This window comes from Varroa jacobsoni, unplaced genomic scaffold (genome assembly GCF_002532875.2).
Source record: "Varroa jacobsoni isolate VJ856 unplaced genomic scaffold, vjacob_1.0 scaffold_674, whole genome shotgun sequence".
NCBI lineage: Eukaryota > Metazoa > Arthropoda > Arachnida > Mesostigmata > Varroidae > Varroa > Varroa jacobsoni.
Window position 1 is genome coordinate 260472 of NW_019213576.1, and position 144179 is coordinate 404650.

At 41.0% G+C, this 144179-nt stretch overlaps 4 long non-coding RNA genes across 11 annotated transcripts in view; 2 read left to right on the plus strand and 2 right to left on the minus strand.

Moving 5' to 3' along the window:
- Positions 1 to 8696: 8696 nt before the first annotated feature.
- On the minus strand, positions 8697 to 93074 carry LOC147753184 (uncharacterized). Of its 7 annotated transcripts, none has more exons than XR_015311947.1 (4): positions 92106 to 92167; positions 19067 to 19678; positions 17128 to 17660; positions 8697 to 8923 (listed from the first exon to the last, which is right to left on the minus strand). It is a non-coding gene; the product is annotated as an uncharacterized LOC147753184 (long non-coding RNA). The 7 variants fall into 7 exon arrangements; XR_015311948.1 differs by lacking the exon at positions 92106 to 92167 and adding an exon at positions 20753 to 21479; XR_015311946.1 differs by lacking the exon at positions 19067 to 19678 and having other exon boundaries at positions 92106 to 93074.
- On the minus strand, positions 49051 to 54773 carry LOC147753185 (uncharacterized). The gene is made up of 3 exons (XR_015311956.1): positions 54259 to 54773; positions 51199 to 52311; positions 49051 to 49780 (listed from the first exon to the last, which is right to left on the minus strand). It is a non-coding gene; the product is annotated as an uncharacterized LOC147753185 (long non-coding RNA).
- A 113-nt stretch (positions 93075 to 93187) lies between the features above and the next one.
- On the plus strand, positions 93188 to 98240 carry LOC111262554 (uncharacterized). The gene is made up of 3 exons (XR_002681684.1): positions 93188 to 93505; positions 97178 to 97371; positions 97619 to 98240. It is a non-coding gene; the product is annotated as an uncharacterized LOC111262554 (long non-coding RNA).
- A 37919-nt stretch (positions 98241 to 136159) lies between these two features.
- The window catches only part of LOC111262563 (uncharacterized), a 15998-nt gene continuing 7978 nt past the window's right edge, over positions 136160 to 144179 (plus strand). The window contains exons 1-2 of one of the 2 annotated variants that reach the window (XR_002681695.2): positions 136160 to 136248; positions 136966 to 143171. This is a non-coding gene — a long non-coding RNA (uncharacterized LOC111262563). The remainder of the gene's footprint in view (positions 136249 to 136965; positions 143172 to 144179) is intronic. The other variant, XR_002681696.2, reaches the window with a different exon arrangement.

The following is a 144179-nucleotide window of genomic DNA, read 5'->3' on the forward strand; positions in this document are numbered from 1 at the left end:
CATTGATGTACTGTAGATCTGCACGCAAGCTAGCATTAGTTTGAATTCCTATTATATTTATTGCAAAATTGATTATGGTCCTTGTGGGGGTTGATGTATCATTTCTGTGCTTTTTTTTCCTGTTTGTGATTGATATTGTGCATAAGAAAAAAACTGTTAAACTGTAGACAATAAGGATAGCCTTTAGTTTCTTTCTTTTTACTAAAAATCCATTCTACAGTTGAGTTACGATGATAAATCAACAATTGACACAGGGAGCATCGTGCTCTGCGACACAGAACGTTCTGGATGACAAAAAGAGACCTAATTCATGGACAATCATCTGTCATCTGGAGAGGTTTTCTTTACGAATAGCTTTCTCGCCAAACTGTTATAGCCAGTGACTAAGCAAGCTTTCAAGGGTCAGTCTAATTGATTAACTATGGCCAGTCTACGGAACAGTTGGACGCCTATGACGCATGCGCTACTTCTAATCAAAACCTATTAGGACTAGATAGCCTATTAACAGTAACAAACTATCGTCAAGAAAGACAGCCAAAGTAGAGAAACTAGCGAACCTCGTACAACACTGCGCTACGTACAAAACAGATGATCGGCACCGCTATTCGTTAACACCGATTGGCATCGGACGCTTATCATTGTCCTAAATGATGATTAAGTACTTAACAATATTGTCGTTCGTACAGCATCGAGATGATGGTAATAATAATATATTATAGCTCATAATCGAAGCCTTCTGACGAACTGGTTCTTCCTCTACTAGACGGGAAGACTGTTTAGGTGATATATCGTCAGATGAAATTAAGATTTTACAGCCACGGTCAATAGCGGCTGCATTATAGTAAATGACCTCTAACCGTTGGCTGATCAACATATCGTGTACATGCATAGACCTAGTTGTTTTAATGCGGCTGGTCACGTTAGAGAAGTTTGAGAAAGTTACAATTATATCGTTGTTGTATAAACGACGCCAGAGTCCCTTCTTGGCCCGATATCGCATCTGCGTGCTAATGTAGCTAATGCAAAAGCTATGTTAACTTAACGCGCCCAATATAAACAATAACAGAAGGAGTCCTATAACAGCCATCAATGCAGTAGAGAATATATAGTGGTTAGTGGATTTCAGTTAGCGATCTAGTCAATTCCAAAGCAGTATAAATGTATGACGACAATATTCAAATCGTTCCCGACGAGTAACATCCTTTGTACAAAATCGACTTTATTGACTTTTGGCCTGATACATTGTTAGGCTACCTCTCATTAATAATATAAGCCTCACTTGAATGCTCAGGCAGTGACGAAGTGCGGCGGTGACGAAGTGCAGCAGTAACGAACCCCAATCAACTTCAGGGAAAAGATATACGGGCTAAATCGATATAGAAGCCTAAATGCGAATTATAACAACAATCACCAGCAATAAACACATCTATAGAACTAGATCAGATAGAGATTAGTTTCAAGTCACCTTGTTATCTGTCATGGGAGCACATTACTACTCAAGTACATAGGTTGCTGGATAGATTATTAGGTTAGTCCAAATGTTAAACATACTCTTTTGAGTTTACCTAGAACACGCTGTTATTTTGGGCAAGCAGGTATACGGCCGTCCTCGATGGCGCTGTTTTTTACAGAATTGCAATGTTGTTGTTATCTAGCATATGATAACAATTATGTGAGTAACTTCCTAATCTATCACTCATATTATCATATATCTATTACTAATATTACTATAAGTCCAGCCAAATGGCAAAACACTAAATAAATATTGCTCATTCAGTGCTGTTGTACGAGTACAATCTGATCGCTTCGTTCAGAATCCAGACCAAAGGCCATTGCTTCACTAGGGAATGGACTGTATTGTTACTGTGATTTACAGCTGCTTTTATAAATACATATAAGTGTGACTGATATTATCGAGATATATGTATAATAGTTCTATATTTCACATGTCCAGAACCTCTCGATTTGAGCACGTTCAAGTTCATCGAACGACTGATAAGATGTAGGCTTAGTGGACAAAAGTTACAGCCTAAGCCGATAGTTCATATCTGTTATAATATACAGATCTTACATGGACAAGTGTTAGCGCTATCTACGCCGGTGGATCAGCGGTGCTTGGCTTTCGCGTCTCCTAAGCTAAGGTGCAAACCAATTAACATAATTTTTTTTCTTTTATTCTATATAAGCATGTATATATTATACTTAAGGATGACATCGTCGCCTTTGATATAAATCATCTACCAGTGACGATTATCGCGTCGCTCCACGCTTTATGTATTCTTAAACAAACATATTTGCATATGTGACCCAATGCAGTTCGCTGGCTGCCCTCAATGTTGTCCTCCTGCCTTCATCAATCGCTCAATAGGCCTGTCTGTTGATGAGTCCGTCGACGATGTCAACAGGTACGTATTTAGTCCCCAGCCTCTTATAGAAGAAGGTTACTTTTTGTTCGAGTTGTTTAGTCATAGAAATTTTGCTCGAAGACCTATTTTTTGTTGTCTTCACAGGAAGATTAGTTTTTACGCATTGCCCCTATAGTTTTAACTTCTCTCAATATATGTTTGCTTCAATTGGAGAAAGACGATGAAAAAATTTACGTTATCTTTAGCACACAATGGCCGTTTTCTTATATTTTTTTTTATCATACATACGACTACTATAAACAGCAGAACAGGCAACAAGTAGTGCTTGTATAAACTCAGTATCAATATTCTCTGTTGAAAGAAGAATTTACTCTAGAACAGGCAAAAATAACAGCAAATAAGTAAGCATTTACCTAAAGCCCAGGTAGCATTTTGCAGTTCCTGCTATTGAAATTTTCGGCGATTCAAGTGCTGGATACAAAGAAAAACTGTCAGAAGTGAACGTTTCCAAGAAAATTAGGCAAGCAAACTCTACTAAATATATAGACACTCTGTCTGATAATAAATGCGCCCGACGATAAAGGTACGCCTTGCAAGCATAAGATAAACATATTCACACCTACGTAACAAATTTTGGCTGTCTGAGCCGATAAAGGCCCAGAAAAGCCTGTTCGGGCCCGGATGATAACGATACAGACGGCAGAAATACTACATGCTGGCAGGGGTAAGGTAATAGGGGGGCTTAAATCAGCAGTTAGGTACAAACAGGACAGTGGAAAGTCACAGCCTCGTTCTTAGTTTCATTTACTGCGAGGCTGGAAGGACAGAAGTGACCAGCATCCTCTGGTAGACAACTGATTGATTGGAGTAATGAAAGGCCAGATAGGCACTCTTCGCTACAGAAAAACAGCTTGGGGACGAAACGCTGTTTTAGGACAGTTCAACTGGTCTATCCCAGGTTCAGGGCTTCCTTCTCACTTTCATTTCCCATCCCGTTGGTTCCCAAAGGAACATACCGAGATGAGGAAATGTCTCTTTAGGGCTAACGAACCGCCGGCGGACAACAAATCAAGTAGCAAGTTCGATTATATAGAAGTGTAAAGCAGTTAGCAGTGAAAGAAAACTAACCAACTATAAAAAGGGCATCACCCCTTAAGCTTCTGCACTCCGAGAGCTGACCAGGCCTAGCTTTGGTTACCGGTAAACGGCGAATAAGAGAATGCACAAAGATGAACGAATACTGAAGGACCAGGTAAAAGACGGAGAACGAGAAGTTTAAAAAAAGCGCACTGACAATTACTGGCATCGCTCACGATTATCGCCTGCACCGCCGCTATAAAACTAAAAGTATATGCTGTCAAAAGCGTACCCTGTAGTTCCAAATATTCGCGGGCTCGACGTATAGGCAACACATGTCGGGTGAGGGCTCAAAGGGAGGTTAAGACAGCGTGAGTTTGGCTGGGCTGGCAAGGGAGCATTGAAGTCAACAAGGGCTACACAGGGCAGAGCGCAAGCGAGGCGGACAGCAGCACCAAATACAGCTGGAGGTAACTGAATTCGTTTGGTTTGTCTTGTTGATAGATTGCACACATGATTGCCGCTACTGCAACTGCCGTCTCTATTTTCATTTCTAAGCCTCCACCTTCGGCCTTTAAGCCGGACCCAAAACACGCTGTCTCTAAACGACGCGCTCTGGGAGTAATGCCATAGTCAAGCTCAGTAAGCTGGAGCATCATTCTGTACCCTTCAACTAAACACGCTGGCGTCGTCGTCACAGTCCGTATACTGCTTCCCTTCCCTTTCTTCTCTTTATTTCACTTCCTTTAGTATTTTTTTTATTGAAGTCATCCTGCTCCACAGGAAAAGTGGGTGATATTTTTTCACCCGTCAGAATTTCCAACATTGGAATGGCCTGTATTTCGGCGTGCTTCGCATAGGTATTCGGACAGATGCAAAAATTCCCTGCTTTATCAAGCCCGTTTGGTCCTAATTTAGGCTATGACTTGCTCTATTTACCAATGCTTCCGCTGAGAATAGTAGTGCCCCATGCATCGAACACGCCAGCCGTTTCTCGCTAATTTGGCCGAACCCTTTGCCTCGAATGTGCGCAGTGTAGCGTGTCTCATGTAACTTGTTCCTGCAGTCCCAATGGCCCCTCTAAGACCTTTCAGACGGTTGATAGTCATTTTGTGTATAGTTATCTACGTTTCTTTTTGATAGTATCGGTAATAGCAACAGCGGACTCTGAGATAGTCTTTCTCGACTCGACCTTCGTCAGGGTTCGAGCCACGCCGCAAAAAAACGCGTAGAACCCTTCAGGATACTGGCGACTAGCACAACAATCGGCTAACGAACTGACTCCTAGTTTAGCTGAGTTCTTATATTGTACGAACCAGCCAGCCTCTAGGACTGACTTCTATTTCAAGAAAAGAAAATGAGATGATCAGATTGTAAAAATTAACCGGCTCTCAAACAATCGAGAGGCTACGAGGCGTAACAAACATAGCAGTGTGATCAAATGCTATTAAGCAATAATGGTATAAAATTAATCGTTTAAGATATAACACAATCCACTTATATATAATAAAAATAACCGATTAAATTATATTCAGGTTTCACACGTATTTAGTCTTGTATACCTTTTATAATTTAAGTAACCCATTTTCCCTTGCTACTCGCAGCTTCACTATTTTACCTATCCCACCCACTAAAGTCATTTCCTAATAATATTTTGATAAAAATGATAGAACTTAATGCTAGCGTGGGGTCTGAAGGGAAAGTGAATGCAGTTCCTTTGAGATGCATACCGTTAACGCTAGTGACACTAGCCTTTTGCCGCTCGAGCCTTCACATGCCGACAATTAGCAACCAACATCTTGGGAAGAACATGATCTGCTGCAGTGATGAAGTCACAATCTATCTTCTCTCATAATAGGTCAATGTACACAACAACAACTATAACAAATCACGCCTATGGGTTACGATGTATAGATACTATAACTGTGGATCTAGCAATCGGAGCACTGAGCACTCGTCTTTGGCATCGCATATGCCAAAGCTTGTGGTCAAGATGTCCTGCGAATGCTCCAATGCCAGGCAAATAAACTCACGGTGATATTTAAGATGTACATACATTGAGAGCTGATTCCGTTGACCATTGGGGCCTCGCAGGGTCGTGTTCCCATCGGAGATCGCTGAGTGAAATCAGGAAAATTAAAAACGAAGAACTTATTACGAACTTTTGCCATTGTTGAACTGCTAAATGAAAGAACCATCCACTCATCACTAAAGTTCTATTTATACGATACCCGTAGCTTTGTTTGTTATTCATTATTTGGCTCTCTCATCTCCACTAACTGCTAGGCGCTACCTCTTGGGGGTGGACACGCCATGACGCTGTCATAAGGGGGAAGGAAACACAGTTTTCGAAATCATTGTTGACTATCGTGCCATAGCAATAACAGGATCCCTTATCCAATCTAAAGTAGTTCTGATTATTTAATTACACTAACAAACGTCGAGCAAAACCCTTATGCCGTATATATTTAATTTAGTATTTGAAGCGAAGACCATTTTTCGGTCACCCCAACTGACTTTCGTTTGCCTCGGGAAATCAATTTCTTTCGAATAACTTGTTATATCGTCTATTAGCACGTGCAAGCATATGTACCTCATTATCGGGGCCGTGGTCTATTTTTCAAAACGGCTGCCATGAAAAGCTTATTACTGATTGTGTCCAGTTGCCGATCAATAAAACCCACGCTGCATATAGTTCGTCGGCGTTAGAAACCGATTTTGAGGCTTCTATTGCAGACGCTAAGCTTGTGTAGGTGCTACCGGTATTGAGTTTGAGCGTCAGAATGGTTGCTTCGGCTAGCAATGCCATCACATCGTTTGAGATCCTCGTGAAGCTTCCCGTTCCTCATCTTTGCTTCTCCCATCGTTTTCGTCTTCTCAAAATCGTAGCCAAAACCGGCCAGACCAATCGATTGTGTCGGTTTGACAATGTGTACATAGGTAAGACCTCATGTATTTTGCAGGGGCGCTTCGCCGCTGTGTTCCACGTGGGTTCAACTTCATCACGCAAAATTTCTCCCCGTTTCGCCTGTCACTCGTCTTGCGTACGGCCCTTGAATGTGTAAGTGTGTTCCGGATGGAAGGGGGGACGTTCTGCGATTGAGAGCCCGAATCTGTAGCCAGGCACCCAGCCAAACACAGAGGCAGGATTGTTCGTTGAGATACCTATTTTCATGCAAATGAAATGGCGTAGACTGCTCCTACACCTCGATGGCGAATTGTGTGCCGACTTGTAATCGGCTCTCATAGGGCTTAACTGCTGCCGCGGCTGCGGCTGCTGTTGCCACTGCCGACCTCGAGGAATGAGTCCGGACTAAAGACCAAACCATGGAACATACCAGGGACTAGCGCACGTACAAGCAATCGTATGTTTGTATTCAAGGGAACGGCGATGGATCGTGTCGGCAGCTGTAAGAAGCAAGGAGTACATGGGCGCGCATGCTGGTAAGGACACATGCTTTGAGTCAACATCCTTCAAACAAAGAAGATCCAATCGCGGCATTTGTATGAGAGAACAGCTTGACAGTCGCAAAATTACCACTGATAATCCAAACCAGTTTTCAGGCACAACAGTACAAGGCTTGTAACTGTGTTAGAAGTCGCGTATTTCAAACTCCTGAAAAGGATCTGTATAAACGGTTCTTAAAGGTGATAATAAGCTTAAGGACCAATAATGTATGTTGCATTATTATACTCCGCTTATTGAAAACGACGAACTATTCAAAGTATTCTGAATGAAATAAGAAAAAAATGAAATGAAAGAGAGAAGGCGAGAGAGAGATTCGACTTCGTATGTAACTTAGGGAGGCTTGCTTCCTCGATGGATGGAAATTCTACCAATACATTGTATCGTGCAGTAAGAATATTGAACCTGCTGAACGACTAGCGCTTTAACTAAACTTATAACTCAGTCATTTATTTTTCTATTATATCGCACACGCTATGTCCTCCAAGCACCCCCCGACGATTCCCGTACCGAACTTCTATGATGTTATACGGCAGTATTTAACGTAAACGTGACTGCACACGATGTAACTATGACTAAAATCGAATTCGGCATCAACTGGGTTAATTGCTGCACTTATTTTTGCGTATCCTTATCGTTGTTACTGTTAATTGAACAGTAGAAGAATGTTGGTCATATTATTGGTTACTGTTTGACTGTCGATGAAAATCGAGCAAATACGAGGCCGATTTTTTGTGTCATTCTGTTCGAAAATGTTCTTGTCTGTCAATCATTTGAATTAATAGCCAGTTATAGCAAATCGTGTGTTTCGAATAGATCCGTCAAGACTTTTCTAAGCTTCTGGAATGCGTAACACGCACTGGAAACAGCGATTGCGACTTCCGAAGGCTAAATACTGAGCTAACTTTTCTCTCATTGAAAGTTTTCAATTGTACGCTTGTGATCTGATCATGCACCTCAATATTAAGGACCCTCTTATAGTGACGCCATTATTATCTGGTGACAGTCCTCTGCTTTTTTATATGCTTTTTATGCATATTTTACAACATCAGTTAGCGCCGGACGATTGATAAGAGTGCAAGGATCATTTAGCTTTCCTACGGGATTTTTCAAGAAAACTCACAGGTATCCATCAGCGACACAAGAAGAAATTGCAGAGGCATTATGCGATGAAATTGAGGACCATGATTAAGCTTTCTGCGCTAGTCACAACCGCCGCATTCGATATTTGTTATCCAACAAACATTGAGCGACGCTCCTGAGTAAACTGCGAAAGACTATGAGTGAATTTATTCTCGTTATTTTTGTCGTTGTTGTCATCGTTACGGTCGCAGGCCTCAACAGACAATCTAGATTTTTGCTTTGAAGCAGATCTTAACGAGAGGATGATAAAGGCATAGGCCAAGAGATCGCCCGGGAATATCCTAGAAAATAGAACTCAGTCTTCTTTTAGCGGATCCTACTGACTAGGTATGTCGAAAACAAACACCCGTGAAACATAATAGAATAGATAACAGTAAACTAGCACTGCCGATGCAGAAGGAGAAATTGGTCAAAGAGGCAAGTGCCCCTTAATTCGTTTACTTTGCTTCTCATTTGAGCGAATATCAACCGTGCGATTAAGGCCGTGACAGGTCTACAGGATCTATTGGAGTCGTTCCTGCCCCAATCTACGCCTGGAAGCTAGTCTGCATTTAACTTAATACATTTTAATTTAATAAAATATTAAAAATTTATAAATTATAAACATTTAAGCATAGATATCCTTTGAAAACAAAAATTTTTAATTTAGATAAAACAAGCTGAAGCAGATTTTTATTGCAATATCAGATTTTTACTAAAATTTCAATGTCATTTTTCATGATCAGACTTTTAAGTGCTTAAAAGTCATATATTACTAGATAAATATTTTAACATATTTTATCCTTTTTGCGGCCGGAACCGTCTCCGCTATCCGCAGCATCAATGTCAGGATCACAATCATCAGTAGCAGCGTCACTGGCATGTTCTTTACCTGAAATTGTTAGTTTTTAGGAAAAGCAAAAATGTCCAGGGCTGAGCGAAGGTGAGCGGGATAGACATTGACCATTTTCCAGATTTTCCTAATTCCACATTGTGCGTTTATTACACACAAACAGATATGTGTGGCCATTCATTTTGGAACGGCTTGTGAAGATTTGTCATGTATCAGAAATACGACGTCGTTTTGCCCTCTAAACCCCTCGGTCTTGTAGAAAACTAAACTATGAAAATAGGAAATTCTGGCTTCGCATTTGTATGAGATTATAATGCATTAGTTTTGCATGTTTGTTTATATGATGACTTTTGGCGGAATTACGATACGCATCATTACGACACAGTATGAATACGCCCACTGTATTCATACAATGGTATAAATACGGTGGCAGCAGTCAACGAACGTCGAAGTAACGTGCATCTTCAAAAAGATGACGAAAAATAAATATTCTATACATTAGCCATGCGGCAAAGTATGTTACTATAGAGATAGATTACACTATTTTGACTAAAAAAGAAAAGACAATATATGATAGAAACATTATGGAATATATATATATATGTCAAAATGTGTAAATATGCACACATACAAAGCCGCTCATCTGTTAACTTTGTTATTGTAAGGAAATCAAATTAAGAGATTGCTGATGTGGGAAGGTAATTAGCGCCCGTAAGAAGCAACACTCTTCCTTTGGGAATAACGCGGCTTCGCAAATTCCTTCAAATTGGAGCAGAAGCCATCCATCGAAGCGAAAATCCTTCCCAGCTGGTTATCGGGGTTGTGATGGGCTTACACGCTCTGAAGAATCACCGTCAAGATGAAAGATGCCAGCGAAGGCTTAAAGTCTTAATGAAAGAAGGAGAGGAACTACTAGATGGTTGAAACACCAGCCGCCTGGTGTAGATCGCACGTCAACGCTGCGTGGACGAACGATTTTTTCGCTGACTAATGTAAGTTCAAAAGCGCGGCCATGGTGAGTCCTGGAGGAATGCTCGTTAACATCTGAATATCGAAGGTATTGCACCGGTCCGTGGCGTGGATGGGGCAGTGTTTTTAGAAGTATCATTTTAAAGATTTGTAATTAAGGATATCAAATCTCTGCACGGCCACCTATGTTTATTCTAAGTCTGCACTGAGCCTGAATTATAGATCGCTATTAGTTTATTTGGTAAATCATGTCTGATTTATTAGAACATGGTCGCACCTTTCCTGAATGAGTCAGTGGACTGACTAGGGAACGCATTTGGCGTTGAAATACTGGCAACACACAACTGTTTTCATTTTTGTAGATTTTACGGGGCCGTCATCAAGAGAAGATAGTCCTCAAGGATCTAGTTATTGTTATCCTTTCAGTTGTCACATATGTGTGCATATACATGGGTTCCGAACTTTTTTCTACACTGAAATCGCTACACTCTATGAACGCTAAATTATACTTAAAATAGCCATTCAGTCCATGTGCGCTAGATATCCCAGCCAAAATTGCATTTTTTTTTTTTTTTTTTGTTCTATGGCTTCTGACTTGTCAATTGTCCTCTCGTTTGTTCGCTTGGCGGAAATGGTGCTAATAAATGCATTGTGTTGTAGCTCCGATTCTATTGCGCTCAACAGCTGCTCTTTTCCGACACAAAGCAAAGTATGTCTTCGTCCGATTTCGAGCCTAAAAACCGCTTTACGTATCCGAAAGTTTAGTCGACAACGTATTGCCGCTACCCTATCATGGAGAACCTAGATACCTTTCAGGAAATTATGAGGATATCACCATTAGCTGCCGCTCCTTAGACAAATCGCCATTCACAGGTGCCTCAGGTGACGACAACACATGCAGAGGCAAAATAACATGATAATATAGCGTTATTATAGTTGCGCGTTGTGCTTTATCGCAACAAGTGCGTTTACTGAAAAGCCGCTCCGTCGGCCTGTTTACCGGCTACACGATAATGCATGGCTAATTCAATGGGCTCATATACAGAAATCGGGCACGGCAGATATTAGGGTTTCTGTTTAATATCTTTAAGTACTGGCTGTAATGATAATTCCATTAGTCCTCTCTATTCTTTGGCCAGATCACATAAGGAAAGCGACCAGAGTGTCGTCTTCATTTCGTGCTCGGAACAAGCAACGAGCGGCCAAAGTGGCACAGATATTTCTGTCATATGGGCCCGTTTTGTCACCGTTTCGTGGTCGGCACGATCAACTCCTCTTTCGCGAAGCTGACTGACGAGGTGGACGTATCGCGGCAGCTCTGCGCTATATAGTCGTTACATGGCCCTAGGCTGTCGCACCGGTGCGAAGGAAGCTAGTCGTACGACGGCAACAACAGCTACTTGCACATCATCCAAGGTAGGCCTAGAAGAGGCGGAAGCCCTAACTTAGTGATATAAAAGGGTAAAGTGGAAATCAGTTATATAGCATATGAGCACTTAATGTTATTATTAGTTATTATTTAGTGGTCTTATTCAGTAATTATGATGGCCATAGTTGCTGATCGAAGACCAGACGTCATTAGATGATTTGCCACGGTAGAGAAACAACAACAAAAGAGGCCTTCCAAGTGGCTAAATGTAACTGCTTCAAATTCTTGATGTCCGGTACCGCCATTGCTTTTGTAAATGGCTAGTATTACTGCAATCGCTATTAGTTACTACTGTTACAACCAGTACGATACGACTAATGAAGACCAAATAGGCACGCAATTGTGAACAGTAATTAGGCCGTAGGGTACGCACGTTGACCACGCGCGAGTCTGAGTCGGCTGTATGTGCTGTCCTATCTACCCGCCAAACTAGCCAGCTAATCAGCTACCTGAAGCCTGCGGTCACCCTCATTCTCCACACCTCCTTCCTTCTGAATTTTTATCAGTAATGGATAATCATGCACTGGTTTTCCAACACAAACACAGCTCAATGTAGACATCAACAGACCACTACTTTGGTGCAGATTCACAACGACAATCCAATTATGTCCAACTAGATAAATAGTATGGATGTATAACATGTATATATATAATGTTTTCACTCTTCATTATTATCTGGACATTTCCCTTTTTTCCATTTGTCTCTACCCAATGTTCGTTTTCCCTGATCGAATCGAATCGAAAAGACTGTTGCATGCATCCTCTTCCTCCCAACCCCACCACGTTCCGTCCGTCGTATTGCTAATGTTTGGTGGCCTAGTTCGGGAGGTACCTTATATATTCGTTGCAGATCCACAATTTTATGTATAAAATTGATGTAATGGACACCCCTCCTTGTCATGTTGGCCGACCGAGATAGGCATCGACTGAATTATGCTCCGAATGCTGAATTTCACTCGCCATTGGTCCTATTGCCACACAGCCATGTAGCAGACAATTGGCTAAACTATATATGTTAGATCACAACTATACAGGTATTCTATATTATACGCTTGATCGTTGTATGAGCGTATATTTCACGAGTGCTCGTACGAATCTTCTCCTGGCCAATATTATGATGACGTAATTGTATATAGCAGCTCTACCAGCAATTTGGGTGGCTAGTCTAAGCTTCTTCAAAGGTACTGTTGCACAGAGACGAATTCGACAACGAGGGTTTCACAGCTTGCATGAAGAAAAGTGCGTGCGATAATTATAGCACATATAATGTAGTCCTATAAGCGGTAGTCGTATCGAAACTGGTAAACTAGATGAGGCAACGGTAGCGCACGGTACCGTCAAGTTGGATCTCATGTGGGCCGACGATAGAATCCTGTCAGTCAGAGCGACATCTTATACTGCGTCTGTCATTATTGTAGCCAGTGTTAGCGTGTGTCGATCACGCGACACGCTGCCTCCAGCATGAGACGTCGTTCACAGTAGCTGTACCGTCATTTATAGGCATATATCAACGTTGATCCAATAGCGAGAAGCTCGGCTAAGAGCCACAACTGCCATCATCATAAGATACATATGTGAAAGTTGGTAAAATTAGGAGATGGCAACAAATATCATAGCACCACTCTACAGCGTATACAAACAGCGTTGCCTTTATAGTTTTCGGCCCCTTCAAAGCCGCGTTCGAGTGCAACACGCTTGACAACGATGCCGCTAGAGGAGGGTTTAACAGTAGAGGCCGTGACGTCGCTATCCTTGGGGTGGGGAGTGGTGGCAGTACAAACTCATTTTAGTAACGCGGTTGTCGATGGACACGCGATAACCGTCCATAAGAATGATCTTCGGCGTCAACTAGAAACAGCAGTAGCGACATCCAGGGGGCTACGTTCAATGACGGCTTAGAAATGATGAAACGACGAGTAAGTGTCACCGAAAAGCGATAAAGCGACGATGGTGACATTTCTGAACGCACCTAATCGGTCCGTTGCGAGGACGCGATAAGTGCGAGCGACGAATAAACGCTCAGGTAGAAAAGAAACGTGACAAGCAGACGAGTTGTCTGCTGTCGATCTCCGGGTGTCGGCTGCTTGTTAGCATAGACCAACACATCCAAACTCACACATACCGACAAGCTTGAAACTCGTAGCGACTGCTGGCGCGTGACTCCGTTCAGGCACTAGGGAGTGTAATGCGGTCATCATCGTCAAGATAAAGACGACAAGGATGGGTTGGAAAAAAAGTCCTGTCTAATATGTTACGTTCATTCGCTCGACTAACAGAGTTCGATTCGGAACGGTCAGCCATTTAAGACTGGGCGAGAAAACATGATACTCATGGTCCGTCGGAAATGGCGAACGTTTGCACCGCAGCTCGCATGTCTACTGGTCACGTCACTGAGATTTACAGTCGATAGAACGAACGCATTGAGACATACACACACCTATACATATTTGCAAAGGAACGAAGTTGGTCCTTTTTTTTTTCACCTTTCCCACAAGTGTCACACATAGTGTTAGCAGTGGAATCTCTACTGATATCGCACCCGGTTAGCGGTACCTGCCATTAAGGGTTGTCCTATTCTCGCTGACGAATTATATTGAATAGTATCGCGTCGATTTTAACTAGCTTATAGTTATTGGAGATTCTAAGGTCTTAGTTGAAAATCTGCAGATATTGAGATTGATACGTCTAGTCTCAATTCACAATAACCTATAATTGTCGCAACTTGACTTTTCTAACCGACCTACTTACTCCCTAAAGCACGACATAATACACCTTTATATAAGGTGTATTATGTCGTGCTTTATATACAAGGGAAGCGTATGTCATTGGGTTTAGTTTCCATTTCTATAATTCGCTTGATATAAAACAAATTTTAATTACAGTCTTCTACAAGGCGGTCACTGCTTGGTTTCAGTGGGTATCCTCATGTACCAGGCGTAGCATTAACTATTTTGGAATGTCTCGAAATTGATACCGTAAACGCGCTGATCGTTGTAGCCTTGGTTTTGCAAATAAAAAATCATTTTAAGCACGTCGAAAATATTACCAATAAAGGAATATATATTTTACTTTATTCGAAGATCTTAGTAGATGATGACGCTTGTAGGTCTTCCTCAAATTCAAACAAATCATAGCCAGACGCTTCACAGCCCTTCGCATTGATATGTATTATTAATACATAGATCCTAAACTATTTTTAACTATATTAGTGCATTTTTCGCTGTCGGAGCAGGCTATCATCAATCAACATTACGGAACTACTCCCCTCGATACACCACAGCTCTAAAATCCTCCGGCCTATTCGTGCAGAAACTCTTAGACCCTTCGTTCTGCCAAACTCAGTCAACAGGCCACACAACTTCGTTGATTTGCCCGGTCATGCCTAAAGGACTTGATGAGGATAGGTCCTGCTGTGGACTGGTTACATCTCATCCGCAATTCTGAACCGTGGCAGGGCAATACTTGCTTCTCAAAGATCGTACTATGGATGAACACATAGGTAGATTGAATTATGGTGTAGTAGATGAAAAAGCGATACTTCCTTGTCATAAATGCAGAAAATGGCTATGGCATGCACTACTGAGGGTCAGAGAATTCTCATGTTGGTCAATACTAGACACTTTCCACAGCCAATGTAAGAGTCATATCGGCAAATGCACCGCTGTGGTGCTTGGTGCTGCGGTGCCATCAAGAGTTCTCGAAGCAAAAGCACAAGGTGCCACATACTGAGATATTATGGAGCGATTCGTGGTGCAACAAACCCATTTTTTTGATGTATTCAAAATCCGTTGGTTCCCTTTATAGTTCACCTCCATTAACAACAGCTAGGACTTCTGTCAAACAAAAACGGAGGAAACTAAACCTCCTAAACTGTTGTCGAGTTCAAATTGTTGTTCGTATCATAAGAAATCGAATTCCACGAAAAAATTTCCTCTCTTGATTGGGGACTAGCAGACAGGACAGAACAGGGCTAGGAGCAAATGACAGGATATCGAATGTGGTCGCAGCTGACAATGATTTGCAATATGGACACCTAAGGAAGCGAGATGGACTCGATTTGACCAAACCCGTTTTGCTAATTCAATTGCCGACAGCATAAACCATTTGAGAATAGTATGACCCTATTCTGCCAACCGGCGAGAAGCCCCGAGCTATATCTTGCCGTGGGGTTTTTTCAATCTAACTTGGTTGACTGGGTCGGATAGGGAGGCCAAATACAGCTGAAATAGGATAAAGCTTGGACAAATGTGGTGACGACGACAGCTCTCGGTAAATTAAGGAGGTCAGTGCTCTTTAATGCTTAATGACGAAACACTATTTGATAGTCAAGTCCTTAAGAGGAGAATGGTGTTTACCACCTGGATCGTTTCGGCACTCCTTTCGTGTCATGCAGGCGGCATGCCTAACCAGAGAAATGGAATATGTATGCTTCGAATCAAATTTTCTATAGGTAATATTCATAGAACAAAGTATTTCTTGAGTAAATTAAAGGCTCGTTTTAGCTAAGCAGAACAGAGACATGTATACCGAATACTTTGCAAATATACCATTTAACAGTTAAGTTCAACCTAGAGCTCCGAGTGTCAGCTTTCCTCAATACCCTTCTCTTAGGATGCGTGATTTATTTAAATCTAAGTACCGTATTCTTTAAACGTGTTTTGTTTTGAGGCTGTTTTTATTTTCTGGTTTGGGGAAAAGGACTTTCAAAAAGAAATTTCCATCAATTGTGGCCTTCAGAGCTTTATGCTTCTAATACCCAAAGCCTAGCACCAAGAGTATCGGTGGCATGGTACCAATGGTACGTATGTAACGAGAAAGAGGAGGCCACGAGAAATAGCCCTATTGATTTTCGGGATCGGGATTTCGGGAACGACTGCAACGAAGTGTAGTCGTTAATGAGTGTTATGTAGACGCACCAAGTCACACGCGGTCACCGTTGCTCTCCTAAAGAAAGAAGAAGTTAATGCAATTGGCTGACTGGTCACAGAAGTAACGGTAACAGTCCTGGCAGTTTCAAACTATACGACCAAGAGCTAACTTGCCTCTTCTAGCCGGAGATCGGCAAATTGTCCAACTAAAAGAAAAAAAAAGCCCAAAACATATCCGGGCTTTTCTGCATGGACAACACTTTTGGCAGTCTTTTGTGAAAATTACGAGCAGACGATGGTAGGGCAGTGCGCTATTTGTCACGTCTTATACGCCCCACTTCACTGTTCAGCCTAATTGAGTTATATCAGTTCGATTTGCTCGGTTTGCTTCAGTAGAATTAAGGGCTGAGTCTTTGAGTCGTTCAAGTCAACGGGTGTCGACACGCGGCGTTGAGATCTGATTAATTTTCTCTTTTTCAAACACGTGTGAGGGGCGATTGTTTTTGTAAATGACATATTATGTCAATGAACTGCCTTTAAACTCAGACAGGTCTATTTGTATATTTATTGCGTTTCCTGCAATGCAGCTCGGCACAGTAACAAAAGGCCGCTAAATGGAAAGCGGAAAACTAACAACCGACAGAGATAAAAGAAAAAAACAATACCTGTTCTCCGTATGCGATTTTTATTGTACTGAAATAAAGCAACTGGTCGATACTGTAACCGCGTTAGAACACCGTTTGAGCATGTCTAATGCTATATAAATACTTAGTGCCGGTTCATGTCTTTTATCCATGTTTCTTATTGCCAAAGTGAGCGTAATCTATCATGTATCGATTACGATGCCACTAAACATAAGTGCACATAATCACGGCCAAAGACGTATGAGTATGCCATTACTCTTGTACATATTATCAGTGAACAATTTCTGTTTATCACAGCACAATGTATATCTATACATATAAACAGGGACTTACGTATGTTGTTGATACGAAGTCTGGGCGGTAGTGGGTCCTGCCATGCGGCATAGACGCCGGGACGAACCATATTTCCGAACATCAACGTCGTCGCTAAGGTCACGTTAATCAGACTGAAGAGCAGAGTCTGATTATTGAACGTTTGGACGTGGTGAGCCTTCATTGCGACAGTTGGCGTGATCTCAACGCTGGGAAGGTTACAAGTGATGGTGCAGGACTTATTGGTTTTTTGTCCTGTATATGTTCGCCTATAGAACAGATACCAAACCTTTCCCGGTTGTTCGAGGGATCCCAGCGCGAGTTTCAGGGGCCGCCGTAAAAGGCAAAACCACTCGATGGCGTCTCGCCCTCGGCCTTGAGTTGTGCTGATCGCCGATTTTTCCTCACGTTGATCGAACAACGCTAATACCTCCAGCGAAGCCGATGATTTCGATGATGTTGCTAGTGGAGCGTATCTTCAGCCCAGATGTTGAACGAGACGACAGCTCCATCCAAGTAACCCCGGCGGCAACGTCACTCGTGACCATAGTGTCCTGTTAAAATTAAATAATAAGCAGTTATTTTACTTGTATAGTCGTAAAAAATCGAATATTTTTTTGCTTTCTAATCTATATATATATATTCTTTTTTTCTTTTTTTGCTGGTTTCACTGTCACCTAAAAGACTAAACTTTTAGTGGCAAGATTGCACAGCTATGGAACGATCGCATTGTAATTAGTTTAATAGTTTACAAGTTATTGTATGGTTTATTGCTAAAAATCACGTTTTTTTTTTCAATTTTTTATTGATAATATTTCTATTACAAAGTCTTCGAATAGCGTGGAAAACAAGCTTTGAGCTGCGAGCTCTCGACAGTTGAAGCTGAGTTAATAAGCGGAAAGCTTGAGTTCACTTTTATGTTAACCCACTAGTGTATTTCTGTAACGTGAAAAAGCTAATCTACTTATAATTATTATCAAAATACGTACATAAAATAACAACAATGTAATAATAAATTACCTACTGAAATTATAATTATCGCAATTAGGCAACGATCACCCCTCATGTTAACGCATACTAGAAACATTGATAATTGCTCCAAAACGCTTGCTTTCGTTTTATTCCAGCAAAATATCGGGCAAGAATGCCCTTTGTGCCAAACGCCCAGTCTAATAATTCCCACATCGTATCCAGCGTGTCCCTAACGAGCACCGCTCGTCTGTTGGTAACGCTTAAGCTTACAATTTCGCGGGTCTCGTGAGCACGACAGGTCCCCCAACTTCAACACGCTGCTTTTTCTTTGTCCACTCGCTTTTATTCCGACAAATTACAAGACCCGCAGCTTGTAGTTCGTGCCTGCACGCTTACAAAGTTCGCTGAAGTAAGCCTGGTCCGCTAATGGGACACTTCCCGGCTTCCTGGTCTGTCTTGCACTACTTCTCTTCCGTATCGTCGAGCGGTCATGGGCGAAAAATCTAGTATTTTTTTTAGCTCACAAAGACCGTCGAATATTCGTTCGCACATATTATGATCCTCGCAGACGTGTGTCAGGGGCACGGATGTGCTAACCCGCTGCCGATTGCGCAGTGAGCCTGATGTTTAGGTTTAAAGCCTGCATGTATTCTTTTACATTATCACACCTAGTTCATCAGCGTTCTCTATGATTCTAACTTGCTACGGCTAAAGTTTTAAAAGAAGCTCGAAACACTGGTGTATATGTAAGCAAAATCGTGGACATGCTTCAAAAATTCATCTGCATTTGAACTAAAGTGTATTTTAAAGTAAACCATAAGAAAAAGCTCGTTTAGCTACGTACCTGACATACTATACAGTTCGGTATCAATTTAAGTATCTTATTGCGGTTTTGATCAAGACCTAGACTGAGTCTAGTATCCATTTCCCACTTTGCCCGCTATCAGCAACTTGTTATTTAGTAATGTGTTTTTTTCTCTTTACTTACTCTGCTCCGTCGAATGCATCAGCTGTATACGTAATCTTATCAGATCTGATTCAGGCTCACGCACCATTATGTCATCGTCGTCGGCAATATCAAAATCGTCACCATAACATTCAATAGCATTTAGCAAGATACAGCATTGTAACAGCAATCTGCTTACGGTAATAGCATCTTAAATATATTTCTTCGAAATGTTCTTCATTGCGCCACTACGACGGTTCGCATCAACGCAGTGGCGTTGAAACGGTGAACCGCGTTAGGTCCCTATATTACAGCGTATTCGGTCGTTTCGCTGGCGCGGTCGTATGCCGTAAGCTGACTTTGTTAGTCTTCATCGTTCGACGCTGTCCGTCTATATGGCTTCAAGCGTGGAGCTATGGACGGCTGTTCACAAGCAAATCGAATGGATGATTTAGTCAACATTCACTAGATAGACAGATTTCCACCGTTCCAGTACGGGAACTTTAGAGTTGTCTGGGCATCATATGATACAGATGCATATGTCTAAACGGGTTTGTTTGTGTATTTTGTTTGGCGGGCTCTTTCCAGCGGCGACGTTGGTGCATCAGCTTCGATTATGGGAATGGCGATAGTGACAAAAGTCGTTTCTGGTTTCTGGAAGTATGTGAAAGTTATTAGATATGAAGGAACTGCAAGAAATTAAAAGAGGCGGAAATTCACTCATAGTAATTGGCCGATTGACTTTGTCTCAAAGGTTAAAAGGTCCTAAAGGTAATGACGAATGCTCACATAAAAAACCTAAAGGAAGACCTTAAAAGGTAATACGTGTAAGGTGTGAAAAACTGGAAGCTTTTTAAAAGTTACTACATTTAAGAGTTTATCATCGTTAAACTTGCCTAGGTCGTATAATAAATTTAAACAAAAAAGTATCGAAAAGCTGAGCATTTCCTTTTAAAAACAGAAAAAAGATCAGATGTAATAACATTTGATCGTGGTAGAAAGTTTCCCTGCGATTAGAAATTTAGCGAAATTGTTTGGTTTTTCGGCAACAAAAGCTGGCATAACCTTTATGTCTAAAAAATTTGCCAAATACAAAAAAGAGAAAGAGGCCCTACTAATTGCCTATTTTCTGCAATTTAGCTACTCTCAAATGCAACTAGTACAAGCTATAATATTTAAAAAATTTGCCAAGCGGAAACAAAGATAAAGAAACCCTTCTCGAGTCTGGCCGCAATCTAGTTAAAAAAAAGTATGAGAGACGTTTATGTAAAGTAATATTACTACTTGTAGTCCATACGGCCGTATTCGGCAATATTATGTTTACCAAGCTAGCTAACCCCTATGACCCTAAGCCCGTATGGATTAGATAACATATTCTTCAAGGTCTAAACGCGCTATGGTAAACATAGTACAATCTTTTTAATTCTTCATAAGTATTAAATACATGTGGATTATGTTTCAAGAGCGATACCAATTAGCCAGCCATATATACGCCTATAAGATACGATGTTTGTGTAATGTTTTGAGCTTATTTGTGAGCTCTCATGTGTGATTCCCTTCAAGTGTTCAACATCTATAGCTAGCTAGCTAGCTAACCTTAGTGGACTTGTACACGTATCTCATCAAGATCATTTTTTCAGTTTGCATGGTGTTATTTGTCGGAAATAGTCATTGGATTCGAACAGCAAAAATAATAATAACAATAACTTAGACCCGTTTTTTCCTTACCCTTAATCTCATTGATTTAGTGTTGCGTTTTTCTCTTCGTTCTTCAACGACGATAATGCATGCCTTATCCTATTCAATCTTTGAGCATTGTAACAACACTATATATGTACGTCTAGTTGCCGCTAAAGGCACTGCTAATCTTGACACTGGACTTTCTCTGGGCGTTGAACCATTGCCGCTTGTGTTCCCCCATTCTTCCGAAGAACAAATCACTCCTGACGAGTGCCATCACTCGAAGTTCTGCTCGAGCACCCCGGCCAAAGCTTTATCAGTGCGTCTATGGAGAAGCCTCTACACCGCTATTTTATTCATTTGTTCATCGTATCTGTAGCCGTTGAAGTAGCAGAAATAACAGGGGCCGCCGCTATAGTGGTACAAGTAACTCGTCTTAGTTCTGTTTTGAAGCGGACGGCAGGGGCTGGCATCTGATTGGCATCATGACTATAATGGTACTGATAGCACAATGCTTGCTGACGAAACACCCAGTCTCCCTTTTACCTATTGTGTTATCATGTCAAACGTCAAATGCAGGTAATAAATTGCATTCAAAGCGACGCGACGGTGAACATAACATCATGTATATCTCATATGGGAGTATGTTCAGCCCTGTTTGTGCAAAGAGTCATCACTACGAGGAACGGTAAGACCAGTAGCGTCCAAATTTGTTCGATCTTTCAATTCTTGTCTCGGGATCCTTTCGTGTGCCTCGTAAATGACTATATCGTAATATCGTTGCTTGCCCTCCTTAATACCTCACCAGTTTACGTTTGTTTCGCCGTTGACAGCAAACGAGCCGTTTCACTATCACCCGACATAGGGAGTCGCCACGACAGGTAAAAGGAAATAGAAAAAAAAATAGCATAGGTTATGTGATGCTATTTCAGCCGGTCGCCATGTTTTAGGTAAAAATTGGAACAGAAAAAAAGCTACTTTATCCGAAAGGCAATCACAGTCATGGGACGGAAGGAACAAATGTGCATCGAAAAGTATGTGTTGTCGATGGTGTTGTTATAAAAGTGTGTTTTTCAAGGAAAACACTCTGAGCCATCTAAGTGTTAACCGTTGCCAGTAAGAACCGGAGAAACATTACAAAAATCTTCTGTCAAATGTATCAGTACTAATGTTAAAGCGGTAAATTTAATGAATGAGTTTAGTGGTCGGCTTCGTTCACATCAACGAAGAGCCACGATATACCATCATCGGTCAGCTCTTCCGAGGGTGTTTTGAATTTAGCATCAGTTCATGTATTATGCACCAAGTATATTGTACGATAAAATAGACCTTGGTATGAAGCGGTTCTGAAGATAATGGGCCACCATCGGCTGCCATATACCAAGCAAGTCTGACGCTATAAGGCCTGAGGCAATGTGATGGGAAGCGCTCTGGGAGCACTTTGGAATTAAGGAAATTAGTAGCACCTATATACTGAGTCTATGTATCGTATGTGGTAATAATGGGCCGAAAACAGCTCAGCTACCATAGGGGCCAGTCAAGGAACTTAAGCACAGGGAGCCGTTAATTCGTTGGTTATAAATATAATTTCCTCCAGGCATGTTAGGTCTATTATCTCGCCGTAAACAACCAACAGAAAAGCACTCGTTTTTTGGCAACTAGCAGAAAGCACAGATAAATTGCGTTCGTTTGCATGTATATATTGATTCCATGTAGCCTTAGAAGCGAAAGTCTGCTTCATTCTTACTGGGATGGTAAAAGGTTTCATTCAAGTGACGATAAATATTATGCTGAAGTCGAATCGTTTGGGGCGAAGCGAGTTTAAAACCATAACAATAATTTCGTCCATAAAAGATCGGCCTCTGAAATTCCATCTTACAATATCTGTTTACCCTTTCATACAGGAGCCATCAACATCGGGCGTAAATAACCATAACAGCAAGGACCATCCACATATCCTGCCGTAGACCGCTACGGGAAGGTCCTCCGCCTACATCTGCTATTTCTCGAAAGATTATACATATGTTCTATGCAATTGTTTTTTTTTTTTCGTTTATTCTTTATAGGCGCGTGTGTACAGGCTACTTAGACAGTTCACGAGGAGCCTCACCATGCACGCGTTCAAACGAGGCGCGCGTAGAGAAGAGCTAGGTACCTGACACGCGGTTACAGCCTATCCCGTTGCGCGGAGGAACGCGTAAAAAAAACAAGACGTTGAAATGCAGTAAATACCGATGAAAGACCCAAAAACGACATTGGGTGTCCAGCACGGACAGCTTAGCAACGGCGGGACCATGAACCAACAGCAACACTATTGAGGTTTACGACCGTCGGCAGCTATAACAGTATAAGCAGCATAGACTACAAGGGCGCAACGCTATACCAGACACCCTCAGCCAGCGTCCACATTTCGCTTAGCAGAGGCAGGTGCAGTAACCTTTTTTGGCTGCTTTTTTCCCCTCTAGCCTCTTGGTAAAGGTTGTTGTGGTAGAGAAAAACTAGGCCATAGCATGCCCTCAAAACAGCCCGCGTTTGCTTTTGCTTTTTGCAGTTAACGTTCAAGGACGACACGCAAGAAAAATGCAGCAGCGGTGCTGCTCGTCGATGGTGTTAAAAGCTCGTTACGACGCTTCAGGAGGCAGCTGCTACTGGGAAAAGAGCTAAAGGGAAATTGAGGCTCCATAGGACGCAAAAGAGCAAGGCAAAGTGACTACCACTTTTGGCGGAGCTCTCTTCAGAGTACGATCTGGACCCGATGTCTTCTAGAGCTCGAACGAACGCAAAATTTATCCTACGTTGTTGTCACGTGTAGTCTAATGAGAATCTAACAGCTCTTTGAGAAAACGACGCCATTTTTATAGGAAATTAGTAGCTTAGGCGGTCACTCTACGAAAAGTTTCAGCGCTAAAAGTCCGCGCTTCGCTAGCGATTGACTCTGGTGTCATAGCATTATATAAATGGCAGACGGAGTGGTAATGTAGGCTGAGGTGTGTGAATATATGAAAGACCTGATCTCTTACGTTTGCAGAAGAGAAGAAATGGGAGAAGAACAAGAATTTATGCCTTGTCTAAATCCTTAGATCCTAGAGCCTCCGAATACTTACATATATGGGTAGAAAAACGTCTAGGGAAGTCTTGCAAGCCTTTAGGTTGACAAGATTCATTGGACAAGTACAAAATTAACATTGTTCTATATATATGTATCAAACACACCCAAAAGCGTGCCAGCTGTACTAGAGATACTGAAAGAGCTTGCCAAGAGAAACTGAATTTTCTTCTTAGTTCGCTATGACTGACAACTGCGTTCTTGCTTACCACGAAATTCAATCTATTTTAGGATGCATGTACGCTTGGCAAATTGTACTGGCCTTTTAGCTTCTTTCTTCATTATCTCAGTATGAACACCACAATTATGCCAAAATTGCTTTCCTAACATGGACAAATATGGTGATCATATTTAAAATGAAAAAAATCGCCATTTCCTATCGACGTTGCAATATAATGAACGACTATTCCTGTCGTCTCGACTTTCCTGATTACGCCAAGTCGTCCTGCCACATCGTGATGATAACAGGGACAAAAACAATGCCTATGATCAGAGAGATCGGCTGTTGCTGCTCTCGTTGTCCAACAACGTAAAAACACTCGCTGCCTAATACAAAGGACCAACATTGCATAGGGCTCGTCGTTGCCCTCTTCATCTTGTTTTGTCCCTTTCTTGTTCCATCTTGATATCCACGCCTCGCCTGATGACTGTGCACAAGTCAGTCGAGGCAGACGGGCGACGTCGTGAACGATATCATCCAGACACCGACCCGGCGGCGGCTTAGACGGCCACAGCAGATAAAACCGGAAACCGAACCCACCGACAAAAGGATTCGCTGTGACGCCAGCTGGGGCACCACCATCGACGTAATCAGTGCACCAGCTCCGCCCATTTTAGTAGTTCGCTATTGCCCTTATACGCAGTCTATATATCTATCAGTGCCGTTGTTGCTGCCGCCCGAAAACATTATTTACGAACCACTTCCATCAGTTCTAATACGCAGTCATCATGGATACTGTCACGGCGGCAGCTCATACGACGGCAAAATCTAGAAAACGAGATGATCTTTTCCCTTGTCGCCACCCACAACGATAGCAGCTACGCTGACATTACTGCATAACGGCGAACGCGCTGCTGCGGGGATTAGTTACAAACTGGCTCCCTTTACGACGGATGACATTTTTACGATTTTAGCTGTTACTGTTGTTGCTTCTGTCAGCCCCATGTTGGTGGCAGGTCTATAAGTAGGATCCTCTCTTCTCGATCGTTGACCTCGCTAGAGGTACGAGGGCTATCGGCACTGGTGTAGCCGCTTTTTGCGGAGCTGGTATTACCAATTTTTTAAAAGATTCACAGAGAAATCGAGAATACGGCAGGCGGGATGGGAAAGGTAATGTACAATCGAAATGGTTCGGGAAAGCACGAGAGCAAAGGGACTATACGTGACATGAGACGCATTGTGCGTAAAATACGAAGCAGGAAGGCACGCAGCTTGCGGTGCGGCTTCTGTTTCTTTAGCACGTGCCCAATATATTTTATGGGCGTCTCCCATCTGACGATACTCACAGCGACAAACAAAGCAGAAGACTCAATATGGACTTACTGCAGTTCTGGTGCAGCTTGTCGAGAAACTTCGAATTTTACATTGAATCTAATATCGGAGGAAACGCACACACGTACGTGCATTGATACACACGTCTATCTAGTTTACTTCTATTCATGCCTTTGTCGGCTATATTATATGTACATTTGTTTGATATCTTTTTTTATTGTTTCTTTTGTCTTTTTTTCTGTTCGGAGATGGCATGGAAAATAGCAACAATGGGTTCGACTAGAGAGGCCGAGTAAGTCGTGCTTTGATAGAAATGAAGACTGGATAATGAAAGGGGAAGAGTGGACTCGAATGCAGCGGCATAACACAACGACAAGCGACTCACGATAAGGCGATACGATGCACCATTGATATTTTGAGGTACAGTTATTACCCCGTTGATGAGGAGGTAATTTGCACGGTTATCGATGTCACTCTGCTAATATACAAGGAACGAGCGTAAATCGAGGCAAGTCTGTCAGGAGCACAAATGCAGACATAGCTGTTCAAAAATCACGAACGATAGCAAAAAGCATACACGGCGACTACTCATTGATGCCATTCTGAACACTGAAGCTTCTTCGTTAGGGGAAAACCAAATCATGACGGTAAAACCAGTCAACATAGAGGCGGATCTAAATGCGACATCGTTTTGGTGCACGCCCATGTAAAGGACAACATCAATGATCGTAACCCCGCAAGCATATTACATAATTTGGGGAGCCGTCCATGTGCTGAGAACTAAAGAAACGATTACCCCGTTCAAGAACTTGTTTAAGCGGCCGACATGAAATACCACGTTGTTAGCATATCAATTATTAAGATGAGTTCTGACATCTGGTTTCAACAACATTAACACTAATGGTGAAGATGCCCGTGATAAAAAAAAAACACGTCTCCAGCTCTTTTAGATCACATTCAGTTCTTAGATAAAATTTAGTAACAATCAGTTGTTGGATTTTATCAAATTTATTAAGTTTGTAAAACGTAACATACTACATACACAATACGGGCGTATGCACGATACGAAAGAGTGCATGTGACAACAACCTGATATGGTATCGATTCTTATAGATCCTTTTTCGAAACGCAATATGCACTCAAAGCAGATTATCATTTTATCTAAATTAACAATATTAAAAAAAGCAGCGGTAAAAGTACTTTACAGCAAAGCAGGATGCGCTATAAGCCCATGCTTGACTAAACGACACTGTCGTCAAAGACAGGAAATTTTATACGACCACCAAAGAACAGTAACTTTCCTGTGATTCGGAGAGACGTGGGTAAACGCTGCAAAAAGAACCTTACACCTACCCTAATTAAGAAATAACTTTACACTTTATCGCCTGATGTGACTTTGTAATTGCTTAATATTTTAGGGATGTTTAATTCTGCACTGCCTCTCTATTTGAATAGCTCGTGGCTGTTAGAAAATTTTCATAACCTTTCAGGTCAATAGGTTGATAAGCGCTAAAAAATGCGTCACTCCTTCGTGGTCGGAGAAACTTATGGGATCAGGGTAACGTATGAGTCCATTATGAAACTTTGTTATCAGCCAGTATTCTACGCGGGTTCTATGCGCACAGACAGCCGTAAGTACATGGACGCAATCTAATCTGTGCTTGATGAACGTGTAATAGTTGAATTTTTCGGAGGTAGCAAAGATAATAAATCTCAATATTGTATAGCCAAGCTCTTTGTCCGCGGTCTCTCTTGCTCTTACGTGAAGGTCAAAGTATACCAGACATAAAAAATTAGCAACTGTTTTTTGAGTAACAAAAATAAATATCTTTATTGACGCATGAAATGTGTCCCTTGATCTATTTCAGACACAAAATTAGGCGTCCAAGTCATCGTATCCTTCGATGTAAAAATTCAGCCGAGCGTTCATAGAAGGACACAATTCGATAATCCATCTAAACTAATGTATTTAATAAATATGAAGTTAATGCACTTATACTACGATGCAGTTATGACGTCGATTAGAATTTCTTCTTATTTAATTTCTATGAAGCGAAGTAACTCGCCTACGAAGGCAGTCCATTAACGGCAAGCTAAGCTACAGATCAAACAACGTGACCATTAGAAATCAATTAGTTCTGTATTGTGGAAGCAGTAAGTTTTCACAATTCGTGTTAACTTATCGTTGAAGGTTGGCATAGCGTCCGTAAACTCTATTCCTCATTTACAACTGGATACTACTTCTAAACTACCAGATCTTCGCTATCAAAAGCTCGTTTTCATAATAATACTTTTTTTTTTTTTTTTTTTATGGATATCTGACACACACAATTCAAATTTCGATATTTTGGGTTTAGATATTGTGGTATCAGATTATTTGAAATATCGTTTTTATATTTCGTTTGCCGCTCAAATAATTTTACCAGACCACCTAAAAGATCCACAGACCTTCACGCGGGCTACTCGACCACTGGATAAATGGGTATATTTACATTGACAACATTTGTAACCTGTGTCGACAGATAACTCGGCTATTGAACTCGAAATCAATAAGCCTTGTCTAATCCACAATGCTATATCGTGAAAGCGACTAGAAACGATAACAAAACTTCGTATGCAGACAATGAGCGGTTGTGGTGATCTGCGCGGACGAGAAACGTAAGAAAGGGCGATCTGCAAATACGATTACGAGCGGAACACGGCTGAAGCGTTTATAATACTTTTAATCGTATCTTTAGGCAGACTCTTAATCAAGTGAGGCGAAACTGGCACGCTCGCACATATTATTGTTGTTTAAATTAGCTCGTCTTGCACAGACCGCCTCGACCCTAACAGGAAGGGCATATGTGCTTCAATCGGCTTGGATTAACTGTATGCCTCAATCAACTTGGCAATGTTCTATTGGTCTACGATGTCCTACTAGTGTTGGGGTTGAAAATACAAAAATCAATCATTTGGACTTCGGCCATTTTATAAAATTCGAATTAGTGGGAATTGCTACAGCTTGTCGGAACGTGAAAGCACGAAGTGTTTTTTTACTGGCCAACTGATTGTTTTCGAATTAGTGCCACATTCTGGAAATAAGTCGTTCTTTTGTCAATAGCCAATACACCTACCGCAGATAATAGCGTACATGACATATATTTTTATCGTGTAAGTAGTCACGCAGAACCTAAATTTAGAAAAACAAAAAACAAAACCACTTTAGGACCAATCGAATCTTCCACCTCGCCGAAATTAAAAGACAATTTCGTTATTACAGTCAGAAACCATAAGCAATTACTAACTTTCGGCTAACTTGATTAATCGAATGGGAAGAAATCAGTATATTTATAATAAACAATGTTTATTTTCGTCCTCGCTTTTTGATTTCGTATAAACAATAATAAGTACAACAGTGATGAAAAATTGTTTACAGCCCACGCAAAGATCTTCAAGGCATTGTTATTTCATCGCTATTGCTTAAAGCTTCAACCGACACAAATTATCAATGTGAACTTGCGCATAGTTTGACATCTTTTGCAATTACGAGCCACTTTCAGCAGTCATATAGGGGGCTGAACTCGACTGCCGACAAGAACGGCGAGATCGAACACCGTTTGCCTAATAACTCAATCTACTACAATTAGTGCTAAAGGTGTAGCGTCGTTTAAACGTACCAATCTATGCTTTCGAGGGAAGCAATGGTGACCAGTAAAGATATACGAAAGTATGACTGTTCTTCTCCGACCCATCACTATATCGTTCGCTGCCAGTGACTAAAAGATGCCATTAGATGGTAAATAAATTGCAGTCGTTGCGGATACGGCGAGCGGAGACGCTCTGCTTTGCGTTTCGGCATTTTATTCGATTCTTAAGTGGGAGTTAGAAGTGCGTCATTGCAAATATCATTGATGTCGTTAGCGTAGAAATTGCATTCGTTCGTTGGCAGTTCCGCTTCATATAATGATACTTCACTAAAAAAAAAATGTCTTCAGCGTTGGCTGAATGATTAGGGCTGGCTCAATTATTCACTGGTTTTCGGTTACGCCAGCGGCGTCAAGAAGGGCGGGTGTGTAAATGACGGATAAATAGCGGCTCGCAACAACGGTAGTAAACGCAATTGTTCGGATCTCGTTCTCTAGTCGATATTATTATTATTCGGGTAGCACACTTGCTCGTCGTAACTTCAATAGTCCGATTTAAAGTTCGAGTTGCTTGGCCTTTTTTTTGTTATTATATGACACAGTTTATATAGCTTCATGCGTAACGATTAACAATCAACTAACTTCAATGATCGATTTGAAAATAAACTTCTGTGTAAAATCGAGCGTATCGGCGCAAAGCGAGCATTTTCATATTATTTCTACTAAAAATATGTTTACTAACGGGCAAGGCAAGCGACGCTTCTCATATCTCTGCAGGAAGTAACCGATGCAGCAAGGATGTAGCGAAGCGAAACAATTGGCATGATAAGCTTATGAAGGTGTTCCGAAAGTCTATGGCGAACAAGACAGAAAATTAACCTTCACAGCAGGCAGTTCATTTGCAGACTCAGCCCCGTATACCCGGCTGAGGCAATCAATGTCTGCTATTGGAGAGAGCAAGATTCTGGATATATATATAAACACTGTTTGCCTTCGACCGTACAATGTTTTTTCCAGCACTACCAGTGTTACGTTTTTTTTTTTTCTTTAGACGTAGATTTATTCCGTATATACATAAATTACCCTATATGGATCCATGGATAGTCGTTAATTAGAGGTGACATATTCTTTACGATCGCTAGAAGCTAGAAAGTTTAATAGAGTGGCACAAAATCGCTTCAAGATATTCTATTCTTAGCTAGAACAGTTTTGGCTGTTAAAGACATCGCTATAAAACGTATCGTTATCGAATTCTTTTTTATGGCATCATGTATTGTACGTGGCGAAATGCGTCTACAAGTCATTTTTACTTCAGCAATGTTAATTGGTTACACACTTATGCTTTGCTACGACAAATGCAGAACCCCTCTGAGAAGAAGCGAGACATATTTATGTGTACGGCTCATTCATTTCAGGCTAGTGTAAGGTCGTCTGTGGAGATAATCAATAACACTTTCGTTAGATTTCTTTCGACTCAGGCGTACGATTTACTGTTTTTCTAAAGTACTTTCGGTAGGGACTTCACTAGCAGAGTAAGAGGAGTAGTGATAACGCAAAAACGATATATAGGTAAACTATCGGTTATGTTAACTTGTCTTGCAGGAGACGTTCGTCCTTGGCATGCCAATACTCAACAATAGCCCTCAGCTGAAAGCAGCTAGTTCGAAGGAGTAATTTCTCTTCGCGTATACGAAGACCGCTACAATCATTAGTAACACAACACGCTTTGCAACGGCGTACGTACACTTGATAAAAATTGAGGCGAATCATCATCGGACACCGCACATCGCAAACAAGTAAAAAAACACAATGATCTTTCGTTCTCGAGAACTCTCTTCTTTCTGTCGCCTCTTTCTCTCTGGAACGGCAAAAAGTGTCCGACGCCTTTCGATCATTCGATTGTCATTGTCGTGTTAAAAAGCCACTAACGATTCCTTTCACGAACACACAATCGTTCCATGAGGGCTGTCCATTGAGGTGCCGTGCCTACAAAAGAAAGCTGTTTGCCGATATTGCCAGTTGCATTGATTGTACGCAAAAAGGCATCGTTACTACGACCCAACTAGTGGTGTATCAGCTACTGATTCATTTGTAGTCCATAGGCGCACAACCAACAATGGAGTACGGTTGGATTACACTACGTAAACAGGTTAAACGCCAATGAAATTCTAGCGATTCGAGGAGCAGTAGCTTCGTAATTGGAGTCACTTTTTGAGACATGGCCAGGCAAGACAGACCGCAACTTAGCTCTGTCACGATTGGCTGACTCTGAGACTGCTATACCCCTCGAGGGCGGCAGGCGCAAGAATTTCTCTCTGTCAGTTTTACTTCTCTCACTACTTCTGCCCTAATGAGCTTGGCCATTATTAAACTGAGCAATATTAATCAAAGTGCATGCGTGAAGCGACACGAACGTCCTTAAAAGACAAGTCTTCGTGACTGTGTAGTGACTGATTCTGCGATGCAAACACTCTCGCGGATCGTTGATGTCCATGCGACCGGCGCTTTTCGTCGTTGCGATGGTGATATCTCTTCCCTAGTCTGGAGCACTGTGAACCGTACAAGCCACATGCGTTCCAATAATTCGGAACATCGTAAAAGATACAGCGGCACCAGAGTAGGTCTCATTACGACTTTTTAGCAAGGCTTGCCTGAAGTAGGCCTCAAATGATCCGTCAATCTTATTCTGTTTTGTCATTGTTTGTCACACTTGTTTTGGGCATCGTCTTCTTTTTTCAAGGAACAGCCTGTTATATAAAAAAAAAAGAAAGAAAGAAGAAGTGAACACGACTCACATGAAGAGATATCTATATGTGTGCCCTTTTAGTTCAATGTAAACATGATGTTATTGAGGTACATTGCACAGCTGGTGTTTAAAATAATTCTTCACTAGTTCAACGAATAGGGTCGATTTTCAGCCCCTCTCTATTTTTCCTATGCAATAGAAGATTGTTATAATCTATAAAACTAAATTGTACGGATTTTTTATGCAAGTGGACCGGCTGGCAAACAACAAATATGTGTACCCACGTGCCTGAAAATCTAGAGATCTAAAAAAAAAAAAAAAAAAAAAAGTAACTGTTTTGCTACTCGTTAGACCATCGTTGCCACCATTGACCGCCATTGGTATAGCCGACCTAAGTTCGTGTCGACTAGACCAAGTTAGGGCGTAAAGCAAACAATCAAGGAAAGAACGTACCTAGGTAGCCATCATGTGCCAACACTAGTCCTCGCAAGCAGAGAACCAGCAACCGCTAGCCCCCTAAGATCGTACCCACGGGAAAAAGGATGTAGCACGGCCTGTCTGCCCTGGACCCTGCACCAACGATTACCGCTAATTCGTTCGAGAAATTCCGCGCGGTCTTATCCGCTTTCTGTTTTCACACCGTGATCTAATCGCACTTTTTAAATACGAAAAGCAGACAATCTATCGGTTATTTGGTTAGACTGGAATATTTAAACAGCCCCCGTAAACCCATGTTCATACGACGAGATTATAGCACGTTTAAAGAAAGATACAAAGCAAAGGCTAAATGGATTTACACATTCCCAGCTTTTTCTACTGGATTACGGTGAGTTAACCCACGCTGCGGAAGATTTTGCGCGCTGGTGCATTAACACCGTTGGGACGATTAGCGCACAAAGGGCGCACGGCCGTTTTTATGCGCGTACCGCTCTCTTGACGACATCAAAGGCCAAATAAATTGTCTACCCATATATATAGTAGGTACTTCTAGACAGGTATATAAACCGGGTAAGAATAGAAAAGGTAGGAAGAAAGGAGAGAAGGAAAAGCTCAAAGTACAACACTGATGGCTCAGAGCCGCCTCGCCATCGTAGCATCACAGTGAGGACCTAACATGGACACACGCCACAGCCTGTAATCAGCTAACTGGCCAACTTTCAGGGCTTCTGTGAGTGGCCCACGTCTGACCCTTTTTGTATGCCTTGCTTCAACGTACTAGTCTCATGATAGTTTTCGATCGCGTTGTGTATCCGTCTGCACGACTCCATTTGTCCTATCTAGCGAATCCAGCTAACCCGGTCTGTGCTTGTTCGTTAGCGTGTACACCTTCAATGATGGCAGGTGATCACTGCTTTACTGCGGCTTGTGGTCGGTCATGTTCTTAATGCTGCTGCAGCTGCCGTACTCACTATTGCTGCAGATTAGTTATCCGGTAGGATCGTCGTTGTAAAGAAGGAAAAGGTGGAGTCGTTCGTTGTTCCTGATCTTTTATAGAGTAGGGTCTTTGGATTGCCACTGGCTTCACGCGCGTCCATTGAGGCCCGCTTGTTTTTGTTCGTTCACGTCACCTCACATGGCATTGATGTTGATACATACTGGTCCTGCAGCTGACGTGCGAGCGATGATGACTATGCCAACTACAATGATGTGGATAAAAATGAAGCATTCGAGTAGTCGCCATTTTATTTATTGTTGCTGCGTTTTCGAGTTTTACGTCTAGTGCTACCGTCAAACGCACCACTTATATATTGCTATTATAACCGCTAGTAATAACGATAGCAATAATAATACGAATTATCATAGTACGTATATATCACTAAACGTTAACAAATGACTAGCAGTGCTATGATGAAGCAATCCCTGCTGGTTCGCTTTCTAGCCAGCTATCTGTAATTAACTTTGCTTCACAATCGCACTGAACCTCGAGTAGGGCACATGCACATATCGTGCCATCGTGCACTCCTAGCTACAATGTGAAATAAAGCAGTGTGTGTCCACGGTAGAAAGAAAGCCAACTATCTCTTGAAGCACAATTGATTGCCTATCTATTGGCTAATCCCGTGGCTGAGTGACTCGTAACGTTGAGAAGCGATGAAGATAATAAATCTACTCGTAATTAGGGTAGCTAGTAATCTCTCGCGTTGAATGTGTCGCTCATCACATCATTTACAGCTACATCGACTATTGCTACCTGTGCAACGGGCCAGTGCAGGTATTAACAGAGTGGCATATGGCAGGATGTTTACCTTGGTTTAACAAGTCGGGGGTAGTAGCAGCCGGGGACGCAAAACGGGTCACCGTCATACGAAAGCGTCAGCGTCAGTCATCAGAAAGATATAGCCAATCCGATACGAACTTATCTAAAATGGATGTACGTGCTTATTCTAGATGAAAAGAACCGGATGTAAGACCAGCTCGAGTGACGAATACAAAAAAAAGTCACAGTTTGACAGACAAACTGAGCTTTCATCTCTAATGCAGTTAATGTACCAAGAATGTATTGTTTTTGTTCATAGAAGTTCAAGTTACTTCGCTTTCCGATATTCAATTAGTAAAACGAGATTGCTTGTATTCGCTTTCCATTGGAAACAAGTACGCTATTATCACCTTAGTGACGCGGTGTCGTCCGCTAGCTGGATGGCCTATCGTCAGCCGCTCGGTGTATATTGTCCCGAAAGTGTGGAAATCTCCGGCGCAAAATGCACGCAGCATACGGACTATGATACGGTATTGTCGTACCATAAGAAAAATTTTGAAAAAGACATGTATAATATCGTATCCGTGAGAGTTCCTTATATGCTTCTGTGCTACAACGTCATATTATACACGTGATATAGTATCTTATTATATAATAAATACCATCGGAAAAAAATCTTTTCGGGCTTCGTTGCGCGTGCAACTTCACGAACACGATCACCCCGATGATGTTATGCTGCTCGCATACAGCATCCCGTGCTACGAATAGGAACGATAATAATAATAATAATAATAATACTGACGATAATAAGCTCGATGCTCGACGCGTACATATATAGTGTTAGATATTACGCGTCTGTGCTATAATATGTTTCGTTATTTTCGGCTTTCGTGGCTGTACATGTTTTTGTCCTGCTACTCTCTTGCTATTTATTTGTTTTTTACGACGAGGACGACGTTAATTATGACGATGTTTATCATCATAGTCATCACAGTGATAATCCAGTTGGTTACCGACTCGAAATTCAACGATATCCATGTGGCCTTTTTTCTCACGCCTTCCCACCACCGTCCGGGGCCTGAGTAGCGTCGATCTACGAGCCGCAATTTTAAAAAGCAAGCCGCGTGCGAATCGTCCGTCGTATGCCCGATGAGTTCCACGTGTTCATGTTACGCTGTTGAATACATATTCACACGATACGCCGTAAATAGAATCGGCGGGTTTCGTCTGTTTTGGAGCAGTTAAAGGGCTGCTCCACCCCCATTGGCCCTCTAGGCCAACGTTCACGGTTAGTAATATTCCGAGTTATTAAGTTGAATAGCACTTGCCGTTGACAGTGATGATGCGGGCCCCGAAATCATCACCAACACAGTATTTACTAAAACAGTCTTATAGCTAAAGACCCGCTGCCAAGTGTCCTGCCTGACGTCAGTGACTGCTACGGCATTGTCAACTGTGGCGGTTTACGATCATACTTTGCTAAAGTTGCCCTTTTTACTTTTTCTTCCGTATGATTGTTTATGTTACAGTGTAATGATGCGATCGCACCGCCAGCGCTAATAATAATGTTACTACTATTATTTTGCGAACGTTTCTCTGGTGCAGAGAACGAAAACAAAACGATAATTCGCTATAATCTGTGCAACACAAGAAATACTGTTGGACAGATGTAACATGCCCAGGTTGTTGTTACTGTCAGTTACCATTTTGCTACGTTCATTCTCACCGGCAGCAGTAGCAAACGGGACAAAGCGCAGAGCCTTTACGATGTTCGTGGCAGGCTCACTTCTGGTCCAGTATTCGTGCCCTCCTTCGTCCGTCGTTTCGCTCATCGTAACATGATTTGATATACCTCGCACGAACGGAACGGTACGCGTACCGGACCCACAGGTTCACACACAGTCATGGTCAGCGTATTAGCGTTGATGGTTGTTGTAGAAGAAACGCTTTTGCTGTAGCCAGCAGCTTCTCCCGTTGACTGTCTCGTTGTTACTGGCGGCTAATACTATAATTGATCCTGTATATATAATACTTACATAGACGTAAAACATCTAACGGAGCGCGGGCGCAAATGATGCCGGCCCGATCTTGCTTAACTGGTCGACTGACCTTAGCGTTATTCTACAGTTGATTTATGTTCGTCATCGCAGCGACGCCGGCTTAAGCAAGCAATAGCAGAAGTAGCTGGAGACGGACGAGCCAGCCGCTGCCGTTGCTGCTATTTATCTCCTACTCGTTCATGCTCTATACGGAATAAACTAAAATATAAAATAACTTGTCATACATTGTCGGCCCGTTACCGGACACACGGCCGCACGGACATAGTCGTAGAAACAAAAATAGCTACGATAGAAAAGCAAATTTACAAAAATAATTATACTGTAATGAACTACGACTACTACTGCCGAGGTTAGGAAGAACGGAAGAGTAAAATTATCCCGGGGCAGAGTAAATTTTGCTGCCGAATCAGACGCTATCGGTAAATAAGTCTTCATCGATATTAACTACCACACACGTACCTCATAGACGACTTCAGTGGCTGATCGGTTAGTAACAAAGCACGTTGCATAATTGAATACCTTTATTTTAGCGTGGGCTCTAAATTACTTGCTATTTGTCAGGAAGGGGCAATCGTTTGCGTGATGATGAATAAGTTTGCTTATCCGCCTGATGATAGAGCCTGCTTCAAGTGCTTTTATTTAATAGACTGACATCCGTAGTACTTGATTTTCTTATCTCGTAGGCACTATATCAACGCATCCCTTTTAAATTAGACAGCCCTATCGTGTAACGCTCGTCGGATGTTCAATTTCAAATTACTTAATAATTTCAGCGTTATCTCGTTATCTAGATAACCAATTACATGTTGTTGCAGTGGATATAATAACTAGCCTGCATGAAAATTATTTAAATCTGATGATTTGTCCTTGTGAAATCTTTGCTATAGCAGATAACGTCAACGATTTAAAGTCACCATAGAAATGCTTTCTAGTTTCAGATTATAAAGTTTAATTCACTCTGATATCTTCGAGACTTTTTAATCCACGTTCGATTTCAATGGATTTTTTCCCCACTGGTTCCCTCTCGTGTGGTCGGAGTGCGATCGCACTATTACGAAGAAACGGCGTATTCGTCAGTCAACTAGCTAATTTCCGCAAGCAGAAAACTACCTCCGCTGCCACGTCTCTATATCTATCTAGTTGCTAGATCTCCATGGCATTCTACTGTCTATGCATGCTATGTTGTCAACCATCAAAAGACACAGGTGACATGTGTCTTTTACGTTGACGCTGCTAATGCCGTTGGCCTCTTTCATTCTGATCTGTTTGCCACGTTCTTGTTATTACAGCCGCCGGTACCCTTGGGCAGAAAGATGCAGTTATTGTTGAAGTATTATTATTAATACGTAAAGCAGAAATTTGGTTTCACCCATTGAGTTGTTTGTACGTATACGTGCAAGTGATGTCTGCGATTCAGTCCGTGGCGTTTTTCACGACGACGCGCTATTGTACTGCCCCCGTCGTCGTTCTCTTAGCAGATTCAGCAGCAGACGTAATAGCCCCTGCGACTGCCATTGATGTTATTTGACTTTCGAGTTGATAGTGAAACGACGGCTCAGCAACAAAAAGCGCTAGCCGAAGTCCTCTGACGCTCGGCGTTGACATCAGCCCGCCGTGCTGTTGTCATCTTGTCGAGGATCAGAAACATGCGAGAGAAGACAGATCGCGTTTAGATGAAGTAGCCGCGACTGACGTGGAGTAATACGGGGTATTTCAAACACCTTTGCCGGTTTCTAGTTCTTCTTCAATCGAGCACGACATCAGAAAACGTGTTTGGGTGGAGCTCGTTGTTTAGAACGAATGTTACTCATTGGTTATAGCAATTACGTAAAGGCAAAATCAGCGTTACGTGCATTAGCGTTCGTGACGCTCAGAATGCAGATAAAACCGAAATTAGATGTTCTAGACACGGACGTACGAAACGCACACTATAATGTACTTTTGAATATAAACAAAGATATCATATGTACATGCTTCTACTATATAAAATACATCGTAACGGTCCCCGTAGTACACAGCCGTTGATTTTTTCCTTCGACTGCCTTACTGCGGATCTGTTCGAACTGTCACGAAATTTTAGTTGTCCTTTTGAAAAAAAAAAACACACTTAATTAACGAAAGACGGACCAAGGACATTAACAGACATTGTCACCGGATGTCATCGCCAGTTGCTTGCCACCACGCGCGAGTGAACCTATTGTTTCACATATTCGTTTCTATGTGTCCGTTTAGCTCGTCTCTTTGTGTTGTACGGCGGTGATGTGGAGGCAATCGAGCCCGTAGGAGTTGGCCCGTATTAAACACCGATGCATGTCACAATCATATGGAAACACTATAATTTAAACATTATATTTTGTTCAGCTTCCTTTTTATCAAGATACCAGAACGTCATTAGCACGTTTGTACTCGCTTCGCCCGCCGTCTACTTTATGCGGATACAGAATCTTTTCGCCTATTTGAACGGCCACAGTTGCCACTTGCATTGCTTCTATTTTCACGAGCAACGTAGAGAACAGGAATTTATGATACCGATACGGAGCGAGCTATCGAAAACGTCCATGTTAAAAAATTGAGAAAAATGAAGAGCTAAAAAGACGCAGGGCTCTATAAATAGATAAATAGCATAAAATAAAATTATCATTTATCACTGGATTACTGTTCGGTAGTTCTGATGGCATGTCGGACAGCCGCTCTCCTGCCTTTTCGGTGCTCTATAATTTCATTCGTTCCCCGTGACGTTTCTTTCTTGCATCGTTTTAGCCCATAGAAACGCTCCTTCGCAGTAAACAACACACGTGAATCAGTTATACAACTATATACGGTGTATTTGGTGTTCCTTATACACATATATTTGTGTGGGTACAGCTTTATTATGTGTCTGATGATGCATATAAACTATGGAGATAAAGCTGCACACGTTATTAACACCTAACCACAGAATCGACACCACCGTCATAATCACCACGCTCTTACCACTGTCTTGCATGACACAAAAACGAGACTGTGTTTGTAGGTAGCTAGAAAAACTAATTGAATCGCCATAGAGAAGTGTGACACAAAAAAACCGAAGCTTTTCATGAAGCTGCCAGCCGATAGCATCAGATTCGCCTGTGGCTGGCTCGGGTGTGACTCCGACGATAATCACAAGAAAATTACTCATTGCTGGGCAGCGGGAAATCGACCGGATCAACTGAACAGTCCACTCATGAAGAGAATATTTTTTAAAATTGCTACATCATCGCTTTTCCACAATCGAGCGCATGAAACGAGAGCTCAGAGGAAAATCAACTCGATGGAACTCGGTGTAAAAAAAACTGTCACATCGATGCTCGAAAAATGAAAGATGTTTACTAAAGACCCGGCTATCATTGTTTCTCGTAATGATTCCATAAATTACTTTGTTTGCTGGTGGTTTTCTTTCTAATGACCATAATGACAACTATAATGAATACGTCTTATACGACATCTGTCCGATTTGTATTCAACCGGAGTAAACTTCTTGCTTCGTCTTTCCCCCATCTCGTGCATCTGCTAGCAAATAACATATCGGCCAATATCGCAGCCAAACAAGCGAAATTCCATCATCAGCTTCTTTGTGCACAATTTTTGCACGTTGTGCCCAATTCGGGACCTATGGCCAACGTCTTAACTCGTTATTGTATAGGTGTTATGTATCGGGATGCCTGGATAAGGTCCACAAGACGTTCATTGTTTCCAATACGATTGCCAACAAACTCTTGTAAAAGCACCACTTTGCTTCGCAAACGGCGTGAAGCGCCTCAAACAAAAAAAAAAAAGAGGATGACAAAATTGCACGGGTAAGAACGACCTTTGCTGCTTTGTTCGATGCCAAAAAAAGGCAATTGTGGGTGGTGCACACCACGCGCCCCTCACGGACCCTAACGACACCCTTTGGCCACCCTTTTTGTTGGTGATGGTTATTTATAATTTTTCCTACGGCTGTTGTTATTGGCCTCGTTGGACTGCTGTTGTTGTCATCGCCAGCTGCTGTCGTTCTGACTGCCCGTGATATTCCCCCGTACCCCATATTTGTTGATGAAAATAAAGAGCTTTGTGTGTAAGTCTATATGTACTACTGCTGTACCGCGCTAAAGTCCTGCGCTCCCAACTGCCGCTTTTGTTTGGGCAGATGTGGGGGTGGGGGATGGGGGCGGATGGGCGGCGAAAGAGGTGACTCTTCCTGGAGTAGCGACAGTAACAAAATGCACAGTAATGTTATAGGAAACAACCTCCCATTACGCCAATGTTAGTCACTCCCTTGATCGCCGCCCATCACAAGCGTCAAGCATTTATCGTTGAACACTAATCACAATACGAATAGTGTTTTGTTCGCTTATACTGGACGGAGACGGCGACGGCGACGGCGACGAGAAGAACAAAAACAACAACAATAGAGCAGACGGTCAGCGACCCAGAAAGCTCAACGGTGATATCATCATCGTTGTCCGCAATTGTCTGACGAGACATTATCGTTATAGTTATTCATCTCATTCTCAAGCTCAGAATGCTAAACAGAGCAAAATCGTGGAGCGGAATCACGAATAACAAGAAGGTTTTTCTAATATGGCTGTATTTATTTATGTGCATCCACGTGCCCTTTATGTGCGTCTATACTCGAGAAAGGAAACACTGTCAACAGGCTACAGTGGCTGGGCTTTTGGACGCTTCGAAATAACTAAAATATACACAATCATAGAACAGTACAGCCAAACCAGAAGCATGATATACCATAACGCTGATAAGCTGAGAACAAAAAAAAAAAACGTAAATTCAAATATTATTGTATATAGAAAGCTGATTCTGCCGCTAACAAATCATAGCAGGGAGCTTCAGGTAGGTTTATTAAATTATATCGCAGCGTTACGAAACACAAGAACGGCACGAAGCAATGAAAATTTAACAGGAAACATAAAATGATGTTTGAAATTTTGCCTGAATCTACTGACTTAGCCTGTTATTCAATCGTTACATCATGAAAAAAACCTGGTAATAATAGAATCCATTATTACCGAATCGAATGCTTTATTAAGATAGTTATACTTAACGTTTGCATGCAAAATCGGGTGAGCCATAGACATTTCAAAGACCCGCATATAAACAACGTACTATAATTTTACTGGTACTGGCAAACCTAAAATAAAAAATTGGTGGTCTTATAATTCATTTTCGTTCTATCGGGATCAAAAGCATTTTCTGATAAGCGATAGACGATGACACCAATTATGGCGAGCTTCCTGGAAAACTTTACTCTAAATAGCGCAGTAATATGAAAATTCCATATTATTATCTCATCACTAGGTTTATTTTCGCATTATTATCACGCGGAACGTATGAGTCCTGTTATGACCAAGAAAGAAAGTCCACGACAAGTATATAATTAGCATTTATTATAAGCTGGATAATATATAGAGCAGAAACTTGATCGATGCAATTTGGCATAAGTATTACGGGACCAGATGGATTACTTGAAAATCTTTTAGAAAAATAGAAACCACAATTGATGACGTCTGTTAATCATCAAGGTTCTCAATGTATATGTTAAAATAATTGACATTCTACTATGTACTGGGAAACATTTTTTCGTATCTGTTACATATGGGGGTGTCAAAAAATGCCAAAAATCAACTCAATAGCTCAAAGCAGTCTACTCTGGCTCTTGTTTTACATAATAATTTTTTAATCATTTAGAACACTTCGTCTTATTTAGCGAGAAGGAATCAATCATCTACGGAATGGTCATTGCGGAATTCAAATTACGCTCCCACGTTGTTTTATACCTTCGTTTAGGCATCCTCCGTATTATTAAATGGGAACATTATTATATAGAGCCATTCCCGTTAAGGGTAAGCAAGAGCTAGCAACTTCTGAGATGTCATTCATTGTTCAGAACGTGCGAGAAAGGTTTTTGACGAAATGACTGGAAAGGACACGGTGAATAGAAATGCTGCCGGGGGTATCCGTGCGGGAGATAAGGGTGAGCCGAAAACGCACGCTTGAATGTAGACAATCAACTCATATCTATCACAGTGTATGCACATGGCGCACATTTGTGTACTCGTTGTAGGCTATGCCCGCCTGACGGGAAATCTCACCTGTTCCGTTTGGGAATTCTCACAAGCCTGGACAATGATTACAACTATAGGGTAATTTCGCTGTAGGGCTCAATGCAACTAGCATAATTTATCCCGCCATGCGGACCCTGTTATCGTCTGTTTCAGTGATCGTGTTTTCACGTGCCTTATTTCCAGCTTTTATGCTTCTTTTTTGTTTTTTTACTTTATTTGGCAAACTTCCTTCCCCGCCACTATTTCTTCGTCTTTCTTTTTTTTTTTTTTTTTTTTTTTTAATTTTCACAAGCTATTCTCTGTGTTCCTCAAATTCAGAGTCTTAACAAGGAATCTCTTTCCATAGCTAATCAGTGGTATTATAATTGGCCTGTCTGAAGGCCAATTGTGCTACCAGAAAAGACGACAACAATAGTATCCACGACCTTAATATTACAGTAACAAACAAGTGGCCGACAGTAGCGCGAAAAGTCGAAAAAAGCATACTATCTCCTTAACTAAAACTAGCTAGATGGGAAGCTGCCTCTGATGTATCAGAGTTAAACAATGAAATTTAGTCGCCTGTCTACTCTTACTGCCCTTTTGTATGTCCGTATATTTGTTTATGTAGAAGTAGCCTTTCACTCTTAAAGCCACTTATGGAACATAGGGTAGCGGCAGCTGAATCATGCCGAACTGTAAAAGGAACATCAACAATAACCGCAATAAAAGCGGCCTCAAAAGCAGCATAAACATAATCGTGTTTGTTATCCGAGGAGATAACAACATGATACCAGAGCGCCCAAATGTCTGCATTGTTGTCACAACATGTGCTAAGCCTATACTAAATAACGTATAGTACTTCGCTTATTGTTTTCGTCAACAGTTTCCCGCTTTCAACATAATTGTTGTTGATGATGCGTTGGGCTACCGCGGCTCAACTGCAGACGTGGCAGATTATCAAATGTTATTTTACTTTCGTTGCAGAATGTATTTGCCTTGTTACCACACAGTTAATAAGAAAATATACGACGTCCACTTCAACATCTGCGCTAACTAGGCGGTATCAGAGTAGCGTAATATTATCATATATGTATATATATTTTTAGTAAAAAAGAAAAACGAAATATTCCATCTGTAATGTAATACTACGTCAGCCCCATCAGTCATCCTCGTTACACCGGAAACCGTTTTAAAAGGTCATCGTCAATTATGCTAACGTACAAGACATCAATCTTACCTACGCATCTATGGAGAAGGAACATTAAAAAAGACAGAAAACAACGATTATTCAGCATTTGCTAACGTCGCCTCATTAGAGTATTACGTACGATGCACCCACTATTGCATAGACACGTTACTCCGTGTAATCTGTATAAATGGATGCGTGCTTTATCCGCCGTATGTTTAAGCGGCCTATTTCTTAAGTCTAACGAACGCTACCAATTTTTCGTTCGTTGTAACTGTCCACACCGCACGTACCTTTACGGTGACCCTTCATATGACATTCGTATGTATCGCTGATTCCCTACGGAAAGGAAACCTCAACGCCTTCTTCTAATTTTCTATTCGCCCTTTTCATCCTACTGTTAATCGATGGACACCTTGATATGTCTGCACGTAAGTTCTATCGTGCATTTGGCAACTTTAGGACTCGGCAACATAACGCCAGCGGTTGGAGACAGCCCGTGCATCAGCTCACAGACACGGCGGCAAACAGCGACAGCATCGGTTTTCGATGACAATAATAAAGCATTGGAACAATATGTTTGTTTCGACTTTTCTACCGTCGTCGTTTGTTAATTTGCTACTGCTGTTATTCTATTCACTGCTAGCGGTTCGCTATCGCGTATGCTGACGCTGTCAGTCATTAAACTAAGTTATTATTTCAGCATGACGTATCCCGTAGCGTTAGCATTCAGTTAACCTTTTTCAACTTTCCCGCCCCCCCGGCCACTGATGTGTTCCAAGCCTTTTCCTGCTCGTCGCGCAACTCGCGATCGAACCATTCGGTGATTCGTTATATTGACTGCCTGTATCTGTTTACTCGAAACTGTGAGGCTGGCCGACGCGAAACCAATGGTCCGCTTAAAGACGTCGCAGTGCTCTGGCCAGAAAGAACGTGGCGTCACCTACCCAGCCAGCCAGCCAGCCAGCCAGCCAGCCAGCCAGCCAGCCAGCCAGCCAGCCAGCTTGATTAGTACCAGCTCAGAATCAAGCCTATGATGAAAGTGATGACGGCTAGTGTAGCATGATAGTAGTATTACCGAGCCGGTCGCGAGGTAGCAAGTTTCTATGACAGTTGGATAAATTGAGATGGTTCCCTCCTTGGCGCCTGCCACTTAATACTCCGTGTACGCCAATGCGACACTTAAATAGTGGCGCGTGATTAAGGGTGAAAAAAGTTACTCCTGTGACGTTTCTGTACCTACTGCTATAGCGGGTTAGGGGCGGATCCCTATGCAGGGTTGTTTAAAGCGATGCTAGATACAACTCACTTCAATAACTACTGGCACTATGGGTTATCTGTGTGCGTCAATGCCTGAGACGTTGTTCTTGGTAGTGAGTTCATCTACAGTAATACACTTTCTAAAGCGAGAGACTTCTGCGTATGTGCGACCTAGAAATTTAGTCAGGCACTTGGTACGCATAGGACCACAGTACTACAAAGATAACATAAGACGCAACAACAAAGTAAAACAACTACGTTTGATGGTTAAAAAAAAAACGAACATTTGATTAGATCATATACAAATATATATCTATACCATCCATGACAGCATTGCCATGAATAATAATATATGATATCCGCCAGCTAATTTCGTGTTAATGGAAAGTTTTCATTTAATGGAAACAATGTATCCAGCTATTTATAGGTTCGTCGCGTAATATCGGTGCTCCGTGAGGGGATCGACGAAAATTTGACTCGAATGCCTCTCTAAATATTGGTCTGGCAGCTGGTCCAGATTATCGTTATCAGTGAAATTATGGGTATATTTTTGAAAGTATAAGACGTCACTCTTATTGTTGCAAGAATTGACGGTGCAGTCCGTATTATCATTATGTTTGTGATAAAACGATTTCCTTTTGGTTTGCTTAAAGCCGAATGTACGCATTTCATTAGAATATTATAAAACAATGCGGCTTTAGATCATTATCTTCGTTTGCATTCGATGCGGTTCCTTTTGACTATTTTTCTTTGCGAAAACACGAATTGTCCTGGTCTTCCGTTTCATATGTGGTTCGCCTTATCAGTTTGTCCTTTATAACTAGCTATAGCAGTTCAAGCAACAACTCAATTTTTTACATTATATATTTCGTTTTCGTACTACTAGTTGCTATAGAAATTGTCGCGCTGATATGTAGAGCTGGACAGCTTGTCTCAGCTACGGTTCGCTCCTTGATTGGTGTCTATGAACCAGCTATTGGTGTCTTTTCGCTTAAGAATCATTCGGCGCGTTCCGCTTCTAGATAATGGGCTTGAGAAAGATTCACTTCTCTAGTTATCTCTGTTGTAGTTGAATCTTCAATAAAGTCTACAGTCCGCTGTTTAGTCCTCCTGTATAGCTAAACTGCCTTCTCGCTGACTAACTTTCCGGCAACGGCATTTTAACTTAAATCAATACTACGCTGCGGCAGTCTGCACGGCTATCATAGTTAGCTCGTTCGGGTGAAGTACTTCACCTTTCCAGAAATGCTTATATGCTAAAAACGTGACATTCTATTCCCAACACGTATTTTCATACAACGTATTTTTGGTGACTAGCGATCGTTTTAGAAAGGCTATCAGTTCTCAATGGCCCAGTCATACTATGCTTGATTATTGTAACTAGTCAATCTAACTGCGTACGTACCTTCGACCAGCGGATCTACTAGAATAAATCGACTGTTTCTGTTTTAGTAACTACAAATATCGTTAAACAACATATGCTCACGCAGACACCAGCACACGTTAGCGTTACTTTAAATCATTGTCTACCGAGGCAGGGAGCTTCAAGAAGACTTTCGACGGCTAAAAAAAGCTCAATCTCCAATCGTATGACTAGCAACGGTAAAGACTACAGACCGTATCGGTTGCAATGATATGGCTATTTGGACACACAGCTGCAAACGAGCTAGCTATACTTTGGACGGATGGGCAAATGCCATTAATCTCCACATCAGAAAGAAAGCTGGACCTTTTCTAAGATCTATACGAAGAAATCGATGCATAAAGGAAAACGGCCAGTCGGTAATAATGATCATCCCTTTTAACCCGATGAAGTAAGAAGCGGAACTAAGCATCGCAAGACGCGGTAACATATCTATATAAAAGAAAACGTTATACATACATATATATTTGAAATAAATGCACACATAGTGTACTTTTCAGAACCTCTTAAATGAAGGGCTTTATTCGTCACAAGTGAAGAGCCCTATAAACAGTATTTTTCTATGGGCTGCTCTGCGTGCTGTGGCTGGTTAAATCGCGTTGATTGGAAAAAGAGAATGTAAGAGGAATGAGGAGAAGTTTGGTAGGACATTCTGAAAGGAACTTGATTCCACTTGAACTAATGAACGGGAAACGGCCATCGTCAAACGAAGACCGTGCAAGACGCACATCGTGCTTCGGACAACTTTGATGTTGTTACGCACTCGCGTGCTTCTATCCACATCCGACATGATGAACATGATCATCGTTATTGACCAGCCACAAGAGAAAAGATAACCCACATTCATATTGCACGAATGATGCAGCGGTGGAAGCGATAGGGAGATGCGTGAGTATGCATAGAATCGCGTACTATGATGTGTTATGTGGAAATATATTGTCAAAATTCTTGTAATATTAACCATCGTTAGTATCACAATTTCTACAACTGGTTTCATGAATAGTAATCTCAATTTTGATATCAAAAAAAGAATCGGTTTCTACCTTATGGAATACATAACATGATGTTCAACGATTCAGTCATTACAGCGCAATCGATTAAGCAGCATTTACGAGAGGGTACAGGCACACCACCCTGTATCACTCATTGAACAATGATTTGGCCAATCATTCCATTTGAAAAGCTAGCGTTTTCTTTTAATAGAACTAGACCTGGATACAACGAGTCACACAAGCATAAAAACTAATTAGGAAATAAAGAGAAACCATTATCTTGTGAGGCCTCTACTTTACAGGACACCTAAAAGCGGCCTCGAGTTCTGCACAGCTACAGTAGCAGCAATGATCGACAATTTTCCTAGCTGTATATTTTCATTGACGCCGGCATTCGTCCAGAGAAAAAGCGAAATATATGGGCAACCTATCAGGCCTATTGCGGTCTTTTGGAGAAGCCTGCTAATGAAAGGAGTGAGGGAAGGAAGGGAGGAAGACAAGTCTGCCAAAAATGCTCCTGTTTTTCATGATTGTCCTCTTCTCCAGAAATCGTAAACATGTTTCGGAAAGCCTCTTTCCCACCCATCTTTCTTTCTACCCATATACTTTGAGCTCGCTTCCTATTCCCGCGCAGAGGAATATCTGTCTATGAAGAACCTATGGAAAGCCGAACCTTCAACTAGTATAAACTGTCTAAGCTGCGAGTGTACCGCGATTGAAAAAATTGCTACAAACCGGGTCAGTCACAGAATCGACAGATCGTCTACGCTACCCTCTGTTTGTAATCAGCAAACCAATAAGGTACGTTAACAGTACTCGTGCCGAACACATAGCCGCTCCGTCCTATCAATCGGAAACGTGACATTCAATGCGACACAGGCAAAAATAGTTTATGTAATAGACCGCTAGGTCGCTGTCCATTTGCCAGTCAAGCTAGTCCGATGCTTGCTAGCTTCTGGTAGCATCGATCGGTGTGTTATGATTCTCGCCCCTCGGGCGTTTTCTCTAGCGCGATTCAGGTCTACTTCCTACCGTGCTTACCGCTGGGCCCTGCTCGTGTCCTTTATACTGGCTCAGCTCTGCACGAGCTCGGCGAACATCAACGAGATCGCACTCCAGCCAAGAAAGAAGAAAAGCGAAGGCAAACTCTCTTTTGGCCAAAGTGGATCGTTCGTCTGTAGCGCCACTTCTGGTTGCTTGACTCCTGGTCTCTTCCTATATTACTTATTCCTTTGAGTGTTACACCTTCTTTCGGTGAAAGTCACTCTTCTGAAGCCAGCTAGCTCCTGCAGCAAGAAATTATCTGGGTCACGTTTAACGTCACGAACTCCATGTCGGCTAGAGCTCTGCAGATATAGGGAGATACACACACATATACCCTCATAGTAACCGAGGCACTCGTATGTCGAGACGCATGCACAGTCTGCGTGTTTGTGTTCGCTGTATTCAAGCTGTATCCTGTATAAATCTCCCTGCTGAGACGGCGACGGCGGCCGTAATGTCCGTGGTGGGAATAGCGCGCCCGTCTCCAACTACCATTTGAAGGCAGATCAGGCTCCACCAAGATGCGACCGTTACACGCTACCATTGCAGTCACCAATAACAGCATCAGCAGGAGTAGAGTCCTCATCATCATCATCGGCATCATCATCATCATCATCATCGTCGTCGTCGTTGGATTACTATGTGGATCATCATCGACTCGCACCAACTAATAGTCTGGCTAGTTTCTTGCTTGAGACCAAAATAACTCTTAGAACAGAACCTGGAACATACCCGGCGGTGAGGAGGGGACAACCGCCAAACGGCCTTTGCGGCAGTAGCTGCAAATGCCGCTCGATGCTGCCTGCTGCGCCAAAAGCGGCAGCGTGAGAGAGAGTAAGAAATGGAAGAAGGAAATAGCATGTGAGCAATTGCACGGAGCGCTGGAACAGGCTTGTTTCTAGAGAGAACCGGTAGCAGAAGCCAGTCATGCGGCAAGTCCCTGAAGTAAAGAGGTGAACAAGGACAACAAACGAGCAAGTCAGAGAAGGAGTGCGCAGCCTGCCGTTGTAGACCTTCCTGTCAATAGGGGAGAAACTTGGCTTGTTTTAGGTTTCCTGGCGTTGCTTCGACTCGCTATTATTAATGGTACACTAGCAGCGATACTTTTGTCCTTTTCGTTGTTAGTGCCGTTGCTGTGTCGCAACGAAGTCTCGTACGAAGAGGAAAAAACAAAGAAATTAGAAGATGTATTGGGTTAGTGTCCCTCTATCCGCTTCAGAGCAGTATCAGCAGACTTATTTCGGCACTTATTTTCTGTACGATCATGTGTAGAAAATTTAGTTTAGGATCTCCTATTAATGGAAACGAAGTTAACAAATATTAATAACCTGGAGACGATTCTACGGCTTGGAAGCTCGTCTTTTCCAGAAACAATCAAACTTCCTACATGTCTATATAACTCCGAGTCTCATTAGTACCCTCTAAGAAGCTAAAAGCATAAGGACTAATCTAGTGAAGAGTAAAAATCCGTACATTTAAAAGTGCATATCTGCTTACATTTAATCGTTATCATAAAAACTGATTCAGTCTTCGGTGGCTCAACAGACATCCCGGCCGCCATTATGACCTACTTTGCGCAGTATCGTATCTTGTGTTTTTATCAATCTAACATTGGACCCCCCACTCCACGTCCCCCTCCCTGCGTCACGCCGTAACGCTGAGACGGCAGCATTCCATTAATGAGGATCACACCTTTTGGATTTGTAACGAAACCATAATGCCATTCATTAACTCCTGCAGGTCTACTAAACAGGTCGTCGCTATGGATGTGAGACGAACTGCCACTAAATGTCGGGGTTATTCCATTAGTACTATAACAATTGAAAAATGGCCGATGAAGACGTTGGAGATGCAGGTGGGAAACGATATTTCCTATCTGGTAAGAGGACAAAAGCACGCAAAACAGGCGGGTTAGTAAAGTTGATTTCTTTAATTCAGCGTGAAAGTTAATTGGCTAGGTTGACATTGCGGTAAAGATATACTCGAATACATTTGACATAGGATACGATCTGCTCAAGTGTTAAAATGTAGATGCAATCATAAGATGTGGGCTGAAGAGTTTCCCAACATTGCCTGTTTGCAGACTGGGTATATCGAATGTACGAGTTCAACACGTATATTTGTAGCTTAATGAACATTAACAAGTTTACAAGGAAGTAGATCGGTGAATTACCGATCTACTCGATATCAGGCGCATAGTTGTCTAAGCTTACATTCTGAGTTGACTGTATCTTTTTAGTTTCCACTATGCTCTTTATCTGTCTTTTTGGAGACATCTCAGGTATTCTCCTTGTCGCATCTATTACGGAATTCACCGACATGAAAAGACAGAGCCGCCTTCTGTACGGATACCAAGTTTTTTACAACCTCTAACTTGCGGAAGTTCCTAAGAGCATGATCGAAATCTGTTGTTTACATGCGTAGATATGGCAAGTTCTGACATATGAAATTAGGTCTAAGCAAGCTTAGTAGTCGGTATTGCGCTATAAGCACTGTATGTTACTGTTTCGTATACGTGTATACCTATAGGTCATTCAGGGCGAACCCTTTGTAATTTCTCAAAAAAGAAGAAAGCAATATAGTATTCTGTCTATACATCGTAGGACTTCACATATACGCGATACTTAAATATAAAGCAAATTCTTAATTTTGGAGCGCTCTCAGGTTATTCCTAGCTTAGGTTGCCAACTGTTTAAGGCGTTACAGTGATCTAAAGGAAAAAGACGATTTTAATTTGTTTTTTGAACGCAAGAATTGAAATGCCTTGCAACGTCAACATGCTACTACAAATGCTACCACCGACTAAAAATCGTTAGACAATAGGTAACTTCACTCCTTTTGTAGTACTCCTTCGGTATTTTCTAAACAGACCGGAAGGCCAAAGTGGCTAGTTGCACAGAGATTTTAACGCATACAAGAACGTCTAACAGCGTTTGCCCCTGACGATTCGTGGCCATTGTGTCAACATCGAAAGTTTTTCCGATTCAATTTTGTCATAGAGCTGAACCAATCTAATTTCGGAAACCAGCAACAATCAAGCCATCCCTTATGATAAAAATTTTGAAGAGTCAGTACTTCGAATGTTTCTAACATACTTGCTTGTAGATTATGGATAGTTTAAGTGATGTAATAGAATTAGTTTTGTTATACGAGTATTTTTACACATAGGAACGGGGTCACATAAGGTATCGGTCTCGTCTAACAATATGATTTCGTAATTTTAGTTTGACTCATCAAGTTTTTTCCATCGGCGTTCATTTCGGTACCTAATTAATGTACGTACGCAATACGTACTTTCTGTAAGAAGGAGACTTCTCCCAGTGAGTACCTCCGCGGAATCATTTTAAATCGGTTTGCCGTCGCCTGCCACACCTCGCTTGAGCGGAGCTTCCCTATGCGATGTTCATCTCGACTATAGCTGCGTTAAGCGAACTCACATAGAGTTAGCTACTTTTCAGGGTCCTTCGAAGTGGAAGTGTTTCTCTTATTGATAGGAGAATTACCACGATTTCTTAAAATGTGGGCCTAGGAACGTGCCGACCAGATGCGTGCAGTTGGCCTAGTCATATGTTAATGTTAGCTGAAACGCAAGTTTCTTTGACTCACAGCATTCCCCAGTTTTTAACTTCCGCGATTTGAACAACGACACTTTCTAGTTGTACGTACCCCCAATGCTAAAAAGCCTTTTTTTCGATGCGGCGTAGCACCCGTCATTGAGCGTATAAAGTCAAGTTTACTTATAATTTCCACATATTTGCCAACCCAAGTTCCAAAGTAGGCTGCAGAAATGGGACGAACAATACCACTCTCCTGATCTAAGTAAAAAAGGCTTAAGTGATCGAAATTGCCTTTACAACTACAAAGAGTGAGTGGAATAAGATTTTGGTAGTTACATTGTTGCAAAACAAAGCAGGTACATATATAATTCGGGCAAAATAAAAGTGACACAGATAAATACATGCAACTAGGCGTTTAACAGAAACTTGGCGTATTTGTATACTTGATAAGTAATCTTTGAAAAATGGACGACCTTTTTCGCTGGAGTCAGACATAAAAGCTAAAGTGTTATGCATAAATCGTCAAATACAAGTAACCCGTTTTAATGTGATAATCAAACGGGACATAAAAAAGATTTTGAAGTTTATATATTTTTAATATTTCTTTTTCCGACGGATTCAACTCTATTTGCAGCAATTAGTATCTTAAAGCTCGTTAATTCTTTTAACTTGATTATCAATCAACGAACAGGAAGGCTGCGTCTTTGGAAACCATAAGATCAGCTGAATCTGCTTCAGACAGACTTCATCAAGAGGGTCAGTTATTACACATAAAAAACAGACGTATTAACCGACTGCCCATTCACCTTCCACAACTCCACGGCAGCACTTTCGATCAATCCGCTTTACTCTGAAAAGAACAAATAAAAACGACACCAATTCAAATAAAAACATCTCATTATTCTTTTCATTCATTTACTTTATAGAATAGCGCGAAGACGATAGGTGCATAAATAGCCAGTGCAACGGTGAAATGTTGGACCACTGGCTAACTTACTGGCGAAGTCTTCATCCGTTCTTTCTTCGATTTCAGCACCAATTGGCAAGATTGATTTCGAAAGTTAACGCGCGAGTCGTTCGCGTCGAATCGTATCGGACTTTGGCACATTTGATTGTATTGAACATTGTTTGTCTGAAGAGTGGTCAAGGCCGCTTCCAGCCCCCGACTACTCTATGTTCTCGTTCGACCAAAGAACATCGATGCTGACCGACAACAGCGGTGGATTGCGCGAAAAATCGCTCCCCCCTTTTGTCTTTCAGCAGATTTCTTCTTGAAGTATACGCAAAGGAAAGAGAGAGCAAACCACGAGAAGTACGTAGAATGACTAACCAACGCGTTTCCACCGTAACAAATAAAGCTTCGTCTGGATGCTAGAGCTGTCGATCTTTTTACGCCTTGGGCCCTTGCACCAACTGCGCTGACTTGATCGGCTGCCTCTGCTCAATTCGTAGGAGCCCCTTTTGCACTCGTCCGTCTGCTCCTTTATGCAATTGAATTTGTGGCGCGAAATCTGCGCCTCTCACGCCATTTCTATTGCCAGACAAACGTTCGTCTGCTAGTGGCGAAGGCACGAGCAGAAGCAGTACACTGCCGTGAAAAAGGAATGACATTAGCATTGTTTCCTGTCCCACTTGGCAGCTTTACGCAGCCTGTAGTCGAAGAAAATGAAGGTAGGTGGCTTGTATAATAAATCTTTTCAGTCAATCGCTCGCATCCTCAATCCATTTTTAAGCGAGGACATTTTCAAATGTCTGGCAAAATGAACACCGCATACTTTCTCCTATTATTCTAAACTGTGACAGTTTGATTTGTCTGCCAAGGACGGTTATAGATAAAACGGCCCTGTTTGCTTTTACTGCTTAAGAAATTAGGCACTCATCGGTTTCAATGTTTATCGGTGCCTAGTTTCCACAACTATCTAACGTATCTTTATTCCAACCGTATATTGCTACCGTTTCTGGATGACTCCGCCCGTCGAATCCATCTTCGACTCCGCGAATAAGCGCGTGTGTCTTTGTTAGGAAGTCCACATACAGGCGGACCAAAATGACGGAGGAAAACTAACAATATACCTATTAATGGGTACAACGACATGTTTGCTTCTGTTTGTGTATATTGTTTTGGTGAAAATTTAGTTTAAAAACCGGCCTTCACTTAGCACCTGCTAACTCAACAGCCCTCTATTAAGGCCTGAAATTAAGCTAGGCAGCTTAGAATATCTCGGAAATTGAGAATTCAGTTTTAGGTATTCTCCATCAGAGACGAAAACAAGCGGTAAAAATGCATAGAGAACGGGTTGCGCTTCGACAAGAAAGTGACAGTTCTATAAATGGATACTGTCGAGATCTATTTTCACCAGGTATGGATTTTTAGTTCTGTCTCAGACAGTTACCGTTGATCGATGCTACTTCGAAACTTAGCTCCAAGTGCGTATATGATGTATGTATATCTATGGCCGTCTCTGCTATAGAAGACTCAATTGTCATGAGTGGCATATGGACGGCACGAAGGCACTGACAAAACGCTATTTTATGTTTATAATCTGTGTAACTGAATCGAACGCTTGCTATTTGTTATGTAGTGCACGATTAGCTCTTTGTGCGCTTTTAGTTGTTGCTTTTCACATTCAGAGCATTGGTAAATAGAGGCTTAAAAAAATGATAAGCGTTTTGCAAATTACCCTGTATATTATACAACAATATGCTGTACAATATGTACTACAAGCCTTAGCGAATACCACGACTGTGCTGCATGATCATCGCCTTATGTCAAATACCTAAAAACAGGGAAACTAACCTTAGATCGGCATTTTGTGCAGGTGAAGTCCATTAATGGGGTCAAAATACTGGTGCGCACAAAAAGTAGCAATCAGAGTTATCAATCAAGCACAAAAAGTTATCAGTCAGGGCGTAGGTTAGATCGCAATCATTCGATGAGATCCGCTGTGATCGATTTATGTCATAAAGTGTAAGATATGTCTCCTAGATAGTGATTTTTGCACCAGTTAGGTAGAAAAGTATCCGTACAACACAATTAGAAAGTAAAGTTTTAGTATAAAACGACTAAAAATCTAAGATAGTGCGTGTCCGTCTGGGCGTGATGATTATGACGAAAACTCACAATGATTTTATGTATAACAAGTAATCTTGGTATATATAGTCCGGCGGATGGATAATTATCCATTTGGAAGGGGCAAATATAATAAATCGGAAACCGATTCACTTCGTCAGCAATAATATTGTCTTTATCTTTTGTTAAACGATAACAATATCAATGTAATACACTTTGTTCACTAATGACAGCTCACTCGAATCAGAACAAAGGATTCGCTGACACAAGAACATTGAAGGCCAGCCGGTGACAAAAAGCTTCATTGGACTCGCCTAACTCATCGGAGTATTTTAATTATTCAGTAGTGAACAGTGTGCTTCTGCAGTCTCTTTGATAACAACAAGGGAAAAACCTAAAGAACCGATGCTCATCAGTCCTTGGACTCAGTAAATACAAAGCTTTTTTTCGAACTAGACGCTCTCTTATAATAACAACAATACACCGTTAATATACAGAGGCTGTTTGTGCACTGCCCAAAAGACGCTCAGAAGCAGAAACGTTCGGATCTTGGGTGATCACTAATTTTATCATTGGCTCTAGATTTTCTGGGCACAAAAGCTCTGCTCACTAACGGTCACATGGTACGAAATCTATCATGCGAACAATTTTTGAATGGCTGAATAGATAGGTAAACAAACAGACGCTATTTTTAGAACTGGCTGTCTGCCTTCCGTAAACAGAAAACGTCCCCTTTAGAGATAAGCTACCCACATATATGCCTATATGCTAACAGACAATTCAGTAGACGTAATGCACTAAGACTACCGCGACCTTATGCACGCCGACGGTCAGTGTATCAGATTTGAAACAACTGCCCTCAAGTTACGTCACGATCGCTATGTGTACGTTTTTGGAATCAATAAAAACGTTGTTCACCAGTGTGAACCAATCCGATTGTTCGGAGCACGCTCAGCGCTTTTGGTTTCGAGTGCGTGAAGTCTATCATATATGTATATATACATATAAGCCGTACTCCGATGCAAGTAATGACCTCTTTCGCTGCTGACATAGGTCGTATATGACTGGCTGTTGCAGTCTGTCATTTGCTTGATAGTCTATCTGGCAATGAGTCGCGCATGTTAAGTACTCGTAGATTATCTAAATAGAAGGAAATATATCAAACACAGGAGAAACGGGACTTACGCAGGTAGATAGCGATTTCATACCATACATCACGTTATTTATTTCTAATATGCACTTATCCCGTAGATAATTTAATAGTTAACCCTACGACATTCTCTTAGATACGTTATGCACTATTCGAGTTGTTATACATGACCATTGTTTTTTCCTACCCTTTGACTTTGCGCAGCTTTAAACAGTTGTTATTGTCAGCTGTTGCTTTTCTGCTTAGATATTTTTGTTGTTTACGCCTGACCCGGCACACCAAGCAAACGCCGAGCCGACGTCGTATCGCGATTATTGCTGCCGTCTTTCCATTGTCGGCGTGTACGTTCATCCGTTAGGGCTTCTCTTTTGTTACATCTTGTCAGATCTCCTGCGCTTTTGTTTGCATTATTGTTTGTTGCTATCGTCGTCGTTACTGTATCAACCCATCAATCTCATCTGCTTTCTTTTTGCCTGCTCATAACATCGTTCCTCCAGCTCGGAAAGTCTATTCCTTGCTCCATGTCGCGGAGCCGTTACTGCGTCCAGACCATCATATTGCGAATGCAGGTACCAGCCACCGCTGACGCTGGCACTAAATCTGCTGCGACGCTCCCAATCATTCAGGCGATCGCGTTGATTGTGAAAAGTGATGGAAGTGTAGAAGATGCAAAGCGCATAGCCATTTTGTCAAAAGCTCGATTACGAGAACTTCGCGGAAGTAAGACTAGCGACAAGCTCGGTGGATCTTGATTTCCGATGTGACCGATACGTCAGGAGAACACATTCCTGGACACACCTTTTTATCGTACGATATCTTGTTCTCTCTCCAAATGTATATATACAATTTATCTACTTCTCCAGTAAGCAAAGAATAGGATCGTCCTTTTTTGTATTTCAGCCGTCGTTCAAGGACTACTAAGCACGATGCCATACAACCAAGATATCGCAAGCATGTAGCCAGATTGTTACTAACAAGCAGACACCAAGTTCACGCATAGGAATAGGTTCGTGAACAGATCGTATCGCCTTGACATGAGTATTTCTAAAGCGCCTAAAGAGGATAACATTTCCAGCGAGCCGATACCACGATTTATGTATCGTGTTCGTGAAGTATACACAGATAGATATAAATCCAATGCTTATATTCATGAAATAAGAAATTTCTAAACGGGTATACTTATTCAAATAGAAAATATCTTCCACACCCCACAGCACGGAAGACGCACAACTAGACAGGCGTAAATCTGTCGAAATGTTTCAAATCTCTGAGACTTCCTCTCAAATTTTCGTGATCTTAACTAACCAGTATCTCAATACTGCCCGCAACACTTCATAAAAAAGTACTGCCACAAAGGACGACGAAGCATTTATATATATATATATGTATATATATATTTTATTTATTTATAATATTTATATGCACTGGTCATCCTAGAATCAAGCTTGTTCTAAAACAAATTCAATATATGATATTCGTGCGTATATGTAGCACAGATAAAACACTTCATATATATGCTGACTCGTTGCTTTTTAAGGTTAGATAAGGCCAGTTGTTGTCATGTTCATTGCATTCAATGAACTAATTTCCTATTAAGCTGTATTGTTCAGCAGTAATTCAATTGTACGTCGACTCGAAAAGTCGAATAGTTTTGCTGACGGCGATTGCCCTTCGACGCAATATATTGAAGGCTGCTGTCCTTTGTGCCTGTCCAGGACGTTGTCGGCATCTTAAAAGTCGTTCAAAATTGTGGCACTAATGCTTTTTGAAGTCCGCCTATAGCGCGGCTAAATGTACACTCGTACAAGTTGCTCATGACACTGCCTATTGCACCAAGTTGCATATGTGTGCAGGTTTACTCTAATCGATTCAGAAATACATAACCAGTTTTCAGCCGTAATAACTGCAGCTAATTATTAGTAACGGTCACAAAAGTTTTTTTTTTTTATTTATCAGTAAACTTGGGGGTAGGGCAACTTTTATCGGTCATCTAATGTGTAATAGCTTTTCCCCAGTTCAAGATCCCATTTCTGACGAAGGACTTCGAAACAATGACGATGTTACAGAAACGCACTTATCATTCAAATACGAAGCTGTATTATATATTCATTCAATTTGCAGCAAAAGACAAAGTAAGCATTGAAGAAAACTACTATCTACTAAGACCACTTTCAGCACAGACACATTTTACCGCTCACGGTGAAAGTTATTGCGCTGCGGCCATCGTCCTTTGGAATAACAATTATAATAAGTTCTCCTTTTCATTTTCTCCACGTCCACGCGGCCCAACCTTCCTTAGCTGCTTGATTTTCTCAAACGATCGTTACGTTCTGGAAGAGCTCTAACTCTCCAGCTCATCTATTGTATTCTACTGCCGCGTGTACATATATGTGGGCAGGCCAAGTTTTGGTGGCCATTAAACAATATAGCTACAGCATCGCCATCAGCAACGGCCACCTTTATCTAGTCGTCGTAATTGACGCGGACAGCGAAAGGCAAAGGACACGGCTGCCCGGTCCAGGTTGTAACGACGGTAAAATCAATGATGATTATGATTAACGTGGTGGCAGTTGGGATAATTTTGCTGATTGCAATTCTGGTGCTAGTTCGTCTCTCATCTAAAAACGTTGAAATTTCTCAGACGACATGCATACTCAGTGTTTGCTTTACGATAGCGACGTTTTTGCTTTTCCTGGGTAATCGGCTACTGCTGGTGGGTTTGTACATCGAAGTGTTGCTTTTGTCTTTTAGTATAAATGAAGGCAACGTACATCTAGACTTGAACTGCGCACCGGAAGTCAGAATGTACACATTGGATTATTCATGACGCATACCCACAGGTAAGCTACTACGAGTGTCTATGTGGCGTATGCAGATGATGAACATGACCTTCGTTCGGTCCGGGTCGAATACTCGATTTGGTTGATGGTGATGTACACGTGCTGTAGAAATAGCTTTGTAGTCTACGATTCACTTTGTTGTCTACCGCTGAAACACCTACGTTGTCGGAGGTTCTAGTTGTCTGAAGAACGGATTACACGTTCATTTTGTCTCCGACCTTTTAGGTTGGCTTTATAATATCTACTCCTAATATTTCATAGTTTATGATAGGACGTAGAGGTGATACCGTGCACAAATGGCCGTAAACGCCTTGGAAACGTCGCTTCTGTTTTGCACTGTGTGCAGTACTCTACGTGTCTAATGTCAATAACTTTTGGTATCTTTCCTTGCTTTTGAGCGTTTGCCTCGTCACTAAGGTGACATTACGATATTCTTCGGTTACGCCGTTAACATTACGTAGTCTTACCATGATGCAATAATGTGCGGGTAGTAACTAAAGACGCACAAGTAGTCAAGCACAAGAAATATTTTATTTATTTAATGCTCCATTCAAACTAAATCTGCTCTTCTGTAATGCTACTTTCTCCTTATATATATATATATATTCAGCTTCGTGGCCATCTTTCATAGAATGTAATATACTGATGGGCACAGCTTAATCGTCTACGCACACCACGCCGTCCCTATAGTTACTCATTAAAATGGATGAATTACTCTGCGTACACGGTTTTACGCGGCTCGCAAAGTACAAAACACGGGCCAAACGTTAGCTCAATATTGATGACGGCGTAAACGAATGCAATAAAATGATCATTTTTCATTTCATGAACAAGTAAAAATAACGTTCTGTCAGACGACTGAATCAGCCTACGGGAGGCAAAAAAAACTTCTTCGTACTTCAGTTCTGCATGCAGCAGTACCAATAACAGCGATGAAAATCACATAGGGCCTAGCAGAATGTGCATCTGATGCACGCACGTTGACCACCTCAATAGTGAATGAAGCACGGGGTTTGTCTTATTTGCTTTTATTCCTGTTGTCCTAGTCGTACTACTACGAATATCGTACCGTCGGTTGAGACTTACGCCAAAGCTCAATATAATGGATCCCGCCAGCTGACAGCTTTGGCAAGAGTATTTCGTTGTTATTCAAGAACAACTGCCGCTCGTACTGGCCGAGTTCACTTGCGGAAATCGTTATTTCTAATGAAATGAGGAGGGGGCAGAGTAAGAGTTCTAGTTCGTCTATTGCTTTATCCAATCGATATTGCCTAGAAGGCCAATTAGAGGCCTACATAACTATCGCCGTAATAATACATAGCAATGTTAAAACCTACCGTCTGCCTCATGCGGCGTGATACACTTCGCTGCCTGAGCAATCACTACAGATGGGAAGTGTTCATCTGGACAACTGTTGGATTATATGTAGGATCAGAAACACGTAATTTGCAAACATCAAAGTTGAACCGTAAAAATATGAGTATAAGTCTTAAAGGGTTATCCAGCGAACAACGTCAGAGTCTTCGTTACTCAGGACAGGCAACAGAAAATAACCACTGTCTATGAGCAACTGGCATAGAGTACATCACTGATTGAGCTAACTAAATAAAACACCGACTGACACAACTCTTTTTTCTGTTGCTGTTACCCTTTGACATTTTAACTAGCAACAAGAGAGCCCCTCCTGGTCACAGGGGCGCCTGCAAAATAGTAAACCGGCACTGTAGCTTCGTTCTCGAGTCGGTCTGTAGTCTACGCACGAAGTAGTGAACATAACTCCAACTCGAAATGTCATGTAGCGCGCAACAGAAGGCCGACGGCACAAAATAGAATAGACAAAAAAGCTTTTAGCGTTTTAATGGTATGAATTCAATACAATCCCATATCTGATCTCAATTCGGAACGACGCCAATAGACCGTACTATGAGACAGAAAAAAAGCACCTAGCTCACACAATTGGTACCCTATTTGTCCTAATGCAACCCCATGATCTGAAAGTGATCAAATTTTTGGCAAACAATGAACCATTCCGACCATAAATGCATCATACTTTGCTGGTTTCTTATTATTCATACATAGCGTTTCTGAATAATTCTGCTCTATTTATTATAGGCGAGTGATACTACTGTTGCAAAACAATGATCCATTAAAATCGTTCTAGAATAATTAAATCAAGTATCATTAGTTATTAATTGTAATAACTAATCGGTTTTTTTTTTTTTTATATTCGAGAGACGACGCAAATTCTCTAACATGTGAAAATATATCTGTTTTGGTTCTGATATATATCAGGTCTACCAGGCCAATGAATCCGCGTATATCATCGGTTTAAAAATGGTAAAAGTACCACTGAAAAGATGAACGCTCGATTCTAGTGGAAATCGACACAAGAGAAACACATCGAGATCATTTTGTCTAAATGCTGCGCCAAACAGTTATGAATTTTCCATATGATAAAAAGTTGTCACCTACTGGAATAGACGATCGTAAGATCTGCGACATGGCAGCGTAATTACGAAATCGTAGTGCTATCACATATATAACACACGAAGATAAGATAGCAAGATAACGCTATACATATACATCCATAATCATAACACCACGACCAAGGAGGTATTGTCTATTATCGACAACGAGAGGCAAACATATCGTCGTTCGGCTAAAAAAAAATGCACGGAGTTGATCCCACAATTTATCTATTGATAGGCGACTCGATTCGAACAAAAACGGATAAAATCGTTGGAACATTAAAACGAAATCAGAAGTCCCTTTATCGCTTCAACTGCATCTGTAGTCCCAATGTATAAAGGCTTGCAGGTTATTAACCAGGTACTGCCATTCGTTACTCGAAGAAACGAGGATCATTTAAATATATAGTCTGTATCCTATAACTGTAGTCGCGTTACCCTATCATGACTGCACACGAGAAAGGCAGCACCGACACACAACATTAGATTAAACTCGCGAGTCGCTACTGGCTGGGCTGGCAATAAGGGGGGAAAAAGATACGACGAGAAAAAGATCAATCAAACGCAGCGTCTTTCTCAGTGCGGAAGATGAATTTTCGCAGATGATCATCATCATCATCAAGGAGACAAAACATTGCCGGACATTGAAGAAAGAGTACTCGCCCCTTTTATATGTTTGCGTACGCAGCTCTCATCTGTAGAACGGTTTGCCTGCGTGCAAACAGTGTATATAAGCAAGTATGTCTGAATGTGCGGCGCCGCGTGATGTCTATCAAGTGATTTCCGTAGAGAAGAAGGTGCTACATTTCTGTATCACTAATTCTCTAGCGACAACAGCGACGCTGACAACAAACCTGCAGACAGCTGATCTATGAAACACCTTCCACTGGAAGCAATCCCTAAGCCTGAGTAACTTGTGCTGGCCCAAGTATCGCGGGCGTGGGAAGGTAAACTGGTAAAAACGCGCCCGTTTGGTCCCCTGTTATGTGTGCGAGAGGGGAAATGCGGTGGCAGCAACGGTCGGATGGTAGTGGAGCAGGACATTGTAACGATGACAACCGTCCGTCTCTGCGTCGGCTGACCGAGCGCAGGCGAAATCGACGACGAGCCTGTTATGCCAGGCTGTTGTAACGGCGGTGCAGCGCTAACGGCTGGCGGCGAGGGCAGCAGAACCAATCCCTTGACGGCTGTTTGGCAAACGTTTATAGGTCTGTGACCTGATGGCGCGGTGCAGGCCCATGCTTTGACGTCATAGCACGACATCAGATCGGATCAAACGAAAGAAAGAAAGGGGCTGAAAGGGATCGTGCCACCGAGCAAAGATATAGTACACACATACTGGGTACTACTTGAGCATCGTTCTAGCCAACCAGTAATGACTATATCATGTAGCTAGCTCATCTAATACATTTCCTTACAGACAAATGATACATGATGTATGCGGAAGTTGCACGAAGTATTGTGTCACTATTAGCAGAGAAGAAAATGATGGCACAAATAAATGCACGTAGATATCTGATGATAGATGATTACGTTAGAAATCTATTCATCCGAAAGAAGATACGTAGAATGGGCTCATTTTTTTTTTTAAATAAGTTAATTATAGTAAATCACAACGGTTGATAATGACTTTCCAATAGGAGAACAACGTTATCCATCTCCGGTAGGACCTAATGGGAACAAAGCTAGTCAAGTTTTATATCGAAAACGTATACGAATACGTGTTACCCTCGTAAAAATGATCTTTGAATTATGACTCTATTTGGCGGCGTTGTGTAGTAAACAAAACTACTACGAAAAGAAGGCAATACCAGGTATCTACGAGCGTGACTCCAGCAGAGATAAGCACTTGGCAATAAAACTAATCATATAATACCTGACATTGCTGAAAGTTATAGGTGGACACCTTCAGGCGATATTGGTAACATAAATCAAGTCAAACTGTGAAGTATCCGGTCCAAATAATAATAGCTCTATTTGTAATAAAGAAAGTAACAATTCAGTGACCTAATTTTTCCGGGGTCGACTCTACTATAGACAGAAAAATTTCGCAAATATGGAGTAAATCTATAGTGAAAGCTGAATAGTAGGGTTTGCAGCGTAAAGTCGTATGATTAGAAATGACATATTTCAGGTACCGCGCTTCTTATTACAACTGTAGGGGTTGGCTTTTTTTTTTTTTTTTTTTTTTGTTTCTCGAGTGTCCCATCGATTTAGAGAGAAGAGCCCACGTAGATATACAGGGAGATGTAAGAATAGGCAAAAGGTACATTTACAATTCGGTTAAAAATTAGCTTTCATTTAGGAAAGAATAGGTTTACCATTGAAATAGGTACTGTAGACCTGACCTCCTGTGCTGTTTGCTGTGTATTCAAATTACCCTCTGCTCCTCATACATGTATAGCTTCCTCTGCATTATTGAAGCTATGAAATTGTTATACGAGTTACATAATTCACCTCCATATCCCAGGATTCTCTCACCAATCAGAGTGAAACACTGTAGGAAATGTAACAATTTGTATTTTAGTTTCGTATGAGTTTCTAACGTTGTATCTAGTCAACACTCATTCGCGCCAAAAGGCGCGAGTTTATTATTCCTAACGAAGACAAATCATTGAAGAACGATTATCTCAACATGACGTTACAAGAGGTTCATTCAAGTAAATCGATATAGCGTGGCCATATTTTGGAAAAAAAACGTTTCTCAGTGTCTTCTTCTATGCGACGTCATGTTCTATCTTTGATAACATATAGAAATAGCGATATTCACTATGATAACAGGTAAGATAGCAGCAGGTAGACACAACAGTCGAAGTAACAGCAATGGCAGAGACAACACTTCACAATACCCGGTTGTAGGACAAACCTGATTCGCATCTGTTTGAAAGGCCGTTTTGGGGATTACTTTCTGCTTTATTTCCTTTCACTTGGCCACCTCGAGCCGAACTGATCTTCTGCTACTGTGGTTGTGAACTTACCGCGCTTACGACCGCGTGCGTTAATTAGTTACTTAACTTATTAAGCAAATAGAAGTGGATGCGGGACATGAGCATAGCACAAAGATAATTATATACATACATTCGTATTGTAATAACACACTGTGGCGACAGTAACAACTCTATGATTGTCAAGACGATAAGAGTAATTACTAAGTTTGATTACTGGCATATTTACTGAAGCACGGTGAAGACACGGTGAAGATATTGTTATATTTTGTTAGATACTAGAATAGCAATGCAAGCACGGACAAGGAAAAAATAACTGACGTAAAATGACAACGTTGATTTGTTCTCTAGCCACCTTGGTATAATACATATGTAATAGCTAATAGGTTGTATCCGATGGACGATAGCGGTAAGGCGCGACATACGCGTACGCGCTATCCGAGAGCGAACAAAAATAGGCAACATTGCCACTTCGGCCAGACGGAAAACAAACTAGAGGAAAGTTGATCATTCGCGAATTGCTATTGTCAACACGAACAGCGCTGTTTTTTTGTCTATCTAGGTATTTGACCTATTGTAGGTATTGGTGTACGTGCGTGCGTGGGTGCACGCGCGAACGGACGCTGGTGTTGAGGGACAATCGATCAAAGAGACAATTCGGGCAAAATGCGGATTTCTGCATTCGTCGGGAACGAGGTAAGGGTTGAAAGGCGACATCTTTTTCAACTTTGAATCACTGGAGATACTGATTCGATTCACGTCGAGGCAATACGTATTATAGGTTATTAGGTCAGGATTGCGCTCGAAATCATATATGATTTATGCTGCTAATAAGTCGACCGGTAAATTGAAACGTGACTTGTCCAAAGCATATTTCTACGGTATACCTACATTTAAAACACACGCACTCAGACTTCCCTTTTGTTTTCCCAATCAGTGTTCATTTTGCTTCTATATGAACAGACAAGTGTGTGTTGCAAGTACTCCTCATCGTAAGCTGTTTCACTAATTTACAACAGTGTTTTTTTTTTGGAAACATTGTTAAGAACTAGCGACAACTTGGAGGTTACTCGGATCTCTCCTCACGTGCATACAGATTTAGTGTCTCTTTAGAAACGAGTTTTTAAATTTTCCATTCTAATTCGCATAGACTCTCGAGAAATAATTTATCTGTTCTGTTGTTCTATTTGCCTATAATCTCTTTCTCATTCTCTCTGAGAGACCCGCTGAGTGCTCTCTAGCAACTTTGATACCGACCGACGCCGATGATTGATTCGATTTGAGAACATCGATCAAGCTATAGAGTATTCACTATAACGACAGGCGGCGCGCAGCGACAATCTGTACCGGTTATATCACGAAACGACAAAAGCAAGCGCACTTATGGGGACAACTGTAACATATATAGCCAAAACGGCTTCAAAGGAAGCTTTTGATTGAAAGATCGGATGGCCAGATGGCAGGAGTTCAGCATCATACCCAGTCAATCGGTATAAGAGGACAGCTAGCTGATGAGGGGATGAGGATGAGGGGACGTGGAGGTCCCGTTCGATTCACACGCATGATGACAACGAACGACTACATTACCTATTTCAACCAAAATCTTTCATTTACTAGAGTGATTTTACCAGCTGACAGTCTATCAAACCCTACAGATCGGGCGTAGTAGCGTTTGGACTTGACAATAACATCATATATGAGCTGCACGAAATCATGCATAGTTACTATGAGAGCTATTGTATATAGGAAACTATATAGGTACAGAAAAAATATAAGTCAGCATTAATGAGCACATCTTAAGGGCAAATCGAAAAATGTGTACTTCAGCACGCTACTATCAAGACGCAAAAAGGCTTCCGTATGTTCCGTTCGACGCTGAATGCGTCCAGCGAATTTTACAGCATCGACTGGTAGCGTCACCTTGAGGTTCATCTTTAGTCTCCGATTCTAACGCCGTAAAACTTCGTTTATTCGAAATATGCAGTGCTCAAAATAGACCTTACGTTAACGAATCATTCTATTTAAAAGGCGTGATGTAGCTGATTTTTTTTATTCTGAAATGTTCCTTGCGACTGCAATGCAAAAATTCATTCCGTTATGCCTGTAGATTGTCAGCACGCAAATGACCTGTGTAATCATAAAGTGACATTTTACATTTTGGCCTTCTTGTCCACGCGAAGCATGTATCCTGTCTGACTTGATGAGCCTCATGAGTATCGTTATCGACTTCTTTTTCTGCAACCACTATGCGTAAAAAGTCAGCATTCACAGGCCCCGAGCTTTCGTTTCAAGTCGAAGCACCCCGTCCTCCGCTTTCGTCTTTCTTTCATGCTCTAACGGACGTCTCTAAACTTATCATCCATTCATCTCCTATCTGTGCCTTATCTAATTAACCTACCAATTAATTGCTACCAACGCCCTTGTAGGCAGCAGCCCGCAAAAGCAGACGACAACAGCAGCAGCCGCCGCCGCCGCCGCCGCCGCCGCTAAACGTGTCATGGAGAAGCAAGTCACGCCAAGCACCCCAAGCGTGTACCATAGCAACGGCTCCAGACGCCAGTAATACGCACGGCGCTATATCCTATACATCGAAATTAGTACGCGTAGCCAGCCTAAAACTAGTTAGTTAGAGAAGATACGAGGAGAGAGAAGGATTCTCATTACTGGTATTACACGGGTGGCGAAATGCTCGATTTAGACGCTGACTCTATGATGTGTGTATGTTTGTGTTCATGCGAGTGGTCCTGTGAAGCAAACTCTACGCGGCTTAGGGTCCGTGCGTTACGCAGGCTGCGATAGTCGACTCTGCGATAGTCACCACCGCCAGCCTTGACCCCGCGAACAGGCGGCAGCGAATCCATCCAAGTTGGTGTCAACTAGCCAGCTAAACACCGGCTAATTTATGGAGGGTGATACTAAACGAACGGGAGAGAACAGCAAGAAAAGAGAGAGGCATCATGTGTAAATTACTAGCCCTGTCGCAGGCGTTTGCTTTAGGTACTGAAGCACATCGCGCTGAGGCGCAGAATGTGAGAGGTATTTTATAGACACCCATCTCCTGCAGCCATTTCGTATATGTGTATCAGGAGGAATCTCTGATGCACACGGGCAGGGTGAAGGGAAGGTAGGCTGATCGGAGCGTATGCACGAGCAGAGTGTGACATGTTTGGATTTAGCAGAGCTTCTAGAGGTAATGATGCTAGATACAGGAGACGGAATATTGGCTTTGTTTATGCTAAATAACGAACCGAAGGTGTCGTTATACGTATACTTGACTTTGACGTCTCGCTGAGCCGGACGAATCTATCGTTTCTTAGACGTACAAATAAACGTTGCTATAAAAATACGTTTGCCACTATTTAACCAATCGAGTTAGGGATCCACTCGAATTGGAAGCAATTTGAAAGAGACTCCTCTTTGAAGTTACGCAATCAGGTGTTTCTCCTTTATAGATCACTAATATCTGTGAACAGAATAAGTAAACGCATATATATACAAGGTAATTTTGGAGTGACGTTCTCAAAACGCAGCCTGACTCATGTTTAATTCACTACCGAGTCTGCGCACGACGACCCTTCAAGCCGCCTGTCAACGCATTGCCATTGAGTTGACCGATTGAGTTAAGGCAACGTCGCGTACATTACGACCGGCATTGTGATCGCCCCGACCCCCTGAGTCAGCTGCATAACCAGGCCTCGTAGATACGACAAAAGCATCCCACTGCCCATTACTAATGCCGATCTCCGGCCGCGTCAGCAACAATCGTGGCCTTAACGTAATGTTAACATTATCCGAAGTGATTACAACAAGCCAAACGAACACTCCTCGTAGCAAAAGCAGCAGTGGCTGTAGGAATAGCTATTCGAAAGCAAGTCGGCCATTGGACTTGTTCTGCGGGGGAGTTGACGCTGTTGAGCACACAATCAATATTAATTTGGCCAGTTTCCGTTGCTCGCTCTTTCCTTATACACACGAATGGTCTCACCCTGCCTATCCGGGAGGGTGTTGAAACTAAAGAAGCGCTCTTACCATAACCACGATGCCGACAACTGCTGACGGCCATAGCAATAACGTAATGACCATATATTAGTGCTTATATATAGGTGACACATTCGTTGCACGCCACGTATGATTCCGTGTCCAATAATTGTTGCGGTGGCACTAGCACTGCTAGAGCAAGAGTTCATACAGATATATATTTTTGTACATGGACACTAGATCCTCGGCCATGACCGGTAGGCATGGCTAAGCCTATGGAAAAGTGGAACAATTACCGTTCTTCTATTTTGTTCTGGTGGGTTTGCGGGCGCCACTAATGTCCCACGCTGAGGATAGATACGAACGCGATGCTGCATCGTTGCTGAAAGCAACTATCGACATGCGATACCGTTACGTATGAGGACTTATCCAGCTGCTACATTAGTTGGAGTTGATGTAGGTGAATAGGTAGCAGATAGCAGGCGATGGGCCTACGCGAGTAGGCGAAATCTTGAGGAAAGACCCGCCGATCGGAGACAAGCAGATGAACAAGCTGAACGAGCTCTACAGCACTGATTGGTAGAGAAGGGCAATGATCGATAACAGGCGACTTAAGTATTTGGATAACAACATACGAGCATGATTGCTTTTAATTTCTCTTCCTGTTATTTTTCCCCTAGGATTTGTGACACGACTCGCGACTTACCCATGCATACCTCTGAGCATACGATGTACACCGGTTATCATAACATAATTTTTAGTTATTCTTGTTGACATGGTTTATGTTTGCATCGTTTAAACGGGGAAAAAACCGAACGAAGATGAGTTCGTCCTACAGTGAAATGCGGTTTTATTTAAATGTACATTATATTGCTTCCATATTAGCTCTTAAAGGTGTCTCTTTTTGGCGGAGTGCTTAACAATAAGCCTGTACATCTCCATATCCCATATCCCCCCGCTGGAGGGATATTAAACCCCTCGTTTTTATATTGCTGTTCCGTTCGTCTCGCAGCTGAGGCCAGATGCACTAGGCCACATCATGGCTGTGTTTCTGCTCAGCAGACCTCTATAACCTGTTTGTTCTACGGCCACAATAATATTATGTTACGGCATTGTATATGGTATCCGAATTGTGAACAGAGCTTGCGCGCTTTCTCTCTCGTCGTCGGAGTCATCTTCTATCAACTTCATTGTTTTTACCTTTATACGCCAGTTTCAGCTTTATAGCATCAGTTCAGTTGTGTTGTTCTATCCCCTCACTCACGAAGTATACTATTGTTGTTCATTATTTCGAAACTCCTACTTATAGCAACAACAACAACAGCAACAATGACGGATAGCTAACTACCTGCATTCGGCAAAGTGAGTCCACGCTGTTACAAGCACGAACGTGTTGTTGGTTCATAAAAACTACTGGCTACTCGACTCTTTTTTTGTTTTTTCATTTTGCCATATACGAGATCCCGCCTACAATCAGCCCGGACATCAACGAGATCTACTTTATGGGGCTAACGAACCGAAGCAGAATCGAAAACGCTATAGATGCATGTGTGTCTATGGCTCAGTTTTTTCGTAGTAGTCCACTATGATACTGGGCGTTCCTGCGACTGGGACCAAGCATTGCACTGTTATTAGAATACTTATTATGATTCTCTTAAGTTTTTAAAGTACTCGACGCCAATTACCGGAGAAGAAGCGACTGTTCCATATAAATGAGCGACCCGTTAGATACGGTCTGGTGGAAACGCATAAAATTTTGCCGGAGTACGGCAACAATCTGGACCAGCTGTTGATGAGGTGGATGGCGAAGAAGAAAGTAGCGTGTAACAAGCCAAAATGACTTCAATTCGGTTACTTCGAAGTCGAATAAGCTGGCTCCTATGTTAGCTCCTTGAGCAATTTCGATAAGTTCACGTTCAAAGTTGTTTGATTTGAGCCGTATTAAAGAGTTCTACGCTGCATGATATGGGCATGTACATTTTAATTGCTTGCTTACAGTATTGTTTTGTTGGGTCCGAGTACTAGGTTAGTTTAGATGGAGCGTCCCTATTCAGTCGTTGGCACCAAGGATAACTTGGACATATGGAATTTTCAGAAAAAGCTCAGACTGTATAGCAGTGTTTGTACTTTAATGAATCGATTCGAGTCGGGCGTACAGATATGGTATATTGCCGTGCGAAATGATTTTGACTAACTTCTTCACAAATCCCGCTACAAACCTGACCTCTAAACGATTTTCGTTGCATAAGACAGAGCGGGACAAGTTTGGTACAATTAGTTGACGTCCGCTCATAAAGGAGGCAATTCGTGACTCTTTAAGCCAAACGGGGGTCAGTCACCTACGAAGAGATCACTGTTTGTAGCAACACTAGTGGCATGACAAACACCAAATTGTTTATAATACAATGTTTACCGTCGTGATTTGCCATACACCCCCACTAACGCATGCCCTAATTGTGAATCTTTCCTTTCTTTTCTATTATCGAGACCATTCTGTATCCTCCAGCCTTAGTCTATTCATCCATTATTATGCTTATGACTATAATTATTTCTGCCGCCGTATTAAGGTTTGCTGTTTGTTCAATGTAACGTAGAATAGCAACAAAACCAAATAATATATAAGAACTGGATTTTCGTATTGTTTTTGTTTCGTTCGTTCCATCTTATTCGTATATGTTGTGTCGTCTTATCCAGTTAGTTCGCGTAATGGTCAACCATGACCGTTATTAATAAGGACAAAAAGACGCACGCACAAGCCGCAATTAGTTGCGATAGCGGTCTTCGCCGCCGGACTTTGCTCTATTCACTGCCGCGGAATACCGAGACTATTACACTAATTGTTTCTTGCTTGTATGGGTCACAGTCTTCCTACGGTAAGGCTCCGAAATCTAGTAGAAAGCTGTATCTAAATAGCTACTGTTGTATTTAAACATAACTCCTACATCTGACCAATTGTTTGCGCGGTGCTACTAAGTGGATACGCGTTTAAATCAACCAGAGTCGATATTCCTCATATAAAAAAAGGGAAGCACGCAGCAACTGTTGCTACTGGTTCCATAGCGCACCTACCATCTTTCAGCCGACGCCCTCATTAAACCTCGTCCTACGCTCGGACCTTCCACCAACAAATAAGTCCAATATAGTAGACCATAGCATTTCTAAAAGTCGAAAAACGATCTAATTAAGTATCAGCATAAGGCGGCAACAGTCGAAATATGATGAGTGGTGACTCTGGGTATAGAACCCAGCTGAACAAATGTCCTATGCAATACATATTGAAATTAGAGCGATTGCAATTTTTCGTTGGTAGGCGCGTAGTCGTTCGAGCACACATTCAATTTCGCTTACTTACATTAAACAGGTCCGCCTTTAGTAAGAAAAGTTTAGGATCATTTGTTTCAACTAATAGTTCCCGGGGCTGTCTTATGTCGTTATCACAGGCGTGTATGTTCCTATCGATCGGGTTATGGTGCGATGATGGCTTGCTTCTAAAGCGCCTTAATACTAGCAAGACGTAAGACTAATTGGGAAATGCGTATTACGATACGTTTGCAACATTATTCTACACTCTCATCATAATTTTATTACCTCCTAATTATATCATAAGTATTTAATGAAGTGAAAATAATTTATGTTAACAATTGACGTCTACTGCCATTAAAGGCTGCTTATTCACCACTGACGTATAGTTATTTACTGTTTACGTACAGCATCGTTTAAGGCTGTATCAGCTGGCTGGGGAATACTACATGGCTCTTCATGTAGCATTTAAACGAAGGACACAGAATGCATTAACAATAGTCAGCTGAACCTCTGGCAATGTTAAATCATAGCATCGAACCATAACGCCATGTCTGTATGGTTGATTTAGACTTTCTCTCCAGAAAACATTCTACAAAATCTTTAGCACACACATCCTTCATCGTACTGATATCGGCGTGTTACGTTCGGCTGTATCCAACGTCGCACGGGTGTTGCATCTATTCGATTCAAAGTTGACACAAATCATCAAACACGCGTTGTTAGCTTTCGTCAGCAATGGTCACGCCAGCTCTATTTTCCATGCGGTATAACTTACTTTTTTTTTCCCTACGTCTAATTTATCATAAATTTTGCTATATAGAATGATCATTTTGTGCATTCGAGTCGCTCAGGCTACTTTGGACTCGCACGCAACGAAGAACGTAAGCCCGGCAAAGCGAAGACCCAGGAGGACTATGCCGATAAAACGATAAGTCACCAACGTGTACGTCTATATGCAGATGTAATGTACACCATATACGTAGAATATGATTTGCCAGGGGCGTTTTAGAAGCGGGAAAGCTAGGGTTGTGAGGATAAATCGCTGTCTGTCGATGACTCCTTTGACTCCGTCCAGAACCAGACCGAAGGCACGACACTTGACGCAGTCTTCTTAAAGCTTCCTTTCCCTGAAAGCGTTGGGCGATGATAGCGTTGTGCGGATAGCAGGTCCTTTGACACGATGTAGGGTGCTGCTGCCGATCCTGATGTTTGCATTAAATATGCTACACGTTTGCATGAGCTAGCGGACGCCTCCTTCCGTTCGAGATCTCGCCAACGTTGCGCTATGCTGTTGTACACGTTGCACAAAATGGCAGACGAACGTGCGGCACTGTGACATGTTTGTTTTAGACGCCATTTAGCTATATCTATTCTAGCTACAGTGATTCAAAATTACATTTCAAATGTATCGGGGCCATCACAGGAGTGGACGGCGCCCGGTCGATGACGCGCGTTCGCATATTACAGACCAGACGTTACCGGAATTGGGCCTACGAATAAACGAGCTAATCCCTGCGACGAAATCGAGTCGAGAAAGAAGATAGTCGGTCAAATAGCGCAGACATCTACTGTGTGATGTCACCGATAATAGATATTGTGCTGTTAGGTAATACCGCGATTGCCGTGCAAACCAGCAGACTTGGCCAATTGGATTTCAGCGTCTATATTTAGATATGAGGTTAATAGCAGCCCGACCAATGTTTCTAAAATTATAGATAGTAGAAAAGGGATAACTAGAATACAAAGCTATCAGTTGACTTCGGTGATATGTTCCGTTGGCTTCGAGCTCGACAGACATCAGTTTAAGTTTGGCCACGTGCAAAGAACAAGCAAATAAATTTGAGGACTTTTCTTTAACGAGTTTATCATCCCGCGTAGAAAAAAAAAACTAACCTCTAGAAATGTTTTTTCCTCTGTCGCAATTCTCCTATACCTCCGTATTACCTCCGGAGTACTATACCTCCGAATGAGGCCTTCCCGAGAAGAAATTTCCATTGTTATCTATGAAAACACTAGAATCAGTGCATGGCTACGCTAGCTTAACTAGCATCACGGTGTCAGAAGTAAAAGCTTCGAGTTACACGACTCCCTGGTTGCCAACTCTAATAATCCTACTACGTTATCGTCGGACGTCAGCATGAGTACGTATGGAAGTGTAGTTTACATCGTACTAAGCGATCACAAGATATAGGCTCGACACGCTACGGGCTCTGAATGTCACAGCCGAGCTACCTGATCTCACCGACAGAATCGTTCCATAGCAAAAGCTTCTAGGAAAAAAGTTAAATCTCCTGTAACTACTGACCATCTGAAGTAAAGAGTTCCGTGATCAGTTATCGCAGTGTAAAGTCAGTCAGTTGCTCTGCATGATCCATTGACCTCACCGGAACCATCAGCTGGCGAAAGATGGAATGTTGAAGCGATAATGTTGAAGGTTATGACACATTCGATGCTTACTCGTTCGTTACTTCCAAATGCCTTAAAAGTGTTGAACAGTCGCAAAATAGTCTCTCGTAATCGGCTATCTTATATTCAATTGGCAGAGACAGCGATACCCGCTTGTTTAGGCATAGCTATCGTAGGTTTATCAAAGCCAGTAATTCGAGTAGTAATAACGAGTAATAATAACAATATATCCGTAAGCGTGTGAATGTTTGTAGGTATGTTTATAGACGCAGACGCTCTCAAAGACAACTCTGATGATTTTTGCGTCTATTTTTCCCGTTGGTTTGGCTCGACAAGAAAATCCGCCGGAAAAGCGACTGCCTGGGAAAATCTTGTCTTATGCTAAGAATAACCCAAAACTTTCTCCATAAACTCCATTGCAGGAAGCCAACCTTTTTGAGTTTTGTTTCAACAACGGCAGATACTCTGTGAGACGCTTAAATAGTAAAAGTTTTTCGAAATCTAGGCAATAGGCACAAATTATGCGAGTTGCGCGCGAAAAATGACTGGATTTATGGCGCAGTTCGTTACCACGCAGAACGACCGGCAATCGTTACTCAATATCATGACATTAATAATCATAATCATTGTAACCATCCAAATAGCGGTCAAATCAACCTGTGTGGTTAACAGTGATTTTTGAATACCGTTGGCGTTTTGTCTTTGAGCCTATTTCAACTCTAGTTTTCACTAGCCCCGCCTAGCGGCGTGATCTCGCTGAGTAGGCTTGGATTGCATGCCGTCTATAGTCCTAAAAATGCTCCTTTCCGTATTCAGGACTTCTTGGTATCCACCCATATTCAGTTAGCAAGCTGGGTGCACGGTCGACCCAAAGCTGCTTACACAGTCGTATGCGTGCTTATATAAATTCCCTCGGTAGCCGTCATAGCACAAAACCCGGCCTCGGGTTAGGCGAAGACTCTGCCTATATGAGCGTCATGCAGCTAACTTAAGCTCTGTTCCAGGGACTGCCAACGATAACGTGCTAGTAAAGGCAGGCGGATGAACCTTGAGGCGAGAAGATCATCAATTTTGGGCGAATCATACTCTAAATCTTTCAAAAGTGCACGACGCATTTGTTTTGAGAGTTGCACTTGCGTGTAAATTTTTGAGAGATCGAGGACCCAACCGAGGTCGTATTAAACATTCCTTGAGGGCAACGATACATTTAGTAGGTACTATTGGGGGGCGGATCAGCTGCTTCCAAAAACAGCGCGCTTACTTTTGAATTTGCTCGAAGATTCAGCCCTGGCGCATGGTATCCAGTAGGAGCTTCTCTCTCTCTCCCCTTTTCTCTCACATCTCTTGTTAGCCCAAGTAAATGATTAAAGGGAGGAGGAATTTTCGTCTGCGCATCAACCATTGTCGGATCGTGTGTGTACGCCCTATATATGTTTGGTTGGGTTTGCAGTTAACGTACATTCAGGGTGTCTTGTGGAGCACCCGATACTCTTGGGAACCTTTTGTTCATCTCTGCCAGTTATTCAGTGTTCTTGATGCATCCTTCGAACCGGAACGGCTCGGATAGATAAACTGAATCGCATTTGGGATGGTGCCGTGTGCCATTTTATCACTAGTAGCAGCAGACAGCTCGTCTCTAGCTCACGCTGGCCGGCTAGGAGGCTACAGAAGGTGATGCCTACCCAAAATGCTCGAAGCCACTAGAAGAAGATTGAGACTCTGTGTTTCTAAGAGGAGTTCGCCCACGCTGTTTCCTAAAGGCTCGTCATTTAGAAAATGTTGCTTAATATACGGATCAAAAGTCGCTGTTTACGCGTATTGTTCTATCTTATGTAAGGCCTAGTTAGGACGGGGCGGACATTACTTTGGCTGGTTTCTTGTTTTCAATTAAGCAGTTCAGTTAGCTGACGTTGCAACCGGGTGGAACCGCATTGTATGAACCAAATGCTTATTACTATTCAATTAACATAAGTGACCTGATTAACAAAATAGCTTGACTGAAGCATTTTTAACAACAGCACCTTAGTGGGTCTCGAATGGTCGGCTTTTAGGTATTTTACAAAAAAACGCTATACCTTCTGATATCCAAGGAACGCAGCTAGGCTACACTATGGCATAGATCTGTTCTGTGTTTGTATAACAAGTTCATTATCTTTGATCTTGCGTTAGTATGAGCAATTGGTTTGAAAAATATATAAAATGCTATGTACCATGTCGCAATATATACATTTTTTTTTATCTTTTGATAACATTGCACGACGCTGTCAGTTTTCATCAAGAGCCCCACAACGACGCGGGCTGTTATCCTACGTTCGATCCATCTCGACATATTACGAGATAAATGTCACAGAATGGTCAATTTCGGGAAACCTCCTTTACTAACTACAAGTACAACACAGTTCAAGTTAATCTAGCCACGGTTAACTTCCTGCTTCTCTGTGGTTGTTTCAACATTTCATGTTGTCTCTGTTGCTTCAGTGGTTTTACCACAAATTATCTCTATCTCAAATCAAGCCAATCGCCTCTCAATATTGTTCATGCTCGCGGTTCAACATAATTGAAATCGTCATCGTCGTAAAATATTCCACCATAATCGTATTAAATATACATATGTTTATTGTTGTCTTCCTTTAACATTGCCTCAAACGAGAAGAAGTGTTAGATTTAATGATATTAGTGTAGTTATCGATATCTCAGAAGTGTTTCACCTCTGCTTTGTTCTGTCTGAGACCATCTTTTTTTTTTTTTTTGTTTCTTGTTGGTAGCGAAACGATGTTTGTTTGTTTGTTTGTTCAGATTTAGACGTCCCGCTTCTTCGTAGTTTGGCGAAATTATACGACGAGCGAATCTAACTCGTTAGATAAGTGTTTTGCGCCACCGCCTTCGTTGTTGTTTTTGTTGTTCTTAAAGTTAAAAAACATTGACAGAAGTTGCCAGTATACCACGCATGTCGAACAAACAACATATATATATATACTGGCTGGAGGTAAGAATGGACCATAATCGAAACTCTGAAACGTTGAAAACAATTATACTACTTTTTGCCAATTGCCAACAGCGTGTTCCACTGATCTAGAAGATCGCGCTACTCCTTCTCACCGATTTCGTCACATCGTACTGCATGCAAGCACTCACATATTTGTAATATCGATTGACTTTAACGGCATCGAAAATCGCTTATTTGAAATATAAAGTTAATTGGCGGAAAGCGAAACGTCGACTTCTTGATATGCTAAAATCCAGACCGAGATCTAGCAAAGGACTATACAAGAACCGATCAATGTACGCTGATCTATTATTATTATTAGGCTCCAGCTCATAAAAAAACGTAACCGAAGCCTGCTTTTGTTTCTCGCCTCATAGCATTAACTGTGTTCATTTAATCGTTAATATATTTATAAAGGCACACTTCACTTTTTTTTTTGCTGAATATCTTATGCAAAGATCTTATATACATATATAAGGAATCGTTTTTAAACTGTCGCCATCCCCTAGAGAATGTTTTGATTAAGCGGTGTACAGCCTTGAGCTAATCTACTTTTTTCTCTGGTCTGAATATACATCACATTATAGGATGTACATATTTATTATATCTATTTCTGTCCACCGTTCTTCACTCTGCGCCCAACCTCGCCCCTGTCTTTTGTGGCACCAGTAACATATTCTATTTATCTTGCACTATATATCCAGGGCCGGACGAAATTAGGTTCTTCTTAGAAGAACAACTAGGCACCTCGGTGGGATGCGGGAAGGCCAGAGCATGAATTTGCATAGCCGAGCAAGGCATGACTATGTCTCTCCAGCTATGCCAGCCATGGAGGGCTTGAGCGTTACCGTATGGTATAAGCGGCTTGTCCTATTCTGGCGTCCGCCATCACCAGCAGCATTTGTGGGAGCGGCCTTCCTTGCGTAACAATGGCGCGCTTCTTCTGTGTGTTTTGATAGGGCATAGTTGTGTGAATCTAATTATGTGAATACATCCATATGCGTCGTGTCGTATCATCGGTGATTTGACTAATGCTGCTACGGCTGTTACCTTAGTCCATTGTTATTGTTGATGTTGGTGCCCGATCCGATGCCCCGCACGGGCACAAGCCAATGCCACGATCTTCTGTCCAGCCAATGCGGCAGTGTCATGCTCAACCTTTATCGTAATTAGGTTATACTTGTTCGAGAGACAATTGCTATTATTATTAAACGTAACCGTTAATTATTTGCGCATATGAAACGGTACGTTATTTGGCTGTGTATTGTGAGTAAATTGCTGACGATCCCCAATTAAGATCATGGGAAACGTGGACGCTACCGGAGTTCGGTAACATTGATACTTACAGTTTATAACTCTTCTATGTTTGTGAAAACGCTAACTAGTTCTTCAGCAGGATCTTTTGTTTTTCGACGCTTGTAGTTTGTCCAGTGCTTCGTTACTAACCCTCGGCAGGTCTTGTGTGAATTTAACCAAAAGCAAGCTTCTTCATTATAGTTATTCGCAGCTATTTATATCCCGCAGTTTCGAATCACGAGCCCTCGCGTGGTCACGTTATACCTCGGTCTGTGTAAATTAAAATTCGTAAATAGCGACAAAGTACTTATTATTTTTCCTGCCTATTATTGTATTTCTTACTTATTACATTATATTTTTTTCATACACTGCTACGATGAGCTTCCATCTTGTTTATGTGTACGATCGAACACTAGGTTATCCATTAGCGGATACTTTTGAATCAGTCCACATGTGTTCCGTATGCTTTGCCCGTGATGTTTCCACATGAATGCGCTAATGCGCAATATATGAGAAAAAGCAAATCGGTGCATCGGTTGATTCCGCAAGAGACTGCCGCTATTGGCAGGGGAGCGCAAAAAGGTAGAGATAAAAAAAAACATAAGGAAGGCATCGCATTATCATCGTTGCTCGTTCACAGCGTCATTTAGAGAACAGATTTTTTTTAGCTGGGTCCTTTACGCGACCCTCGCCTTGACGCCGAGTGCTGACAAGCTGCTATGGTGCGTGCCGCTGTTGTTGCTGCTGCTGACGTTCTTGTGGCTCAAAAGAAAACAAAGGGAAAAGAGCTAATATAAATTTATGACATCGGCCCATCGTGTTGGACCTGACGGTGCTCTGTCCAATGGCTGGCATACGAAGCGAATTACAGTGACGAACACGAGAAAGAAAATGACGAGAACTTCAACACTGCCTCAACACATCGCCAGCGCCAACACGAAAACGAGAAAACAATTAGCTGTTTTTTGATTATTTTGTGCTTTGAAAGGTGTCTCTGTGCCCTCTACTGGATAACTCGCTTTTTTTCGGGAAGGACAAGTGGTTAATATTAAACTACATTTCGAAGGCATTTGCTATTTATGTGCGACCATCAAACCATGGAAAATTAGGGTAACAGCAGGGATTATCCACGATATTCAGGGTGTCGCTTATATATGTATGTGTAGAAGAGTTTCTTGTATTTCGAAGCTGGAAGCCGTCGCGTAGGTGATAATAAACTTTTTGACGCTATATTCGAGAAGGCATTACGCATAGATCTTTATAAGGTGGTACTCAAGTTCAAGGAAAACAAATACACTGGTACGTGTTGTATACCATGGCAACCAATCAGTTTGTGACATGTAGAAGAAGAAGCGTGTTTTGCTTTACCTGCACATTATAAATATTTGCAAATATTCTAGGAAATCCTATAACATGCTATATATTATTGCAAAACTCAATGAATCGTTCAAGCTTATGAGTTCAATAAGATGGCAATTGCCCATATTAGGACTCCACGGCAAAAAACGGGAAGGACCATATTTCAGAGCAATTTTATGCCTACTAAGTAGGCATTAAAAAGCTAAATATTTAAATATTTTTCACTCTTGTTGAGATAACTATCCAGAATGGCCACTTCTTGCCAGTTCGCATTGGAATAGACTAAGAATTTTTTAAAAATATTTTTTAGTATAAAATCGATTTGTTTCAGACGCGTATTTTTCCAGCTAGCCTTGCTGGAACTGACGTACTTCTTCAATGAAAACACCTGGTGAGATAACCGAACCGACTACGCCGATAATGATAAGAAGGTCGATACGCGTTAGTGTGTAAAATGAGTACCCGTACTTACCGCGCACTGCACAGCGTCGTTGAAGTGATTTGATTTTCTGGTAATTTTTTTTTGTTGTGCCTCTTTTTTCTTCGACTTCCCTTGATCCTCTAACAATTCCATAACGACGATACCATAACAATAATAAAATTGTTAGCGATAATGCCGGTATCAGCAATATCAGTCAAAACGGCAGAAATTCTATCATAATTCGAGCACCTAAATCGTTCATGTGAACACCTTGGCTCGTACTGCTTAGCCGGACTTGGTCACTGAAGAAGCTGTGCTGCCTGCCATCCATCGAGGCGTGTTTTCGGTTATTTATGTCTTGTCTTACACCCATTGTGCAGAATCGCCCCACGTGGATAACACACAATAGCAATAACAACAGAAGCGGATGAAGATGCGTAACATCTTCATTCTAATCTAGCGTTGTTCTCTCGATCGTCGTAAATATAACCGTCGAATGAATTAGCATACATTAGACAGACTAAATATATACGCTATCACAGTCACCACAGCTGCTGGAAGAATCTGTCGATTTCCGTCCGAATCGTGCTCTAGCCCGACTTGGAAAATGCCGTATTGGCTCATGAATACACTGCTCCTTGCTGATTATTATGTGGGCGTGCATCTGGAATACTTTCAGTCGAGTATAGCGGTCCGCTGGACTCGAACGAAAACATCGCATTTACTGCGCCATCATATAACCGTTGAAGATATTTAACGGATCCGAAGGCAGGTATGGAGTAGATTGGCTTTAACCTAGTCTTCTTTCCACTGACTCTATGAGGTATATGGCAATGGCTATAATTGTAAATTCAAACACATTGTCTAATCCGGAAGTTGTATCGCAAGCTTTGTCTATGCACACGTATACATACATTATAATTGAATTTTCCTTCACATAAGAGTCATAAAACTGCATAGAGGACAGGGTCGGAAGAAGCGGCCGAATATTATTTGACCGCCTTTATGCTCGCTATAATTAGTATTTCAGTGTAATCTAGTTATTTGGCAGCTCGCGGACCGCTACTGTCACGGTCACCATTGTCGTCACGCATCGACGCCGCTATAGAAATTATATGAGAAGTGTGTACCGGAACACCCTTATGCTAAATTTCTCAGGAACTAACTAAGAACAAATCATGATTATCGATTAACCCAAACCAGAAATATTTTATCTATATAGTATACATACAATCCAAAATGCATCGGGATAGAGAGAAAAATAGAGCAATTTTAATGTTCTTTCACAACCGCGCATTGGAAGTCTTTAATTACTTTACAGAGGATCGCTACACCCATCTAGTCATAGATGCCTGCATTGATACTTTGCGCGTATCCTGCGCACGAAAAAACATTCTAACGTCGAATGTTTATTTTTTATGAATGCACTTTATACACAAATTAAAAAACTAATTATAATTCAGTTATGTTGATTTTTCCAATTTAGTTCATATGGTAAAGGGTTTGGTAAGGAAACTGTGGAAATAAATTAATCTGCATAATCTCATAAGGGTCTTTTGCTTAAAACATCGTATTGCACTTCGGGGGGCAAGCACCTAAAATGTTACAATGCAACAGAATAACATCATAGAGAATGAAAGTTAACAGCAGAAACTTTTTAAGCAAATGGTAGAACAAACTTCAATGACTTTTTGACGTGTGTGATATTTGCCTTTCTTCGAAGTAACTTTTTCTAAACAAGGATGACTGATTTTTTCCTCAGCATGAAAAATCTATCATTAACAAACGTTTAGAGACAGCATACAACCTGCCAAGAAAAGAATGCAGGAACGCTATTTTTTATGTACAACTAGCTGTTGAAGTTGTACGCAAGCGCACCACATTTGTATGGCACCTTTCATGTACATTATCCACCTTTTTGGGCGTACACCTCGAGAAGAGTACTTTGAAACTGATGTGCGCCTATGGCAACTACTGTAATCATTTTCCTTTGGGCTCTTCCTCGTTCTTAGACACGTTTTCTCATCTGTGTATTTAGCGTTGTCGTGCAATAACACACGAAATGATCTTGGACTTTCGTCGCTTAGTTTCTATCGCACTCGAGTGCTGTCGTCATAAAAGCTTAAGCTGAACGGTCGCGTTTGCTTCTCTGTCTGCTTTGAACACCATATATGCAAAAATCAATGTCAAACTCACATAACAATTTACAGATACACTCTGATTCCTCCGCTAAAAATAGAGCGACGAGCACGAATACAAGGTACGATGCAAAAAGTCACAACAGTGTGAAGCTTCGGAAGCCGAATCGTATCTGCCGACCCAGAACTGCCGATCTCGTCGGCTGTACGGTACGCTTTCAATGATTTAGCCCCGAAGAACGCGACGCGGTAAGGCAAAGAGCTCGAAGTACATTGTGCAATGTAAAATCGTTGCTTTTCTTATACAATTCCACAATTTTTATTGGTTGACGCTCGATAAAATTTCCCGGTCCCTATTACGTTGCATCACAATCTTCCTCTGACGTTTGTTTCGAGCTGTTTAAAAAGATTTTCTTTAATAAAAATCAAGACCTGTATCGGTTGAATCCCATCGATGTAGCCGTATTCTCGGTGACCTCTGTGTAACGCAAGATAACCTATCCAGTATGCCTGTTTTCCACTTAGTTGTCCGCCATCGCCAATATTTTTTGTTGTTGCAGGCAGTCAAGTGTTAGCCTACAATAACGTAACTACAGTGTATTTTACTTGCATCAGACGTCCATTCTACTTATTTTGCTATATAGTTTGTGTATCTGGACTTTTGGATATGTAAGATACGATATAAAACAACATGGCGCGTCTGCAAAAGCACGATTGTTATCCGTGCAATGCTTGACTTATTTGGTCCTTCTAGACAGTTTGAGTCTCTGTTGCAATAACGAGCGTATCCTTTTAGTTCTTTCATACCGTTCAATTAGTTGAAAGGACTAATGGAAACGGGTACACCAATTAAAAGAAAACGGGATTTATCACTGAGCGATACATCGGCCTGGAGTAAGCGGCTACCGTGGGGGCCTTAAACTGATACCCACAGTAAACACACGTAGGCACACGGAAGCCTAAAACAACTGCCTGTTTCGCATTGAGCGTCGACAGTAGTAGTATATTTAGTAGCATTAGCCATCAACACTGAACCTGAAACGTATGTTCGTTGTTCCTGTTCGATCGAAAGTAGCAAGCATTTCGGTCGACTTGACGTATCTCGACTAGCCGTAACATATCTTTTCGTTACTATCAATATAGTTACGATAGCCATCAGTACGCTATCCTAGTATTAAATAAATATATCGCTAGATTAGATTCAATTACTGAAAAGTAACAGATAAATTGCGCAGAAAATATACTGTCAAATATATCTAAGGTGTTTGATCAACGCTGGATTCTGTTGACGGCATATGGCGAATGTATGAAACTTCGAAGTGAATTAAAATTTATTATTATTATTATTATTATCATTATCCAAGGTGACATTTGGCAGAAAAACGTTAGTCACAGTCGAGTGATTGGTGCAGACCAAAGCTGCGCCTACATGTTGGAGACGGCGGTTATCCGATTTTTACAAGCAATAGCATGGCTGTGTGTTGTCATCGTTACCAAAGGAACACTCAAAGAAAACTACTGATAGTGTAGTTAAAACTGTGCTGATACTTATATATATATATATATATATATATATGTACCTTTACAGTGCTCCGTTGTTTTCGAAGACTATACCGCAATACACATAATCAACCCAAGGCGTCGTAATACTGCGTCTGTCCGTGTCTATTTCGCCAGATGCATACACGGATATAGATTCTCCTATGACCTATAACCGATATGTGTACACATCCTCGCGTCGAGCGCATAACATCGAAAAGGAAGGGCATTATTACGAAAGATCACAAAAGGCCTTGGAAGGTGGATAGCGAATGTTAAATAATGCCATTAGCACTGCACGGAATCGGCAATTAAAAGATGCTGGTACCACCTTACAAATGCCAGTGTAACCATGTTAGAATAAGAGTATTTTATAAACAATTAGGTATTGAAGGAACTATTTTCGCCGAATGTCTAATGCATGATTAAGCTCCATTCGATAAAAGTGTATTGTCAAGTTTTATAATAGATTTAATTATTGTTTGCACGATTGCGAAAAACTAAACATAATTTACAGGTTCATGAAATCAATTTTGTTGATTATGGAGAATATATATATATATATTCTCTCTAAATAAGGTAGACAGATCCGGTCACAATAATTACTTATAGTGTCTGTGGACTGGAGTCTTATAGTGGACTTATAGTGTCTGTCCAATGACTTGTCGATACGAACAATTGAAAGAACAAAAAACAGCAATAATAGATCATATGGTACGGATGTTTTCACTTGCTTGGATAATGCCAAGAAAAGATCTTTTGAAAAAGCCGGCTTTTTTTTGTTTCATTAAATGAGATATCCAGAAAGAAGGACGCACCTCACGAATGCGCCTCCTTCCCTTAGTCAACATTGCCTGAATGAAAACCACGCTTTTCAGATCGGTATATACCAGCTAAGCGCTCTCACCTGACTGGTGGGACTAATCTGCTTTGGCATTCTTCTCAGCTTTACATTGGCTTCGTTTACCTTTCGAAATTAAACTTACGGTTGGATTGGGTATGTAACTTGTCCTTTATAGCTTTGCTGGTTTGGCTAGCAACAAACTTAGCTACCTACAATATCCGGTTAACGAAAAAAAAATCTGAGAGCAGAGCGAGCGGCCAGCGGGGACGATGCTAAGCTACTTTTCAGTCTTGACCTTATTTTTGACTTTGGAAATGGTGGAGGGGAAGGCAGAAGAGGAAACCACATGTGAAGGCCTCTTCTGGCAGCGGCGTTTCCGAACCATCAGAATGCAAGCCTAAAAATATTCTTATATTTTTAATATAATTGCATATCCATTCAGCAAAATTAGTCGGTCAGGCCAATCCAACTTTTCATTCACGTAATTATACTTTGCATATACGAACGTTAACTTCCTTATGCGTAATAGAATGTGATGCCAGGACATCAGTACATTATAACGATGGAAAAGAGTTAACTTCATTAACTCAACTACCCGATTGAATCTTTTGTCTCTTTTAGCACTCCGTGCAGCTTTCATACTGTCTAGAAGCGTGCCTACTCCCAGCTTGAGCGTGCGCACATATAGAAATATTATACTACGGCGCCTTCTCTGCCGGAGCTTGTATGAGCTTTGCTGGATAGCTGCCGTCAGCAGTCGCCAAGATGCGCGCGATCTATAACTGCAACGAGCGATTCTCGGCGAGCTTCTTCGCTGACGATCGACCAGTGCAGATGATTTTACCAGCAGTTCATTTAAATGCGGGTTCCCATTACAATGCTTCTTTTTTACCTGATTGCACCAGACCTCCTGTTAACATTGTCTGTCACACCCAGTTGGCTATAGTTTACCTTGTCCTCTTTAGTAACTGATATGATAATATGGCTGAAAATAGATTTTAAGTGAGCTGCTTAGTGGCGTGTCCATAGTTCACACATATCCATAGCTGCTAATCTAATACGTTACGATATATAAGTAGAGATCTAAATCGGCGCTCGAGACTGTGCAGTGGCCCCAACCGCAATCATAGCATCCCATAGACGACTATCACCAATAATTCAATTCTGTAGCTCAACTGTAGCTCCCTTCCTCTATTAGTACTTCTGCCGTCCTTTTCTGCCACATCGAGTTTCAATCGAAGCCCTCGTATAGGCTCGGAGCACTTTAACTTTGCAATCTAGCAATTCTCTAGATCCCGCTCTCTCTTTTGCCTTGCCGGCTATTTCGACAAGGCGTGACAAGTGGCCGAAAAAAAAGCTGTAGCTCGGAAGCCATTGTCCACCATGGTCAGCTCTTCTTTAGCCCTGCCTAGGCGGCCGGAGCAGAGCGGAACCATTGCTTCTTTTCGATGTACGGCGGCGACCATCCGACGAAGTTGTACGACCGCGCCAGCGACGACTTGCTGTGGACTAAACTGCTGTTTCGAGGAACAACGCGAAAGCTCGATTTGGTTGTTCAAAATTGATCAGAGGGAAGGAAATAGTAGACATTCGATATTAGCACCCGCGACGATGTTCAGCGACGGCGTAAACTGGTTGGTTTTTACACAACTTAGGTATATGACATCCCTTCGCAGACTGGTTACTACCTCTCTCCTCCAAGAATCAGCCGATATTAGACGCTGCGTCCTGCTGCCTACTGCCATAGTCTTCACTCTGGGCTTTGGTTTGCCCAGGAAAAAAAATCTGTTACTACTTCTACGCGCTCAATTTGGGAAACATGAGGCAACATCCGGACAAGAGGCGGCCTGTACTTGCTTTGGCAAAGCCCAGGCCGAGCTAAGATTGGTTGGCGATTCTACCCCTCGTTTCGTTATTGCCCGGGGGGGTCGAACGAGACGAGAAGGAAGGGCCTAGACAACGGCGTTTGAAATCGAGATACTGGAAGAGAAGCCCTGGAGGATAAAGATCATTATGTTGCAGCTGGGGCACCAATTACTGTCGTGGGTTCGCAGGGGTTTGGCGAAAAGCAGTGACGAAATTAGTACTTATGACAATAGTTTCAGTCAAGCAATAACACTACCACTAACCAACAAACTAAATAAAGTGATACTAGCGAGCCTTAAAAATGTCGCATGAACTTTGGGTACTCAGCGGAAAATCTCTAGATAGACGATTTAGGTACAACAATCTATAATAGTTGCTATGTATTAATGATTAAATTTGAGGTAAAAAAACCTAGCTTGACTATAGCTCCGTGACCTAAAATGGATTCGCTATATTCGTATGATATCTTACACATGTCCACCACACGCGCGGCGCGGATTAGCTATTTGTATACTAATATTTAAAAAAAAAAATCTTTTCAAAAATTGTGTAAAGTCAAGCTCTACGTGTTAGGTCTACGGCATAACTGGGCGCACTTCAGTCCCCTGCCGAAAACCTAGCTTAGGTTGTGTCTTGTAGTATGGAACGTCAGATTTTTCCCCCTTTTTAAGATTTAAAGTAACTTAACAGGGAGTTCCTAATAAAGGCATAATTTTTTCGTGTACGTTTTAGTAAACTGACGTTATGCAATTCGTTAGAGAAGCATGTCTTAATTGGTTAAGTTTCTCTAAGAAGATTTCATTACTACCGAATGATGACTGTGAAATGAATAGTCGAATCAGATGAAGCTCGTGCGCATAGTGCCTGAAACGTGACAGTAACACGTTGCCGCAGTGAAACCACTCATGCGTCCCCTTGAACATTATGATTAGCTGCGTCGAATGGCATGTGTGTATGATTCAAAAGTGGGAGTAAGCATTTTTCGGTAAGTATTTATTAAAGTGAGGTTTCTTTCTTTCACAAAAAAATGCCGGCGGTGGTGGCAACAGCAGCAGCAGCAGTCGCCGCGACAGCAACGCTGCTACTGCGTCTTCTACTTTGACGTTTTCTAGTTCTGTAAGTTCGTCCGCGCAGTTGACTACCATCGTACAGTATACGCCTTCTATTCCGATGTTGGCCGATGACTGACGGCGAAAGACTCGTCTTTCTGGAAAGTTGTTGCTTTTTCCAAACGGTACAGGGGCCCTAGAAGCTAATTGAGCACTCCACTTTATATATAGAGACGGTCTTCTCGCTCTGTACGAGCGCCAACCGCAGAAAAGGACAGGGAAAGTCAGAAGAAACCAGCAGAACGAAAAATAAAATAAGAGAAGGGCGTCGGGGGCGGGAGTGGCGGTGATGGGTCCCAACTTGTGTAAGTGTGGGAGTTGGTTAAATCGCGTGGAGTGGAGGAAAAAGGACATAACTGTGAAGATGTCTCAAATCTCTCGAGGGCATCCTGCCACGGCCGCCATTGCCAGCTAGCGTTCGGTGTAAAGCGAGCTCTTGTAATACACAGGCACGCAAAACAACTTTTTTCTTTAACATTCAAAGATAATGTTCAAGACTTGTACGCGCTGGTGGTCACAGTGGCAATAATGGTCGTAGTGGTGCTGATGATGACACTGCTTCTCATCGTAGAGTAGAAGAGATAGGGCGTTAGGGAAATTTCGTTTGCCTAGGCCAAGTATACCCATACGCCCTGTATACGTATCGTACACAAATTGCCGAATGCCTGAACCGCTGCGGCTAAATTGGCCTGCCCGCCCGCCCGCCTTCCTACCTACCTGCTTGCCTGTTGTTCCCTAGAGAAAGTTAACGTTTCACGTTAAAGGCTCTTAAAGTTACTCGAAGTCGATAGAAAATATCAAACAGAGTTTTCGGCCAGCCGGAGGCTACCGTATTTCAAGCAACGGCATATATATATATATATATGGGTTAGCAGCGAGAGCTTATTGAACCCGACTTAGTCTAAAATTAACTATTGCTCCTACGGCTTTATAAACCTGGTCGGCTTATCTAAAAGGTTCGTCCAGTAAGTTTTTTTTTTGTAACAGGCATACATTCATGCTTGCAAGGGAAATGAGCACCACTTTTGGAGGGAAGAGTATAATCTAGCAGTAGAATCTTTTTGCATCCTTTAGACTTTATGGCAGTTCTGAACCTTTGCCCAGATTTGGACGAGTTCGCACCTACCAGTATCGCTTGACTCGCGGATTATAAAACGAGTATCTTGACAATGACTAATAAACAGCTTCGGTTCCGAACTGATAATTGCAATCATGGTCAGCACATTCATAAAATTCCGTTCAAGCGTTTACAGCTCTAGAAAGAAAACAAAAGAAAGCTTCCCTATGTATACACCAAACGTTGTGTGATACTTTCCTTCTAAACCACGAACGCATTCTCTCAATGCAATAAATTACGACTGATGAAAATATTTTCGGACGTAATGTTTTCATTACCCCTTAATGGCACCATTGCATGACTATATTAGGTAGACGACTATGCACTATTATTGTTTAGTATATTTGAATTGCAATTTTTTTTTCCATAGCATCTGTTAACAACAACAACAACAACGCGATGCAATGTCAAACACAAGTTCTACCATGGCCCAAACTGTTTCACCGACTCAGTAAAACACAGTCAGGTTTTTCTATCGTCAACAACGGCAAGCAATAATGAACATTTTTACACACAAACCTGCAATCCGAATCTGCTTTAGCTTCCGTAATCTAGCTAAGAGATATTTGTCTGTCCTTCACGAAGCATCTATCCTCCGATAGTCACTCTTCAATTTTTTGTGTAGCTTCAATTCAGTTTGCAGAAATCTTCATTTCCAAAGCTTTTACCCTTAGAATGATAGGTATCCTTCCCTGAAGTTGTTTTTGTAGCTTCAGTTCTATGCGCAAATGATGCGCTCAGCCAATGCGTCATGAGCGTACGTGCGGCTCCAGTAGGGAACGCTTCAATACCCCCCGGAATAGCACATATGCTTACGTAAGCCACATAGTTTAGAAGGCATGTTTGCCTTATGAAATTAGGTACGCATTCAATGCTATCGAAGTCAGTTGCGCACCTATCTGCTCGTATTCTAGCGTGTATAATACGAAAGGAGGATCCCGACGCAAAAATATGCCATAGCCGAAAACAAAATTACACCTTAACCTAATTTTTAACATGATTTTATATAGACTTCCAATTATCCGTCGTGGTGCCCAAGGTTAAATGAATCACCTAAAAGTTAAATTAATAGTTGGGTGTACATTCTTAGGTCAGAACTTTTATCTGCTCTAATTTTAACGTACCAAACATACATTGAATTGGAGTACTTTTAGATTTGTTTCGCCATTTCATCTTTTATATTTTTATATAGCACTTCTTCTATATAAGATTTAGCATGTGTTAATTTCAAGATGAGGTATTTTTTGGCTATAAGGTTATTTCCAGCCTAATAGGAAAGTCATGGCATACGCGGTTTGCCATATCTGTACGGAGCGGATAAAAACTTTGTTACATTTAAGGCGAAGGCTACCTGCCATCGATAGCTTGTACGAAATGGCAAAAAAGTGACCTGTGCCTATACCACACTTTTAAATATTTTTAACAGCTGGGAGCATCATAGGTAACCACAAGACCAGCGTGCAGAACTTAACTTTATTTAGAATTTTTATGCCTAAACGGAAATACAAAATTCAGGTTTTCCAATTGCATTTCTTTTATAGCTCCACGTCGTTCAGAAACTATACGAGCCAATCTTTTTCCGTTTGTAATTACCGCACGCTGAATGTACATCTTGGTCAAGAAAAGCAGGACTGCATTACACTGTACAGGTTCACCCGCATACATATTATTAGCCCATAAGCTGCTCCTGCTAATTTAGTTTATATTTTCAACAGGGTCATCCACGCCCGAATGTTACTTCTTTCCGCCTTTCTACAATAACGGCAACAACCTTAGTCAGGCATTGCTTTAGATGGCTAGCTCTTTTCGGCACCAAATAAACCGCGTACCTATGCCTAAGACCTTTAACTTGGAGCCCAACTCCATAAATTTAGCAACATACAAGTATGTTGTTGCCCCATTATCGCGGGAACTAGTCTCTAACGTTTTTTTTTTTTAATTGTTGTACGAGCTCCCAGGCCCAGATATACCTGATACAGTTAACCTTACACACCATTAAAAAGATTTTCTCGTAACTTTTACTCACTGTCAATCTAGAGCTTAAGTGAGCAGTAGTACGGACCAGTCAGTTTCGAACCTAAGCCGCATCTGACGTCCCACCAACGTTAGTGGCAAACACGTTACCACTGCATACCTACCGAACCTGTTTTCTGCTTTCATTTAGCCCAGTAATCACTTTGCACGAACCTCTGCCCCCGTCGTATTTTCACGTCTAGCCACGTCTGCATGTTGTCTGTTCAGCCGCCAATCCGTCCATTATTCCATCAACACTGCTGCCACTATGGCGGTGGTAAGGTGCCATATACTGGTCATTGTGGTCCTTTATCAATCGTTATCGTTCTGATATCGGTGTTTTTACAGCTAATCTGCTTCTGTGGTCGCTTGCTCCGTTAATGCTATTATGGCACAAATAAGGTGTACGTTTTGTTCCTGCTCAACTGCATCTCGTCTGAGTTCAAGCGCGAGTTCACCCAATCGACCCTTACCGTATCCCGCGAGGGAAAAAGAAAGGGACATCTATAAGGGGTTAGTGAAACTATGTCCAGCACCCAGAAGCTGCCTGCTCGAAGGTACTTCCGTGTGTTCCGTGCAGCATCCATTATCCGACTGCCATACTGTTGTTGTTGTTGCTCTTGTGAAACTATTGTTAGAAATCGTAGGAACAGTATATTAATGTATTATATAGTTGCCAGGTCTTTCGTGGCGAATCCGTGGCGTGGCACGTGACAGGTCCGAAATGCTACATTGATTATGTCGATTCGATCGAAAAAGTTCGAACCTAAGCGGCAGCAATAGCGAACAACGGTGATCAAACGGCCGGCTTTTTTGCCTCGTTCACACTACTTGTTGTCCTTTCACGTTAGGACCTTACCGACGAAGCTGCGGCTTTTGTTATCAATCACTTCCGATGTTGGGTGGACTACTGCTGTTGTTGTAAGCACTCTGTATGTTGTTGATGCTATTGGGGGACACCTGGCTGATTGGCACCTCATTTACTGCTATCATCTAACGGCGAAACAGGACAACAATGCGATGACAACAGCGGCCACAGCCACTCACGTAAGAAAGACCCAGACGGACCGCCCGGGATTTCAGCGGCTTGATAGTGGTACATTGTTCGTGGTGTAGAATTTTTAGGTGGAACAATCAAATGCACCTTTTGGTTTATACTTTTCTTTTTAAGAACGATAGATTATCTAAGTAAAAATTTCTGTGGTGCCCGTTTCGTCATTCTCTGAATGTAGGAGCACGTTAGAGGTAATTTCACGTCTGGGCCTGGGCCCGTTGAGAAAAACCATTTATAATAACAGAAAAGGCTTTTGAAGACAGATATGCGATTAGGAGTAAGCGCGTGGGTATCCTGTTGATCGAAGCTATCTTAGTCTATGGAATATTAAGAGGTGGGTATTTTGGTTAAATGTTATTTGGGGCTTGAAGAACAACTCAGAGCGATATGAACTGAACACGACGTTTTTCATAGGCGTAAGTTGACTATTGGCCGCAGTCGGTGGTAAGGAAGTTCCGTATCTCTGTCTATAGAGAAACAAAGGTAATTTCCGTAACGATCAGATTGGCTTAGTGAAAAGCATTATAAAAGGTTATTTTTAGGAATTTTTTCACGCACAACTTTAGATTAAGTACACTTGGCTTTCAACATACAGCAGTCACCTAAGGACGTTGGGAGTGAACTAACGTATGTAAGTTACAGAAGTTCACATAGTTTTCAATTTCAGTGTTTTTAAAGTTTTAGAATTAAAACTATTTTTAGTATTTTTCCATATAACGTACTGTCATAATTTAATAGTCACCATATTCTGGCTTTCGATGATCCACTTTGCTTTCATTGCTCACTCATTTTTTGTGTCTTGCAGATCTTCCGTGACACGATCAGCGCTGAAGATGCTAGTTCCTACCTGGTCTGTAACCTCAGATGAAAGTGTGTCCGTAAGCTTGACTAAATAGCAATAAATCGTGTTATATCAGTTGCAATTCCACTAGTATCGTAAACCGATGGCTATAACACAGTTATATTATTATCCATCACATAAACACATTCACGGAGATCGAATAGATAAATTAGCACATTCTGCAACGTGTACCGCGTTTGGACTCTCTTTCCTTATATTTCCGTTAGAACAATCTATCCAGAGTATCTTTCCCGAGTGGCACCAAATTTTGGGGTTGAGCTTAGTCCACCGCTTCAATGCCCCACTTGGTCACTGAGTTACATTAGGCATCCGTTTTCTATTGTCCAGATATCCTTAAAGTCTAAGAATGGTACTAATTGTAAATATGGAGACTGAACAGCTTCGATATCCTATACTGTATCTTCGGTATCAGATGATCGGCAGTAAGGAGTTGGGAGGAAAAGTGTTCACCGTTTTTCAATCCTGCTAATTGATCTTCATGCATGGACTTGCATAAAATAAATATGAAGCTATCCTACGTGCTATGGTAAAACTAACATTTCGCACGAATATCTATCTTTTTCTGGTAAAAAGCACTAGTAGCACGAAAAAGAATTCAATGACGAGACGTTTATCAGGGCAGTGGCTTGTTCTGCTGCGTGTGTACCCTTGTCGCCGGCTGCAGGGAGTCGCTATTGACAATCGGAGACTTTTCTCCTATCACAACCTCTTTATCGTGCTGCCCTAGCGTACACATGAAATAGCCGCATCGAATTGAATCCTGATAAACAGCAAGTGTTGTCTAATAGAACTGTCCGCGCTATCTGGTGTGCAATAATCACTGGTCGCGTGACACGAACCAGCCTCGCATTCTTCGAACGAAAACCAACTGACTCGTACCTTCTTCTGACAGGGCGCGAACCGCTATCGAAACACCGATCCGTCGCGGAGAGGGTCAACTCACGCGCCCCTCCGATAGGGAAAGGGTAACCAAAAAGCGGAAGAGAGGACCGTATAGGTCAGAGCAGATGAACGGAGGAAGGAAACATCAGCCAACACAACATTCAAAGCGATGGAAGGACCGTCAATGCATAGTAGAGCGCGAATATTTAAAGCTGCATTACGAACGACGATACTGTCTACTAGGTAACTGAGAACTAGGTAAGGAGACATTTGAAGTGTGTACACATGCCGCAATGACGTGCGACCCTATTGATTTCGGCCTATGATCTATGATAGTTGTTGCTGAAAGTCTGTCTAGTCGCACATGGGATAGTAATGCTTCGTTCACACAAGATGAGGTACGTTTTTTGCAATAGCGATACAAGAAGTTGCGTACAGGTTTACAAACGTTTCAGTCTGTCAAACATTCAATCAAAACAATTCTATAAATCGTAGCGACAGACAAGCTAGTATTAACGGACGTCGGTTAGCTAATAGTGTTCTAATCAATGGCGTGATGCTGGCGGGTAGAAGCTCACTGGTAAGGATAGCGCACTATATACAAGAAAAACATAGTACGCACTACACGCAGTGGCTACCAAGTTATAAATATAATTAATCAAGCCGTAAAACGAATGGACCTGGTCTTCTATTGAAATATACCTTCCGTCATTAGAGAATTCGCTAGGCTTGTGAAGCTTAATCGATCAATTTCGTAATGATTAACTGTTAGTCGTAAACTGTTAAAACTGTCGTAACTGTTAGTAATTAGAATTATTAAAGTGAGCTATGTTTTAGTTTGTCGTACCGGAGAAGTGGGGTTTTGTTGAACGCAACGTGAGATATCCGGTGGAAGGTACCCCAGTGTCTTCGCGTCCCAAAAGTTTTCAGTCTTTCATTGCTCCTGGTTGGAGCGCGTTCCTGCGAATGTAGACACGATATGTATGTCAATAGTGTAAAATTTCCAAATGTACCAGTTTCCTAACGAGCGTAAGCAGAGCTTTATCGAACTGGGGAGAAATATAGCTTGAAACCCCGCGATATCTTGCAAAGTAATAAATAAACTTCAGCGTCAGTGGGTACAGAACGGAGGCGGCCTGAATCGATTTAAATATTCCTTCGCTAACTTTCACAATAGGCGCTGGTACGTTAATAGCTTTATGTTGCGATACCCTTTCTGAATAGCCAAACGCCAAAATGGGAGCCCATCGAAATTTCACCGAACTTTCCAAATAGGCTGAAACCGAGAGAATATCTTTTATCTCTGTAAGCACAGTTGTGATATTTGAGTATTGTCAGTGTCCCAACTAAATTTATTCATCGAAGTAAATAGAACGTTGAGATTTAAAATGGGGAGTTCAAGCGCAAGTTTTTAGAAAAAGAGCTGTTTTGTCTAGTCTGGCTATAGACAACACAAATTTCCAATGAAGTACACGATTGACGCTGACTAATTAAGAAGAGAAATTCTTTTAATTAGTTGGTAACTAAGCGAGAATCATCCTGCGTGCCGTCGTCCCTGAAATCGACATCGCCTCTCAATTCGGTAACCCTGAGTACTTGCCAATCGTTTGTCTACATAAAACATAATAGGCATCTTAGGCGTGTGTCTTGTGTATCGCCCATAGTAACGGCTGGCGCTTTAATTAGTTACTCGTTATTTGGTACGTTTTTATTACTTCTTTCTTATTTATTTAATATTTATTATTAATCTATATAGAGCTTTGCATGACGTTATTGCACTTGGTTATCAATGGCCTATTTAACTGAGATAGTCTCAATATCTATTTTGATTATTTCCTTTCAGTTTGTTTTTTTTCTTTCAGGTGTAGATCTATACATTTTTCATTAGTGTAATAGGGCCAAACTGTTTTTGCGGTTTAGTGAAGCGTACTTCTTTACATTCAGTGAGTTCGTTTAGCTGTTCATCTCTTCTTGCTGTTCTTACCGTCTACCTAGCAAAACTATTATCTATATGGCAAAATGTCTCTCACCTATGAAGAAAACCATCAATGAAGTGGTCGGTCAACGAGTTAGACAGTAGTCTGGTAGGTTATAGGTTTCTCTGTCGACCTATCAGGCCAACAGACTGTGCAGGGTTGACGTCAATGCCTAGACCAGCTACTGAGGGTCATAAACGTATTCTATATTCAGTATAACATAAACAGTTAAACTCGAAATAATGTAACGGACGTATATTGAGATTTTCTAGCACTAGATGGATATTTAGCACTACACAAGACAAAGCCCTTAACAAATTATGGTTGAATAAGGGTTTTGGGTAAAAAAATACATTATATTGGTTTAAAAGTGTTTTTTTTTTTTGATGAAGCCGACTTAAATAATGCTAACTTTTGGGACAAACTAACTTTGCTTATTGTAGTCATTTCGTTGGCTCTTTGGGGTCTTCATCCACCGCTGGGAGATTAAAGGAAAATCTGAGTTCTAGACGAATGCACTCAATGGAGTAACCCATTTATAGAGTGATTCTCGGAATTTTGGTTTTGGGTCTTTTGTACTCCAGGATAAGCTGCATGGTTGAGCAGATGTAATCGGATTGACCAGTGCCTGACTTGTAAGCCAAGTTCAAAAGGATTTCACGTTTATGATCTGTTATACTGTTTTTGGGGTCACTGAAGAAACATGAGGTTACCATGCGATACAAGATCATACTGCACCTTCGTTCAATGTCTTTCTTGTCAGTTGCCTGATTCAGTTTGGGCATTTGCATGTGTATTTCTGCATACGATAACATAGCGGTGGCATTCATTGAATAGCTGCTCTCAAGAGCTTCATAGTGGAGCAGTCTGTTCCGATCCGACCAAATCATCTGACATGTCAAGCATTATCCAGAGTTTGAAAAATACCCCTTTTATTTTTGCATTTTGCACGCACAAAATGCATTTAAATAGGTGGCTGACACTTCGCTGAGCTTATGTCAGATGCACCTTTATGAGTTATATTTGCCCTCAAAAAAAAAACGCAATTTTACCAATACCCGCTAGTCCGTTAGCGGGCTTCACAGTCTAGAAGCGCTGAAACAATTTTCAGCAAACACTACCGAATATTCGTCATTACCCTCCATTCAAAATACTTACTTAATCGATTATTAGCTCCGGTGGTCAAATCGTCACATAAAAGAAGGTTCAGGCCTTTACAGAAAATGAAATCAACAACCCTTTTGATTAACGCCCTGAACAAAATGAATCGGCGCAGGTATCCCTGTCTTTCAAGACCTTCCTTTGAAGCAAAGGGCCACAGTGTTAGTTACAACCTAATGATCATCTATTAGGGTTTCTTGTGCTTCCTTATAGGCACTAGACTTTTCTTCTTTATGGTTTGACGAAGAATAGTAAATCATTTATTTAAAATTGACTGCATTCAGTGCAAGCGTAGTTTAAAGCATGACCACTCAGGTTCAAAGATAGCCAGACTCTTGAAGAAAAGGACCCTTTGGTTGGCTAGTTCCCACAGGTGCAATTCTTATGTGGTACCTCACTTACGAGTGCACTTCTTTAAGAAAGATGGGCTAATCAGTTCTCTCCGCATAATTTTTTCATAACTAGCCGATCCTCACTGACGAAAAACGTTTTTGGACCAGTTACCTAAAGCTTTCTTTCAATCTTCACTCAGCTCTTACCTCTTTTTTATGATACGTCCATTATAGGGTCAATGCAAGAAGTTTTGCGTTTTTACGCAAAGGCTCACATTATCTTTGGTGCCCAAATACCACCGTCCATGTTACGGCTCACATTAGTCGCCGATATGAACGGCGTTAACAGTAGCTCTCTATGTATCTGCTTTTCACATCGAAGGTGGCTTGAAAGCATTGCTGCATCGTTAGGTTGGTACACCATTAGGCTAAACGCTAAACAGCTTCAAGCAGACGAGGAAAACGTCGAAAACACCTGGACCAAACATAGCCATTTCTAACTGCTCGTCATCTTTCATCGTCATCGCACTTCCGTTAACAGTGACGTACTTTAGAGGTGATCCTATCGCGATTTACAGTTCGCCACTGCTTACGATCACAGGCGTTCCTGTTCAGCAGCACCGAGCAGAACACGGTTTCGTATGGAATATAGCAAGCGTTGCTTCGTCCGATAACTTCAGCTGACTTCGTTTGTAATACCTCTCATACGAATTCATCGCGGACAAGCCGACATCATTGCTTCATTGGCATCTATGTGTCTAGGCATCGTACCATCAGAGAATATCTGGTTTGCTGGTTAGTGGTACTCTATGAAAATTCACCTGAAGACCGAAAAAGGAGCGCAAGTACGATATGCTTTAATTTTTTTTGTGTTCAAACTAAAGTAAATCTATATAGGTACTCTTTGAGGCTTTTTCATGCCAAAAGCTCTAGCGTTAATGTGATGGTGTTGAATGTTTTCGAGTATTAAGAGCAGTAGTAGACAGAAAGCTAGCCGAAAACAACGCGTTTCAACGCTTGCCATTGTCTTCTTTCTATTTAGTTGGCGTCACAAAAGGAACGTTAAAAAAGAAGAGAACGTTACGAGGATTGGGTAGACGATGCCTATCGCATTGGTGTTAAAGGTCGTTATTAACAAATGAGGCTCACTTATTATAGCACAGCTGCCTATAGAAGCTGGACGAGCTGGATTGGCATCAGTTGGTTTTCTACAGAAAAGGTGCATCCCGGCGAGATAGTAAATTAATAGAGAAAAAACGAAAAGCTTTAGCTGGTACACAAATCTACTTTTAGGTTCCGTTCTGCAATTAATATAGAAAATTGACTAATCTATGTTTGCCTAGAAGCGGCCGTACACTTTTGTTCACGTCGCAATCAATATAAAATTGTTCTTTCACAACCAGAGCGTGTTCGCCATATTTATGGACTTAAATACGTACGTACCAAATCCAAACAAATTCGTTTCTCTCTTTTTCCCGATGTTTCTACAGTTTGTTAATATATATAAGGAGAATTTCGTCAAAATATTAAACGGAAAATAGCGTACTGCTAGACAGTAAAACAAGAAACCGCAAACGTAATTCTTTAACTGCAATCACGTGAATGCTCCACATTCGTACTAATTTTTTATTTCTAAATGGATTAATAAACTTTATTAGTCTTTATTCTCTGTATTAGTTAACACAAATAGAACTATATATGATCGTTTTAAAGTTACCTCAAGCTCCATACAGTTACGACCCTGCTCGAATCCCAAGTGTGGAGTATTACAAGCAATGTGATCGAGCCGATTTGTGCTTGTCGGTCTATGTGATCTACTATCATATCTTTAGCAGCCTTAGTAGTAAAGGAATATTTGAAAACAGCCAGTACAGAAGCATTCACAATGGTGATGTATACAGATGTCCCTGTGTAGTCACTTTGGTGTGTGACATAATTAAGTAGAGATGGCTTAGACTTTTCATGCATCGCTGGAGACGTTGTCAGTTGGCCTAAGATGTGTGACGGTAGGGCGCAGGACCGCTGCCCGCTGTCGAAAGGGCATCCCGGGCCGAAACGGGTGCAGTACGGCGTAAAGATAAACGCGATGTCCGAAGGAAGAACTGCTTATAAGCAATTTGGCAAGCGGGTACGCAGATGACCTTCTTAGACCTCATTAAGGTCTTGCTCTGTCTTTGTGGTCGCGCTTATATATATATACATGCATTTGAGGAGGTCCAAAGCTTAGCGCGCAGTCGATATAGGCCTATATCGATACTACATAGTACTGGTGCATTAGATGAAGTCATATCAAAGTTGACGTAAACAACATTAAAGATGTACGATGGGCATGGATTATTATAGAAAGACTGACTCGCTTATTTGGTTATCATACTTTCGGACAAAAAATAGCTCAGTTACTGGATAGTGATGTCATTATGTTTACAAAACCAACAGCCTCAGTTTTATGTATTCCATTTGCTGATATCTGCCTGCCAAAACATATTATGTAGTAGACTGAGTGAAGCGTAACTGTTTTTATCAGGAACCTTTCAAATATGTCTCGTATGACCTGGTCGAATTCGTGTAAAAACGTGAGTAATCTTTGAAATCACAAAATATGTGTACTTCGAGAGAGCCTGAAGTTATCAATGACTATCAGTGCGCCCGTTAGTATTAAGGCTTTAATTTATCATCTAAGGAAAAAGTTAAAATTTGTCTCTGTAACCTGTCAGAGCATCTTCGTTATTTCAGATTTTCGTGACAAGGTCATCGCTACTTCACTCCGCAAGGAGCCCACACATTACCAGCCCTAACGCAAATCAAGCTGCAACGAAATTCTGATCGTTTTCTTCTGGAAAACGCTAGAAGGTTTAGATCTGTTTGGTCAACGTAATGATCGATGTTCGTATCACACGGTCTTTTCTGTTACCGTATTGTTTTGAAAAGAAGTTTTCGATGGTTTTTAAATTTAGTCTTCAAAGCGTTGCTGCCTTATATGTAGCATAGACAGAGTTCAGCAAGCAACTCAAGCAGATAATTAAGCATAAGGCTGCCTTCTCCGACCTAATTTGATCGTCTGCAGGCGCACATCGCGTGACTATCGGTCGCGTCCTTCCTTCCGTATATATATATATATATATAGATATATTTATACATATCTATGTATAATGAAATGGTGGAACAGCTTAGATCTTATGGAGACTCTTCAAGTTAATGCGTCTTATGCCCAGTGCTACTAGCCGTACAAGGTACTAGTACACGTATCCCAATTTGGATATCTGGAAAAAATCAACAGATCCCGGCTAATACTAACACAAGGCAACAGCAACTCAGCGTGTTACTCCAAGACATAGTTATTTTAAGTTATCAACTTAGTTCTTATGATCATGAAATATTTATGGAGTGGCGCGAAATTTGAACACTTACAACGATAATGCTGTCGGCAGGAATTTCGGCCCCGCCGTTTTCTCGCTGCTTGGCAAAGCTCTTTCGAATAATCCTCCTATAATATTCGACCTCTCGGCGATCCTTTCCGAAGCAGATGCGGATACTGGAAAAGTTCGGTTTGAGCCTTCGTTGGCACTCACTTAGGGCACTGAGTACCTACGCAGGGTGCCGATCAGCGCAAGAGGCACCTCTGTTTATGGACAAACTCCTAAACGAATCGATTTGCTAGTCAATAAACTGCTCTATAGTTCGTCCCAGTTAATGCGCAATCTGCTTCTATATATTTTACCCAATCGGAAAGCCTGCCAGTATAAAGGAGCCAGTCGTTCTCATGCGTTTCTGCACCTAGGATAGGCGAATGCGCGCCTAAACTCGAGAAACGGAACAAATATTCAAATGCATGTACCGCTATTCCACGATATGATAGATGCGCACATTGTTTTATTAGCATCCGCATTTACTCTAAAAAAGCCCCATAGGCTCATTGGAGTAAGCCGTCAAATTGGGTCTAGAAATGGGATCCTTCACAATAGGTGAGGCTTTGTGTCCCTTATAATTAGTTACTAGTGTACACACGTGACGAAAATTCTACGATAGCCTTTTAGTGATCAGGGGCTCGCCGTGCATCGACCGTGTGTTTATAGGCATCTGTCAAGCCAGAACTATAAATTACGAAGTTGAAAGATCCATATAAACGAACCGAGCTGAATAATTCGAGAGCTGGTTTCTGCCAAGCACGAGAACCGAAAATTACGTTTTAGTGCTAAAATTCTAAGCGGAAAAAACAGTAATCAAACGCTGAATTGTATCGCTGCTGACAAACCATGGTAGCTAGGCAGTTAGTGAATAGTTCAATTCAGAAAACACTATAATCAATCTCGTATATTGTGCTTTAAGAACAAACAATACCATGGCCAGTCATATAGCTACGTGGTTATCATTCTAAACGTATTACACTTAATATGTACAACTGAATCAATTATATATAGTGTTATAGCAGGAACGTGATCAATTACTCGTTATCTTCGTTCTCCTCTTTTGCGTTCGACAACAGTTGTTTGTGTGTTAAACTCCACCTATTTTATAAAAAAAACAACCCTCAGATTTAGATATCCTGTTTTTGATGTTGTGTAGGATTGCTTCCGAGATTGAGACACTTGATCAGTATCTGTGCGTTGCTCAGACTACGACATTCATGTTCAATGATCTTGAACAATTCTATTGTTCGTAAGTGAGAAACGCCACAGACAGAACGAGTCGGATCAGAAAGGTGAAATCAAATATTCCAACGAAGATGCAGAACTTTATTAGACTCTGCACATGCTTACATTGTGGTCACGTTAGTCTACGTAGAATGATACTGGACCAAAGATCAGTCCATGATATGTATCGGCGTTATTAATTCTTATATGTGTCTACCCTGCAGAGTATAGGACATCTGATGTTCGAGGATATATTGGACTGTGTAAACGTTCCTAAGGAAAACGAAAGGATTTGTCTAAAGTCGTGACTACAAACACTTTCGCATATAACGTCTAAGTTATTTGAATAGATAACGCTTAACGAGTGCAGCTTGTCAGCCTCACTAATTCCCCATATTTGTGCACTTTTCGTTCTATCTTAAATCGGACGGTAAATATAGGGGTATAATTCGGTAGTATGATGAATGGATTAAGTAGTGGTTAAAACAGAAAACTGAATTTTGCGCGTCATAACCAATTATTCTCAACGCATTGTATAAATTTATATTGACGATACATAACCTCTTAGTTCAGACATTTCAAAATTACGGCTAGAGAGAGCCGTAATTTCGAAACGGCTTGAATTTTTGAATAACTTGTGAAGTTACACTTCCAGCTTGCTTTGAATTCACTGTCCCTGGCTAGCCCGCCTAAGATCTCGATGAAACCACTTATTCTCCCGGCAAATGTCTCTTCTTCGGCAACAGCTGTCGTGTATCTGTTACGGAATTGGTAAAAAAAAAAAAGAAATAAATTCGAAAGAGGGAAAATTCAGGGCACCTTGAGGTGTTTGTCCCATTTTACAAGTGGACCCATCTTACAAATTCTTTGTTGCATTTTAGAAAGCGACAATTTCATATATGACAGTGGTCTTTTTCTAAAATTTTTCTACTACTGGCATAAAATTACGCTTTGACGATGCTTACCTTTCAGGCGTCCGAAAACACCCACACACTCAGCCTATAGTCAAACAAACACTCGTCTCTATAACGGATGTGTACGGGTAAACAAGAATTTACCTCTGACCAACCGATAGTTATGTGCTTGCTTCATGTCACTCGGCACCTTCGTGTACTGCATCAATTTGTTAGGTCGGACCGCTGCTGTTAGCGCCACCGGGTCGAGCTGGGCAGGTTATACTCTGTCAGGCAAACCCCTCCATCACAAAAATGCTTCATATATCTGCTCGGTTTAGTAAGATAGACGAAGTACTACCAGCACCGGCGTCGAAAAAGTGCAACGAACCTTTGGTTAATGATGACTATACGACTAAAAGTTATTAATAGTCCTTCGCCGATCTAACAGCTGAATAGCAACATTCTACTGATGAAACGAAAAGAAAAGGACGAATGGGGCAGAGAGAACTAAGAGCGGCAGCAAATCTTACAGCGAGGTTCTGTCTGGGATATAACAGAACGAAACTCCTTCTGTGTCCACTGGCCTGTTCCTTAGCATGCTGCATTTTCTCACGATAACTATTAGGCCAATGATTAGAAACGAAAGCAAGAGGGAAAACGAAGAAAGCGGAGAGAGAATAGGCCCACACTGAGATGACCACTAATCTTGACTGTTTTGTGCTAACGTACATTCTCTGCAGAATGCAGATGTTTGTCTGTCTATGAATGGACATTCGCGTGTGTTAATGGAGGAGTGCGTCATCAACATAGCAAGTACTTACCTATTTTTATTAGTATGAAATTTATGGGCAGTACATACATGATATATACAACATGCAGACATCGTCTCCAGTGTTCATCAGTGAATAGTCCTTTAAGGTTAACTCAAGCTAGTGACATTTATGGGTCAGATCTAAACATAACGAGTCCGTAGACGTATACATATAAGCATATCGAAGATTATGTGCAGGTATTACTCGGATCATCATTCAGAGAAAAGAAAAGGAATAGATATGAGCGGGTGTCTACAGAGCCTGTCATATAGACGGGAAAGGTGACCTGAACTTAAAACATGTTGCGCATCAGTCTGTAAAGGTCTAGCGGAAGCGGCCCCCCCTCTGATGCATAAAGCTATCTCGCGCTTCGACTCGGGTGCCATTTTCGCAGCAAACACTATACATAGATAATAGTACAAGCTATATTGACATATATTCTCACTAATTATGGTCTGCGAGGGGCAAAATGTGTGGAAAGCATTAAAATTAATAGTTTCTGGGTGAAATGGAAGTGTGCTTAAATTGTGCGTTACGTTATGCTTAAGATTTACTTTAGTATTATTTATACTTACGTTTATAGATTTATCGGTTCAAATAGAAAAACCTGAAACAAGAAAAAATAATAATATGCATCTAATTTATATATACGAAACTTCAATTTTCTATCGTTAGTGTGTCAGTCCATTAAATGGGTACTGAAAAATTTGAATCTAGTTCAACTTCGTATTGGGACTCTGGTAAGTTTCGTTATTATAACTAGGCGCATCCTTCTTTGCGATTTTCTTCAGGCCGAGGCCGATGTTAATGAAAGCAAGCTTTCTTCTTTATATTTTACAAATGCTGAATCTCTTATCATCCAGTCATTGGTCACTCCGTGAGTTGTATCAGATAGATATAACATACTCCAGCCGAGCTTCGTTAACACCCACAAAAGGTTCTGCAAAGGTTCATCGTATATTGATGCTGCTAGGTCAGATTTCTTACATCGAAGTATGCACGAGCCTAAGTTGGACGAGATATCCAGTCCTTTCGTGAAGTGTAGGCAGTCTTCCGTAGTAGGCCTATTGTGTGGCCAAATATGTCTAATAAGGTCAAAGGGAGGAAGCATACTTTCGAAAGCAACAGACTAAGCCTAGTGAGAATATAAATAGAATTCAGTAATAGCGAATGGTGGATGGGTAGTCAGATTCGAGCACTGCAGGGTTTGTCAATACAATGCGTATTATCTAGAGCCAACCTCAGTTTAGCCTTGAATGTATAGTTTCTACAGGATCGGAACGGAAAGGCTGTATAATAGCATCTATAGACCATTTAGAATAAAAACTAGACCATCCATCCATATGGACTCAATGGTTTGCCTTATATCTATTTCGAAATTCGACGTACTCGTTCTACCACCAGTTGATCACGGAAGCTCCATTTGTCATAACTATTTTACTAGTAAATTATGTCAGCCTACATGAAAATAAAACGTGAAAAAGGAAACAAATTAGCGGCTACATGTGCATCTAAACGGACTTTTCGATTTCAGCTTGATATTACAGGGAACTTTTCTAATTACTCGCCATACAGGTCAACTTTTTTTTTTTTTTTTTTTTTATTGTTTCCTTCATTCTTGAAGCGTTGCTAAACAGATTTCAGTGCTACGAATCTAACAGCAAAAATAGTGATACATATTATCACAAGATGGATAGCTCTTGTTTCTGCTTGAGTAGCATAGGGTGTTCTCACATTTACTGATTACATTACACACACTAAGTTCATCGTGGTGATGGCGACTACCTAACCGTAGTCTTACCATTCATTCTTCATCGTTTAAAAAGTTTATGTGACTTAACTGGCATTGAGTATTTTCCGTATATCCTTCCTCCCTTCCCTGTTCTACATAGTAGTATGGTTGGCTACGTGGTGACCCTTACTGAATAGTCGATGGTACCATATAGCGTAAACATTCTGCAAGTATATGCATTACGGTGGTCGGAGAGGTATTAGGGCTTGTTTTTAGTTTGAGATGGCGAAATAAGCTCATGATGTACACAGATTACAAGTTCGTTAGATAAGGGGCGCGTCTTGCAATTTTTGCTGTTATCCTCTCCCCGTTCTCCAACGTTATTATTTCCAGCTCCTTCTAATCCACCCGTTCCGCTTGTTCAATAAACACCCTAGTTCAGTTTAATGTATTTCGTAGAATAATACTAAGCCCTCTTTGACTTTCCCTGATGGATCTTTCTTGCTACTGTTACATTTTTTTCGCAGTGTTTGTCGTATAGTCGTTTCCGAGGCTTTAGAGAAACCCAGCTATAAACGCGGCAACAATTTGTCTTCTGTACATACGTTTGCAAATATTGTACGGAAAGCCTAACTGGAATCAAATATGCACTGTTTAAACGTTGTGTAGGCATAAGTAAAAAAATGGTCCGAAGATCCGGAAGCGGAGAGATCACAGTGTCCAGAGACAATTTTCAAACGGTCGATAAATATTTTCCCTCACCATGTATATACTGTTCCTATCATTAAAAACGAAAATCTTAGATTTTCTTGTCAGCAACCCCATAGCGCGTGGCTTGATAGTCGAAGGGGCTCAAGGCTGCTCCTATGACAGCAAGTAGTAACTGAATGGAAACCAGCCTACCAACGACTGGTCGCCAGGCAACGTTGGCCAGAGATAACAGTATAACCGTTACCCCTTTGAATCCTATCTCAATAGGCTCCAGTAACCCCTATGGTTTCTCTTGCTTCTTCTATAGTGAAACAGTGATCGCCGACAGCGTCCATCCCAGAACTATTGAGATACGTACAGAAATACAGCGTCATGTAGACAGCCTGCGGAAACTTCACGGATCGAGTAGCGTTCTGGGCTGGCTTTTAGCCGCGTTTAGCTTTTACTATGCTTCGTCCAGCCCGAAACTCTTTTCAAAGGCGCTGCCTTATCAATTGGGGATTGGCGAACACTGCCGATGTCACCTAAAGATAGCTAGGGGGATAGAGATTCAGGAGATAGGAGTTCGACAGAGATCGTTTTAGGAATCAAGCGACAAGGGAGGCTACAGCAAACCGTACAAAACGTGTACTCAAGCGTTATTCTGAAGTGAAGATATAATAGCAACATGGATGAAAGATTATGTTTATAATGTAGTTCTAGCTCTAGCAATAACTATAAGTACAGTGACTATGCTGTTATCGTTACAAGTTTAGCAATAGTAGGGATCTGGTCATGATACCTCGAGTTTTTTAACTGTGTACCCGCAAACTTCTCTAACTCTGTCGATAACAGAAACTGTATGGCTACATTATGGGGCGAAATTAATGAACTTATCAACAAAAAGTAGTAAAAAAAAACTTTTTGCTTCTTAGAAAAGGCAACAATGGTAGTTTCCTTCCTCAGTAACCTTCTAAGAGCAAATAACGTAAGACGTTGTGGGCAGGATACGTGGGATATTCGTCATTTTTATGAATACATGAAATGAATGATGTATAGATTTCTAAAAAATAATTTGAGAAATGTCTTCGGCAAACGTTCGTTTACTCAGAAAGAGTAGCAAGTTACGGTACGCATCATTTTCAGAACAACAGAAAAGACTCAAATTGGAAAGATCTCATCACATCGTTGAACGGTTAAGATAGCCAAGGTTAAATCAACGTGAACAATAGCAGATCACCGATAACGGAGTTAGATGAGAAAACCCATTGTCGTTACAGCGTCACCTCTAGCTCAAGGATGGATAAAAGGATTTTAGATATTTGTCCTTTTCTTCCGTTTGCCAAAATCCTTTGAATACCGTAATAGCGACGGATCTTAGCCTGCCGTCACAGCTACTATATACCAAATAATTCTTAAGCAATACTTGATGTTTTTTTGATGGTTAGATAGAAAAACGTTAATTTAACACAGCATAGTATAAGATCAGGATACGATAAGGATATCTTATATCCGTGAAGATCCTCCATAACAGAAATTATTGTGCATGTTACAATATTCTTTAAAAGGGTTTGGTTTTATTTAGTTTAAAAAAATTCAGAAAATCATCGATTAAAAAAGTAAACTAAATAAAGAGCAAAGACATTGTTGACCATTTTGTATGTGAAGTCGTGTTCAGGTGCTACATCCATAGTAATCTTATGTTGGCCATTTTGACCTGCGCGTTGGCCCAAAGGATATTTGCATCATTTAGTAATATTAGACAATACGATTCCATCGTACTACAAATGAAAAATTAGGTCAGCGATTAGGGACAGAAACAAATGGTGCTTAAGACACTGGTACTTTTTTGACGTTCAATTGAATGGCAAACACACAAACATTTCTAACTTATTCATAACTACTCCCACGTTGAAAAGCGAAAGGTAGTATACTAATTTTTTTTTTATTATATTTATGCCTAATAAAGACACTAGCAATTCTAAAGATACATCAACGCTCGCCCGAGAGCGCAATATTACCACTTTTCGATTGATGCTTCGGTCAGTTCACTTCTAAGTTCAAACAATCTGCTTTTTATAATACTGCAAAGGATTAGAAGAAAATTACTTTCGACTTGCCTTACATATCTACGTGTAAAAATTACGGCTTTTATAGAGAACAGCAACGTTCTGATCGTCTTGCTTTCAAATGGTGGACAGTTCAATCTAGACCTGCCGTTAAGCGTTAGCTGTTTACTGAAATTATACTCTGGATCATCTCGCGTACTCACATTAGAAATAAAAGAAACAGTAGATGTGACCTTTCGGTCCATGTCAGAACAAAGCTATATATTACTTTCTATAACTATTAAGTTACTGAGCGTTATAAACACTCCCACAGGTATCGAATCTATTATAAGAGGGTCAGTTGAGGCTGTGCTTCATAGCAAGCTCACACACGATCGATACACATTCACTGTTGTCTTCACTCCCACAATATTGGACATGCCAAACCAACGTTCAGAACAGAGCAAGTGCTGCCACACCCAAAACAAATGATTTCGCAAGCTAACATAGCAACGCTTAATATCTACGCTGTCACGTCGAAACTGTTCCCGAATTTTGAAACGAGTCTGACCTTCTATGTCAGACCTCTTCCAGATCATCATACATATTAATAGACTACCATAATCTATGATGTAACTATGGCCGCTTTTTATGTTTCTTTAAATACATAATTAACGGTGATAGATGCATCTCTGCTATGCTATAGGATCTCTATACAGATTTTCTTGTTTAATATGATTGCTTTGGCACAATTAGCGACCTAAGCAATTCGAGATGCGATATAAAAACCTGCGAACATGACTCTGTATTAAAACTCCCCATTTCTATAGGCCTTCGTTTTTTTGTTTGCTAAACAATTTTTCGTCTCATTCCCTGGATCCACTGCAACTTCTGCAGTGTCGGAGTCGCTTGTCTGATCGGCCCCAATTGAGCTTGGCTTAAAGGTTCCACTTAAGCATTTGCGCTCGGCTCGGGTCTGCAGCGCGCTCTGATAGCAACGTCAAACGCCTTTTAACTTCTTCTAGTTCCGCTGGCTGTAAAGTGTATTTTTTTTGTATTCAGGCTTTACCAAAGCTAGCGAGCCTGCATCGCTACCTTCGAGACCTGAAGGCGACTGCTTACAATCCTTTGAATTGTGTGTCCATTCTGCCGGAAAAAGGGATACACAGAACCATAAGGAATTCCCGCTTGTCCCTATCTCATACCGAGTGATGAGCTACTCGGGTCACTACCTCATACACAGCACAAGCGCATCAGTCCACTGCCAGGAAGGAGGCGGCTCGGTGGGTTTCCGGGTTGCTTCATAGTGCGTCCATGCTAACTAGGGTGCTATAGATTTCACTAACTTGCCTCAGTCTACATGGGAATAAATGTATTTTTATGATTGATTGATCATCGAAGCGTTGGGCCTTCTGTTTAAACAGGATATGTTTGCCGCCTTAAATACTTAAAAATTGAGTTCCAACCATGGTTATCAAGTTCAATAAGAAGGTTGGTCGGAGGTGGTGGGAGGAGCAACACGCTTTGCCTTTGCAAAGAGAAATAGGGTCAGAAAGCTTGCGTTAATCGAATCAACCAGAATAACTGGATGTGGGCTTTGTGATCTAAAATGTTATTGAAACATACGCCTTTCATTTTACCTACCTATTTTTTTAAATCGCCTATTTCAAAGATTTTGAAACATCGATTTCTTTCAAACAGCCGATCCATAAGTAATCGACCTCTTTCGAGTGACCTATCTTTACGGACAGTAAATAGCTACAATGGAACTTTTTTATTTCTAATAGCTGAAGAGCTCATCTTGAATGGTAATTTCATTTCCATTTTGATGGAATGGGAAAAAAGGTAGACCGATTTCTCTATAATATCGCCACTGACACCTTCGTTATCCACGTCAGCCGTATAACCATCGAACGTGAAGAAGTCGCCGTAAGTGTTAGCTTCATTCCTTACTCAGCCATTTTTTGTCTAGACGAAAATCATTTAATTAAGTCTCTAGTAAATGGCTACACATACAATTCCTATATGCTAAAGCTGTTAACTATGGCGCGACAAATATCGACACTTCGTCCTGGATCATGCACAGGGACACTCAAATTATTAGCTTAAGATATAACTCCTATAATCGTGTCGTTATAGTAACCTTTCTGTATCTCCAGCTTTCGCCATACCCTTCTTCTTCTACAAAATACCCTGTCTTGGTAACAGTGCCGGTTATAGCAGCAGATTCCTGGCGTCCAGTCGAGCGAGATCTCAGTCAAGCCATTGACGACCGTGCGGTCGTCGTTCGTCTCGATGTAATGGAAACCACGAAAATCAGTGAGTTTCAGGGGGTGAGCGAGCATGCGAGACAAGATTGTCTCGTGAGGTCGCGTAAGCAAATGGCGTAGCACATGAAGGCAGAAAAAAAAGTGCTAAAGAGAAATAGGAAGAAGGGGCAGAGGCCGGCGAAGAATCTCGAGAAGAGGAACTATTGTCCTGACCCACGTCAGTGAACAGAGGTACTAGAAAATAACGGTAACCGCAGTTTGGACCCACCCTGTGGTGGCAGAGATGCCTTTTGCTTTTTTCGTCTGCCCTGTGAAGGAGAACGAAGAGGTAAGATGTGATATTCGGACGACCTCACAATACTTCGGGTCTTTCGATACCCAATAATTCTCCTACGCTAGTAGGAATGGGTATGCTCGAGTGGCAGAAAAGCTCATTCGATTGTGGGCTAAAAAAACATCTAATCTAAGTCAGTATACAAATGCGCGCTTGCATAGAGATTCCGTAATCATAGTTAGCAGTGCGCAGCAAACATGTGTATGCAAGAGCATATTGGCTGCGTTTTAATTAAGGAAGTAACTTGTGGGTACGAAGAAAAGCAGTGAAGCGCAAGCGGGACAATCTTTGTATCTCGGCACAAAAAAACTTTGGGTCAGTATAGTTATCAGCCGGCTTATGGTATAGATAGGCCTAAAGAAATGCAAAAAAGTTGCCATTGGTTCATGAGATTAAATGAACTTGCCGATATATGGATTGGTTACTGAATTAAGCTCAAATTCGTTTTAATTAGTTACGTCCGGTTCCTTTACTGGTAGCTTTTTAATGTCAATATAAGAACACGTATTCAAAAATTCTGAGATTACGCGCATCTCACTTTAGAGTGATGCTGATTTATTGAGCTTCCTATGCTAATTTTAAAATCTTGCAAGACGCTTAATCCTGCATTCTTATACCATTAACTGGATTTTCGGGATCATCTAACTATTAGACTCTATTGACCTGTAACCACAATCGAGCCTCGTAAGCCCCCCGCTCCCCGCGAACAACTCACACCGGGCGAAGGGCTGCCGTACATTGAGTACTCGCATCTCTACATAGATAAAGCAGCAACCAAGAAAATCACAACGAGTTTTTTTTTTAATAAGTAACGTTGAAGGCATTACCTCTCCATTTAGCAATCTGCTTCCCTTCCTTGACTCTTCTCAATAAAAACGTCGCTTCTCCTAGATTGAGTGATCGACAAAAAAAATTGTGATTCGAGCCATATTCAGCTAAATGCTATTTTGCTTTTCCACTGATGGTAAAACAGGACGATAGACTGAAATCCAGGAAATGATTAGAAATTATGGTGGGACGCAAGTCCGATCCAAGTGCAACGGCCTTGCCAAGTCGTACAAAAGGCGATAGTCTCTAAATGCATGTTGTAGTGCCAATAAACTAAAAAGGTTTCAAGTATGTGCTTGATTTGGAGATGCGCAAATGGGAAATTGTTATTCCTTTGTTTTAATGAATTGCCAAAGAACACTAGCCTGTGGTGGAGCAGCTCATAGAAACGTTGCTATGGAAACAGAGGTACTATTCTATATACGGTAATTCTAAATAAACGGTCGTTATTAACGTCAAACTCACAAACCTAAGGCTTGGCGAACTACCTGTTTCACGGCAGAAGGAAAATCAGCGGGCTTAAGTTTCGTGGACAAACGATTCGAGGTAACGCGATGCTCGTATGCCCTCCGTCTAGGTCAAGGCCCGGTTAAGGTGGTTGAAAAAAATGGCTATACCGCCCTACAGAAATGCCTCATACGAATAAACAGATTTCTGTCTCACGATTATATATTTTTTAATTCGTATTCATTAAAAATCAAGTCTGTCTTACTATTTTATCGTCAATCAGATCAAGGTCACTACAATGGCTTGAAGCTTTTTATTAAATACTAGCAAGCACTGAAACCAAGCGTTCTGTTTTGGGTATTCGCAAGCATGATATCCGAATAGACATAGCTATAAGTTTACTTTAGTCCATCATGTGCGCACATCCTTAATCATTGCCCCGACGTTCCTCTTTAAATAAGGTCGTTCCTTAGTTTTCGCCAAGATCCCATGCCTGGCGGAAAATTTTTTTCATTCTCTAAAATAAAAAGGATTCCTTTTTATACTAGCTTCGATTTTATCTTTGGTCTATTTCTCCCAGCTTTCCCATTTTCCTGAAGGGATGTTTCATGACAGCTAAGAGAATTTGTCAAATAGAGTAATTAATTGAGGGTGTCTTCCGATTTAACTCGAACATGACCAACAAAGGCAATGCCAATGCTGTCTAATATACAGACACGCGACAAATGTAGTTCCATGAACCTAGTACCGTAACCGATTGCGTTTCTCGTGTACTCATGAAAGCCTTGTACGACAGGGATATCCAATCTAGGCCACTATTTTATTTCTAGCAACCTTTTATAAGCAGGGTTGTCATAAATAAAATACCACAGTTTTGCAAAGATTACAAAATCGGAAAATAAAGCTACGAGCTATATATCGCATATATCCAATTCAGTGTAGAGCCCGAATAATGCGCCCTAGGCCGGGTAACTTAGAGTACCTTGAAATATTACAAAAAAATCATCATTATGATCTAACATGCTGTTCACATCACTCTATTTTAATACGAGGTTATCAAGCTACGCAAGCGAATAAAAGTTTCCTTAAAGGCGTTAAAAAGTTTGTGTGAGTTCTAAAAGATTCCGAAATGTCGTAAAAGGAGCTTGTACCCGGGAAGCTCACAAAAAACGCAGGTATTATATTATAGAAATGTGGTCTGGAGAGCATTTGTGTATGGTGCTATGACAGCTCGTTCAAATCTCAGCGTTGATAACGATAATGGGAACTTCATAGCCAGCGAAACAAGGAACTGCCACACCAGTTTATAGCTCAATTATGGAAGTCCCAAATAACTCTACCAAAATCCACTCCGGACGGATTCGTACTAGGACAGGTCTTCGAAGCTTCATGTAAAAGAAGTGATTCAGGAGCTTGTTTACATGAAAATCATAACTGAGAAAAAGATGTTGGTTATTTCGGTGAAATATTTCCTTGTTATATGAGTTCCTATATCACACATATTCAATATAATATAGTATACAGCACAATGAGGAAGCGTAATTATATCCAAATAATGCTATACTATATAAACCTACGTTCTTAGTATGCACTGAAAACTTATTTACAATTCAAGAAGACAAGTCAAGGCATTTTAGACGCGTATAAACAGAGGTGTCAGTTGGACATTGTACATAAACAAATAATTTCTGTTTTTATATCTATATAAACAAATGGCATCTGCACGATTCGTGAGAAACAAAAGATATATATGTATTCGTACATAAAATAACTATCAAAGTATTCTAGGATAAATGGTCGAATACAGATTTTAGACTAACGAAAAAAGCTTCAAAAGTAGCCACTTCGAGATCTCGAAATATATTTCGTGGGGTAAAAAAAAACGCATTTTATATGCTTAGTCTTGAGTGAAAACACAATATTAAAATTATTAAATTTAAACAGTACAGTCGCAATAAAATAACTGCTAACTTGCCTTCTAATAACTGGATTTACCAAATTGGTCAAAGTTTTAACACCGTTTTCAAAAATGTCCATATCGAAATCATAATAAAAAACGAATCAATAACTATTACAGGGAATAACATAACCCTGTGTCTAAGCTATGATTTTCAGCTGACCTTTGTTTAGGCCGCAGTTGACTCGTACAGGCTCCAAGTATGCTCATCGCCTCTTTTTCTTTAGCCTGAGCTAAAATAAACACGAGTTTGTGTCAGAAAACTGTATCAATGAAGCCTATAAATGACCTATGAGCCTTCATACTTAGCATATATTCAGCTTGAATAGTTATTAAAAATACTTTATTTGGCACCGTTTGGTGGTGAACTAAATTCGCGGGAAGTTCAGATGCTAACCTTGTGCGGATAACTTTAATCAAGTTGCTAACACAGCACAAAGCTTCACAAGGAAGTAAAATGCGTTGAAGGTGATAAGACTTAAAGACGATACGAAATCAGACAAATACCACAGATATTAATCTATCAGTACTGAATCGTATGGGCGCACGGCAGATTCAAAGCAATTTAAGTTCAACCAGATACGCTGTCCTGCTGTTGTAGATGACTCAATTGACAAAATATACCACAATCAGTAATGGTATATTGTACATTAGCATATTAGTAAAGATAGAAGTGCTTAAAAATCTATCAGGTTATATTGTTTTTTAAAAATGGTGTTTAAAGCTGCTCCGATTGGCCTGAAACCTTGTTATGGGCTCATTAGCGAACGAGCTGACAAATCAGTATCAATCAATGTATTTTGTATTTCATCGATGCAAATAGAAGGTTTTTGTTTTCGTTTGACGTCTATATATGACTGCCTGTAGCTTTCCCTATACTGTGATAGCATGCTACACTCGAGCTAAATATGCAGAACCTGGACAGCCACACAATATTTAGCTTACGTGCCAAGCTTATCTCAGTTAGATAGTAGATCAATCAGATGATTATAGCTTGCTCGTAGAGGGACATAAGGTGTTTGACAAAAAACAAACTCCCTGCTAATTTTGCATTTTTTGTGAGGCCTACACGCTCATTACGCGTACGGTCGATACTGAGTTGCTAGACTGAGCAAGACCATAATACTCATGCAATGACTTTGAGCAATCATATACATTAGCTGTATTGCTAATTAGACGTGTTGAGCGTGTGTGAAATTTTTTATCTTCACCAGCATAGATCAACCGGATACTGCTGAGTAGCTTCCGTAGATTCTCCCGTTTATAACGGGCATGATGTTACGCACGCGAGAACCAGGCGAGCGAAGCATCGTAATGTCAGCATACGTACCCCTGTGATAGTACAGTAGAAACCTATTTGGAAATTTAGGGATAGGTGAAACTGTCAAAGTTCGAACCCGGGCGTAGGCAACTTCGTTCCGTGCCGTCTGAAACGATGCCTAACGGCGCTGTCGCACGTGAAATTTAAAGTATCTATTTTAATGCACGTACGTCTTTTACGTGGCATTACGGCCAGCACGAGCGGCAATGAGTGTATGGCAGAACATAGCTACTGCAAATATTGGCTGAGAATTAGCCGACTCATTAGATAGTATCGTGGGGAAAGTAATAGCTTATTCGCGAGACCACTGATTTCCTAGGGTGTGCGGGAAAACGCCCTCGAACGCCATTATATACAGAACTATTCTTTCCATTATTTATTATGACGCTATATGTGCCTTAAAAACATTTAGAAAAGAATAGACTTGCACAAAACATTGCCTATCTTTGGTATAAAGGATCCTGCACTTTGATTTTTGTCTAGAAGGAAAATTAGCTTGCATTTCTAGATCTTATATGCAGTGATATATATAAGCTACAGTTACCGCAAGAAGCTATAATGCCTCCAAGAAAGTTTGATTCTTGGCTAAGGGACCAGTGGCTCACTACAAAAAAAAGCCGAGGCCCTTGTCGACGATACGCACGCCCAGCAAATACTGTCCAGTAACACAAAATATGCTGTAAGATGTATTGATAAGACTTCGTATCTTCACCTCAACATTAGGTTGCGGTTATACTTCAAAAATGGTCACAGATTCATTAAAAGTGATATACTTCCGACAAGGCCAAGAAGTTGATTTTTTCGTGGATAAGGTACAATGCATATGTAATTGTATCAATTTCCAGATCGATCACCTATAACGAATATCATTACGGCTGAAGTTTCAGGTAAATCAAGAAACCTTTGGTCACTATTTTTTTTACATAAAGTTACAAGTTAGTAAAACATCCCGTTAGCGCTGAATGTTCAAGACTAACGCCTTGCACAAATCGAGATTCGTTCATTGCTAGTGGATATCAAACATTTACAGTCGTTACGTGCCATTATCAAAGGCAGGCGCAATACGAGCCAAGCGACTGGCAAAATCGCTCGTACGAGTTCGATATCATTTGAAAGGTTATTGGTGGCAATATCCAGCCATCCACCACGCCTAAGTCTCGAATCATCGGTTGCGCGTAACAACATGCGAAACAGCCCGAGCGCCTGAATGACCCCATGAAGTGACGAACTAGCACACAGACGAGCATACGCTGCCGGCAGCTTTCTCAAAAAAGCGTGAAAAAAAAGCAATATCCCCAAGAAAGGAAGCGAATCCAGGCTAAGTAAATAAAGATCTGAGAACGAAAACAAAAAAGATTGTCACTCTCTGATCCTACCCCCGAAACGGCCTGAGAAGTCTATGGTAGCTACTTGCTAGGTGGCTCGCTGGTAGCCAAGCACCGCTTTGACGCACTGCTATTTGAAGGTGAATATTGGTCGTGCTTTGAAAGCCTCTCTTGGTCCGTAGGAGCACAGATACGGGGAGGACGAATGAAAAAACTCACTAGTTTTCAGAGGCTGGTTCTTGTGGGAAGACAAGAATAAAGGCAGGAAAAGGAAGAAACTAGAATGAAATTGTACAGACTTATGGCTGCATATTACCTGTGCAAAAAAAGGATATCCTTTTTAACACTTGGCTAGATGGCTTTATTGATAAGTTTTTGTTGTATTCATTGTTGTACCGTATGTGCTCGCTGCTCATGCAATTATATTCTAGAAATCGCACAGCAGTACCTTACTTATTGGCTAACCAAATGTGCCGTTCGAGGCAGCCCCAATGACGTACGCTTGCATAACTTCACCTAATAAATTGAATAGTTTGAGTTGCTGGTCCTACTCGTCCTAGACAGGTTATGTCCATTTTAAAAATATAGGTGATACTCGGTAGAAATGTAACGATGCATTCCCGTATGAAGCGGCAAATTCTACTTCAGCATAACTGAGCTGATTTTTTTTTTAGTTTTGTCAAGATATTCAGTTGCGTATGGTATTAATTAATTCTAGATTTTTTGTTTGTATAATAGAAAATAATCAAATATTAGTTAAAGCGCAAACAAAACACCTTTCATTCTAGTTGCTAAGTTAAGACTATCTTTGTATGTGTGCTACTCATGCACCCCACAGCTTTTGCCATGTGCTTACTTTGTTTGTTGATGGACAAATCTAATGCTCGGGCTGGGGTGTCGATATGGATGAAGGGCTGAACTTCCGAGAAAAAGCAACGTACTCGATTATAATAGATAGAACGGAAAGGAACGTTGGGTCGATATATTACGTCAATGCATAAATCCATATTGTTGTTTTTTTGTCTGAACTGTGAACTGACGCTTACGAGTTTGAAGAAGATATACTATTCTAATATGAACTTCTATAAAATGAAGTACATTTAAAATTTAAATAGAAAAGTGAAAAGAAAAGATGGAAGATTGAAACTCATAGGAATATAAGAAAACGACGACCAATTACGACACTGATGGCATGTTTTTAACAGAAAACTTTGAGTAGCCGCTAAGAACAACAAGCAGATGCTAAAACAAATTACAAACTAATGTGAAAAAAATTCAAGCCTGATTTATTATTTTCGGTAATTTTTTTTAGAAATTTTCCGCTTTGCTATTTTTTCCTTCTAAAGTAAGCTTTTTTTTTCTCAGATTTGGATTCGTTACTATCATGTTCTTGTTATGATTGTGAAATGTAAATATGGGTTTCATGTTGTGCAGCGGCGAAAGTGCGTTTGTAATGACAAATGAAGCCTAACTTGTATGTGGCTACACGAAGTAAATCGTTTTTGTAAGAAACATGTAACTTATTTTTTAAACTCATTGGTTTTTATAATGCAAAACAAGCTGCTAAAGTATAGGTAACTATTATTTTGATCTTGATCTGCTGAATGCGTCCGTGGATCAGATTCTCCTGTTAGTTATTAAGCCAGATGCTTAGGCTACCCATAAAACAAGAGGTCTTTAGGGAAAACCCTTTGTAGGGACGAAATAATCATGATAATCAACGTCCCAGACGGTGATTACTTGAACATTAACAGTGCCGATTAGAATCATTAACAGGAAAACCTTAAAGAAGCACTGAACATGGTGCGCATAGGGTGGAATCGCCGTCACGAAGAGGGTTAAGTACGCAGTTTATTATTTTTTTAGTTTAGAATTTATCAGTTGCGCGTCTTTGATTCGATCGGAAAATATTGTCCATCTAGCTTTATTTGCAAGAATGATTTGAACCCTCCTTTGATCCTTTGGACAACCGGGTCGGATTCTTTAGCTATTTCCCTAGCTATATTCGGGGTAATTCGGGGCTCAGGCCTCGGGTTATTCAAGGAGCGTCTTCTTCCACAGAGTGATAGCCAAAAGCAATATCCATGTGTAAGTAGAGTATTTTGATAAAGATGTCGAATGTTAAATTAGGCAAGTGGAACATCTCCGCATTATCGATAGTAGCTTTTTTCCCACATTGTGTAAACGTATCGGTAATAAGTATTTGTGTTTCAGCAGTTTCGACTGGACTTACCGCACGGCTTTGTTTACCTAGGCTAAAAGCGTATTTTACATAGGTTGAAGAATTGTCGACCTTTCCCGACGATCTTCTCCATGATTATTTCCCATTGCATGTGAAACAAAAGCGTCAGCAAAACTGTTTGATCATATAACTACCAAAAGTTAGAACCTTTCAGTGACCGTTGTGCCTTCTATGGCCAGCTTTGAAGTTTACTATGACGCTTGTTTCGATGGTTAGGAACAGGTTCTGTTACTTCGGCAACAGCTTTCCATTGTGCATACTATTCGTGGCTCACGCGAATCTCTGCTAGTGGTCATTTCGGCCACCTATCGTCTAACTAACTGCCCCTTAGGTTAAATAAAAAAAAATAGTGCAGGAAAAAACAAAGCTATCTTTTCAACCAGCGTCGCACCGCTTTAAAGTCTCATGAAAGTCCTTATCGTGTAGGCTATTATAAGCGTGAACTATCCCTCATGATGTGCGGAGAGATTGAGAACGAGGTAAACAGAGAGCTGCCTTCAAAATGGCTAAAATTATATTAAGCTTGGAAAGAATGGCCTGCAATTATTGCCATACAACAACTATAACGAGAACAAGTTAAGTAAACAATAAAGTAAGATAGGTGTTTATAATTCATATATGGAGAAAGCGCGATCAATTGCGTTGTGACCTGCTACAACGTCTCATTTACGGAACAAAAACTTAATTGCCGATTTCTAAATCTCTGAACATTAATAATGTGAATTTTAATAGACACCCTCATCTGATGTAATTCTTTTGATGATACATATGGTAACTATGACCACATATAAACTGTATAAATCACTGAGTTGAAATAAAGGACTGCGCCATTTATCAGGTGAGTCTCAATAATCCGCGCTAATAAGCAATATGGTTTTATTTTTTTGGCCATACTAATAACACTGTTAACGCGTCTGTTCATCACCTCTATGTCAACCCCTAACCAGTTTCCCCAACTGCGAGCCTACCACCGCTTTTCCATATAGCACTTTATTCCAAAAACAATAAGTTGGCTGAACCTTCTAAATCATCGCGTGCATACCTATATAATATATTACTTGCCTATCTACTTACTTGCTCTGTATTCGAACAACGCGCTATAATCCATTCGTTCCGCATAGGAACAATAACGGCAATAGGCTATCTCCAACGAAAAATATGTATATTGAGAGAGTGTATTGTTCGCATATAGTTTAATCAGGATCAAGATTTCGGCTTTGTTTACAACATGAACCAGAAGCACTGAAATCCAAACAAGTCTTTTTCCTCCTTTCATTACAAAATAGAGATTTTGATTTTCGCTCCGGGTCGTCGTTAGCGCTGCATCATGCCGTACCATAGATCTGGTCAACACCCAAGTTGCTAACAATATCAAAGACGCTATTTCTTCCCTAGATTCCCTAGATGGCTTTACAACAATGAGCACTCTCCTTATATGCGTCCACGGGAACGATCAGGCAAAATTAATTCCTACTATAAATTGACAATCTGAACCTCATTTTTCTTGAATCTACAACAACAACACTTAGTGATAGCAAATCGAAGAAGATGATCCGTTTGTAAATGCTATGTTCAAGTACAAGGCGATATTACTGCTTGTCCTATCGGTATCGACGCTCAGAGGGATCAACGCCCAGATGAAAACAAACAAGTGAACTGATAGAAGGGTACTATATCAGGCGGATTAGCCTACCAACAACTACTTAGTGTATTGTCAGACCGTATGACTACCGCCAGTAGATCTCTGTGATAAAGAACGCTGTCTGACATAGATGCATCCGACTTCACTTATGAACATTCTTCTTACATTCATACATCCTGTTTACGTATGTGATTCGTATTGCGGATTACAGTCTCTCTGAAACCGTCGTAGAGAGGCGTCTCTGAAAAATTTCTCATTGGCCAAACTTGCTTGGGCTGCACTGTGCCCATTTAGCATCCGCTGGTGGGCTTCGATTGCTGAATAGTCAACCATCTAGTCTTTAAAGACTAAAACGTCTCTAGGACATGCTTGTTCACCGATATATTTCCGGTGAATGTTACCCGGTGTACGGTAAAGGCCAAGGGTAAGAAACACCTTTGTCAGAAAGTGTTTTATCAATTTTAGCCATAGACATCACCATAAACCGTCAAACGCCAAGCTCCGTCGTGATGCCTGGACGTAAATAAGTTCCTGGAAGACACCCACTATATTGTGCCTGACGTGATGAATGTCAGAGCTTATGCGCAGCACGCGGTTGAAATTGTTCAGTTTTCACTACAGCCCTTCTGTACCTCCCCCGAAGAATAAACCATAATTCAACTGTACTTGCAGCCTTTCCCGGTAAGTTCAGAGTTCTATTTCTTAGTCTCCGTCTTTAAGATGATCTGTCGAACAACGCGCGCGTAACAATAGCGACAGTACCTTTAACGACTTGACGAGCCACTTGATTGCCGATGGGAAACACCAGCCATGCAAGTGGCCAATACACTATGCTAGCTTGACGACTTGTCTGATTAGCTTTTCAGCCCTTATGAATCACTTCTCGGAGATATTTGCCTCAAGGGCTACCATACCACGCTTTCTCGCCGCAGGATGGGAAGAGGGGATCTATGTAGAACGCGATATACTTCAACAAGACTTCACTCTGCAGGGGCTAATCCAAGGTCTTTGTAGGCTACGAAACAAGATGGCCGCTAGTGCAGATAGGGGATGCAACCAGAATGTCAAATGCGCCGCCGTTCTCGTACCGTGCTGAAGGTCACCATTTAATAGCTGTTACTCCATTCGCAGGCCAATGGAGAGACGTTAACATATTGATAATCTCTAAAAAAAAGCAATCAAATTGAGCTGTCATTATGACAAGACTTAAAGAAGGAAAGCGCCTGCGATGTGTTGACTAAGAGAGTGAAGCGCTAATTTAAAAACGGAGTATACGGCATCCCAACGGAATAAGATGGACTTGGGAAGAACACTCTACAGAAACGGCCTGCAAGATCCTGATGGCCGATATCAAAAGAACACTCGCCACGCCGCGCAATCCGCTGCACGCGGCGTTCATCTACTTTTAGGCAGCTTTTAATTTGGCGCCCGGCAACAAAATTGTTACTTATGTTGGCCGAGATAAGTGCCCTTATGATTGCGCTCAACTTTCTCGCTACGATCCTACAGCAGAGCAGAATAACCGTCGATAGTAGTGGCCGAAATCCCATCCTTTACACAGATAACTGCCTGGATCAAAGGAACAACCTAACCCTACTTTGATCCTCTATCTTGTTGAAAGATCCTAATGAAATGAATGAATGAATGAATCAATGATGAAGGGCTTTTTTGAGGGCCGAGGAAATCAGTCGAAGTAATTTCGTATGCAGACGATTTAGTGATGCATAGCTTGAACAGGTTCCAAGTGCAGCAAGCTCTAGCCCGGTTCGACGCGGCAATCACAGAATTGAGACTGACTCTAAACCTGATCAGGACGGAGGCGATAAAGTTTAAAGGAGAAAACAGGACAGCATTTACTGACACGTTGTTACTCGCCACGTCACCTCTTGCCAATGTAAACCAGTCACCGTACTTGAGATTGCCTCTCTCCGCGAAGTTTCATTGCACACATCACTGGAAAAAGCAGAAAGGTAGTATTGGCCACATGGGTAATGAAGTTGCCTTGCAACCGTCCTTAGCTTGTTTGACCGTTCGAGTAGCTCCGATTGGAACGCATTGGATATGCAGAAGATTTTACAGTGGAGAACATTCAGTAGGTATATCGTATCAAAGCCTTTTGACATAAAAAAGCATTGGAACTTCGCCCAATAGTGACCCGAAATCGCCTAGCGTATCTTCAGTCCGACTCACCGCCGCTGTCCAAAGACCTACGTCACGGTCTTGGGCTCTCAGCTACTGAGGCCTTCAAAACAAACCTTAGAAACTAACAGTAACAACTCGCGGACACTTATGGGAATTTCTTTGTTTCGTCTGCGATGAGAATAAGCGAACGTGAAGGAACGAATCAGCTGAACAGGCATGTTGCCAGTCGCTTCGTCGTGCATGACTTCCACCATTGACTCTGCAGGAAACCAGGTTCCTGCAAGCCCTGACAATACATGTAGGTACTCCATGTGCGATGGAAATTGTCATAGAGACCATGCTGCTCGTTATGTTCTATTACTATCTCCAAGATAGCCAGAAAATTTCTCAAATTAATTATATAATTTCAACAAGATTCATGTAGCCCATATGACGTAAAGTGTTCTACATGATTCTATGTACTCTCTATAATATTGAAACATTATGTTGTAGACCCGTGTAAATGAACTTTTTGACTAATACCAACAAAAATAAATGAATGAAGTTTGATCTGACTATTGGACTCAGAGGTGCATGATCCAAGTTATTAAAATATTACCATATGATATTATTTTATATCTATTTGACAAAGTATTGTATCAGCTTTCGCGGCGGAAGCAAGAAAATTAAACATAAATAGAATAATATTACATATATATACACGCCAAAAAATGTATAATGTTCTCATTTTAAGTTTACATGTGTATAAATGGTATTTAATTTTCTAACAAGAAATCGATTTTTCCCACATATGTAGTCTTTTCCTCTAGCGCACACAAAAATTTACAAGCATCATCGGAACCGTTTTTCCACTAAAAAATAGAAATGGCGCATTTGCTCATTCACACCGTAAGTAACAGGAAATGTATGGTTTTCAACAGAAAAACTTCCAGTTCTAGAATATTTCATAATAAAGACTAACGCTTTCACTACGTTTACGGCCATTAGCAAGCGGTGGAGCGTAAATCGAGACCTCAGAAGAGCAGTGTCTTGCGTGACCAAGCAGTTTGATAAAACTCTAGTGATTGCAACTTGAATTTATCTGTTCTTTTGTAAATCATCAAATAAAATATAGCAAATCATAAGTTGAGAAGCAGCATCCTGTCCCTCTCGGCATTCTTATTTCTTAACCAATTGCTGCGGCACTGTTGCAATTACCCACAGATTGTCATATTTTTTTCTATATATGCATCGTTTTTTGCAATGCTTTTTCCTTACATATATTTAGCCAACGGTCGGCGACCCTTTCATCAGCCTGAACCCACAAAACCTATGTAAAGTAACATTAATGATCACATAGTACGCGAACTGTTTACTAAGAATAGACTATGTTTTAAGAAATTAGGATGGTAAAAGCAGGCTTAAATCACCAACAGTATTTTCATTGCTGTAGGATGAACCAGAAAAAATGATTTAACTAAACATTGATTCTACCACCGTCCGTGATTTTCCGCTAAGTTAATTGCCTGCACTATAAAGGGATGTTATCTTAATACATGGTAAATTTGTTTATTGTTGTAAATTCGTGTATCATTTTACCTCGAAACTAGCCCAACGCAAGAGACCAACGGCTTCTGTAGAGTGACCCAAATTCAGAACAGGTTCTGCAACGTCCGCCTCCAACAATCCTATACTATTCTGCACATAGAATTGGGAAGGTTCTATCTCACAAATGTGTCCGCTAAAAACAAGAGGCAGAAAATGGCTTTATCCATACGTTACCAACTTGCTCTATTTTTAGCTTTAAATACAAGAGCCAGGAAGAAGATCTTGGTTTAGTAAAATAAAAAGGGTACCAGTTCCAGAACAAGATCTTTTTTGGAGTTACCCATCATAAGGCTAGCGGAACTTGTGGAGCTCATGTGGCTACTATTGGGGAGTGGGAATCTGGAGGGATCAGAGCCGACAAGGTCTTGAAAGAAAGAGTTCGCCGGGCGGCAGCGGAGAGTGAGATTTTTTCCAGGCTGTAGACGGAGCAGACGACACGGCTAGAATTTCAGGTTCATAAGTATTAGGGTAAAGCGCGTCGAGCAAGGCATGGAACTCAATAGTGACCATGGCCAAGTGATTCGTACATATCATTTGCTCCCCCTGCCAGTCTGTAGCATTATTTCGTCAAGTTCCGGACTGGTACGGAGTGAAAGTTAACAGAGGGGGGTGCGTATTAGGTGGTATGGGTCTCAGTGGAGCTAGCCGTTGGGGTTCCGTGCGACACTACACTGCGTGTCCATGTATCATTCGGTTTCAGCTGCGTGCGCGTATGCAATAATCTCTGCCTCTCAACTTGCACCATGTTGATCAATACCTATATTTTATCTGCTCAGTAAAGATGTACTATGTATATTCAGTGGTTGTGTCTATCATATAAAGGCAGCGTTCAATAACAACGTGAAATTTCGCATGTATTATGAGACTTTTCATAGTTAACTAACAAATCAAAACCATTTTATGAGCACGCTTTTCTATGAATGGATTTTAAGAACGATAGCTTGTATGAATCATTCATTTCTTTTTAGCGTAGGTTGGATCAGGACATACATATTTAGAATCCACAACTTCATTATGGACACATGAAGCATTTGACGCGGCCATAAATCATTTGAAATCATGTTATCTTATGTTATCTTTTCGTATTTGTCTGGCATGCGGTGCTTCTATAACTTATCACATTTAACGCAGCCTAAGTCATAACGTACTGTTCCATAAATAGTTAGATATCAGCCTAAATACTAAAAAAGCTACCACCCTGTAGATCATTTAAAAAACAAAAATGTCTTTAACTTTTGTTTTATGCCAGAAAGTAACAAATGAGTTCTAAACCCAATATCAAAATCCCGCCAGTAGTAACAATATTTATCAGAATTGTGACACGCTTACCTATGGCACTAATGAGCTTAATTTGTGATCAGGTCCTGAAAGAGCACTTTCGGTGTTGAAGTCTGCAAGCAAAGTAATCGTCACACTCTCACATGTCTCACGCATGTCAGAAGAAGACGTTCTCACTTCACTATACAGTCGCCGAAACGCCATTCTATTTAACCTTCTCAAAAGCTTACACACAAGTACGCAGAAACTATACATAATTACTGAGCGTTAATCCTGACTTCATATATATATATATATATATATATGTTTTGTTTCTGATTCGTTCAGTAAGATGATTATTATTTGTAAATTGAAGTTGTATCGTGACCTTCAAGTGATAAACGTTGGTGGGTTTATCATAGCAGTCACTTACGACGCAAATTTACAGAAGTAGTTCAACGTATACATAAGGTAATCAAGGTCATGGGAAATACGATTATCAGATGAGCTAAGTATGCATTTAATTCGTGCGTTTGAGCTTTGTTCGATGAGGTCGCAAGGTACCATGTGCTTGGTTCTCTTTGCAAGCAGCACCTGAACTAAGTTCCCGCCGTTTTTCCATCCAACTCAAAGCTTTTCTGCAACCTCAACAAATGATTCAGATTTTACATTCTCAGCTATTCGAAGGGTATCTCCGTCCACAGAATGATAGCCACAAATACAGTATGTACCCAGGCACAAAACTGGCCTTATAAGGTACAGCGCACGTCGAACATCTCTGCAAAATGCGTAATAACGGTTTTCCCGCCTTGCAAATACAACTTTCCATCGAAAGCGTGTATCTTCGCAACTTAGGTGGATAGGAGTGGACAGCTCTCCTTGCATAGAGTAAGCACGGAGAGCGTTGAAGAACCCTTTGTCCCCCGCTGACGGTCTACTTGATTGGCTCCCTTTATATGTGCTTGACTCCAATTGCATTTGAAACAAAAGCATCAAAGGAACCACATATTGGTATAGTTTTTTAAGCAATTTCATTCTCCGCGTCGCCTTACGAATACTTATAACTTTTCGAAAATTCCTATGCTCAGTATGGCCAGAAGTTCATGCATATAGTACTGCCTAAGAGTACACTATGGAACGCGTTCCGGCAGTGAAGGACAAATCCTATTACTAAATTTGTTTTGTTTTCCACATATGTAAATCGTTCGTATTAATCCGAGTAGTTCCACAAAAATTATATACTTTTTGTGGAATTATATATATATAAAGTATGCTTTCACCAGTAAACTAACTGGTTACGCCTATAGTGTGCCTAGTCAAATAAAGAAAAACGATAGTAATAAAGTGAAAGCAAACTCACAAGAAATGTCGCTGTCTAAGAAAGTGTCAGTGAAATCTTTACCGTGTAGATTGATATAAGTCTCTATAATCAGGCACAAAGTAGGAAAAAGGACACGGCCCTTTTCGCAATGCTTTTATCTAACATAGTTCGCCAAGCATCGGTAACCAACCCATTAGCCTGAACGAACAGACCCTAAGTAAGATTACGCTAATTACGCTAATTAGCACATAACGTGTAGATCGTAAAGTGGGAATCGGCTGTTTTTTTTTCTTGATAGAGCTAAAACGCTACGCCGGTACCGTCAGGCCATCTAAAAGTCTAGGAAAAGCAAAATTACTATTGATAGATTTTATACTAAAATATAATTTTGAAGGTTTTTAGACTAGCTGGGAGAGGGATCTGGGGACTCTGGGTCTAAAGCGTACCGAAAGATTTTCATAGCGACAATGGGTGGTTTGGTATTGGCGTGTCAAGACTTCTCGATGATGAGTGTGGAGAAAGTAAAAGATTAAGTTTTAGGCGGCCAGAAGCTTTTGCTTTAGAGAAGGTTCAAACAATCCGAACGTCTGCTTTAAATTAAACGTTCTTAGGCAAAAATACTTAAACCTAAAAAGTAAAGAAAAGAAGAATGGTCGGGAAGGTACCCAGGTCAAATACCTAAGAATTAGGCGTTTCCAGTAGCGTTCTCAACCCAGCAGTTTGGCTTACAAAAAAAAGGTTAATGGTTTTTATGAGCGGGTATATAACTCAATAGAAAACGTATTATTTCATATTACTCACTCCCTCGATTCCGGGCTTCACGCCACAACGTCTAGCGCACATAAACATACTTGCTTGCCTACATAAATAAAAAACAAACACTGGCAGAATAAATCATTATAGCTGGGACGGTACACTTGAGACATAGCGAACGGGAAGCTATCCTTCAGATGGATTTTTCTTCGGCAGCAAATATTTTTCATTCGAAGAAAATTGAAAATAGCCGAATGCTTTGTGCGAACTAATTAGTACGCACCTCTCGTCACTTTAACGTTTTCGAAAGTATGTAAGTTCTATGGCCTATGACCTAATGAACGATAAGAGTGTAGGTAGATTTTTTCTGTTTCCAATATATCCGCTAAACCGCGTGTTGAAATACCGAGATCACAATAAATCGATTTTTGTGCGATTTGTGTGTGCGATTAAATCAGTCTTTTTAGTTTTAACTCTTTCGTAATTTTTTAGCACTGGAACTCATGTCGATTTTATTTGAGCTTTTCAAAAACCCCATAGTTATTAGCATCGATCGTATGACGAATGTACTGCTCTGTTAGCAGAGAGGTTTACAATCTTAGGTAGCACATTTCGTGTGTCCTTCTATAGCAGGTTTCTGGTTGTATTTTTAAACTCTTAGCTGATTAATCTCATTTCTATATGTAATAATCTTATTATTGTTAGTACAAGTTTTTTTTAGGGGCTTAAATAGATAATACGTGACTCATATGTGATACACAGAATAGAGAAACGGTTTCCGATTTTGTAGCAGGCTATGGAGCGGAGAATGTCTGGCGATTGATAAAAATCATCGCGACGCGAATTCAGCTGTATGATACTCTTCATGTTAACTTTCGTAGTAAGTTTTCGATGGAGCATGCAGATAACGCTGGAGTCCAGTTGGCTGACCATATCTAACTGCAAATTCCCACGGTGATTGGTTTGACTATCAGGCGGGTAGCTGTTGTTTTCATTAAGTTATTTTTATTAAAAGTGGTGGTTTATCGTGTCGAATCATGGAGCTCGAGAAGATGCGTATCCAGCATTGTATTGTTTGCTATTTTCGTGCTAAAAAAATATCGCCGAAACAAAAATACTTGTTTGCGAAGTTGAAGATGAACCTGCAGTAAGCGTTACCGTTTCATAGGTTAGGTTTAATCGCTTAAGAACTAAAGATTGCCGCTCGAACGACAAACTACAGGCTGGACAGCCATAGAGAACGAACGACGACCAACGGCAGATGCTCCTTAAACAAGACGAGCCGCAGTCGATCCGAAAGTTCGTTGCATAACTACGAGTGACCACGATGACTGCAGTCTGCATTCACAAGGAAAGATCGAGACGGAAGAAAAGTAATTCCCATGAACGCAGTGAAAATGACAGAAAGACGCCTGACTATAGATCTTCGTTGCTGGCACATCAGAAAGCGGAGCCATTTTTACAAAGGACGATTTCCGACGATGAAGGATTTATCCTTTACGACATCCTTAAACATAAACCGGAATGATTAGCCCCTGCACCTCTTCATATGGTGGGATGTGAAGAGAGTGCTATACTATTAGCCACCCAAATCCCAGGAAAAAACGGCAAAAGACGTTACGCAAATTAAGTCATCTGTTAACAGAAAAAGGCTTTAAAAATAAAGGCCGATGCAAGGTGATATTGCTACGTTACAACGCTACACCGCATATTATTTTAACGAATCAGCGAGCGCTAACAGATCTCCAATGCGAGCCCCTGTTTGTACTACTCGGCATACCGTCAGGATGTTGTTTTATCCGATTAATGTTTGTTTTGGTCAATGCAGCATAGCCGGGAAGGTAAACATTTCAGAACTAAGACCCGAGTCCGCAAATGGGTCGATTAATGGGTCGCTTCTCAGGATAAAGCTTTTTTATTGCGCGGGATACACCGGTCGTCAGAGGCTGGGTGGAGGCGATAGGAAGCAAAGGTACTTTGATCAAACTTGTTCGAAAGTTACAATGGTTACAGTAGCTAAAGAAACCGGAACATTCTATTCAACGTAATAACTCGTTTTGGATGACGTCGTTTTCTAACTCACGACGCGCAGTATTAGGTTGAATGGCTCATCGAAATACGCGCTTTTAATACGGACGTGAGCTTATCTATGATATGCTAGAGCTCCTCTCAGGTAGCTTGATGTGAATGGAAACCGCTAAATAATTGCCGCGGTAAGACAGGACAATAGAAAACACCTCTAATAATCTTTATTCAAAAAACAATCGGTCATATATTGAGCTTCTGGTGTTTTTTAACGCGAGCAACGTAATTACTAACCATAGTTATTCAGTTAGCTGCTAACGTGTGCGATATAGACAAGCCCGGCACCTCGACCTTTGGAACCAGTTCTCTCTAGCTAAGAGAAACAAGGTAATAATCAACCATATCTATTCAATGAGTAGATTTTCAAGCAAACAGAAAATACGTGTATTTATTAATCAAACACTCAATTTCTGTCCATTATGCACTGAAATAACAAGCGATGTGCTATATTTTTTGCATAGAACACGGTACAGGAATGGGTACTGATAAAGCGTAAATACTTTATTATTATTACTGATTAATTATAATAATACATATTATTGTACGCACTATACTTTACACGTATACTAATTATCTGATAAAACTAAATGTGAACATATTAATTACGACGAACATATTAATAAACAAGTTCACCTTGGGATATAATCTCATTGTGCTTGCTCAGAATGATGTATATTACCCCTTTGATATGAATCGTTATTTATTCCATTTACCCCCTATGTTTCTTTATATTGAAGAATTTAATTGTCTAGTAAAGTTATAGCATTTATATCTAGAGCGATATATAAACCTGTTACCACTGATTTACTCAACCAAATCATTATGTGATCGTACCATGCGATTTGGTTAGCTTGTAATGTTTCACTAATTGTTTTACCAATATAATTAATTTGTTCTCCATTAGTGACCTTTTCATGGTGCTGTGTTAGGTGCTCCCTTTGCAAGTCCACTAGTAACGTGAAGTTTTATAAATTGTATCTCAGGAAGATCCCGATCACAGTAAAACGCGTGCCTTCCGCAATATGCCACCAGGATACCGTATATTCTGGTACTTAATTATCAAAAACAGAATTTTTATGCGAGTCATAGTTTCATTCTATTATACAACTTAGCTTAACATTGCATTCAGATACATTAAGATTCAGAAAAAAAGTCGTCGCATGCCGTAAAGGGAATTCAGTAGACTTCGGAATAATGTTTATATGGTTGTTTCTTGTCCAGTGAAGTGACTGTGTAGAATTCTAACGTGTAGGTATAGAAAGTTAGATAAGGATCAATTTAAGGAAATACACCCGGATGGTGTGCCGCATCCAGACTATATGATAAACTGATCTTAATATCCTGCGGGGGTCAAATTAAATACTTGTTAAAAGGCTGTTATTTAAATTACTTTCACGGCATGGCGAAAGCCACATTTAAACCTCGTCTATCTGCTTTCCTGTTCTATCCGTTTTTATCGATGCTTCAAAACGAGGAATGATTAATTCCTTCACGAGAAGCATACTCATCGGCATATAGGTATCGGAGGCGCCTCACTACCCAATTGGTACGTCGTTCATGGGCAGCAGAGACGCCACATGCCACACTCCCCACACATAGCCAACTGGGCCTTCATTGCAGCGTGGCTTAGGGAGGCCTGCCTCTGGATGGAAAAAAATCACTTTAACATTACCTGTCGGCAGAAAACCTACTCACGTAGAGCGAATAGAATTTATCACTGCCAATGGCGCATCTAATGTTCCATTCGAGAGGTTACAAAAGCAGACAATGATACAAGCGGCAGGAAATTATTTTCATTTATAGAACCAAAATGTCAGAGGTTCAGCTAACAATACTGACTACTTTGTTCCGATTCAAACTAACAAAGAGGCCTATTCACAAGGACAGTTTGAATTTCGTTCGTTGCGTCGGGTGTGACAGTGTCGTACAAAAACTAACTTGCGTTGAGCTTCAAGTAGGGCACGGCGAAGGGCGTGTTAGTTGGAATATCTACGTGTAGGCAGAGTGGCTTATTAAGGGAGACGTTTTCTTACCTGCGAGCTCCGCAAGCAGTATATTCACATGCGTAAAACTAATCTTATTCGGTACATCTAAAACATTTCAACAGAAGTTCTACACTAATTTATATTTTATATATATTTATATTTTTATTTTTTATTTTATATTTTAAGTTTTTTAATATATATTTAAAAGCTGATATTTTCGACGACTTTTTCACGGTCACTGATTGACAGTATAAGTTTCGTAGGGTTCAAACCATGGAACTTTTCTCTTCCATGCACCCCGCATCTTTTTCTCTTCGAAATAATGACCCATTTTTAAATACATTCCAAAATTATTGTTATTATCGTTCTTCCTTTAAGTTCGAAAAGTGTCAGCTTGTCCGAGAAATTTAATAAATCCCATTACAGTGATACGGTTTGAAACCTAGAGAGATATTTCACTTAATTAAAGCAGAATCTCGAAAAAGCAAAATAAACGAAGTTTTAGATAAGTATCAGAGCATTGAGCGAAGAGACTAAGTTTGGGGCACTGGCAGGTAACGTCCAATAAATTTATATAAGTCCAATTGTAGATACAGATGTAATGGTCCAATTGGAGTCAATGTGAGAAACCTAGAAGATCGAAATGGACCTTTATACACTGGGACCGATATCGACCACTGATCAGACTGTAGGGTGGGTCTCTTTATTACATCGATGAGGTAGTTAAGACGACAATATCGGCTGCATATAATCTGTCAGCTGTGATTTCTTTATGATACTGCAAGCATAGGTTGTAGTCACATCGTCATCGAAATCTCAACAAGATCGTCTCTAACCTCTGATGAGTAAATCTCTAATAAATATATACCTAACCTCATCAAAATGGTTTGTTTAAACGAAGTACGTGATTTACTAGATAGATTGGGTGCCCTGGCCGAAGATGTTGGCTATATCTTGTTAGATGTAGTAAATGCTCGTCATTACAAAGTGGAATGGCATAACCGAAGCGAAGGAGGCCCTCCGGCGCAAATTCATCAAAAAACGATCGTTTAAATTCGTGGGTATAATTATCTTCAGTGGGTAAACGAACAACTTCTGGGGCATACTTCATCCAGGTATAAAGCACGACATGAAAAGGAAACATCCTGTTTTGCGACCCGTCGTGTGACGTGTACACCTTAGAGTCGTGTAATAACAATAAATCTTTATGTATAGCACACTTAGTACAGGTATGAGCCGCGTAGAAATTACCTGTAAAAATATAAATGTTATAGTCTATAACTATGCTATAATTTTTATTTAATCTGTTAAGTCCGCAAGCAGGAAGCAGCGTGTAGAATTTCTAGAAGGAGTTGAGCACTTTTTCATAGCTCCCATTCAACTAAACTATTTTTATCTTTTTCAGTGAAGAATCAGAATACAAGTTCTTATTAAAGAAAAATTAAAATCAGCTTTTTTTGATAGAGAGGCACACATATGGGCTACGAAGGAGTTTATTACATCATTCCACCCAAAATTTCACACTCTAAACTGAATAGTTTATATATATAGAAAAGTACTCCACTGAATTTTAGTTCTTTGCAGCATGTGGCCTTGTCTCGTCAGAAAGTTACTATAAGAAAAACGACATGTATGGAAAACTTCAAGCGAGTTCATACTGAAAAAAACATGCTTTTCAAACCGCTAACATCGTAATTTATGCTTGGATGATTTCTCCCTATTGATTTAACACGCACTTCCGTACATATTCTGCTATCGTCTGCGATTTTACACAAAAGAAAAATGTTTAAAAATGTTTATGATGCCGAATCTCATTATAGGACCGTTTTTTCTTAAAGGCTAATGACAAGCTGCGTTTGGAATTGACGCGTCATTCTCAAGCCTATTTCTATTCAATCGAACGGTTTCGGCCGGCCCCTCGGGAAATTAGGCAAAGTAAAACACAGCCATACGATTATTGCACGGTTGTAACTACTGACACGTTCGCCAAAAGTCGGCGTAGCGGCTAGAAGAAACAAAGTGATCTCAACTTTCGCTATTGTTTAGTGGCCGTTGTCTACTCTGGCCGTTATGTCAAATTGACGAGTGGTTCGGGTGGTATAAAGTAGAATCTTGAGGGTTAAGTTCTATACGTTTGTTCCCTGGCTTTTGCAGAAAAAGGTTCAAAAAGGCTAACCTGTTGCTTCACGGTCATCCTTCACGATTAATTAATATGTTATTCATTGACGACTGATCAGTATTGGCGTCAGAACGTACGAGCTCCTATTTAAAGACCTAGATGTGATACTATACCAGCCTCCTTTCAGCCCAAACGCCATTCGGAAAAATGAAAAACGTGCCATTGCAAGTACCGGATTTATCCAGGACAGTATCAGTGACCTGAAGAAACTTGTTTATGGGCAAATTTTATTAAATCAACTAATGGCCGACATATTCCTGGTTAAAAAGTTCGCTTTAAATGCAGTCCTTTATTTTAGAATGAACGTTTATTTTGGCGGAGTCATTTGATTCAGTCCCATATTTTACCTGCACACTTGCATATACTAGCTTGCACACATCAAAACTGTAGGCACGTGTACACGTAGCACTTTGTCTGCTAACGTACAAATAGAAATAATCATAAGATAATAAAGATATGCAAACTTAAAATAGGTCTTTCAAAAATCTCGTTCGTTTATTCTAAACTATCGGTTAATTATCCTTGTATTCAGTTGAACCTGAATAGCTGCTACCGCTGTCCGTTTACGTATCAATAAAAAGCGTTTCGCTACGCTTCCGCGTGACGTTGATACTTCGGTTTATTATCGTGCCTCGGTTTAGAACCGTTAACCAACATACAGATAATTCTGTTGCTTATGTAGGAAGTTCGTCGTTTGCATTTATTTTCTGCTAACGGTTGACAGAAAATCTTAATCTGTCGAAAATACGGAAGGCGCTTTTGGATAGTCCGGTGGGCGCACTTCATCGATACTTAAACTTATCGGCAACATCGTCGACAAAGGCTCGAAAGATGCTTACGAGCGACAGGATTTAGCTGCGTGTGGATATGAGCCTCTCGGTGACTGAACGATGATGCCAATCGAATACTCGTCGAGTAGGCCGTTTTTTGCAATTTCTACCGAATACCGACACTATAAATAATTAAAGTATGTTTCGTTAGTATTCAAACCTATTAGATAGTACATACCCGTCCGGGTAACAATTTAAGCATACTTTATTAACTAGCACAGTTTGGAGCAATTGATTTGTGGTTTATTTCAGAGTCCAGGTATTTTAGCTCTCGCTCAAATTGATCTTTAAACGTACGCATAGGATTATCTTATCTTTGAAAACGTATATACAGCCTCAATCTTTAATTTGTTTCACAGTCTGTCAGCTATCGCAATGGCAGCTACCCGTTATAAGAATGGTTACAAAAAATCTTTGTTTTCGGCATCGGCTAGTCGTCAAGGTAGACGTAGTTGACGTATGTGGTAATTTTCTACATGATTCTCTGATGAAATTTCAGCTGCAGTATAATGGAAACCGGAAAATAGACGCTCATGTATATGTATACTAGACAAAGAAAGTAAATACAAGGTTAAACCTCTTAACATATGTTCTAATGACGTCTTTGTATCCTATGCTATATAGCAAACACACAGCGGTACCAGCTCGCGCGTCTAATTTACATACACTAGAATAAATCTGTATGGCAGTTTTTTTTTCTTCAAATAAACATGAAAATGTATTTTCCCGAACGTGAATTTTCATCATTTCGTCGGGCCAAGCTCACTGCGCTAAAGCAGCTCACAGTTGGTAAAGTCGTTTCTGAGATTGTAACACCCCAAAAAAAAACAAAAATATACAACCGCCATAGTACGTGTGTTTATGTCAGACTAGTGAAGTCGGGAATTATATTTTGCATGCCACAAATGCATGTTTATGGCATGTTTTTGATGATTTTGTTATCTGTGGTTTTGTGACTTTTCAGTAGACAGTGAAGACACAGACCGAGCACATCGCTGTGCTTGCACGTCTTCACAATTCAAGTCTCTATGAGACGCAGGATAATTAGAGAAAGGTAGAGAAAAACGTATTAGATTATTCGAAATTTTCTCTGTGATTGGCACCCTGTTTTGTCAGATCAGCCTAACAATGTTGCCAGCAAATCAAAGTAAAATCTAGGCTCATCTTTAGCGATGGTAGGTGAACTAGTGATGAAGATCATAAGCTACTACAATGTGTGCTATTCTATACACTAGAAGGGAAACATACACAATCGAAAATAGTAAATAATCAACAGATCTGTCTTTTTTTTTCGATCTCTTACCACACAAGCACAAACAGCTATTGTCGTGCGAAGCCCAGTTTGGGCTGCCGGGTTATTGTTAGATACGGGAGCTAACGATTTTTAGGCTCATTTCCATCTTCGATGCTATCAAGTTCAATAAGGCAACGGTATAGACCGCTGCTAGAACAGATAGTGTGGAATAGGCCACTGTCGTGGTTCGATGTTTTGCTTTTTGACGAAGGTGATAACCTAGTACGCAGTACGCTAGAACTTTTCAGGCCTCTGCTATGGTGCTCGTTTTTGCCCCCAGGTGACCGCTGGTCGTCAGAGATGTGATACGAAAAGTAATATTTTATTCGTATGAACTGTCACTCTATGTGTTAGGAGTCAATAGGCGCTGATGGACGTATCGCGTAACTGAAGTGACGTGTTTTATGGAGCGTGGGAGACGGATGTGTATTTCAGAATCGAGTGAAAGCCTTATAGAAACATCGGCGAGGGTCAATGCTTAAGAATTAAGTTCGGTGTTTTGCGATCGGAGGGCGCCAGCGCCTATATTCGGATCTTCGTTCAATCGAAATTTATTAAAGGTTCATATAATAGTTAATGATCACTATAATGTGAAGATAATCGGATGAACTATTCCAAGACAAGGCTGGTTAAAAATTACAGTTAAACCAATTAGTCAGAAAGGAAACTCAAGTCTAAAGAGAAAATAATTACCTAAATGTCTCTTTTTCTTAGTTATTTCAGTTAATGAATATTGACTGTGACTATAGTCTGATGACATATAACCTCTCATTAATGAGAAACGTCTTCATTCGCGAATTCAGAAACATTAATAAGGTCAAAGGTACAAATGTTCGGACCGCGTAACAAGCTGCTCATTGCAAGTGAAATGCGTTTGGATGTTGTAGATATAAAAGTCTGGGACGTACAAACGCTTACCCAACACTGGCCTGAGTGGACAGCTAAAAATGGTTGAAAATAAAATCGGTGACGTACAAAGGTTTAGACCTAATTTAAATGAGACAATTTAGGAGCGGTATTGTCATTCATCGACAATGTTGAAACTCAGTTAGGTAACGCAACAGGTAAATGTCATCGAGCCTGTGTATGCACGGCACCTTAGCATAGGGTACGACTTGACATAAGGTTTGTCTATAAAGGTCACATAGTTATGATCCGAATTTTTCTCTTGTAGCCATCTTTCCTCGCGCCACTCCATATACAGTATATAGATGAATAGAAGAAGAAAAATTAACCCACTAACCCGCCGCTACGAACATTGTCCCAGAAATTACTATTAGTTGCACTTAATTATTCTACCATCATCATCATCGAGATTGGCCAATTGCACAGATTGGATTATCGCGGCCAGGTTTTTTAAACATATATATTGTTTTTACTATGATTTGTTTATTAGCTGACGGTATTGTTCAGGAATTGCAATATCTCGATCGGATCTTAGTACTAACACACTGTGATACTTCTGTTCGTGCTTAACGCTAGTAGAAGAGGACGTCCCTTTTAGCTTTGTTCGATTGAAGTCCACATTGAAATGCCTATTTTCCATATGATATTCCAAATGAATATGACAAGGACACACTATTACGATTCATCCAATTTTTCCTTACCTTAGGAAAAGAAATTGCCTTTCTTTGTTGATTACTCTAACCCTCGTTTCTACATACAATTTAAACAGTCCTTATATTTATTCACGGATAAATATATTTCCAGCTTTTTGTCATACATCATACATTCGGTAACAGTAATATAAATATATAACCGACATACATATTTCTATACAGGTTATTCCTTTGACAACGTTGACATCGAGCCGTGGCGTCTTTCCCTAGCGGGCAAGCTGCACGCCACCGCGAGAGCGATCGGTAAGGGCAACGGTATGCATGTCAATGGCAAATGCCCTGTCAATTTGCCCACCAGGTAGCAACGGCAGCTACACACGATAGTAAAACGCGAATCGGCATACCGAAACAAAGAACACTGTTTAACTCAACGGCTTCACGAACGAGTGTAGCGACTGGAATGAAGCAAGCATTTGAAGCAAGAATTTGTCAAACGCTATCTTCGATGCCCGCGTCTATGTTAGGCAAAATCAGCAATCGGCGATGATGACCCATTTGAATTGAGTCGGCTCAGCGACTAAACGAGATTATTGACATTACCAGTGAGGTCGTATAAGTGAGGCCATGCGATATCAATGAATGTTGTGGTGTCAAGACGATGTTTGGACCCAACTGCCTCTGTTACGGTACTTGTCAGGACTAGTTTGGGAGGATAGGTCAAGACAAGGAGGACGTTGTTCCTGCACAGGTCTAACTGCAGGCAGTCGTGAACACAAAGCGTTCTCAGGGAGTAACGAAACATCTCAGCTATCAGTCACTACAACTTCTTTGTATTCATCGTTACGTGTATCAGTCGTAAGAACATTGAACGTTAGATGCACTAACACATAATCACCCTAACCGCTTGGTTTATTTGGCAAAAAATTGACTCGCGTTGAAAAATAATTCCAATCTTCCTAAAATAACAATACTTTAACAATCTTGGTATTAAGCTAAGCAAGTGATGACGACAGCTTGAGGTTTCGTCGTTCGAACAGATCCTACTTAGAAGTAAGTTATTTGTCTATTTCAATAGCGAAAATTGTTAAGTCATCTACTTTCAGATTTGCGACTGAAGCGTTGTTCGGCAAGCATATTACAGTTAGGTCGTTTATCAGCGTCAATACGTTATAAATGAAAATGGAAGAAACCTATTTTAGGATACAATGAATGTTGTTGGACCTTCGGCTATTCATTGAAACCTTCGTCAGTGTCTTTGGTTATTGGCCGTGTGGGGGAAAGCTTAGACACATCTATTCGAGAAGTTTATTGTGAGGATTAGTGCTTCAAATCACTAACCGAAAGCAGTAACGCACTGAAAGCGCAAAAAGGCTTCATCAGTTTCCACCTTGTAAGTTTGTTAACAGTCAAGTGGTGCTGCACGATGGATTATGTGTCAGAAGATCTTATGTATAATAAGACGCAGTAAGTCGCCTAAAGTAAACAGATCCCAAAGTAGCTCAATTAGAAACAATATCAGAATTTGCGAAATGGATTTAGTTTACCTTGTCTTAATAGCATGGGCGGAACTTCTTGAGCTATTGGAAAATCTTCGAGACTGGAGAATAATACAGTTGATAAGCAGCATGCCGAAATTCCTCACGTAATAATGCCTTCTAAAAGATCTGTCAATGCAGTGTTATTACACAATTATCCATACACCGAGTTGCCGTAATCCGTCTCGACGGTAGGCCACTCACCACTACCGAGTTCTGCGCGCAAAAATTTAATTTTCCACATCGCGATACACCCTATTGTAAAGTCCCGATAATCATATCTTCGTATTGAACCTGTAAATCAATCTCTGCCGATTCAATACAAAGAAAAGCTGCGTAGTCGTCCAAAACTCAATACTGATAAATACAGGACATGTTATTTCTAATTATACGATAACAAAGCTGCTACTAACCTTAAATTATGTGCTAACAAAGTATGCACAACTAAGGTGAACTATAGTTTTCTTGACGCTTGGATACAAAGTTCCCCAAAAACCCGAGCGAAATTTCGTCCTTCTATTTAATGGTGATTATTTAGACAGATTCTGCTTGTTCCTATTTGCCAGGTTATTTCATATCGGTGTAAGCAAAAGCCTTTTGACAGATTGAAAATAGGCCATGTTATAGTTTGAGTTACATTTTATAGCTATTTAGGTAGCAGGGAGTAACACATGGCAAAATTACTAGAGTTTGAAAGAAGTACAGTGTGTTAAACGGGTTCTCTTCAAATGGTCAAAAGACTTTTGTGCCACCTGCATTACGACATGCTACGAATGAATCGAATATAAATGATAGTCTCAATTTGGCTTCGTTGGACTGCCAGCAACCCATGATTTATAATTTCTTTTTTTATATGAGGTTTCCTTCGTCCTTTGAGATGACAGACAGATTGCGAAAAGCACAATTTTAGCACAATGGTCGACGAATTATACAACACAACGGCGCTTCGATCTGCCAGAAATCATCGATTCCTCTACAAGACACCTCTACCTCCTTTTCTATTTCAGTTGCCTCAGCTCGCGTCTTTGTTAGTTAACACAACGAGCTGGTTGGAATCATCATTGTATACCATGTTCTTTTAGATAATATACATTCTACCACTTTAAGGGTTATAACAATTGTACTCTTACGCAACGAACGTGCCTGACATTTGCTAGCTCGAGCTTGACAGGTGTTGTCATATTGTTGCAATTGTGTTTTAATCAAGTACTGTTTTGTTAATACATCTTACATGAGCTTCCTGTGAATACTGCAAGTTCACAGATTGTGAATCCCGAATGCATTATTCAACACAGTTTATGACATCAATCTGTGATCAGGGACAATCATGCTCTACCGTCCTTAAAGCTTTATGGGCCCCATCTTTAATTTTTGCTGCGAAGCCATTATGAAATACGGCATTGTACCTTCCCTATGGCTAGGACGCAATCGTTGTGGGAGTACTCAATACCGCGTTGTCTAGTAGACGCATATTAGAAGGCCAGATTTATGCGTAAGAGTTAAACGCCAGAAATGAATATTTATATATAGCATGAGGAAAAAAACATGTTTATGTAAAAACTACCACTTGCAATATAGAAATTCCTCCAATGAGTTAACGGTCGAGGTCTATCAATACATACATGTAATTTCAGTGAGTTAAATCACGAGTCGCAGCCTGCGTCATGAGCTCAGTACGAGCATTTACGAGGTTCTGTATTATGTTAATATCCGAATTTACATAATAAATGCAAAAAGGAATGAACAATAATATCATACAAAACTAAGGGCACAGTGACCTGTCTCAGTCAAAACTTCTATTAATTAATTTTTTTTGAAAATCTCGTCAGCCCTTAGCATAAGTAATTTTCTATCGGATGTTCTCATCGGAGATTCTGTTTGGAAAATGAACAAATAAAATATGTTTAAATAAGTAAACAATTCCGTCATCCTAGCATCATGTAGGCACTATACGCAAAGCAAGATGTCATGTGTCTTAATGTTAGGGGCAAAAGATACCCGGATTTTGAAATTTCCGTCAACACAAAGCTCGAGCTGGTACGGCTAACTTCTGGGAATGGCTAATTATATTTTCTGTCAACGGCAACGATTTATGACGGTGATTCTGTTGATCAAAACAATGAATGCTTCTCAGATACGAACACAAATAAAGGCCACTAGATCAACGTAGATGAAGAAGCATAAACAACATATTATGCAAGTGAAGGAGCTTGCTTCTTTTTTATTGCATGATTCTCTGACGAAATAAGATGAGACGCAGTATTCTATCAGAACCAAACGATACAAGTTTTAGTGGGTGAGAGTCTCAACGTGCAACGTTGAACATTTCATGCATTGAGACGTTTCCATGAACTGCTACGCGTGCATTTTTTTTTTTGATAACTTGCACTGGGACACATATAGAATAGGCAGGCGATCTTTTCCAGCAGTTAAGAAACAGCTTCTTGAACAGTTCTGCCGAACGCCGTATGATAGTCACCTCCTCACTGCGTTTCCCATAAGTTTATCTACTAAGCGTAGAGGCGCATAAGTTTAGAGACTGGGATTTGCGTTGGAAGCCGGGCGTAGACAGATGGTTCGTTTTGTACTCGAAAAAGTCAGTCATACGAAACAGCTTTTAGCTAAGGCACTATTAGAGGGCATAAAACTCGAAACTTCAAATTACTAAGACGGCCGCTTGTTGAATCGACCACTTTGATGTATCTCTGTGTAGCGTCTGTTTGTGGCGCAAACGCGTACGTCCCGCTTTACAAGCAGATCCGTGCATGTTCCGTGTGGAGACATGTGAACTGCCACAGACAAACCCGTGTTTCTAGTTCAACTTATTGAGCTAATTCCAACTACGAGTGCTACGATGCAAACCGTCAAAGGGTCCTATTCTAGCTGCAACGCTTTTCTCTCCCACGTAGCTGAAGCTGTGCGCAACGTACATACAGGGTGCACAGGTGCACGAATCTTGAGGATCAATCAGATTTGTGAACTCTCAATAATCCCATATATGCGTTCATTGGACGATCAGGTGTAATTTACGGAATTCTCATTGAAAAGCGTATGTCGACAACAAAACGGGAAACACTTTGGAATACAACGTATCTCTAATCCGCCGCAACAGCGGCAGGATACAACTACTTGTAAGGAGATCTGTGATCGATTCGTACCTGTAGTAAGTACCAATGTGGTTAGTAAAGGTTCTTAAATGGGGCCCACATTTGGGAGCGTTCTATATAACGGCTGTCTTTTTGAACCCAGCACATAAATCAATAAAATGTTATAAATCACGACCATGATACTCTCGCAGGCGGTTTTATTTTGAATCGAATCCTATTGCATTCTCTATGACACTTTCAATTTGCGTGAGCTCAAACGTCAGGTTATGTTGCAGTTCCTGGTGCATTTCTATTGAAACTACATACAGATATGGAAAGCGTTTACTGATCTATCATCGCAGTGAAAATTTGAATGCAATTTCCAGAAGATATTCAACCTACTCATATATTACTGCAGTCTGAAACAAGTTAGTTAATATATCATGTCAGCGTTGATCCTACATTATGCTAGTACCGATACATTGTTATAACGTGTTAATAATCACGAAGCAGTAAAAAATCAACAGTAATAACTAACATGCTGTCTGCGTCACCGCAGCTACTGCTGCTTTAGACTGTGCGCTTGAGTACCTTCTTATTATCATTACAAAAATGTCACGCAACTAAAACTGTTCGCCACGGGTAATCAAAAAGTGGTTTGAGTCGACGGCCCTATGCAAATAGGAGCTCCTTGTTTACCCCTCGGGGCTACTTCTGGTTCCATCCTTCGATTGCAGCTTACATGGCACAGGATCGCACCATCAAGCCTTCTTCGTACCTTCCATAGATTTCGATGGATGGGCAGAGTTCGTGTGGGGCGAATGACGGGTTAGATCGGACTGGGTCACTTCGCAATGGTCGCTGTCAAACGGATGAAGAGAGACGGCGCAAGGAATGTTGGAGGAAAAATAAGAAAGAAAAACATTGACGGTGACGGGACGGCATGGGTTTGAAGAACGACATAGGAGACGTCAGTCAACTTTGTGTCTTCCCTGAAACGTTCCGAGAACTGTAGGGAAAATCCGCCCCAGAGGCAAACTGCCCGTCCCAACCATCTCCATCGCTCACTTTAGTGCTGGCCCTATTTGCTCTTTCTGTATGAGTAGTTTACTCGTTGTTCTCTGCCACCGTCGTTTGCTGATCTTTACCGAGCTGTGATCATGACATCATGACGTCTAAGGCGTGTCCTCCCGCCTTGTTGTTCAGCGGCTTTGGGGTTAACCAATGCTCGAAACAACGGCATGGACGACGTTGTCCGAATGCGCGGAGAGAGTATTTTTGAGCCCTGCATGTTGCGAGGGCTACCTACGGACCGTCAACTGACGCTCGGATGGTGACTCTCTCTAGTTCGTCTTGATGGATTACTTTTACCCAGTTTCCTCTCCGATGGTTCCACGACCCCCTTTTTGCTTCGCTCAGCTCCGACCTCCGATCCACGTGTCGACCGCCTGTCACTGCGCCGTCCATCTCTTCTTCGACTGACGCAGATCGGCGAAACAAGCGGCCATCCGTCCCCTGCGTTGAAGCGTGTGTTATGCTGACATATACACACATTCACCGACGCATAGTGACAGTGTTGAAAAATCAATAACGGGCTCCCGTCCTTCAGCTCCTGTTTCCTCTGAAGCAGCTTCTGTTCGAGTGTGTCATCATGGCTAGTAGTAATCGCTATATGGAAACCAGCTTTCCGTTTTAATTTTTTGCGGATGGTCAAGTTAGAAACTACGGTTACACTTTAATGGTGTTATAGTCGTTGGAGTCGTTTGTAAGATGATGATGGTTTTTAAGAGTATTTGCAGATGCATAGGTGAGTACTGGTAGTGCACTTTTCTGTACTGTAGATTGGAACATTGCTATAGAGTGGTGCATCTATTATGCCAACTTTTATAGGACAATAGTGGCTCAAGCATTTTGGAGATTAAAAAGGGTAGCTTAACTGTTAAAAAGTCTTTGTGTCACATCTAATAAATAGCAAAAGGCCATTAGCATAAAGAGCGGATTTATAAGTGTATTTACTTAATGAAGATTCTATAATTGTAAAGTGTTTTTTTTGCAAACTATCGCCCTATATATACTATATAAGAAATTTCTGCGCCACCCTGTATATAGAGTATATTTTTGGTTGAATTTCCGTCATCGCAGATAACATATTCCTGCGTACTCGATGTTGAACGATTCCTGATCTGTCCATAGTGAGTCAATGTGACAAAACTGAGAGAAGTTGTGACGTTTTTAAGACAGATTCAAGATTAAATTGAAATTCGTCGATGAATCGGTTTATTTTAATACAGATCAAAACTGAATATTGCTTTGTTCTTCGTGTTGTTGATTAACGATGGCATACCTCTTCCGCTAGGAAGCGGCGCAAGCTCTACGGTCCTAGACTTTCTCCTGTTTGGCTTCAGTCCCCGAACGCGTAAAATATTGATGAGCTAACATTTGATATACAGATTGTATAGTAAGTAATCTTCCTCCGAACGCATCTCCTTAGCCGAGATGGGATATGCACTTAATTATCAGTTACAATTACCTGAACGAAACATTTTTCCCTACGAATGTGGTACATTGCGTTATAATAGCGGCTACCTTTATCGAGAAGTAGGCTGACACATCGATACTGGTTCCATCACTTAAAAATATGGCAAAGAGGAAAACACTTGGCCTTTTTAGGCTGGCAACGTAATTGTCACGTCGTATATCTCAAGTGCATCCGAAATAACGTCAATAAAAATATTATCAACATTCATTAGCTTTCAGGGGCATCCCAGCCTTCATTACCGTTGGCATGCGCTTCAGAATATAAGTTTGTTAAATT